At 42.6% G+C, this 103,022-nt stretch overlaps 4 protein-coding genes across 10 annotated transcripts in view; 1 reads left to right on the top strand and 3 right to left on the bottom strand.

Moving 5' to 3' along the window:
- Positions 1-9,515: 9,515 nt before the first annotated feature.
- tmem260 (transmembrane protein 260) lies at positions 9,516-69,773 on the bottom strand. Of its 3 annotated transcripts, XM_034675121.1 has the most exons (16): positions 69,171-69,773; positions 63,202-63,233; positions 61,496-61,647; positions 52,056-52,233; positions 51,832-51,945; positions 51,236-51,415; positions 51,086-51,126; positions 47,672-47,758; positions 46,476-46,584; positions 46,047-46,219; positions 44,239-44,410; positions 43,623-43,762; positions 42,851-43,027; positions 41,690-41,743; positions 41,345-41,429; positions 39,418-41,168 (listed from the first exon to the last, which is right to left on the bottom strand). In XM_034675121.1, the coding sequence occupies exons 1-16, from the start codon at positions 69,277-69,279 to the stop codon at positions 40,908-40,910; spliced, it is 2,064 nt and encodes a 687-aa protein (XP_034531012.1). In that variant the 5' UTR covers positions 69,280-69,773; the 3' UTR covers positions 39,418-40,907. The 3 variants fall into 3 exon arrangements, 1 of the variants encoding a protein (XP_034531012.1); XR_004629637.1 differs by lacking the exons at positions 39,418-41,168; positions 41,345-41,429; positions 41,690-41,743; ... (11 more) ...; positions 63,202-63,233; positions 69,171-69,773 and adding exons at positions 9,516-9,870; positions 12,200-12,336; positions 18,207-18,458; ... (2 more) ...; positions 34,695-35,795; positions 36,361-36,622; XR_004629636.1 differs by lacking the exons at positions 39,418-41,168; positions 41,345-41,429; positions 41,690-41,743; ... (11 more) ...; positions 63,202-63,233; positions 69,171-69,773 and adding exons at positions 9,516-9,870; positions 12,200-12,336; positions 18,207-18,458; positions 26,343-26,436; positions 26,616-26,803.
- On the top strand, positions 14,043-19,338 carry otx2b (orthodenticle homeobox 2b). The gene is made up of 4 exons (XM_034675122.1): positions 14,043-14,341; positions 16,350-16,557; positions 17,081-17,232; positions 17,841-19,338. Exons 2-4 carry the CDS (start codon positions 16,461-16,463, stop codon positions 18,462-18,464), a joined length of 873 nt encoding a protein of 290 aa, XP_034531013.1. The 5' UTR covers positions 14,043-14,341; positions 16,350-16,460; the 3' UTR covers positions 18,465-19,338.
- Positions 69,774-78,442: 8,669 nt separating the features above from the next.
- peli2 (pellino E3 ubiquitin protein ligase family member 2) lies at positions 78,443-96,373 on the bottom strand. The gene is made up of 6 exons (XM_034674851.1): positions 96,044-96,373; positions 87,033-87,162; positions 83,445-83,546; positions 81,779-81,976; positions 81,409-81,597; positions 78,443-81,306 (listed from the first exon to the last, which is right to left on the bottom strand). Exons 1-6 carry the CDS (start codon positions 96,118-96,120, stop codon positions 80,728-80,730), a joined length of 1,275 nt encoding a protein of 424 aa, XP_034530742.1. The 5' UTR covers positions 96,121-96,373; the 3' UTR covers positions 78,443-80,727.
- A 4,824-nt stretch (positions 96,374-101,197) lies between these two features.
- ktn1 (kinectin 1) overlaps positions 101,198-103,022 on the bottom strand; it is a 25,888-nt gene continuing 24,063 nt past the window's right edge. For 3 of the 5 annotated variants that reach the window (XM_034675922.1, XM_034675921.1, XM_034675923.1), the window contains 4 exons: positions 102,686-102,769; positions 102,499-102,594; positions 102,303-102,413; positions 101,761-102,219 (listed from right to left, as the gene is read on the bottom strand). In XM_034675922.1, coding sequence (XP_034531813.1) covers positions 102,190-102,219; positions 102,303-102,413; positions 102,499-102,594; positions 102,686-102,769 — 321 coding nt within the window. In that variant the 3' untranslated portion in view covers positions 101,761-102,189. Of the gene's footprint in view, positions 102,220-102,302; positions 102,414-102,498; positions 102,595-102,685; positions 102,770-103,022 lie in introns of all 5 variants that reach the window. The other 2 variants (XM_034675919.1, XM_034675920.1) reach the window with 1 other exon arrangement.

Genomic DNA, 103,022 nt, shown 5'->3' on the forward strand with positions numbered 1-103,022 from the left:
TTTAAATACAAGCACTGTAAATGCACAGACAGCTAATGGAGTTCCATTTAAGAGAGGCCTTTTCCTATTTGGGGCTTTTAATATCTAATCTCAGTCTATTGTCAGGATGGTCAGGGTGTCTAATCACTCTTAACCTTGCATCAGTGCCATAACCCCCTTCTTTTTGCTTGCCCTCAACAATTTAACATCATTTTAACATAATAACACGACTTTTAGCATCCTAGAGCCTGCACCTTCTACCAGAATCACCACAACTAATGGGATCTAATCTATATAATAAGGGACATTAATATATATGCAAATCAGCTGAGGCTGCATCTCTCATGGGGGAGATAGACCCAGTTGGCATACACTTGTATCATTTCTGTCACACGTGTCACTTAGTTGTTAATTACTGTTAACATTCCTAAAATGCAAATATGTAGTTCTGCAAACATGGCAGCACATGTATCCTTAAGTAATAATGTTCTGGGAAGGAGAAAAAAAACCCCCCCTTCCCCCTCTAAGGTCCAGCAGCGTGGAGAGAATTTGTGCCATTGGGGGGTTTAGGGCTGCAGGTCGGCTGTTCAAAGCCACTCTGTGCATTGTTGGGTAGTAGGGGATTAGGTCTCTCCAGGCTGCAGAATTTGCTTTCTAATTAAAAGGGATAAGATGTAGAAAAATAGTGAGGGGCATTACTACTGTAGAAAAGAACGGGAGGGGGGAGGTTGGAAAGGAGAAATGCTGAAAAGAGGGGATAGAAGTTTGTAGTGTCACCACTGGCGTTTGATCACCAGATGAAGCAAGAGTTACCAACCTCTTGTTCTGACTCGCACTGCCCATTTTTTCTCTGCGTGCTCCTTCTCCAGCCTCCATGTAATTAACTTGCCTCACACTGATGCACTTTGAACCTAAAACTGAGACGAATTCCACAAACTTCAGTTACATGATGGCGGTAAACAGAAAGCACATTGATCCATTGTTTTAGTGCCAGTCTTTTTGCTCACGACATTTAAACCTTATGAGGGATAATTAAACACTGTAAAGCACATTAGCATGTGACTCACCATAGGATATACAATTGATTAGTGGAACGTAAATCATTGTTTTCAGTATAAGCAATTTAGCATTGTTTCTTTTGTTATGAAATCTGCAAATAACATAAAAGCAAGGAGTTTTTAGACATAATGAAACAGACTGAAATGAATACTAATGCCTCTATGTGACCTTAAAAACAAAACAAGACCACAAGCAACTAGACTGACTATTTCTATATAGTTATTTTCTGCACCTGTAACCCCTGCCATTAAGTAATTGCAGAAACTGTCTTAATATACTGCTTTGGAAGAGGTTCAATTTTAATGATTTAACAGATTTTCTACATTTATACAATTTACAACTTCTATTCCTTTTTATTACACCAATGCGTTCGATATTTGTTCCTGATTGGTCAATACTCCATACTGTTATTTCTCGATAGTATAACGATGCTGTGGGTAAGGTTTTAATCACAGACTACAGCAAGACAATCATAATCATAACAATCCACAGGATGAAGTCTAGTTAATTGTGCAGTTTTGTTTACCGTGGGAAAATAGACAAGATATGTAAACTGCAAAGAAATGGCAGGAAAGGTCAAAGTCACAAATACTCAAGGCAAGATCCCTGTAATGCTGGAGGGAATTGGCTGCGAAGTGAATATGAATGATTGATTTTTTTCTCTCAAATTGTACTCATTTTTAGAGGTAAAGAATTGCACTTTAAATGACACTACTGTTTATTGAAATTAATAGTTAGTTTTGAGATTGGTTTAACACACAAGTCATCTTATGGACATGTTTGTTTAGTGCTACCTAAGTTAGAGCAAGTTACAGTTAGTAACAACTCAAACCACTGCTACTGTAATATGCCAGTTAGAAATCAATAAGATGATAAAGAATAACACAACACTCATGGTTATGATTTTTCTGCATTAGGAGTTATTTTATTGTGACGCTTAGAGGACAGTATTACTTGTAATGGAGTGGTACTGATAGATTAAAACTCAAAGACAAGGACTACTGAGCTGAAGTGAAGTGGTAAGGATCTCCAGAATACTAAAACTCTTGTTTTGGGCCACTTATCTGTATAATACCAAATCCATGGGGGCTGGTCAGAGACTCAGCATGCGTTTTTCTTTAACTCTTTACTGGAGTGTCCATCCCTCCGTCTTTCAGAAGGCTGCTGTTTTGTTACCTCGTCCTCCAGTGGGGGTCCGGCTCTCCCCAGGCACCTTACAAACGAAGCCTGACTTCTAAGAACACAGTCAGGCTTGCTTATTTTCCCCTGAGCCCTGGGAGGTTAACGATATGCCAACGACATGCCGGTGGAGAACGAGACCTCTGCCTTGCTCGCCTCCTCCTCAGCCAAACCCCCCTCACCGGGACATATGCACTGGGGTTTTGTGTTTGTTCTGCACCAGGACAAACCCCTGTAAAACCTCCAAACTCCATCTCAAACAGAGCTCATTTCTCAGTTGTGTCTGGTTGTGGAATCACCCCCCCCTCCACACACCAACACAACCACCACCTCCTCTATTTTTACCAAGCTCCATGAAGCTCTCACCTTTTACTCCCAGGCAATCCGATCCTATTTGGAGTGTGTGACGAGGGCCATTCTCCATCACCTCACTGATCAAGAGCCCCCCTGTAAAGCGGGCCCAGGGATGAGCAGGTACAGATTTGGGGAGAAGAGGGAGTGGGGCATGTAGTGAAAGAATCTGCAGTGAGCCAAGGAGAAGATTAAACGGCGGCTAACCATCAGGACTCCCTCTAAAACCGCCCTCCCTCTTCTACTCCACTAGTGTCCTGAGGGGGGAGCTCCAGGGGGAGGGAGGGAGGGGAGGGAGAAAGCAAGGGGAGGCTGGTGGCACAGTGGCGGCTGAGCCATCTTGTCATCATAGCAGGACAAGCACATTGAACCGTGTCCTCTGTACCCTCCCATCTTATTCCAGACACTGTATCGCCTTCCACTGAAATCCATCAAAACCCCTCACTCGCCCCATGCCCCCCTTGTTGGAGGACTTCTCTCCACTGGTGTCTTTTCTTATTTAAAGGGCAGAGATGAGTCCAGGGCTCTGCAGTCTTTCCAGGCGTCCAAATTAATTTGCGTCTGGGCAGCAACATAAGCAGCACGGGGCTATTTGATGAGAGTGTAGGGCAATGACATGCACTGGCAGTCATGCCTTGATCTCTTGCTTTCTTTCCTTGTCACTTTCCACCTCACCTTAGTGCCAGACTCATGCCAGCCTGGTCCACATGGGTGGCACACACACCAAACCCTGTGTTTAGAGGAGGAAAAATAAGTGGTTCGACTTCAAACCTCTGCTCAAGGGATTGTGGTTTTGTGCCCAAGTATCAAATACCCTTCTTAATGCAATCTGAAATTACCAAAACACTAAAACCACTAGCATCCCAAAGTTACAAAAAAAAGCCTCATAACTGTATTGTCCTCAAAATGAGGATGGACTGCTACGAGCAATTTCCGAAAATCCCTCAGGCTAATTTTCTGATCAATACCTCAAGAACAGATCAATTTCATAATAACAAACACACTAAGGACATCTACAAAACAGCATTCCTTTAGTTTGATAAATGGACGTCAAAGTGAACTTAATGCAATTTGACATGCATTTGAAGTTGTGATCCAAAAAGAGGGCCCACAGTTAATGCCTAATTAGCGTCCCTAAATAATAAAGCAACTTAGACTAATAATTATTGCGTGTAGCCATTCTACCAGTTGCACTGACAATTAACCTTCCTCAACTGGTGAGTCGCAATTTGAGTAAATCCTGTTATCAGCAAATATAACACATGGCGTACACACACTCACACATACACGTTTCAAACGGCACTCAAGGAAATCTATGCAGTGTTTACGGTCGGGAAGCAGAACAACAAAACAAACAGCAGATATCCACTTTCAGTAAACACCACCCAGCCACTTATACTGTATCTCAGCAGTGGCTTAGAGTGGGTGGGGAATCAAGTTTAGGTGGCTGCTGTGAATGTCATTGAACTACTTGTGTTTACGCAGGCTTAATATTGCCATGACAAGGTCTCATTAAATATAAAACGAACGCTTCAAAATGTATCAGGTCAATTCTGCCTGAGGCGCTCGTTTCAGAAAATGCTGCCAAGAAATCAACAGTTTAAAAAAATGTAGAGCCTAAAGAGAGGTGGAGGAATTAAAGTAACAGCACGGTGGCGAAGAACGTCACAAAACAATATGTGGTTGTCTTTGCTGACCACTCTTCAAATTATAAATGCAGTCCAAGTCTGTGATATGAGATCACTGGAGCCAGAAACATGATTACCCCCAGACAAAATAAAGGTGGAAAGATTCAGGAGTGAGCACTCTCCCAAAATGTCTCTCCCTCATCCCAATTTGGCAGCACTTGGCCTGTTGCCCACTCACATTGTGTGGACGGCCCTGCCACTGTTGCCATGGGGATGTGTGGACCTGTGCAGGGCCCTGAAGGCAAAACGGCCTGGTGGTTGAGGTGGGGGTTATCATCAGCAGCAGACTCTGCTGGGCCCCCATCCAGAGGCCTGGGTGCAGCAGAAGAGGTACCCCCCCCCCCTACACAACTCCGCTGGGCCTCTCTCCCAGTGGGTGCTGCTGCTGTTTCGAGGCTCTGGGAGGGGACTCAGTAGTGTAGGGCTCTGGCTTGTCCACTGGGGGTCGGCTGCCTGACTCCCATAAGCCCGGGCCAGACGGGGTGGGCTGGGGTGGGGAGGAGGGGGCCAGGCAAGGCTAGCTGGACGGCGGCCCAGTGCGGTGACTGCCTGTCTGCCCAGGCGCTGGGCCACGCTGCCACTCCTCCCTGGGCTCGTGCCCCTGCACTTGGATTTCAAAGGGATGTGATGGGGGGTGTAGGGGGTGTGTGTGTGTGTGGGGGGGGACTGGCTTCCCCTCTTCGTTTGCAGGGTCCCTACCCCACCAATTTCTCCAAAGCCCCCCTCCTCAAACGACCCTCTTTTCCAGCCCCCAAATGCCCCTCGAACAGCTTTTCTGTTTCAGCCATGAACCCGGGCTCCCTCTCACACTGTGCCATTCCCACCACTGCTGCCTCAAATTTGGGTGGAGAGGAGGGGGGAGGTTGTGCTGCTACACTGCACCCATCTGCCCCATGTCTTTCCATGCTGTGGACCATGATGCTGCAGCATGGCTCTCTGGGCGCCGTAAAGACTTTGGCAAGTACGCCGGGCCTTCGAGCAACCCCTCCCTTTGTACTCTCCCTGTTCACCACATGCACACTGATGCACACCATCTGATTTAAAAACACAAAAACCATTGATCACGCTCATGTTATAAGACAGATGGTGGGTAATACAGATGGATGCTTCACACTAGAACTATAAAAAGTTTAAAATACACTGACTTTACTTCAAACTAACTCACTGGACACCAAACCATCTGACTAAGATCTGAGTCAGATGCGGTGCCACTGTGTCTGTGTGTCAACCAGCTCGTTCAGCAACTGGCCCATCATCAGTGAGCATCATACAAAACCAAAAATGACACTGACAGGCTGCGTTTCAATTGGCTCAGATCTCCTTTTCTCCCTCTCTCTCTCTCTCTATCTAGGTTTCTCTCTTCATCGCTCCCTGCATGGCATTTCTCTGGCAGGTTTTCTAGTAAAAATTCCTACCCTCCTGGTCTCGGCATTCCCGCAGCTAGCCTCCCTCCCTGCCCAGGCAAAGCAGAGTGGCTGGGATGGTGGGATGGTGGGATGGTGGGATGGTGGGATGGCGCTCCCCCCACGAGCTGAGCTGGTCCCGAGCTACGGCTACAACTCCAACTCACAACACATTCCTCCAGCCACTGACCAGTAGTCCCAGCAACCAGGAGAGAGGTGAAGAGAGGAGGGGATGGAAGCTTAGTGCAGGGGCTCTACATGTGCATAGTAGTGGTTTAAAATGCACATGAAATACCTCACAGGAAACAGCTTACACCAATCTATTATTTTTGTTTTTCATTTGGGGTAAAAGTTATCTGATAATCTTCAGTAATCGCTTTTCAATATATTCTCTGTAGTGTTGGTCTGTAGCAGCTCCACAAATAGTTGTTCTAGTAGTAGGGATGTTCCAAAGCAACTAACTTCCTGGTTGTTTAATTGGACATTTTAATTCCGATGAACCAACTACTTTAAAGATAAGAAAACACTCAGTAAACTGGCTAAACTGAGCTTATTTACTTATCTAACATGGCTAAACACAGGATCGCAGATTCTGTCAAACAATGTCATATTAGTTCGCAAAGTTTGGCAACCATAAGCAGAGCTAGCACCACCAGTCTTCAGTCCTACTTGCAGGTCAACGTACTGGTTATACGTCCTTCCAGTCGCATGGTTAAATGTCAGTTTGAACAGACTAGTGGGGTGGGGGTGGTTTTGATCATTTAGTCAACTGAACAGACATGTCCCTGGTTTGTAGTTTACCACATTTCTGAGTAGCTTGGTAGTAGCGTCACTGTTTTCTGAATCAAATAGCTTTACAGTAGCTGTTTAATCGATTAAGCAGTGCGTCAGGGTCCACACATACTATCTTCTCCCCACATCAGAGTCGATGCACAGAAGAGCATTAATGGTGTGAAATCAAACTGCTGATGATGACTGAATGACTCAAATGTGTCAAAAGGCCTTTTCTTTCGACCGCAGGAACCTTATCCCAGAACTAGGGACTTTACCCCTGAACTACGTGTGTTTCAACCGGAGGAACCAGGGTCTAAATTTAGTTCAGGGGTAAATAATCTCCTCCCAGTTTAGTTTTTTTATTAAGATTTCAAAATATCACTTAATATATATTTTTTTCTCCATATGTCACTGGCTTGATTTGCACAATCTACTCGGGACTTCAGCCTGTGGTCAAAACGCAGACAACAATGGGGGCACAGGAACCTTTTAGTTCAGGGGAAAGTAGTTCTGGGGGCTAAAAGACCCTGGAACTCTTTGTCAAAATGCACCTAAACACATGGATGTGTGTTTGTGGTGGACTGCTTACTTCAGAATGACTTCAGAGACTTTGCTGTCTTATCCTTGAGTTAGTGCTTGTAGTGTCAGTCATCATAAAGCAATGCAGTTGATATTCCGGGGTCAGATTAATTTATTTGAGTTATATATAACAAAGACATTAAAGTTGACATCACATCTAAAGGAGCGATCTGAAAGCCATAATATAGATGGAACTTATAATTTCAGTAAATCCATTAAAAAAAAAACAGAAAAATAGCCCTGGCTTTGACTTAAATTGGTTCACTGTAAAGAAATAACTTTTGTTTAGCTTTCTACTTTTGCCATGTTGCCGTAGCTTAGCATGCTACATTTTGCTGAAGGTAGCTTCAGTGTAATGAAGTTTAATTTAATGTAGAGTAACTTATAGCTCAGCTCACTACATTTTACAAGTAGCTTGCCCAACTTAAGTTCTCTGCAAAGGTTCAGTTGGACAAAAAAGCCTAATCAGTGGTTCCCGGTGTTCAACAAGCCGCCATTAAAAAAAAAAGGGATGGGGCACAAATCAAAGTTTGTCAGTCCAAACTTGCTCCTGTCCAGCTCAAGCAGCAGTAACACGGGAGCCGGACGGTCCCCTCCTCTGTCCACCCTCCCTACTTTTTCTCCCCCCCCAAGCCGAGCCAGGCGCTGTGTTTACTCTCCTAATTACAGGGGAGGGGCCGGCTGACAGGCGAGCCATCACAGATTCCCCACAGGCCCGGGGCTGGGAACGCCGCAAACACCCGCCACTGTCTCCCAAATGTGACGGCGGTGATGTCCAACTGTCACAGGGGAGCCTTTGCTGGCAAAACCAACGGGCCCAAAGAGAGATATTAAAGACATGAGAGGGATTGGCAGAGTTGACTCTAACAGGGGGGTACGCTTGAGAAGTCGAAGTGGGGAGCTGGGGGCATCGCCAAAGTGTCATTCAAAGCAAAGTGGGGTTTGGACAGGGCACAAACACTGGTTTACACACACACACTCTAACACACTCTCACACACACATCATTGCACTCGCTTTTATCGAACCAAGGCGGGAGAGTTACATGTAGCAGACTAGAAATCCAAGCAGTGGAGCCACCAAACCATGTGATGGAGCATGTTCGTAAAGAAAGTTAATCCTCTGGATAACATTATTCACTCTCTGTGGACTGTCTAAAACACCAGGCTGCTTTCTGACTTATATTTCTCTTATTTCAATAAAGAACCAGGCCGACAATTATTAGCTTTGTTAACACAACCACTCAGATTGGTTGAAAAGGGACATAGTTATTCAAAGGCCTCTCACTCAAGACATTTTTGCCGCTTTTAACTTCACCTCTGTGTTTTACTTTAAACAATCAGTGATTTGTGTGCCGAGTTAGAATCACAAGAGCTGTTTTCAAATTTGAAATGTTTCTCTGCAGAATCTGAGGTTGAGATTTTCACAACAAGTCAGGAAGTCAGTCACAACTGAATATTTGACTTACACATGCGTGATGTGGAAGCTGAAAGTTTCCCGCACACAAACAGTAAAACTGACAACTCTAGTCAGTGAGTAGGAGACATCTTGTGTCCAGCAGTTTAACTTTTGGGATTAGCAACATTTGCATATTCATAGACGTGGGATTTTTTTTTTTAGATGAATGGGAAGGAGTGGATGTAATTTGAGAGATTTTCCAAGGAGATAGATGAACTTTAGTAGAAAGTCTTAGTGAAACAAACATTGTTATCAAAGCTGGGTATTTTATGTGTTGTAAAAATGTCTGGAGGACTTTAATTTTCACTTTATTTCATTCTTTGCAACAAAAATGCAATACTCTAGTCACAGTTTTCTTTAAAGGCCAGGTATACGGTATAATGGGGAAAAAACCTACGAGAAGAATACGGTTTGGTGATTCATGAGAGTGGCTTTGATAAAACATACACTGAGTTTAATAAACTGTACCAGTGTGTGCGTTAGTGTGTGTGTGTACACTGCTAACCCTCCTCACAGGGTGGTATAATCCAGCAGAGGCTGTAATGCTCCTGTGCTGTTGGGGGGTCCCTGTGGAAGCACGGTGCCTGACCCTATCACATATTCAGGTCAAATACACAAAACAGTGCTGTGAGAAAGGTTACAACTGAGGAGGAATCTTCTTCTTCTGAAATCCTCAAATCGTCCCTCCATTCCCATCCATCGACACACACCTCAACCCCCGAGAGGCAAGACAAGAAAACCATTTGATAAATCATGAATAGTCACAGTTGTGCGAGTGCTGTGACCATTTCTAAAAATTTATTATGGGGATTACACACAAAATCACACAATGTAACATTTTCAAATGTGTTATGAATGCCTCCCAGAATCCAATTCAAATCCTAGGTTACCAAATAAGCCTGAACAAATCCCCCCACATTGAGTTCTTCCTCCTTTGAAGACTTGAGAGGTCCGGTCTGCAGGGCAGGTTTTACCACGCCATGCAGACACCTCAGCACACACGGGAAGAGAGGGCTACTGAGGAAGAGAGAGAGTCAGGGAGCAGGGTGGAGGTTTGACAATAATAGACTTTATTTGAAAATTATTTTCCTCACTTTTAAGACAGTGTGAAGACAGAGAATGTTATGTCATTCTTCACCTAAAGCACAAGAAATGTCAGAGAAAGAGCTGCATTCAGTTTTAAAATGGATGTTTAATTATAAAACAATTTGTTAACAGGGCTGTCCAGATTGTGCAAAGACAAGCTCTTCACACAGTTCAAGTGTAACCTTGAGGCGACGGGCTCTCCTCTCGCCTTCTATTCGTCCTTGTATGTTTTTCCAGCAGTCTTGACTTTGCCTCCTCATTGATGATCTGAAGGCGAGTGTGTTTAATTGCATCTGCTTGTTTGTTGGGCGAACTCCTGCACAAACACAACACAAACAATTATGGCACTAATTAAAAGGCATGTCATATTAATGGAAAGAGCAAACTTGGCAAACACAAACAGCTGCTGACTTATCGAGGCACCATATTTGAATTCGGGGAGAAAATGTGCACGGAAAATAGACCCAGAATTTCATGATGAGGACACCTTTTCATTACAGCAAAAAGTAAGACTCATTCCACAGCAGAAGTATTTTCCTTAATCATTTTAAGCAGAACTTTAACCAAAACTAAATTAGTAACGTTGTGTATAATTGTGGAGATAAAATCCCAGATGCAGAGTGCAGCCTGAGGATTCTGTCTGTGTGCCTCTGTGTCACCAAACTCGTCCCAAACTGACTCTGAATGGGGTTCCTTCTTCGTCTTTAATCCCCGGGGAGGAGGCTGAATGTGTTTTGATGACCTCTGGGGTCAGTTACATGTTACATTACACAAAGGTTTAGCTCCTTTGTGATAAGGGGACAGCGTGGGGAAAGCCCTCTGTTTAGGCACCTTGCTCACTACGCAGTAAAGCAGCCGTGGTGGCAACGTATCCATCAAACCTGCCAGCCTAATTAAAATACAGCCTGTGATTATCCTACTTCAGCTCATCTCTCTCTCTCTCTTTTTCTCTCTCCCTCGCTCTCTTACTGTCACCCACACACTCACAACCAAACACACACACACACACATTCAGGGCATTTCTATCCTCAGAAATTACATTTCATATGGAGGAAATAAAAATGATTGTAACTTCTGCTGACAAAAATGTGACTAAATTAGATCATATATGAAGTCAAACTATATTTACGTGGGAGCTTCAATTTTAAAATGGGTGATTTTATGTTAGTCAAGATTAATGTAACAGTGTTTGCAGAGTTTACACATTTTCACCAAATAGACGAGCTATAAATAATAATTTTCTGTTTAATAGGTAAAATTAAAGAAAGGAATAAAGGAGATTAATGAAAGTTACCCAAAAGTATCCTTGTTTTTTAGTCAAAGGTAATGCTGGTAAATCTGAATCCTATATGCTGCAGGATTTTCCTTCTTGACATGACAGATTATCAGCATTTCTATATGAATTGGCTTGAGTGGATTTTATCCCTTTTTTCTGGCTCCTTTTTTAAAAGCTCAGAATGAATTCCACCAACACATTCCTCGTCTTCAGCCATGCGAATATCAAACACAGAGGGAAAGAGGAGAGGAGAGGAAAACCTAGATATATGCTGTAAACATGCCGCTTTAAATGTAGACTACCCACAATCATTATGCAAAAAAATCCAATATTTAAATTACTGAGCTGCTGTGTTTTTATTTGCCCCATTTAATTCATAAAAAGGGAATTTATCTACTTCATATTGTGTATTATTCCTTTTGTATGCCTGGATAAGGCTCAAAGGGAGCAGGGGGAGAAGAAGGGGGCTGCCTGCCCATAATAATCCAATCTTGAAATAAGATTTTTCTTTTTAACGCTATCAAACAAGGGTCAAACATCAGGCCTGTCCAATGTATTAATAACACGTATAGGCTCCGCATTAGCCGGTAGGAATCACAGGTTGGAGCAGGCCTGCGGATCCTCTCCCTCAGGTTGAGAGCAGCAGCAGCAGCAGAGGCGGAGATAAAAGCGGCGGCGTCAATTAGCCGGGAGTCAGAGGGAGCCAGAGGCGTTTAACTGCCTCTGCCTTTAAACGTCCTTTTAAAGATACACAGTCCCCGCGGAGGGCCTGCCTTTACTCTTTCATAAATTATTTAGCTATTTAAAACGCTCAGATCAGGCTGATATTAGCATCACACGTCATGATTTTACATGCTTCTGTTAGAAAAGCTCCAGCTATGAGAAATTACCACGCAGCTGCAAAACGATCAGGAAATATTCATGTTTTTTTATGTACTTTTTAGCTGTAGGGTAATATTCATCATATTTCATTGTGGAACAATTTTAAAGATCCTACAAAATATTCAACATTTTTAAAAGCAGCTTGGTGTCTTTTAATGTAAAACGTAATATGATGATTGTTGGCTGGAGTCTGCTGCAGTAAAAATGAGAATGCTTCACAGTGATAATAAAAACCTCATTGACACAAACAAATAATTTTAAATATATTACACAAGACATCATCTTTACAACTCTCTGGGGTTGGTTAATGTGATAAATTACATCTTGATTTTTATTTCAGAAAATTTACCTTTAAATATAAACAGGCAACTTTTGTGATTTTGCTCTCCTTCTTCCATGTAATCAGATGATAAAATGTGTGTGTAATCTGGCAGTAAAAACATGAATTATATGAATCAAATCAGACAAAAAGAAACAGTTAGAATACCTGGATGTGTTTCAGTCCCTCTAATCCGAACAGGTAAACTCACAGCAAAACTTTTCCTCTGCTCAGACCAGATCTCGTTACGTTGTTAAAAGAAATCCAGGGTTATGATCCATTCAGGCGCCTCCTGTGATCGACACCTGTAAAAAGAGATGTCACTGAATTTGTAACAAGTTCAAATCAGTTAATGCCAGCACTAAGTGGAAACCAGTCCTCCCAGCAGCTGTCAGAGCACCTTTTGACTCCCCGATGGCCTTCAGCACGAGCCACAGAGAGAGAGGAGGCAACATCACGATTCATAAAAACCCACCGCGTGCCTGTGTTTATAAATCTAAATCAATATTCAAATCTGTTTCAAGTGAGCGGGTGTGTCCGTGCAGGCGCGCGGTATGTGTGTGTCACTGTGTTTGTGTGTGTGTGTGTGTGTGTCACTGTGTGTGTGAGTGAGTGAGTGTGTGTAGGTGTTCCACAAAGCCTCTTAAGATGATACATTTACCAAGCCGTGACAAAAACCCTCGGCACATTATTTTGAGATGGGCACGCGGGTTCAACATTTCAGTGACACAGAGGAGGCTGATTTGTCCCATGCACCCTGAAGGTCTCACAGAAAATACAAACTAAAATCCCCATAACAAAATATTATTATTATTATTATTATTATTATTATTATTATTATTATTATTATTATTATTATTATCTTGTTTTTTGCAGAGTAACGACAGAATTAGCACTTTTATGCAAATTGGATCTGAAATAAAACACCTACCTTCATATTTGTCTTCTATTTTCTTCGTCTCCGAAAAATCGTTTCATGTAATATAATAGAAAGTCCCTCTTCTTTAAAATCCGGCATATTTTTGCCTTTCCCCCCTGATTTTTCTCGTCTTCCCTGGGAATTATTTGCAGGTCCTGGTGCCTCCATAAGTCGTCCGTGCTCGGGGTCTGTCGGTGTAAATTTTCCTGTAAAATATTGTTGGGGATTTTTTTCGGTGCAGGCCCGTGTGAGGCAGCATGATGGGGGAGCAGACTGGCTGGCTCTGCGGACGGGAGGACAGTTTTAAGAAAATAAGTCGCTCTAAATCCCCTTTTTTAGCGACGCGCAGGAATGTGAGAGGACGGTGCAGCCTTCACATGGAGAGACCGAGATTTAGTCCAGGAGAGGTTTTTTTATCTTCATCCTCTTGTCTCTTTGTCACTTTTTTTACATATTTACAGATTTTGATTCCTCTATACATAAATCAGACTTGCATTTTAACCACACGTTGACGGTTATGTTATTTTGAAGTGCTTTGATGTTCTTCAATTGTCTGAAACTTTGAGTTTTAAATCAGATCTTTAAAAAAAAAAAAAAAATTTGGGTAACTTTAATATGCTCTCAATCAACGTGAGTGATTAAAAGGTATAACAACAACATGTATCACATCACTACTTCACCCTGCACAACATGGGTCACGGAATATTCTTTGTTTACGCACACATTTTACGCACACATTTTAGTAGCACTTTTCCCTCTTCACTCCCCCCCAGATATTGCATCCACTTTATGGATAAAATGTCAAAAAAATATTTGTGACTACACTGACTTTTCCTGGTTTTAACTGCACTTGTCGTCATCCATCGGTTATTTATTATAAGTGTTCCCTCTGTGCGCCGGGATGGGGATGTTGTCAGTCGCCCTCGCGCTGCCATTGGCTGAAAACTGTGCGTCAAAAAAGTAGCTGGAGACATTTGTTTCCCAGAGAAAAAAAAACCTCATCCTCCCCACCGGTGTGAGAGACGGAGACAGAGACAGACCTCAGCTCAGTCCTGCGGCTCCCATTGGCTGGCACTTTGTACAAAATCCAAGTCAAGCACTTCACTCACAACACACCAACAAATCCTAAAGGCGTTCATGCAGCCTCCTCCTCCATCACTGCGCCGCTGTAGCACCGCTTCAACAGCCGATGTAACTGCTCAGTATTTAACTTTTAGCCGTTCTGTTTTTCTTCCTCCGAAGACGGCTGATCATTTTTCTGCTCCTGCTCCTGCTTTTGGCTGCTTTTGCGCTTTTTCGTGCGCCAGGACGTCGTTTGTCTGCGCTGACTTTTATTATTACTCCTGGAGGAAACCGAGCAGACAAAGAACTTTACAACCGCCGATATTAGGGTAAGTTTGACTTTTCTTATCAACATTTTTAGCAAGCTTTTAGGCTAAATCATAACATGTTATTATCAGTCTATATCGAGCTTAAGGATCGCGAAGTCAAACCGGTAGAAAATATTTCAAAACCACATTTATAGACTTAACAATCTCGTTTCTTTATTTAAAGACAAATGCTATAAAGGCTGTAACAAATATGAGTTGAGGTCTCTTTAACTCACTGAATTTTTAATTTTAGCGGGGCACAGAGTGTAATTGTGTGTCCCTTTTGCAGAAATCTCACAGATATAGGGCATACAAGAGAAAGGGGAGAAGTGTCTTATAATGGCAATAATTCAACACGGAAAGCTGAATTTAAGCTTCTCTGATACTAAAGTCTCGTTTTTTGAACGGTGGGGTTGACATTTTACAAATTTCTCCCTCCCACTGACTGAAGCCAGTGCTGCTTAACGAAGGAGCCGGCTTCATATTGAAGGAATAAAGTTTCGACCTAAAAAATATTTATTTCATGCCACACACAGAGACATGACCCCGAACTTGGAGGTACAATAATACAACGATAAAATGATGCATTTTGAGAGCTGGGGATGGAATCTGCACCGAGGAGGAAGCGTCTAGGCCCTGTATATCGAAAAATATTGCGGGGCCTTTCATCTCTCCTGGCTCCCCTCTGCCTCATATATGAATAATGTAGGGACAATAAACCAACACATCACTTGTTATTCGTCATCGTGTGGCAGGTCGTATTTACGCGTCGAAATCTAAAGTTCAGCTGGTGAAATAATATATTTAAGATTTACATTTCTTACCTGTTGTTTGGGTATTATTTCAGCACAAGGCTGATAATGAATCACATCATATTATATATGATAGGCCTATATGTTTGAACTCCAACAGTAGTTATTAAAGGACCTAATCTGAAGTATAATTTTCAGGAGCCTTGAGCAGCTCGGACCGTCTTGACACCAAACTGCAGCTCCACTCATACCTGCCACTCAGATTATCTCGTTAATTCATCACCAGGAAAAAAAACATTTATCATAATTAATTCTCGGACAGGGAGGTTGTTATTGAGTTGGTGTGTGCAACTGGTTGACGGGTGCGTTTTAAGTGTGACAGATTGGGATGAGGGGGTTAAAACCGTTGGATATTGAAAAAAAAAAAGAAACTAATCAAGACGCGCAGTGGGGATGACGGCTGAGGGTCACTGAAGATGAAGTGACAGCAATCACACATTTCCCGATCAACGTCACAGAGAGCATTGATTACAGTTTGAACGAATGAAACAACTACGTGTTCAATAGGGACGCACGTGTATGTTTAATGAATTAAGACGTCACTACAGCAATTAATCTCCTCTTTTATTATGAAAAAATGTTGACAATAAACTGCCTTGAAAGTGTGGCCTAATCTTGATTTTACAAAAAGTATACACTATTTTTTTTCTAAAGCTCTTAACGAGAGAGAAAAATACTACAGTTTGGAATTAGTTGTAAAATGTATTTCTGTCTCCTGCATTTGTTAAACAGGTACGATTTTGTAGAATCACTTCAATCTATTTTTCACTCCTCAGTGTCCTCAGTTTCTTTTTTTTTTAACATAAAACAGAGATACTCTGAGGTAAACCAGAATAAAATAAAATAGATTGAACAAAGAAAACACCTGGAAGTATTTTTCTGTTTACTTTGGTGTTAGTTCAAGTTTTTTGTTTTACTTCACAGCATAATCATCACTAATAATTTACATATGTATTTCTATTACACTTCATTTACAGCTATCTCGGTCTTTGATTAAACTTTCAAGTGCCATGCTGCAGTTACAGTCCGGGTTACTGCTTTTTGTTTCGGGGGGTGGGGAGGGGTATAGCTACGAGGACAGCTGGAGATGTGTTTCTTTTTTTAAGAAGCGCCGTACGTTTTTGGAGAGGATTCATTACACGTCAGCGGCATGTTAAGAGATTTCCTCACAATGTGCTTCTTCATCGAGGTCTTCCTCTCTCGTCGTTTCTGAACAGGTGCCCGCTGTAACACGGACCACAGGGCGCACGGAGGAAACCAAGTCTACTTCGGGAGCTCCATCAGTTTTCAAGATTTTCTCCAACTTCAGCCCTCAGACAAACATTAGCATGATGTCGTATCTAAAGCAACCACCTTACACAGTCAATGGGCTCAGCTTAACGACTTCCGGGATGGATCTGTTGCATCCATCAGTGGGCTATCCAGGTGAGTCTGGATTTTTTGACTTTTTTTTTTAACATAACTAAAAGAGATGAATTAACATTAACTGCCTGGGGCTATGTTTATTTTTTAGTCATTTAGCTCTTGCTTTAAACTTTGGAATATAAAACAAAGACAAATAATGATTGTTGATATATGTTAGTCAGAAAAAGAATACATTCATTATTTTAGAAAACTTGCACCAAATGTTGAGAGAACACAAGTCTCTTCTTGTGTGATTTTATTTTTAGATGTGCCTTTCGAATGAATTACTGAAAATTGCTTTGATTTTTGCAAACTGTATCAATTTATGGCACATTACTGTTAAGTACGTCAAGTGCTACAATTTGCCCCCGGCGTCTGAGTCTCACAGGACTCGTGCGTAATTACGCAAACAACAAAAATGAACACTCTGTGATTCGGTTACAGATCTGCCTTTGATGACTTTTGATCTTCTTAATTGCTTCTCTAAATGGATACAAAACTGACGTGTTTTTTTTAATTTATTTCAAATTTCTTTCATTTACAGCAACGCCGCGGAAGCAGAGGCGAGAGAGGACTACTTTTACGCGCGCACAGCTCGACATTTTGGAGGCGTTGTTCGCCAAAACTCGATATCCGGATATATTCATGCGCGAAGAGGTGGCCCTGAAAATCAATCTACCCGAGTCCCGAGTACAGGTGAGTTCACAGAAACAACTGCCATGTTTTGAGAGAGATCGTTGGAGAGAATATGTTCAGCATGAAAAACAAAATGTGTGTACTATAGTGTGGCACCAACATAAACGTGGCCCTTCCAGGCTAAATATTTGGATGATTAAATAGCTACAACAATGTGAAAAAAATAATTCATACAGACAGTCTACTTTTGAAATTAATAGAACACTAAAAAAAGAAAAGGCATTTTAGTTTTTTTTTTATCAGCAGTGCATGAAACATCATCTTAACCTGTGCCTGACAGTGTATCCGAAGCTCTGGATTTTTCTGCCTAAAATCAAGTGGAAAACGTTTGCCAGTGGGCTGATATAATTTCACTAAACGAAAGATTCATGTTCAGAGAATTTAAGCAATTGAATAAGACCGATTTGTCCTGGTACCAAAACTAGTTTGAGGAAAGTGTAGAAACACCTTGATTTAGGTGAATAATTAACGTTTTTACGCACGTTTGGTGGAAAATGTGTTTATTATAAACTGTTTGTGCTGTATCCGAGATACAAAGAATTGGGTTTGATGTCTTCTATAATAAAGGGATTTCTTTAGTAACATGAACCCCTCTGTGCCTCTTCCAGGTCTGGTTTAAGAACCGGCGGGCAAAGTGTCGCCAGCAACAGCAGCAGCAGCAGAACGGGGGCCAGAACAAGGTCCGACCTGCCAAAAAGAAAAGTTCTCCCACCAGAGAGGTGAGCTCGGAGAGCGGTGCCAGCGGCCAGTTCACACCCCCTACCAGCACCACCACCGTCCCCGCCATCTCCACCAGCACCGCCCCGGTGTCCATCTGGAGCCCGGCGTCTATCTCCCCGCTCGCGGACCCCCTTTCTACCTCCTCCTCGTGCATGCAGAGGTCCTACCCAATGACCTACACGCAGGCCTCGAGCTACAGCCAGGGCTACGCAGGCTCGACATCCTATTTCGGCGGCATGGACTGCGGCTCTTACCTCACTCCCATGCACCATCAGCTGTCAGGAGCCGGCTCGACCCTCAGTCCGATGAGCACGAACGCGGTAACAAGCCACCTGAACCAGTCCCCGGCGTCCATCTCCAGCCAGGGCTACGGGACGTCCGGCCTGGGCTTCAACTCCACGGCAGACTGCTTGGATTATAAGGACCAGGCGGCGTCCTGGAAGCTGAACTTCAATGCCGATTGCTTGGATTATAAGGATCAGACATCCTCGTGGAAATTCCAGGTCCTGTGAACAGAGCAATCAGGTGTCATTAAAAAAAAACAAAGTGCACAGAACAGTGACGATCACCCCTCAATAAAACACACAGGACCGGTTAGCACGAGGCAGGGCTCTCAGGGGCCTCGAGATGATCTTTGGTCCTCCTAGAAAGAGGATACGTTTAATTTATTTTAGCACTGGCAAAGAGATTCCCCCTCTGTCCCAGGTTGTAGCCCCTCATCCATGTCTGTCAGTGTGCCTCTGTGCGTAAAAACACCTGTTGAGGACAAAGTTACACCACAGCCACGGAACTAATGTTTATTCAAGAACAAAACTCAGTTCATTCTCCTGCTTGGGATGGACAAACCTCCTTTAAACTTTTCACACAACTTTGCCCTAACTGCAGGCAGAGAGACATGAGGACGGTGTGTGGACATGGATGCACTACTTTATTTAAGAAAAAAGTGTTTATAAGGAATCAATATGTAGTTTCTAAGAGACAATCAGTGTGTGTCTTATATAAATGGTACATATGTGTTTTTTTTATCTGTGCTAGCCTTCGAAACTGTGATCTGTTGTATTGTATGCAATTTGTGAGCCCCCCTCGCATCAGACTCTCTGCTGTGATTTTAATAGATTTCTAACTTTTTTTTTTTTGAACAACGAAAGGATGCTGATGGTTCGATTCCCGGCATCACGAACAGATACGAGACTTTCCGAGCACATGGTAGTTATAAGTTAAGGGTTAGAGCCCCACTGGAAGTGACTCTCGGGCCGCTGAGAGCTCTACACTTTTGCTCCCCCTCCATTGATCTGAGCACACGGTGATTGTGGATCCTTCACTGGCTCCAAAGATGGTGTGACCTCACCGCTGAAAAAGACATGAATAAAGGTCCTGTGAGCTTAACTCTGTCATCAAGAGACGATCTCTGTGTGCCTGCATGTGTGTGTGTGTGTGTGTGTGTGTGTGTGTGTGTGTGTGTGTGTGTGTGTGTGTGTGTGTGTGTGTGTGTGTGTGTGTGTGTGTGGAAATGGGGGGGAAATGGAGTTAAAATGTTTCCAGGCAATGTGTGGGGAAACAAATTGGGGGATTTTTTTTCAAAGGTTTGATTAAAAGAAATACGCAGGAACCTACACTACTAACTTAAATTAATCCTGGGGGGAAACAAACGTTGTTCATTGTATAATTGGCCTAAAAGACAATTGTTCAATGTACAATTATCCTAAACGACAGTGGTAAAAAAAATATATATATTTGATAGTGACATTGAATTTTATTTAACTTTGGCCTGGCTTCAAAAATCTGTCTTTTTTTCCAGAAATAAAAAACTACAAAATAAGTCATTACGGTAGGCTACTTGAATAAAGGTGCGCAGTGTTGTAGTTTGTTGATTAGCCAATAATTAGCGTCATAATGACGCACAACGTGGACATAATGTGATAAAGGTCCACACTAAATATTAAATACATTGCCCTTATCCATTAAATTGTAATAATTGGTTTCAGAGCCACCCAGTGTTTGTAACAGACAAAGATCAGTTCAAGGACTGTTGACGAAATCAAACACGCCCTGTAGCAAAGAAATGAATTTTGGGTCATGGGTGGCGTTATTAACATTTATTTTATCCCTTTCTTAGTTTCCGGTGACTCACTTCAGATTTTCTCCACAAAGAGAGTGTTCGCTTTGTCAGAGCACTTTTTAATCCCGGCCTCCAAGAGATGTTAATCCCAATATTTTACCGCCGGGGTTTTTTTTTGTGGGGCTGCAATGGTCCCTTTCAAAGCCCACACCGCGTGGGTTTACAGGCCTGATCCACACATGTGCAAGATAAAACCAGGCCTAATATTTCTTCGAAGGGGAAAAAAAACATCTATGTATTTGTTTTGTTTGTTAGTTTGGCATCATGATAAACTGCACCCGTTTGTTTTAATTAGCCTTTAAATTTGGTGGATTTTAAATGCACCACTGCAGCTTAGTGGTCTATTATAAGAACATTTAAGACATTAATACTCAAAAAGTATAACAGAGCGTCTTTGTTAATGTGAACTCTTATTCTGTAGTTAGTATAAGTGATCATTTCTGTAAAATTGGGTCGGAATAGGCTCGGCACCAAAACCTACAAATTTGTCTTTTTTTTATCTTAATAATTTGTTATTGATTTTCACACACAAACAAATATACACAGAAAACTGCACGATGAGATCAGCTGGTTCTAACACAAAACCCATCCCTCATAACCCAACAATCCCAGTGTCCGTATAGGGGCTCAATAGTGCAAACATTTAGTAAAACACAGTCCTGGAGTAAAACAGCGTTCAAGTGCTGGAAGTCAGGTCGTCAGTTATTTTCGAGGATTAACAAGGTACCAAATTTACCTTTTTAAAATTGTCTTTATCCAATCAACGAAAAACTCCTCAAAAAAATAATTACATTCACGAAACGCTTTTTATAGATTTTTAAAGCAGCATAAATACATTTTGGCCAAAGGTTAATGGGTTGAAAGCTTCACGTTTTAAATGTTATCTCCTCTTCCTGACAGTTACAAAGTTTATTTTTGACCTCCTCTAGAAAAAGCTATATAGGCTTCAGCTTCTCAAAAACACACCCGAGCAGTCAGGAGGTTAAACCTGCTTTAAAGTGTTTGTTTGCGTTTACTTCTGGTGTAAATTGAACGTTCCACCGTCAGTCTGTAGGCATTAGACAATGCAGTGAGAGCGGCAGTGGGATGTGTAATGAGTCGACATGGCTCTGCAGAGGGCTAATTGTTAGAAGTCCAACATTCAATTAGCATCCTTGACATTGCCAATAATCTCTCTTTCATTGGAGGCTGCGCTAAAGGAGAGCTCTAATTAAAAGCGTTGCTTGAAATAATCGAAGCGTTAAAGAGAAGAGCGACTTTGATTCCACTCCTGCGTGGACACAAAAATAGGTGTGTGTGTGCGTGTGTGTATGAGAGAGAGTGTCTGTTTAAAAGGGTCTGAATGTACTTTTTGAAAGACTTAATAACACAATAGCCCGTATCCATAACTTATTCAAGGGTGAAGCAGAAGCAGCTGTTTGTATCCGGGTACTCTGTTCTTTGAACTCATCACACAGCGCTGATTTGAGCGTTATAATATTCAAGAATCAATTATAATATCTCCGCAGTGCAACGCCAAGTGTAGCAGCATGCACATATATCGTTATGGCGATAAACAATGCAACAATTGAAAGTTGGAAACAATGGCTGAGGCTGACAGAAGCCTGAATATTCATGAGCTGCGTCTGCGAGCAGTGTCAACAGCTCCTTCAGACAGACTGCTGCAGAGAAAGGGGAGGGAAAAAGTGTTTCAGGCTGCAGGGTCACTTTCAAATGTCAGCTGTAGAAAATGCCACATTTTGAAAGAATGACAGAGATGCAGTATAGTGAGTGAAACGAGGAAGAAAAATAAGCTTGAGAAGAGATGTGGACTCAAAACTTCTACCATTTTCATCTGAAAAAATAAAAATATATACACAAATGTCAATAACTATCACAAGGGCCCAAACACTGACCTCCTAATATAAAGTGGTTGCAATAACAGATGACTTTAGTAGGGTTCAGTGTTAATTTCCCAGTCTGCATGATACACTTGACTCTAATCAATGCCCACTGATACTTCCATTATCAGCTGACACACAATGACTGCATCCCACGTGTTATTGTAACCTTGGAGCCTCGTGCCTCCAAAAGTGCACAAGTCATAAGGAGGATTAGACATCCGGCCTCTGCAGTACTTCATACACATCAATACAATGAGTTTTAATCAAGAGCGAGGCAGGGCTGAGGAGCATATGGGACCAACAGACGCAGCATTAATCCCTCTTGGTTTGTGTCTAACAGCGCCCCTTGTCCCCCTGGTCTGGTCCTCCAAAAACCATCACAGGCCTGTTCAGCTGCTGGTCACAAGGCCGCAAGAAGCTGCCATAGTTGTGGCGACTATGTGAGCTCTCAAGGTTTTTCCTGCAACAGTCTGCGGATGTATTCCCTTTAAAACAAGAGATTCAGTCAAACTCTGATCTCCCTGGCTGGTTAACTTTTAATGACTATGAGGTCTAATTATTGGCAGTAAAAATCATTATTATTATGAAGAAAAAACAGACAGACAGAAAGATCATAAAAGCTTCCCAGGAATGTGGGACAGTTTTTTAAAATAGTAAAAATTAATTTATGGCACTCATTAAAATGAACCACATGTTTGTTTGATAGCCTGCATGAGTGGCTGCTTGTTATACAGTGTTTGCATGTGCTTATATTGATAGACATTGTAATGAAATTAAAAATACAAGCAATATTGATGTGGATAAATGTGCCAACAACTAATAAAAAAACAAAAATAAATAATATTTTTTAAGCTAATCCAACAGTATCCCCTTGAAAGTGCTTATCCGGGCTTAGTCGACATTTTTCTGAAATTATTTAAGTTTGTGACATCATCAATGAATTTGATAATCTTGTCAAAGATTAAATTAAAAGGGTTTTGTATAGCCTACATAATAACAGATTTAGATGTTTTTAAAAAATGAAGTCTAAAGAGATTTGAAGTAAGCGCAGTAAAAAGCATGTTATTTTAATTTCTCAGACTGCTCACACAAATCCGTGGATTTACACAGATCCACAACTGATAATGATACCAGCAGCTCGACTAGCTGGAGGTCTGATGAAGTGAAAAAAGGGCCACACATTCTTTCTTTCTTTCTGCACCAGTACAAGTCCAACAACCTGTAAGATAACCTCAGAGCTACTCACAATATTTCATGATTTCTTTTTTATAGCTTAGGTCCTCTGCCCTCATAAGTGCTCTTTAAAAAAAAAAAAAACGGTCTCGCCAAATATGCCCAAACATTTGGCTTATAATGTTCATAAGCCCCACAGGACACAGAGGGCTTATCAGTTCATTAGCCACTTGATGGCCTATTTCAAGTTATAGAGGGAGGGAGGAGGGCGATGGATGAGGATACCACCATCCATTACGGAGGCATATTTTGTTAAGCTATTCAGGGGCACAGAAAAAAACCTCAAACCCATAAGAAGATTACCAGATCTCAGCATATGTTAAAAACACATTATTACTATGCTTATGGGTCCTGTTAATGCCTAGTTAGTTAAAGCTCACCTAGTTAGCACTGAAGAGGACGCTCATTCAAAAATACATTTTAAATGTTAGTTTTTTTTTAAACGATAAGCATAAATCAAGTTTCTATAAATAGATGCTGAATTTCTGTTAAATGACTATGTTGTTCTTTGGGGCTGTAATAACATGGTAAAATAAAGACATTAACTGGTAATGGCATGCAGGTCTTTCTAACTCCTTGGATTAAATAATCCCTCAACATTAATAAAAATCTCCTTATAGACAAATGGAAACATTTTCATCGTAGATTAAGCTTCATCCTAATGGTGATGCCCCACACACAGTATTACAGCCCTTAACTGATGACTAATGTTCATTCATAATAACACTAAAGTCCATGAGATCAAATACAGTTTGACCACTTATTAAAAAGAGCAACATTTAGGTCCAGAGTAAATGTTTATCATGGCTTGATTGTAAAATACATGTGCTTTTTTAAACCAAAGTTTGAGAGATAGGAATGAGTGCAGATATTCCCTGGACTTTTAATAAATACATCCTGTCTGCAAAGGAAATATGTGGACAAGAAAACAATGCAATCTGCTTAAAGGTTATTTTACAACCACAAATTTGCAAACATGATGGGGAAAAAAAATCCTCAACCCGAGGTCCAACTTATATTTAGTTTCTGAAATGTCCTCCCACATCTTCAGCCGCCTGTGGATGGAGTAGCTCTGTTTTTATCTTGACCAGGTCACATGACGTAACTGAAGGGTCTAAAATAAGAAACTTGCTTTGATATATATATTTTTTAAAGCTTCCGTTTCCGAGGTCAAGAATGAACACCGAGGCTAATTTTTGTGGTCTTGTATTAGTCCATCAGGGAGTGTGTTCTGAGCCGTGTTCTGAGTCAGAGTGAGGATTTTGTGCATCAAATGTTTGTCAGGAAACAATGTAGCACATAATAAACCTCAGCGGTGCTATTTAACAACATTTACACAGTCAGCTTTTCATACTCTCTCGTGGCTTAATTCTTACTTTTAACTGAAATTGGGGGGAAATAGCAGGAACAAGTGACATTTGACACTGCGTGTAAGCCATGATCAAACTCCATAGTTAATGGCCTCAAACACACCTTTTGATCACAAACAGCTTACAAATTTAATGACTTCATGGTGAACAGAGCCAATTTTTTCTCCATTCTGCCAGTATTCTCACCACAGGCTACACGGTGAATCAAAAACAGCTACACAAGAAGAAAAGTAGTGCAACAATATAATTTTCTAATTTCACATTAATCCCTGGCCGCATGGATTCTGCAACATCAACACAGTAATTCACAGAAGTTAAGCTTTCTCTGTGTATAAATCAACATTACTTGCAATATTTTACAATTAAAATGTACTTTCTTCTTTGGCATGTGTTTAGATTGTATAAGTACATGTGATCCCCCTGGTATAACACTGTAGCTACCTGTGAAAGACCCTCTTCTCTCCTCTTCATCAGGCCGCTGAGACTCCTCATTATAACAATTAACACAGGTACCTGTGATGAGGCCTCACTGATCATTTACACCTTTCTAACAAACACTCTATCTCTTAATCTCCTGCAAACATTACTCTCTTCAGAGACAGGGAGGAGGAACCAAAAATTAATTAGCTGCATCCAACAGATTAAAGCCTGGAGACCCCCCCCGCCCACCCTCTCTCTCTGTAAATGGACAGCAGTTATTTAGACTGCAGTTCAGAGAGGACAGGCAAATCAGCCCCGAGCACAGTCCCTTTTTCTTTGCTTATTTCAATATTTCATTGAGTGTTATACATCAATGAACTGTTTCAGGGTGTCGTCGTGCAGAAGCTAAGCCTTTGGAATTCACGGCCCGCAAGTGTATGCCTTCATCCAACGTGCTCTGAATACACGAGAGCAGGCGTCTCTATCACACAAGTTCAAAATACAGTTTCACTTCCTGAGACAGCACATACACAAGACTGAGAAACTTCACGTTACATTGAGGTTGAACTTAGTAAGCTGAACATATGAGGCCTTAAATAAGAAGTTATTAGCAAAGATGAAGAGTATACTGACTGGGAACAAGTACTGATAGTTAACAGTATGGATACAACAAGCTCATTGAAGCACACATTTTGCACTCTTCTACATTAGCGTTGGCTTACTAGTCTCCCCCCTAGTCTGGTGCTTAGACCCAAACAAAAAATGATCACGAGCTTGAGTCCACCCAAGAAACCTTGTTCATATTATTCTCTCTCTTCCTTTGTTTTTTCCTCCATCTTCATTAGAAACTGAAAAGCACAGCATAATAAGGCCATAAGGGCTCAGAAGTAGGTCTTCAGGGGTGCTGGTTTAGCTCAGTGGTTATATCACACACCCCATGTACAGAGGCTATAGTCCATGAAGCTTGTGGCCTGGGTTCAAATCCAACCTATGGCCCTTTGCCATCCATCATTCCCCACTCTCCTCCCAATGTCCTACCCTATACACTGTCCCATCCTCAAGTATGCCTTAAAAATATACATATTTTTAAAAGTATCCCAAAACATAATATTTTTTAAAATTAATTATTTTGTCTGTCTTTTTTTTTTTTTTGCTCAGCACTCCACAGTGGTTATACATTTACCACATTTCAGAGCTGTTCACTCAAAATCAAGCTAATGAATCCTATGTACAAACTTTTGAGTTTAGTCAGTTTGGGCACTTTTTCAGCTCAATGTACTCAAAGCCAAATCACATACATGGATACATGACGATTGAAGCAAAAGCAAAGAGGTGCATCAGTAGCTCACCTGATTAATCACATACCTTGAGAGGGTCCTCCAGCAGCAGTCAACACTCAACCCCAGGCCTTGCAGCATGTCATCCCCTCTTTTTCTTCTTCATGTTTCCTGTCTTCTTCCTGCCCAACACCATTAAAAATAAAAACAAAAGTGGCTGAAAATACTTAAAAGTACATAAACTCAGGGCATGAATCGAGGCATTTTCCATAGCAGATCTGTTGAATGGTATGAGGGAAAAGCACAGGTGCAATCAGTGATGTCATTAATGGAGAGCAGGTTTGTGAGTATCAGAGCTCACCTTTTACATCTGCAACCTGGTAGAGCTAAATTCAAATTCAGACATATGGTAGCCTTTTCCCAGCAGACATTTAGCAGGAACAGCATGAGTATGACTGATTACATTAAAAAAGCATAACAGTTGATGATCCAGTTTTGTGGTCCTGTTTAATGCAGACTGACTCATTGGTGTGGTTAATGATGACATGAGATAGACCTGGGCCATCGTTAACAAATTGGTTTCACCTGTGCTTGTCTAGTAACGACATGTCAAGATGCAAGCAGTTAAAATGGTTTATGATACAGCTGCTGCATGTTCATCATAATATGTTTTTCTACTGTAAATGTCAGACATATTTTTCATTTTTTGGCTTCACAGTTTACTGAGAATAATTTTTTTGATCTCCCTTGATGTACACAAGTCTTACTTATTCTTACTGATATGATACAAGAGGAAAATGATTTAAACTCTGATAACAACTGTCTTTCAGTAGATACGTACAGTAATTGGTTACAATAACCCAAAAAGATGGAATCAGCAGCATTATGATCGTTGGTTTACCAGAATATACAACAGCTAAAGACGATTCACTTGTTACTTTTTCCCTCATATAAGATCAGGAATACAATTTGAATGCTTAAAAAAATCAACACATTTAGGAAGTCCAAACAACAACTCAATCTGGGATTATGGACAACTATAAGAACATAAAGACAGCAACAGTTGCCTGTTGAAGAGATGTTGCTCCGGGGCCTGGGAGCAAATATGGCCGTCAGGCAGAGTGCTTCTAATAAAGCAGGCCAAACATTTAATATGGCTTAAGGGTTAAGAGTCTCTTCTAAGTGAAATCTTCCAGGGATATTCAGAATCTCTCTTTGGTTTCATACAGCTAATTTGACAGTTTCAAAATCCCCCTATCCTTTTTTTGATCAAATTTACCTCCCTTAATCCCCCTGTCCCCCCTCCACCTGTTAGTCTGGGTGTGCCTGCGTGCCTCCCTCTCTCCTGAGAGCATATGGAGCAGAGGCTGACCCAGGGAGTCGTTGAGTGTAGGGACAGATGCAGCCTCCCCCATCCCCCCTTCCCCCGCTTCCCCCCTCTCGGTCCACCCGCCTCGCCCGGGCCCCTTCCCTCCTATCCACCTGTTTGGGTCACAGACCAGGGGGACGAGTGGCTGGTGCGCGTGCCACACCAGCGGCTTGGCCACTGCGATTATATCCCACCCAAGACAAAAGGGTATTTAGGGAGGCCGGCTGCCCGCCCGAGGGGGACACAATGCCATGAGGCTGGCAGGCCTGAGGACTCAGGGCCGCCGATCACGTGCCCGCTTTATGTGAACGAGCGTCAGGGGGCATCTGGTGTGTGTGTGTCTAACCTGAGGTATTATGCCAGACAAGGGGGCAGGGGACAAAGAAAATGACGTGTGTGTGCACTTGTGTGAGTTTGGGTGAGAGAGAGGCCAAGGGGGGTGCTTTAAAACAATTGCATCTATTATAATTAATGAGGTCTGTATTTGAATACGTTACATTCTGACTAATAACAGGTCAACTTCTGCTGCTAATGAAATTCATAATTGGAGCACTTATAAACATGTGCTTCATAATGACTGCTCCCAACAGACTTTCATACGCAAGAAACTGCTACTCATCATCTAAAATCTCAAGATCTGAGCTTTCTTGGTGAAAATGAGGAACCTTAGAGTAACTGCAATGTTTAAAAATAAAAGCCCTAAACTAAATTCAGAATTATAGAACTTCAACATTCAACAAACAGAGTATGAGTGGAAAGCATGTTCTGCTTTTGAGGGAGACAAATCGAATGCCAAAAATCAATCTCTATTGAATTAAAATGTTCTTAACAGTTAGCAACAATTTGTCTCCCTCAGCACTTGCTTCCATGCTCATTCATATTCCCTCAGAGATCAATAAAATTGATCACTTCAAAAAAGCAATGATTATTATGTGCCATCTGTTCGGCAGTCATTCTTTTGATTTATCAACTCCAGTGAGGAGGGATGTTGTACCTTCAATCTTAGCTGATCTCTGTTAGATGTTTATTGTTGATCAAACCTTTCCAAACACTATCATATGATTAGATTTCTCTAAAACTTGACGTATAAACCAGAGTGTTAGCTGCCTTTGTAACTTTTATAACAGCCTATATCTATTACGATGTAATGTTCCTGTTATTTAATCCTGCTTGTTAAACTTGTTTATTCATGTTTGTGTTTTTGTTTAGTCTAGACTGTGTTACATCATCCTGGCAGAGCTGTTTGTATGTTATTGTGTCTACTGATGCTTACTCCATCGTGTCATGCTCTCTTGTCAGGCACGGTTACACATGGCTTGTGGCGCCCTGACCTACAACTCCCCCTCTTGTTTGTCAGCGGTTGTTTGGCCTACTTTCATAAAGACAAACACAGCCATTTGTGTTGTTTTGAATTTCCATGAAAATGGAATAAACAAATGGCAGGGTGGGGGGACAGTTGGAGCAGGTTGTTTGTGCGTGGGTGTGGGTGTGGGTGTGTGGGTGGGTTTGTTGGGGGGGGATACGTATCTTCGAAAAAGCAACTTATGATTCCCAGGAAACTGTAAAGTTGTGCATGCTAAATGTTCACAGGAAAAAAATCTTAAATCTCATTCCACTCGCCACTTTCAAAAAACTAATACACCCCATAACTCAACATCACTGCACTTGCTTTTAAATTGTTTTTAAGTTGTTCACTGCTGTCATATTTTTGTATTGTATTGTTCTGTCTCTAGGTTTCTATGTATGTCCTCTCTGTTTCTTGTTTTGTCTTTTATTTATTGTCATGCCACCTGTGTTGCCTCCTCGTCCAGGTCGTTATTGCAAATGAGAATTGGTTCTCAATTAACTCACCTGGTTAAATAAAGGTTAAATAAATAAATAAATAAATAAATAAAATCTATAAAAAATCTTTAAAATCAAATTCAAGATTTACATAAATGCTTTACTTAGAAATAAACAAACTTGTTTTTAACAATCAGTGGGAAAAACATTGATTGTCTAACTTTATTCTTCATCCCTGCGAGTCTCTTCTGACCTTCTGGGCACCAACTGAACCACGAGCCACGAGTTCATCAGACTGTCACAGTGAATCAGCCCCTCCCTCCCCTTTTCTCTCACTCCATGGACAGTAAGGATGCTACAGTTCATTAATGAGTATGCTCCATGGCTCTTTACGAGTCCTTAATTAGTGGCACACTGACACTGGCCCGCCATGCACCAGGAGGGGCATGCTGGGGGGAGGGGAGTTTATGTCACACTGCCTCAATGTTTTCTGATTATAATTTATTCTAAAATACAATTTTAAAAGACATCCAACCTATTCTCACTAAGTCAACCAATTGGATCCCTACAGGAAATCAATAGTTTGGACACGAGGAATGATGATCAAACAGAACTGATTAGGTCTGTGAGAGGGTGCGACATGGATAGAGCTCCGAGGCGAGGCGATGGACTGTAACAAACACATGTGATTGAAAAGCTTTAAAAGGGTGTCAAACAAGCGGGGACATAATGTTTGACTTAAATTATCAGCGGTCCCACAGGGGGCTTCTGGGACCCGCTCCCCAGAGCCGAGGTGGTGTGTGGAATACAAACAGGGGATTCACCAGTGACCAGCAGGTCAGCTGCTGGGAGAGGGACGGGGCGCTGGGTGCTCCTGTGGGACTTGGCGACATTCCTGCAGCAGCTTTTTTAATTTGCTGGACATGACCTCCCGGCTAGCAGGCGCTAACAGGACAGACAGCACTTCAAACATACAGACACAGTCCCTCGAGTGTGAGTGTGTGTATGTGTCAGTGTGTGTGTGTGTGTGTTTGCTGAGCAGGTGGGGGCGAGTGGGTGGGCTGTTGTAGGGTCCCAGATGGGTTAATGGGGAGTTTAGCATCAGGATTACAATGCAACTGTGTGGCTTCAGATTGAGTAGTTATCACCCCAAGCCCACTGGCTGCCTGTTTCAACTGTTCACCAGTCACTGCTACAAGACAGGACACGGTGAAATGTACAAATGAATAAGATATCAACATTGTATTAATTAAAATGATTCCAACATTTTTAAGATATTCAACTTTGAACTCTAAACAGGTCAATTGCAAACCGAAAAACTATTGATCCAGTCATAAAACTATGGGTCGAAAATAGGTTTTCTGGTGGTTTTTTTTTTTTTAACTTTGGTTAAATTTGCTCGCTATATTGCAATAGCAACTTCCAATGTTGTTAAATGGATCAAATTAATCAGCATAAAACTGCAGCTCCTTGAGTGTTCACTGAAGGCTGGCTCTAAAAGCCAAGGAACCCCCATTAAAGCCCATATTACAATTCCCATTTAAAAATTAATATATAACAAGTTTACAGCCCAACACAATACACAGCTCTGGTCTTCCTGACAATATACGGAGTGTTTAATTTCTGTTACAACTCATCTGTTATGATTATTATGAGGTAAAGTGTCACACATATTTTGCCATAATCCAGGGCGTGGCCTATTTGATTGACAGGTGATAACTTTACTGGTGTTTGCCAGCTTCAGCTCTAAGGTAGATTCTAGGTAAGCCTGAAGGTAGTTGTAGTCAGCGTTTCCAATATGGCGACCTTCATCTTTGAGCTTCATAACACCTCTTCAAAAACAAATAGTTAGTCACAGAGACTGCGTCCATGTTTAATATAGTCTTTGTACAGCACAACAGCTTCCCAAAAGGGATGCCAAAAACATTTTAACCCCATCCTGGTGACTGGCTGTAGTATACTTCATGAAACCCACCCCCTCCATTTGAACTAATGGATCTTGGGTCAAACTAGAAAAATCAAAAGACACGTCAAGTAAAATTTTATCAAACATGGTTTCTGTTAAAGTAGTAAGTTCATATCATGCTAATTTATCGTCACAATTTTATTTGTTAAAGAAGTTGAGTTTTAAGTATTTATAAGAGGTGACTGGTTGACAAATGCAGCTCCCTTAGCGCTCTTTAGCCGATCATCAGCGTAGAGGAGGAACAGCGAGCAGAAGCATAAAGAACACTGACACAAGAGTGATTGAACTTGGTATGACTTTAACTGTCCGCTTCAAAGCGACTCATGAATCTGTTGTACTATCAATGAATTATGTATAGTTGTATTGATAAGTTCTTTGTGTGTTTAGGTTAGCAGAACAGGTGTGACCTCCATTCCTCTTCAGCACATGCCTCCGTTCCAAAATATGTCACCAGAGGAATATGTCAGCGCCCATCACAGTGATATTTTGGATTCATTTTTCACAATTGGAGGAGATGGAGGTGCGTCGTCCATGTTTATGTTCAGTCTCTGGTCTATGTAAGGGATTAAAAAACAAAATGTGCTTCCTCTAATGGCCACAGCTGATTATTACCATGTTTTAAAGCAAAGATATTGTGTGCACGAGTCAATACACAATTGAAGTCTATTTTTGAGCCCCTCTGTGCTCCCATCTCCTCCCCCCATCAGAAACACTCCATCAGGGTGCTAGACTAATCTGTTTGTCAAAACGTGTCTTGCCTCTGCACCCAACATCCCTCCCCTCCCTCCCCTTCCCTCCCTCCCCAGCTGCTGGCCATCACAGGTCCAGCTCCAGCGAGCCAGCCAGCCCAGGGAGATTGAAATGTTAAGGGCCGGGACGACAGCTCCACTAATTAAATTCCCCAGGTTAATCCCTGCCGATCCCCTCATCGCACTCTCCCACCAGGCCCTGCAAGGAGACAAGGGGGCAGAGATCGGGGGGACGACAAACAAACACTCAGCATCAACAATGGGCTTGAAAAATTAAAAAAAACGTAAAAATGGAAAGACTGACATTCTACACAGGGGTGGGGGCGGGTTACACGTGCACGCATCTGGACAAACAAGCATTTCAATGAAGCATTTCTATTACATCTCTCACAAGAAAATCAAAGTGCAACATGATGGCAACTATCTTCATTGCGAGTCATCCTGATATACGATATGAAAACATATTCTGAAGAATTTAAAGCAAAATTAAAGCTAACAGCTAACTCCCATTCTGACAACCTGTGGCCTCACATTCCTAGTAGTAGCCTCAGACCTGTCATCATCTCAGCATGTACAGTGGCCTCATGTCTGACCCTTAACCACTGTACTACAGAGGACAGCTGACATGCTGACCAGCCACCAGCAAACTATGTGACCTTAACATCAGAAGAGGCAACACTTTCAACCTCCTCGCCATATCACTCATGCAGGGCACAGAGAGTAGTCTCAACATGGTCTAAGAATGAGACTTTTCTTTCTTTGTAGTCTTTTATTCTGAAAGAGACGATGGATCACTGTACGAAATAAGACAAATGACCTTGGGGAGGTAAAAAGGGCTTCCTTTGCTTCACACTAACTTAAGAAAAACTTGTAAGCTGAGTATTATAATCCACCTTTGCACAGGCCGACAACAGAATGTACTTAGTAGACTGAAAAGTAAAGATAAATCAGTATCCTTGCAAAGTTCTAAATGTCTGCAGATGCATCATCCAAAAACAGAAGGACAGAATAAAGCACTATTGTTTCTCATATTCCTTTTTTGGCTGAATGGATGAAGAGTGTGCAGAAAGGTGGATTTACAATGATCTGAATAGTGCAGGTGCTTTTGTAGAGAGTGGGTGTGGTGTCGGGGAAGACGTGGGTGTATTACACAGTGTGGGCGTGCTGCGTCACACACACCACGCGCCTGCGTTGTGGCTTCGCTCAGAGGTGTAATGCCTGATTAGGGGATTACAGGAAAGTGCTTCTTTGCAGTTCTGTGAGAAACAATTATTAACATGTTGGTGTCTCTAATCCTGGATAAACACAGCTTTTCAAGAACAACAGCGAGTCTTTCTTCCCCCCGTTTTCTTTTTAAAAAATCCGTGTTTAAACCCCGTAGTCACTTGAACTCCAAAGCCTAACTAATACCAGCGGAGGAGACAGGCCAGTCGTGTGGAACAGTGTCATTACAGAGGTTATGCTCTTGGTGGAAGACGCAGCTGGCCAGCAGGCCTTCGCATCAGAGGGGAAATCCAAGTTTAGCTTGGGGAGAGGGAAGCATTGTGCTGAGCAGTGCTTGTTGAAAGGGCATTAGACTGAAACATGTTCACAGCCTGTAATCTGTCATTTGTTTGTACACTTTACTCATGTAATCTGCTTTCTACCAAAGCAGAGACGGTTTCCTAAGTCATGCCAGGGGAGCAGGGGATCCAGGTAGAACACAATGATGTGGGGCAGCTTGACGCTGTACATTACTGAACTTAAATATGTGCACTTTTTTTCTGCTACCAGGAGGGTAGAGATCTTGACATGGCGATGCTGACTGATATATCAGGATTATTTAGCTAGGCACCTATGAGATGCCAACAGCTCTTTCAGACCGGTTGCTTCTGTGTTAATCCATTAAAAACAGCAAGAACCTGACACTTAACACATCATGTGGCACCAGGTTACCAAAGTGGCCATATCAGACCGTTTTGCAACCATAAAAATCCCAGTTTACGCCTCTTTAAGAGCAAACCAAGTGTAAATGAACTGAGTAAATCATGCAGAGAACATAAATGGGTGCATAGATAACTTAAGAAATATATACACTAATCTAGTGATTTAGGATCTCAGCTGGAGATCATTTAGGGCCAAATGTGTGATTACAGTCAAGCATGAAGCAATCAACACACTGCTGATTCCTGAGCCACAAGTATACCCACACACACACACGCTCCTGCACACTCTCACACACACACTATCATTTCAGTGTTGCCTGTGGCTCTGAAATACAGCACATCAAAACAACCTGTAAGTTTCATTACTGATACCCCTGAACCTGCTGACTGGTCATTCTGTGCACTGGCTGACACTTTGAAGAGTACCTCATCTCAGTCGTGTCTCCTGCACGCCGCCATCCTGTGCGGTCCTGAGAGGAGATGATGGATGATGCATTCACTAGATGGATGTTGGGAAGAAAGAAGTCTTGATATTAAACACGCAGAGATTCTTGGGGGTATTATTTTGATGCATTTAAGGGTTTCTTTGAAACGCGTTAAGCTGTTGTAGATGAATTGATTGTAATCATGTCAGTGCATTTTTATTGACCTGTGAGTCTGTTGAGAGGCGTACTAGTGAGTCCATGGTACCACAGAGGAAGGGGGCAGGGCGAGCTCAGTCCTAAAGGTGCTGGTGTGCGATGTTGGGGATGTGTGCTGCCCATCTGGCAGGGCAGGGTTTAGCCCTAATCTCAGAGCCCCTCGGCAGGGGAGCCCCAGACTGTTGATCACTCGCCCCCCTGCTGGCTCCTCCACACTCCTGACCTCCTCAGCGCACAAACACACAGACCCCTGCCACAAGAAAACACGTCCACACACAGCATCGGATCATAAACTGCACAGCCCCATGCAAGATTATATTCATATTCTACAAACCTCTCATTTTCTGGGCATATGTCAATATTGGGGGAAGATTTTTTTGTCCAGTAGAGACGTACAGGCTTAGGAAGCAGCTCCGGTACACAAATACAAACAAACACCATGAATGACAGGAAGAAAATGTGACCCCCGACCAACAGGAAAAACAGAGAAACATATCCACACACATGCAGAGGGCACAGAAACTTGTTTTTGTGAGGCAACGTAGAATAACACATTTATCACACACACAAGTAGAGAGCAAGTAAATATACACACACATAATTACAAAAACATAGACAGATAGGCAAACACACAAAGACACCCAGAAGCAGTCACCCAGCCATACACACCACACACCTAACCACTGATAATCCCCCAGACACAGGAACACACTCGCACACACACGCACACACATACTGAGCGTCATTATGTTTATCACTGTGAACCAGCCCACCGACACCCATCACTCTAATTCCATTTGTCTGTTTAGATTCGTTTTGCTTTAATCCTCCCTTGTTTGTGCACATCTGCAAGCACTGCAATAGTACAGACACAGCGAGACCGGGAACGAGAGACAGACAGAAAGAGACAGAGAGTGAAAGAGAGAGAGAGAGAGAGAGAGAGAGAGAGAGAGAGTGAGAGAGGGAGCTCACAGGGAGCACTCTCCCTCCTGACATCCTGGTCCCTGTAGCTCCAGCAGAAGGGGCAGACAGGCGTATCTCCTTGCCCAGGGAGAAGCTCCCTGTCCCAGCCACGGAGCCGCCGCCAGGCCCGCAGGCCCCTGTAATCACTGCAAACAGTCAAACATCCAGTCACACAGGCTCTTACACCAACACAACATTACAGGCTTTTTACACAGTATTACACCACATCTTATTATCCCATTCAAGTCCCTCTATTAGCTCAATTGGATGGTGGGATTTTCATTTGTAAATTGGGGGATTTTAGATTAGCTTGTCTGTCAGCGATGAAATGCCCCCTGAGACTGTGAATTATGTGACCAATCACATATGAATCAATGCTTACGCATGCTGCAGAGCATGAATGGATGGTGTCAGCAACAGGAAATGAAACAACTTTAACCTAGATTTTGTAGTGTATGTATACTCAATCACAGATTTGATCAATATTCATATCACAGATGTGTGGCTGCTTGGTCACAGATTAGATCCCCTATATCATCCTTCATAAAAGGCTAAACACACACAAAAGAATCAGCCTTAATGTGACAACAAAACGTGAATGACACCATTTTTGTATCGCTGACAATGAGCAGTGTTGGCTTTTATACGGCAAATAATATTCAGGTCTAATAGAGAATTATTAGGGAGATAAATATTAGCTGCTTTACACACCTAGCAGCAACATTATGCAGAACTGAAGCTGGTTGGTTGAAAGGAGGCGAATGAATTACCCGTCTTCCTCCCCAGGCCTTCCATTCAGACACGGAGCGAGAGCGAGAGAGGGAGGAGAGAGAGGGAGAAAAGGCACCCCGAGCTAGCCGAGAGACCCGGCAAATTATGAAAATGCTTCTCTGTGTCCTAAATGGAGGCCGAGCTCTTTAATGTGGCACAAAATTAGAACCTGGGGGAGGAAGTGTGGCCCGCTTGATTGGCGAAACCCCTCCTGGTCCACTACCCCCCTCCTTCCCCACCCTCTCAAAGCACAGAGATATTATCCTGTGGCTGGTGGCACTCTGCTTGTGTTGGGGGAAACTGAAGGACCCCAGAGAGAGCCCAGGGGCGTCCATAAAGGTGCCTAATTTGTCAGTTTACTCCTCAATTATTTAAATAGATCTAAGAAGAGAGCGGAGAATGAGGCTTTTTCTGCCTCTTCGCTGTAAAAGCAGAGAGAGACCTTTATCCACGGTAGCCATTTTCAATTGCGCTCTGCACTGCTGTCTTTGATATACAGAGGAGCGGTAGTGGAGAGGGGATGTATCAAATAAACAAATGTGTGTACACAAGATAACAACGGGAACTTGGGGATAATATTCTGCTTGCTCAGAAGGACTCAAAGTTATTCCACGTTTACAAATTTACGGCTGAAAACTAACTTTACAAATTCCTGCACTCACAGAACAGAGACACAGTAACATCGTGTGTCGTACACAAGGAGAAAACATATCAATCTATGAAGATTAAGGAGGTCTGGATTAAAGAGAGGACCTTTGTTGTCTCTCATGCCTCTGCTCCTCCATTTATCCACACAATCAGGTTACCACCACACCCCCCACTATCCTATCAGCACCCCACACCCAGCAGGAGCACCAGCCTGGCAATGCCAACCTTCAGCCAGAGAGACCACTGGAGGTATGCAGGGCCCGGGGCCAGAGATTACTGAGCAGTTGAAGATTGATCCTGGAAATGGAGATGTCGCATTTCCCAACCCTCTGACCTCTAATCCCTCACATATCTGCCTCTATTGTTTGGTTTGTTTTACTAGACGGGTGAGGTTGGTCAGGCTGAGGAGGGCGAGGATGCTGTGAAGGTGGAGGGGCCCCACATAGGGTCCTAAGGTGACTTTATCTTTCACATGCGTCTGGCTGCAGCAGGTAAAGGACCCCCTCTATGTCTGAATGCTTTGCTGCAGACGTCTATTGAGATGAACTCTCGTCTGTGCAACAACAATCACTTTCAATAAGCTCTATATCAGCAGCCATGCCAGCACTGGGTCCAGTGTTAGCACAATAGTCTGGCTGCGCCTACACAAAGACATGAGCACCAAGACAATGGCCCAGTCCTTTATATTCAGGAAAGACACTCAGAAAACAGAGCAACACTTTGACCGTTCTGACACAATAGATGCAAAAGCAACACAAACACAAACACAAACAGGAACATAATGGAGAACACTACAAACACCTGGACAAATACACTCAGTAAACCTGCAAACATTCTACACCTGATGTACAAACAGTGGCTACCACACACTGAGAGATACACACATCGGGAGTGACAGCAAACAAGAACCTGAGACAAGTCAATCAGGGCGCCACGTCAACACAGACTGACGCTAATGGGCCTAACTCTACCCAATACACATCCGTGAGCTCATAGGAAAACATTGAATTAAGGCAAAGTGACTTGAGCTTTAAATATGTTAAAGGTGTTTTAAAGTTCTTGAACATGCGCCCTTATTAAAGAGATCAAAGTCCTTATATGACAAGAGTTGCCATTTCACGTAACCCTGCAACTTAGTACGGTAGAATAACTACAATCCAAAGCTAAAAATACGTGTGGAGTTTGTTCGCAGGCATTGGCACCCTCCACAAAGATGGGTGGCACCTCGTAAACATCCTTGAAACAGGTTTCTCATGCTTAGGAATGGGATCTGCGGGCAAAGTTTTACCCAGAGTGAGATTCTGCAAAATCTGCGGCCAGCTCAGTATATCATGCCTCTCACACCCTCTATTCTCTTCCCAAACGCGAACCAACACACCCCGGCCCTCCGCCTCCCTCCACTCCACAAGCTTCCATCCAGCCAGAGAGAGGAGAGGAGAGGAGAGGAGATAGGCCCAGTTGCTAAAGCTGTCTTTTCAGCCCCTGCTCCCGCTCGGTCTATCTGAGATACACAGCAAGCGGAGGTGTCGCTTTTCCGCTGGCATTTCGGACAGTATCTACTTATAGACGGGAGAAAAAGAGAAAAGAAAAACAGAAGGGGTATTATCAGGGAGGGATGAGAGCAGCAAAGGCATTTTGTCTTTTTATTCCCCTCCTAAGCCCTGGGCTTTGCTCCCAATCCGATTGGTCGATACGGCCAGGGATGTAAATGAAATGCAAAGAGGAATAAGGCTGGCTTCCCATCTCCAGTGTGTGCCCCCCTAAGTCCTCCGCCCCTCTTTCTCTGTCTTGCTCTCTGGGCTGTTTATGGTGTTGTGTTTCTGTCTCCCCATTCACAGACTTGCTGCTCTCCCTGTTTCCGTCTCACCCTCCTCGTTCTGCCTCGTCCCCCCCTCCTCCTCCTCCTCCTCTTCCTCCTCGCTCCTCTCCTGCTGCATCCCTCCCCTCTCCTTGGCTGGGCTCACAGCTCTTATCTCCTCAGACGCCCCACATTCCAGCGTTGCTGTGGCTCCCTGCCTGCATCCCTGGTCACGGCGATTCCATGGGTTCCCACAATCCTCGGCAGCTTGCTGATTTAGGGTGGGCAACTGACTCTCAGAGACAGGGGAGAGGAGAGGAACAGGGGGGGTTCAGGAAAGACAGGGTGAGAGGGGATGACAGGATGGAGGACAAGAGGAGGATGACAAAAGGGAGGACAGGAAGAAAGTAAAGTGGAAATGACAAAGAGGGCATAAAAAGAGAGGGAATGGTGATGATTTAAACACAATAACAGAACAGGAATGGTTGAACAAATATGATCAATATTTGAGGCCTGAAAAGGCGAATCAACGGTGAAACGAAGGTCCAAAATACATCAAAATAAACATCTTTATTGAAATAGTTTTATCAGTATAAAGCAGAGTGACAGTTTTCCCTTTTTATGAGAAACCAAACCATCTGTGCTACAGCAGGTCGAATCTCATCATCCAGCCAGCTGACAGCCGCTAACCATTCCTGCGAACAGAGAGGGCAGATTACATTCTGGGAAAACTACACGTGCACAAACTGTCCTTCGCTTTCTAGTAGTATCTCAAACAGCAGGCTCCTCCAGCTGAGTTTTAGAAAGCTTATGGCCATACACTGCTTTGACCTCCGCATAACAGCTTCCATGGCAGTAGGTTCATTAACATCATCACAAGTATTTACAGAAACAGTCTGTAATTGAGGTTTCGGACCCTGAGAGCACGTCAAAGACGGGTGACTCTGGTCTGTTCGCAGTGTTTGCATGCCACGTTGTCTCTTCAGTAACCCTCACAGGGATAAAAGTCCATTTTCCTGCGAGCTGGGAAGCGCATGGTCTTGCGTGTCTCCGTTTGTCCCTGGAGTTTGCATGACTTTGTGCCTCTATGACGATCAAAGCTCTTTGCTTTTCAGTGTGCCGATCTGTTTATCGACTATGCTTATACGCGGTTCAGGCAGTGAAAAGGCTTGGGTGGAGATTTAAGCATGTTCTCTCACACACAAACACACACACACACACATACATGTCCACATGCAAACACAAATCAACACACACAAAAACGCACCTCTAAAAGGGTCTCTGGCATTGTGACATTTCACATTTCATTTAAATCCATGAAGGATTACAGCCCTCCCGTTACGAAGGAAGAGAGGGAAAAAAACACTCATCGAATCCATTAGTTTTAAACATTTAAAGGACCATCTAAGATGGACTGATGGAAGGATAGAGGGGTGGGTGGGTGGGTGGGTGGGGCTGGTTATGCGGAGTGGGGACTGTGTGGCATAGCACAAGTCTGTCCTAGATTAAACAGCCGCTCTAATCCCCCATTTCTGCCCCCAAATTGGTTTTCCCTCAATCTCGGCCTTGCCATCCTAATGTGAGAAAAAGAGAACTAGAGCAGAGGCTGAGGCAAAATAATCAGCACGTTAAAAGCTGTGAGAGCAGAAGAAGAGAGGAAGAGGGAGTGCGATGTAACGATAAAGCAATCGAATGCGTGAGTTTAAGGGGAGCACGCATCGCTTGATTGGGGTCAGTCAAGGCCTCCTCAAGTCAAGCTCTGTTCCAGGTCAAACTTCACAGAATGAAGCGAGGCCGAGGGGAAGTTCTGCGTCCTTGTTGCAGAGTTCTGTTTTGATTTCTGTAGACCAGCTATTCTGCATCAGCATTCTTCTTAAACAGCAACTCATATGTTGTATTTGACCTCATCCATGTACACAAAACATCAGCAAAACTCTGGACAGCCACATTAACACTGAGGAGACTCATCTCCAGTGTGCAGCTCTTCCGCTGGGCTCACTCTCTCAGTGTTTCAGCTCTGTAAAGGTCTCCCTGGATCCTGTTACGGGGTTGGCCTCTTTCTCTGGCGGAGTCTGTCCCTCTCTTGCAGCAGGTGAGTAATGGCTGAGCGTACTGCGGGCGCCTGGGGATCCGTGGGGTCCTTCTCTAAGTACAGACTAAAGTGCTTGGTGCTGCAGGTCAGCAGGCTGTCTGGACTGTGCCCCTGTTGACCAGAGCGGAGCAGCCTCTCGCTGGCCAGTGCCAAGTTCTTGTCCCAGTTAGGAGGGTAGTCTGAGTGGGCCTCTACAATCTCCTTATACAGCTGTCCGGCAAACACAAACACAAACACACAACGACACACACACATATAAAAGCAGATGTTAAAAAAAAACAAGCCAAAGCCTCTGAATATGTCATACTTTGCCTTGTTTGGCACTTAAATCTGCTCCATTATGGTGAATGACGGTGTCACTGCGTGTTTGTTGGGGTCAGACTCACAGTGTAAGACAGCTCAAAGAGGCGAGCGCTCCCCTCTCCCTGCATCCTTTCTGCCAGGTCAAACAGAAAGAAAGCCGTCTTCATCCTGAAACAAAGCACGCAGGCTCAGGGCTAAGTGCTGGATGGATGAGCCATGCAGATCCACACTCACAGACGCACCACTCCAATGGAGTGATTTATGTAGATGCCGATACCAAATAGAATGTACATGTAGATGCTCTACTACACAAGACTGGTTTATGGAGATGTTCTAGGGAGCTAGTATGCATCGTGACGCAGCTTTTTATCTGCAAAGTATACAACCTCTCTGCAGACAAAAGTACTTCAGTGAAAGCTTCGCCGTACCTGGCTTGCCACATCTCCTCATTAGCAACATGCTCCCAGGTCGCAGGATGGAAACTGTTCACACGAAGAAAAAAAAAACACGTTTTTCATCCCAGAAGCTTCAGGCTGTTCAGCAGAGTTTCACTAACTATAAATGATTATTTATGAGAATATTGTTCCACTCCACTGTGCAGATTTTGATACACTAAACATGGATGTTTGCTGCATAAACATTAAATGATGGAGCAACAATACCAGCAAACACATTAGACATGCAGTAAAACCAAATCTCTCCTTTTTTCACTTTGTTGACTGTAAACACTTGACCTCTTCTTCAAAAGAATATTTTAGCCGGGCTCCCGAGCTAATATTTGGCTTGTGGGCATCGACGGACACGCTTGTCGTGAGAGTGCAGGAAATAATGTCACAGTATTCAGCCGCGGATATCTGAGTGAATGAAGGGCTGCTGGCAACAGGAACAGAATATGGAGCTTTGACTAATTCTACTTTTGACACAGTTATTGACAAAATGCAATAAGAAACTCATTATTTTTCATCTTCAGTCTCATTTCAGATGGCTGAGGGCCTGATGTCTGCTCTGGTTAAATTCACAAAGAGCTGGATCACAGCGTGAGGAACAGAGAACAACCTCACTGAGGGGGAGCTCTGTGGAGTCTGATGGAGGATGGCTGGAGACCACAGACAGATGAGGGGCAAAACGTTGCAACTTAATAAGTGTATACTTTTAGTTTCATCTAAATCTATGACTTGTTTTTACCGAGGAGGATTTTTCAAGTATGACTCCCCAAATTTAAACCCAATGATCTCTTTCACTCCAGCCAGTTCAAATCCTCTGAATCTAAAATCAAGCTCCAGTTCAGATCTCAAAGTTTACAAATACAAATAATTTGTCGAGCAGAAATACAGGAAATGTGAAATGTGCTGTACTTATATCACTCAGTGTAATTTTGATGTATGCACTTTATTGAAGGAGTGGGAGAGCAAAGAACACATTTGAGTCAAATAATTAAGACAATTTATTCAAACTAATGCTGCTTAAGAGGAGGACAATAAGAAAAATGCATATTTAAAGGTTTGAAAAATATCTGTCCAGAGATTTTTTTGTTATTCTGAATGTGTGTGTATGTGTGTGTGTGCATGTGTGTGTGCGTGTGTATGCACCTGTCGTGCAGCTCCGTCCAGTTGTACATGTTGCGTGTCCACTGGGCCCACCTTTCAGGGTGGAACTGCCTCTGAGCAGGCACCAAGATGTCACACACACCCCAAGGCCATCGGGAGAAGCTCTGCTCCCAGCTGCGGTCTCCTTCAGGCAGCCCGATGCAGGCGACCACACTCCTCCTGCAGAAAAGAAATCTAACATTTATGAACCCTCCTTCTCTCTGCAGCTGTCAGCTGATGATGAGACAAACACAAACACCATGTAGACAAATATTTCCTCACATCCGAACACCTCCTAGCTCCCCTCCTGCCTCGGGCCCTGGAGGTTAATCCCACAGGTCAGTGTTGCCCCACAGAGAGACGGGCACGTTGGCCTGGCAAACACTGCCCCCTGGTGGGCTTGGTATTAACAAGTCCCCAGCCGGTCTCCTGATCTCATTTCCTCTTGGAGGAGTCAGAGATGAGAGCAGGGAGCAGCAGCGAGTCCACAAGAGACTGTTTAACCAAATCAAGTAGATTAGACGGCTTCTGTACTTCATCAGACTCCTTTTATGGCCTCCACAGTTCTACCAGCCTATCTTCTGCCTGCACTTACCGCTGTGTGGATCATTCCCCTGATCTCTGCCTCATTAGATCACCCACTTGTTCATTTGGACCATTGTTGCCCTCCCAATTCACTCTCTCTCTCCTTTTTACAGCCTTCTATTTATCCTTTCAGACCACCCTTTTAATGCTCTCTCTCTCTTTGCTCTCTGCCTGTGTGTCAGTGACTCACTCTGTGTTGTGCAACAGAAACTGCTCCAGGCTGAAGGTATCTTTCTCCTCAGGGTGGACGGGGTCCCACAAGCGGCCGGGGAAGTGAACCCCTGGGTGGTGCTGCGCCAGCTTGGCTACGTACCAACTGTATGTCATCATCTGGGAAGAAGGAAGGAGTACCACACAAACTCTGTTTGCCTCTTTGTATCTGATGTGATTAGTGGTCAAATTAGCAGCCAGGGTACAAATCACTTCAACGAAAGGACTTATAAACAACGTCAGCAGCTTTTTGCTCCTAAATTGAGATTTTAAAGAGCTTGAATTTCCTTTGATTCAATTTTATAGTCTTAAATTGAAAGTTATTGCTTTTGCATCTTCTTTTAATCAGAGAAGTTTGTGTGTAGAGATGTACAAACTAATGATTATGCACCAAACTTATAAATCAAGAGAGCTACTTCCAGTCATCAGTCCATAATAAATGTATATAATATTCATTTATTTCTTTACTTGTATTTTGTTTCATAAATAAAACTGTTCTTAGATGTTCGTGTGGTGGGAGTGAATATCAAAACTTCATAAAAACCTTGTGAGACTCATCAAAAAGAAGAAGAAACTGGACATTTCAGAGCTCTAACCTCCTGGTCCACCAGGCGTACATCAGGTCGAACCCCCTCGCAGTAGTATAAGTAGCGCATTGAGTTTCCAGGCAGATCTCCTCTGGTTAGGATGATCGAGTCGTTTGGTGCGGAGGCCAGAAGCTCCCTGCCGAACCTCTCCACCACGCTGTTTCCGCTCTGATCACACTCCCTAAGATCGTCAACACAAACACCATCATACTGTATATAACATCATGAAAACACAAGCTGAGTATACGAGAATTTAAAAAGAGGTTGAGTGCATCTTTACCCCCGCTTAGAAATGTGTGAGATCAGTAAAACTGTGTGTATGAGAGTGAGTCGCTGCTTGTAGGTACGCTTTCAAGGTGCTCTGAGGGTAAGTTGTCAGTGCCCCCGCCCCTTCCACTCCGCAGAGCGCTGTGGCTGCCTATCTAATCATGGGGAGACAGGTGTGATGGCTCTGACAGCACAGGCCATGCTCTCCCCTTGATCAAAGCCGCTCAGTGATGGCTGTCTGGCACTCCCCAGCACTACGCCGGTGTAATCTGCCTCCTCGGACAGCTAACATCTCAGACTGAGCTCTGTGAGTGGAATCTATGTGCTAACCGTGCCTCTCTTCAGCCCCTACCATGGGGTGAGCAGAGAGAAACCTGACATGAGGAGTTCAGACCTGCAGTATGAAGCGCGGAGCAGAAACAAATCAGGTTGACTCAGGGAAAACTTCTGCATGGGGTTTTAGAGGGAAGCAGAATGAGAGGGGAGTTTTTACTTCACTTCAACTTTACTCAACAGAAGTATTACAAAGTAACTAAGGTGACATTTTGGTCAGGTGTAGTTCCTTCAGAACACACAGTACAGTTAATTTATTCACGGGATGAATGCACACAGATTCCCTGCTTGGAGATCAGGACAACCGCTATCAGAGGCTGTAATCACCAATGCCTGTAGAGCAATCGCAAGCAGCCATAAAAATAATTATGGAGGTAAAGATTCTCTGATGCTATCAGGGAGGAAATATAGTTCTTGAAGAATTACTTTTGTGAAATGTATGTTTCAAAATCAACTTTCTGTGCGAGCCCTAAAGACAGCTGATGGCTTTTTGCTGCAACTTTAGAGCAGCTGAAGTGGAACTGAAGTTAAGTGGACGGAAGTTTTCGCTCCAGATATGAAATGATGACAAGAGAGCGAGGCGGAGGACTCACTTTGAGGGTGTTTTCATTCAAAGAAAGTCGAAAGGAATTCTACACCGTGCCCAAAACGCATGAAGACGTCAACAACAGTCTCAGGACTTAAAGGCAGCAGTTTCACCTCAGTGTTTTATTTGATAGCTGATGTTTTGCAGACTCAAACAATCAAGCAACAACATGTAGAGTAGAGTAAGATGCACTGTTGTTTGTACCTTTTTTGTCATCTGAAGTGACAAAAGAACATACTGATGTGACCAATACAATATACATGGAAACAACCCTGTATAAACGAGTGTGAGGTGCAAGTCTCTGCAAATTGGTCCATACGTCGCGACTATCAAAGTAACCGTTAGCTGAGATTGACTATCCGTGGCTAGCAGGATTGCAAACTCCACATGATGAAAAAAAGATGGGACTTGAAAGAACTACACGGCTGCACAGAACCTGCACATTGTGAACTTTGCTGAATGTAATGAGTGGTCAGGATTGTGCACAAAGACAGTTAAAAGCTTTCTTCCCCTTTAAGATACCCCACTTCCTGTTCTTACGGTCATGAATGTTTCAAATCGAGGACTCCCTTCTGTGTTTTCGATTCACCCATTGATAACGTTTGTTACTGTAACAGAGAAAAGTGCTCACCTGTGATTGGTGTGCACCATATGTGCCAGCAGACCCAGAGTGAGGACCCAGCCTGTGGTCTTCCACAGCCCCCCACAGCCTAGCCTCCTCTCCAGCTCCGTGTGTGTCCGGCTCAAGCCGAGGCCTGCCAGCACACACACTGCAGCATCGCTCTGGAGCCAGAAACGCTCAACCTGCAAAAGAAAAGGAGAGGCGTTCACAAATGAGCACACGAGGCACACTCTTATTTTCTGCTCTCAGTGCAATCTTGAGTGAAATAACTGTTCCATCCTTAAATCAGCACTCGTCCACACTGCTCTCTCATCAGTCTTATTCACAGGTTTGTGTTCTGCATACATAGATCCCGAATTTTGGAACAATGCATTTCACTGAAAACAACAGAAACGGACCGAAAGGATGCAAAAAAAGAGTTCAAGTCTCATATCTCACCACTCCGAGTAGTAATGGTCTGCTGATGTCTAGGTTGGCTCTCCAAGCGAAAAACAGTGAGTACAACACCAGCATGGCAGTCAGCAGCCAGACCACAGAGCGACACATCCTGGGGTAGGAAAGGGGTTTAGTTACAGGACACAATTACTCCTCTCATTTCATTATCACTGCTTAAATGTTGCTCTGTAGACCCCTGGACTACAATTTCCACATATCAAGTCAGATGTATTCCGTTGTCTGTGTTCTCTGTGAATATATACTTGTTTTGAATAAGTCCGTAAAAAATATTAATGCAGGGATGGAGATCACAAGCCCGGGGGCAAATGTATACGCCAGCCAGCTAAGAGGTGCATGATTGATTTTCTAATGCAGACTGAGTCATAATGAGCTGCTGCCAAGCGCTGAATCACAAACTCATTACAGTACAGCTGTAAAATGTACTTATACACTAAAAAGAAAACACGCTAGCCTTATGGCAATAACAAATCATCATCTGAACCTGAAGAGACACTTTCAAGCCTTAGAAAATGACTTCTGCTTTTCCTGCCAACGAATTGATCTGATGTGCTCCACTGCCTGGCCACGAACTCATACTGTCAAGATTCTGTGTTTTTGTTTTTTATTCCCTGAAAATTATGCACAATGTGTGAAAGATATACGCATTTTATAAAGTAATATATTTGGCATTTGTTTTCCTTTCCTTTTGGCATCCTTTGAATTGACCTTGCTCTGTTTCATCTGTGTTTGTATGCAGTGAAGTTGCATCCCCAGAGAGAGAGGGGGGGGGGGGCAGGGGTTGGTCGGTGCCCTACAGAGCCCCCCAGGCGTCACTGGGCTTTATCAGCTCCACCCCGCAGACCCCAGGAAAGGCTCTGCTGTAATGACTAACTGGATCAAACCGCCACACTGCCACAAACAGATACATACAAGGAGTGATTAACTTGTACACACAAACATGTTTGTGGAAATTTAAAACACACATCAACCTGTCTTGATTTGAATGTGGAGCGTCGCGACAGCTTGACAGTTAGGTGGCTCAGTGTTTTTTTGTATTCCATTTTCCTGAGATCAGCGTTTTGTCAGTGGTTTTGTTCCCCGTCTCTTACTGCAGGGGATTAGATTTTTGGTTGAAGTGGCTGCCGAGATGTGTGTGACAGAGTTTGGTGCTTTGTGTGCCGGCTCCTCGCTCATCCTACCTGTCCCGTGAGGAGAGGAGGAAGCCTGTTCCTGCCAGAGCCAGAACAGGAAGCGAAAGGTCCGCCAGGCAGTGGTCCAACTGAGCCCTGAACACACACAAACACATATATATATATACTACAGAGTGTATGACGGACACCAAAGACAAGCTCAATTACCCTTCCTGCTACTGAACTCAAGGACACCAATTATGAAATGCCCTCCATCCCCTATCAAAACAAACTCCTTGGACTGTGCGCTCCTCCTTTCAATCGGATTGACAGATACGAATGACTGTGTCATCCACCCCCCCGCTGCCCCATCCTCTCTTCACAGCGCCTGTCAGTCAGCAAGCGCTTGCTCAGAGCATAGAGATAGTTTCCTGCCTCTTCCTTAATACCCATCTCTATTTGACAGCTTATTGAGTCTCTATATCTCCCAATGTACACTATGTGTGAATGTGCTCACACGCGTGTGTTTGTGGGTGTGTGTGTCAGCTTCTCCAGTGGGTTTTACGTCTCCAGTGCGACATGCCTGTCATGTTCGCCTCTCTTCCCCATCTTGAAGGTGTGCTTGTCCATCAAGCAGCAGGGGTGATGGGAAGGGGTGGGTGCCTGGCGGAGGGGGGGCTGGTAGTGGGGGGTCTTAAGACGTACATGCACCCCCATCCCGTCAGCTGGAGAGAGATACCAGGAGTGGGATGACTGCTGTGGTGGTGGTGATGGTAGAAGGGAGCAGGGGAGGGAATCGGGCAGAGGAGGTGGCAGTGGAAGGAGGGATGGAGGGGGGGTGGGGGTGTTGCTGGAGTGGAAAAATACAATTTCTCCAGCTCTATTGCAGTGTCTGTCATCACAGCTTGTCACGCTTAAACACCAGAGCTGAGTGATCATTTCAAACTGCTGGAGAAACAGAACACAGCGATTTGGCCCTCTAAGCAGGTTCAGTTCTGCTTTGATGGGAGAGAGTGGAATGGGAAGAACAAAAGCTGCTGGGGAGAAGAGAGGGAGAGAGGGACCGGCTGCACAAATGACTGCAGGCTCTCAGAACAGATCGGAGTGTCTGTGGTTAAACCTGTGTAAAACACCAGAACCAGCACAAAGGAAAGTACTCAGGTACTCCATCACTTGACCTGCATGTGGCCTTACCGTGCCTGACAAGTGCCCAATCAAACTCCCTGTGTTATTCCTCTTGTTTCTTTGCTTCTCTATTCTACAACATATTGTCCATGTAGAAACATCAAACCAAGGTTTCACACACTCCTAACAACAACACATTGCACAATGTAGTTCTTGTCTGCACTATAATGCAGCCTAAAGCTCGGATGAAAAATATATGACCAGTGTGACACTGATTGTTTGATAAGCATGAGCTGGATGAACAACAATCAACAAGTTAGCATACATCCAAGATGCCGCTTTGTTCTGTTTAATATCTTTGTGAGACAAACAAAAAAGGCTAGACGTTTTGGGACGTCACTTTGTGTTTTGGAGGGCTTGTTTGGTTTGATAGGGCGCTGTTGGTCTAGCGGTCTAAGCACGGGCCCCATATACAGAGGCTATAGTCCTCTTTGCAGCAGTCACAGGCTCGACTCTCGGCCCTTAACATTGGCTGCATGTCTTCCCCTGCTCTCCACTCCCTACATTTCCTGTCTATCTCCAGCTTTCCTATCTAATAATGGCGAAAATGCCCAAAAACATAACTTAAAAAATAACAATAATAATAAAAAATGATCATATGATGTAAATTTAGATTAATGGTTAAGTTGCACCCATAAAGCGGGCTGTTGCCCTTTTCCTTCATGTCTAGGGATGTAAAATTCAAGTATATTCCGTGATCGATCTTTGGATATGTTAATGATCAATTATTGATTAATCATTTAAAAAAAACTTTTTTTCTCCTGAATCAAAATTTCCTTCATGACACAATATATATAACTGACAGAATTGAATAGCTACGGATTATATTGAGGTGTTCAAAATGTTAAACACTGAATATCAACATGTGGAGCAGGCTCATAATCTCCGCGGACATACCATCATAAAAGTGGAGGCTCAGACTACAACATGTGGATTTACTGCAACAAGAGAACTGAACAGAAACATATTTTGGACTCACAGTGTCCAGTTTTCTGTCTACTCGTTCTAATTCAGAAAGCCGAGAGCGCAACCAGGTCCTAACCAGTCCGGCGGCAGAGGAAAAAAGCACTCGTGGAGACCTGTCACTCAGCTGCAGCCGCCAGCTGAACGTCTCTGCTGTGTGCAACACCTTCAGTCAGCTGATTCACATCAAAACATGCTTTAAATTTAAACACCTCCCTGATAAGCTGAACAAAATATGAGACCACATGATGTTTGTTCCACGTGATATAAAATCAAAACAAAAACATTTGTTCAGGTAAGTTCTTAACACACAGCACACAGCTGCCTATGCATCACCATGGGTTTCAAAGGTTAAACAGATACTGGATGACTGTGGCCTGTCTTACCTCTGGATCACACAGCAGTGTAACATTAACTGGCTTAGACGAACTGTTGAACAGAGGCTTAAAGATCAGTTTCTGCAAAAGTGGCAAGGTGAACTGGATAAAATGACATCATGTGATTTATATGTACAATTTAAACGAAATGTTAAACTAGAAATATATTTGTTATCTGAAAACCAGAAGTATAGACAGGCTATCTGTAATTTTAGAACGAATAACACCAGGATCCCGAAGGTCACTGGAAGGTATAAAGGCCTGGATAGAAAACAGAGGATTTGTAATCTCTGTAATAATGATCGTGTGGGCGATGAGTACCATTTTTTGTTTGAATGCAAGAACACAAGCATTCTGAATAATAGAGAGAGGTTCATACCCAGGTATTATTTCAAACGTCCCTCTGTGTTTAAATTAATTCTACTTTTGCAATCAGATAAGCCGAAAGTTATCTGTAAATTAGGAGCTTTTCTGAAGAATGTCCTTCCTTTGTATAAGTAAGATCTGCTGTACTTCAAACATGCAGTGTGCCATCATTATATTGTTTTGTTATTTGTAATTTATGTTCTGTGGCTCCGTACCATGTGATCATGGTCTGAGCATCAAATTAAAATGAAATGAAATGAAATAACAATCAATTAATTGACACTCATGTAATTCCCTCCCTCCATCTCCCCATTTCCTGATCTATCCACTGCACCTCTCTAAATAAAGGTGTAAATGCCCCAAAAATGAAACTTAAAAAAAAAAAAAAAAGAGTACCCAGACATACACTGAGATGAATAGCTAGTATTTAAAATCCATACTTAAAGTAAGCTTGAATAGAAACTGCAAATGCTATTGATTAAGTAATGAATACAGTGACTACAGTTATGTTTGTATTACGTTTTGAGTAATGCCCACATAGTCTGGTCGCAAAAAAGGACAGAAAGATGAGAACAAGGCAAACCAGGCTCACATCAGCATAGAGGTCAGGTTTACAGAGCTCTCCGTCTTCGCCTGCAAACACAAAAAGAACACAGTGAAAACAGAGGAATACATGGTTAAATGTCAACAGAGAAACTTTCCTACAGCACAGTTTTAGAAACAGTGCTGTCCCACCACATACCAGACTGAAGGTGCCGTACTCAGCCCTCAGCAGATGGGTCAGCAGGCCAAACAGCGTGGTTTGATCACCCCAGCTCCAACGCGCTGTGTTCAAGTAGGAGGAGACAGGCAGGTAGATGTACGGTAGAAACCCCGCGAGGAAACACGCTCCCAGAGACACGAGGACACGGAAATACAGCTCCTGTCGAGATTATTCAGAGAGAGGAGTTCTCAACTTTTGGATATTCTCTGAAATTTATGTTAAACTGATTATGATTCAGAAAAACTTTAGATCAAGAAACTCCAATTTAGCTTTCTTCATTACGCAATACCTCACATGAAATATACAGTATGAAATGTGCCTCCACTGTAAAGGGGATGGCAACAAGCCCTCAGGAAGCCCTCAGGAAGTGAAACAAATCTTCAATAAGGCAAAAGTTAAACTCTTCTTAAGTTTGTCTGCTAAAAGTCAGATGTTTGATTTCCCTCTTTTCACTAAGTTGCATATAATTTCTTGCCTGTTATGAGGTCGCTCTCTTAACACACTTAAAGAGATGGTGCAACTTCTCCAGGGACAATTAGAGACTAAGCTGTTATTAATGAGACCTTCAAACTTACCTTGTGGGAATACAGTCTGTAAAAGACCCATGGAATGATGACCAGCACGTACAGCACCAAGGTGTGCTGGTTGCAGAGCCCCAAGCCACAGCACAGCGCTCCCCAATGTGCCATCTGACAGGGGTCAAGATTTACAAGTAGTACAAGATTTTACAGCAGTGTGAGATCATGTTGAAGATATCTTAACGAGGTGTGAATCATTTCCCTGAAGAAGACAGCGTTACCTTCCTCCTGTCTGTGGCGTTTTCTGCACATTGGAAGCTGACGGTCAAGAAAAAGAGCAGACCGACGAAAAAGTTGTTGAGGGTGAAGACCTCCGCCACCACCGACCACTGCCAGCTCAGGCGGGAGACGGCGAAGAGGCCTCCAGCCAGCACGGCTCCAGGACCAGGACCTGCCAACCTGAAAGTGAAGGTAGAAGAGGCCTCATGTATTTTTCACTGTTTTAGATGAGCTTAGGATTTATTTATGTGTAGTTTAACTCGCAGTTTATGACTAAGATTAATCTAACAAAACTTTAACTATACCAACCCCAGCCTAACTTTTTGTTCTTAATCAGTTTAAGAAATTTCAAACTATAAGTGTGTTTTTTTCTTTCTTTTCTTTTTAACCAAAGTTACACAACTATGGAAAAAAAAAGGCAATACAACAAAGTCAGCAGCTTCACATGAAATTAAAACGTCGCACTCCAAAAAGTCACCACTTCCCTCAGACCAATTTAGGCCCCGTTTTAATTTTCCCTCAACTCAAGTTTGCTTCTCGGACAAGACCTTGAAAAACACTCTATGAATTGGGCCATTCAAATATCATCATGAGAAGTCCCTCCACAGCAGCCGGTTGATCTGGAGCAGACTGGCACAGAAACCACCGTGCAGGAGATAGCACTTTATTATCCTCAGCTTCTTAAATATAATGTGTGCACAAAAGTTTCCCCTTCCTCCTCTCCTGTACTGTCTCCATCTCCTTTGCGGTAATTGAAGCAAACTTGGGATAATCTGTCATACGCTAAGACCCACCACTTACTAAAATGAGAGACAGAGGGGGGAGAGAGGGAGAGAGAGGAGGGAGAGGCGACAAATGACGAAGAGGGCGGGGAGGGGGGGAGAAAAGAAAAATAGTGCCGAGAAGTGTGCGTTAAAGGGGTGAGACAGTGTGCGGGATAAAGGATGAAATAAAGAAAAAGGAAGAAAAAAAGTTCAAGAAGAGAGGGGAAAAAGAGAAAAGGAAAAAAAAACACAGCCCAGTCCCCGGCATGCTGGCTCTGAAATATGAGCAGGCTCGACAATTAGGGAAGTCAGGCAGTATGGCCCTTTCCGCCATTGTGTGGAGTGGCTTAGAGTCCTCATCAGCCTATCAGCTAACTGACAGGCAGAGAGCTGCTCTATTCAGCACCGCAGATACAAGCTGCAGGCCAAACGGCTGCCAGGTCCCTTATGACCCCACAATCCCTTGCCGGTGACAGCTTCAAGCTCCATAGCAAATTAGGCGCTCTCACATTACAATCGCAGAAGACAGATTCCATTAACGGTATCTGAAATTGAGTAGAGAGCAGGCCCGTTATCAGACCTGACTCATAAGCACCGCCATTAATCACAAGGCATGATACCATTTATACATTTCCAGCTCTCTGCCTGCCGCTGTGATAGTCAGCCACAAAAGGCCTGATGAGACTTAGGCTAGGGGAACAATGGAGCTTTCTGAGGAAAGCGCGGTAAATCAGGAAAAAAAAGAAGAGGGAGAGCGAGAGGATGGTAGAAAAGAAAAAAAAAACTCTTGCTTGCTGACTACTTCCCCTTTTTTTTTTTTCTTGGGTTTTCTCTCTGCTTCTCTCCACTATTTTTCCTCTGTGTTCTCTGTAAGGCGAGCTTGGTGAATGAATATGCATGTGTGTGTATGTGTGTGTGTGTGTGTGTGTGTGTGTATGTGTGTGTGTGTGTGTGTGAGGGTGCACTTTAAAGAAGGGGGGGTGGACTGTGTTGATGGGGCGTCTAGGAGTGGGTCTTAGTAAGAGATAGCAGCGTCTTTCTCACTGCATCGCTCCAGGAATTAGTTGTAACTTGAAGGAAAGGATGAAGACGGATGGGATGGGTGATGGAGGATGGAGTAAGAGGGTGGGGAGGAGGGGGCAGATGGGGACTTTTGTTGAGGTGCAGAGACCCCCCGCACCCATAATTTTACCTCCCTGCATGACAATTAACCCGGAGCTCTTACACTGAGCAGGGGGGCTGATTTTGGGGTTACACCGGGTGCAGAACAGTCGTGGGGGTCCACAGTCTGAGGTTATTACACCAAGTTTGTTCCTGCGTTTGATAGCCAGGCAGCACCCGTCACACATTCAGACACCCACACACTCCTGTTCCCCCCCCCTGCTCCTTTATTCTCCCTGAGTGCCTGACAAATCTCTCTGTTAGAGCTTGTCAGTCTGCGAGAGCCCAGTGATGTGTGTACAGTGCGGGCTGTAAATGACCTGTCTGTCTGCGCGGGACCACCTGGGTCCCAGTCAGCCTCTCAACTGCTCCACAGCTCATTCTCCGGGCCGGCTGCTCCCAGGGCGTGCGGATAAAGCAGGACACATTCTGACACCAGAGTGGCCGTGTTCCCTGTTATCACCGCTCAATGCAGTGCAGGATGCCGCTGTGCTGAAATGTCGTGGCTCAGTGACAATGGCCTGGTTGAGACGTGGCGGGAGAATAACACGGCTGACAACGAAACTGCTCAACCCTGAACTCAACCACCCCAACAAAGTGTCAGTGTCAGCACTTGTGTAATTAACAGAAAGGCAAATATTATGCATGAAGCTTGAAATCAGGCGCAAACTTGGAAATAATTTAGAGTAAGAGGAGAAAATGACCAATTTAGCAACTTCCTTTTTGCTCAATGTGACAGAGTGGAATAAAAATGAGACATGCAACAATTCTGGGTAAAAGGAAAGATCAAAGGTAAATCAAAATCAAATAAATGACAATGGCTCTGGTAAGCAATGTTCCCATCAAGGACACAACAAAAGCTCCCAAAAAAAACACTTTGAAGTGTCAAAATGGGACCTGCCTCAGTTCTACAGCATGTGCCAGAGACATGCCAGCACCAGTCGTCTGTGCTAAATAACAGCACACAAAAAGCCGACACCAGCACTCTGCACTGATTGAGGCTTCACAATGGAAGCTGGCCGAGGGAGCCACTGTCACACACCACCCCGGGGAGCAGACAATACCACAGCTGTGCCATCGCGGATCAGCGCCGCACTGTTCTCTAACCGAGTGGTGTTTTGGGAAAGGGTCGCTGGAAAAGAATCACACATTCCTGAAGAGGGTAGAAAAGCCCCGGGAGAGGAGGTGGCCTGCTCGGGCTGAGACGGAGGTTTCCAGCTGGCCCTCGATGACACCCGGGGGCTCTCCTCTGGCCAGGACACCAGGCAGGGTACTTAGTAGCTATTATATGACAGTGCTAAGTGTCAGATGCGATGCTTTGAAATTTCAAAGCCAAGCAGTGACTGATACACAAATCTAAGCTTTTAAACGAAGTGATATGTAAATGCATCAGAAAATCAAAAACTACAAAATACAAAACTACATGAAACGGAAGTCTACGTTTTAATTATATCTATAAAATACTCTATTACCATTATGTATAATCACATAGCATCAGATTGTCTTAATATGCTCATTTAGCATTTCACGAATTTTAAAAAAATGACTTCTCCAATTTAACACATCACGTTAAGTGTATTTGTCAGCCTGTGAAAACACATGTACGGTGTTCTCAGTGGGTGTGGAGAAGCTTTCCAATATCAAAAAAAAAAAAAAAAAAACACGATGACATCATCTTTATTTGGCTTGGGATTGAAGACTACAGATTTTAAGCAAAAATTATGCGTAGAGCTGGAAAAACAGAAAGACATTTAGCAGGTATGAAGGCTTTAAGATACTTTTAGGGTCATGATGGGAAATGTAGTTGACAGGGGTTTGGCTCCGGATACACTGAACACGTGCACATGTGGTAGAAAAGCTTCATCAGATGGATGTGTATGGACGAGCTCTGGCTGATCATCAATACAATTAGACTTTCCATCCTCTCCTGTCTCTGTACATGTTTCTAATGTTAATCAAGCCTTTAAACTTTTCTCAAACATCTTTGTTTTTTTCAGCCTTCTTCCTGCTTGCTTCAGTTCTACACAAATATAGTTATTTTCCCCTCTTACCTTTTGCAAACGAGTCATTGTAGTGTTGAAGGTAAATGTATTTCCTGGTGTGCACCCGCGAATGAAAAAGTCCAGTTAACGTCTTGATAAAGACATATTCACCTGCCTTTGACAGTCTTTGCATTGTGTGAACTCATTTAGAAAAGACTGTGCTAACATACAGCACATCGGCTTTAATAATAATAATAATAATAATAATAATAATAATAATAATAATAATAATAACTGGTTGGTTCAAGAAACCACAGGTCGCTTCACAGGGTCAGGAAGGGGGTCTGGGGGCTAGGTGGGGATATCTAATGGGGAAAGGCCTTGAGGAAAAGGTGAGTTTTGATTGCTTTCTTAAAACTGTCCAGGGATGTCGGGAAAGAGAGAGTCCCACAGAGTGGGGGCTGCCACACTGAAAGCTCTGTCCCTGAAGGTCCGCAGTTTAGTCTGGGGGATGGAGAGGAGACCCAGGATTTCTCTGTTCTGCTGATTTTGTTTTCAAAACTCTTTTCCATGTCAAAAGTTTGGACACACCTTCTCATTCAATGGTTTTTATTTATTTAAATCATTTTCAACATTGTAGATTAATACTGAAGACATCAAAACTATGAAATAATCTGGTTTAGCCATAATCTGGATTACAACAGTAATCAAATAGGGCTATCCATTGTGTACTAACCCTACCTCTGAACACAAGTGATGGTCTCAAACACATTAAGAAGGCAAGTCATTCTACAAATGAACTCTTGACAAGGCTCATGTTAATTAGAAACCATTCCAGGAGACCACTTCATGAAGCAGACTGAGAGAATACCAAGAGTGTGCAAAGCTGTCATGAAGGAAAAAAGGCGGCTACTTACAGAATCTGAAATATAAAACATATTCTGGTTTGTTTAACACTTTTTTGTTCATTAAATAATTAAATATTTGCTCTTTCATAGTTCTGATGTCTTCAGTATTAACATATAGTGTTTCAAATAATTAAAATAAATACAAACCCTTGAATGAGAAGGTGTTTCCAAACTTTTCACTGGTAGTGTACCTCCAGTGCCTTTACTTAATAAAGGTGCAATATCTAAATCACTAGAGTGCACCTTTAAATGATTTTTCAAAATTGTAGTGACACTAAAAAAAAAGTCGTTCTTGAAGTTTTTAATGTAAATGTGAATTCAGCCTAATCAAAAGAGCTGAATTGTAGACTGAAGTTTATACATTTTAATATTGGAAACAATTCTCGCCTATCTCATAAAAAGATTTCAGCCGTAATGCGAGTTGCTCTTTATGGATGCATCACAATTTTCAATGGTGAGACAAAAGAAAAAACAGAATGTGTTACTTTTTTTATCCCTGAATTGTTTAAGAGTGGCTCTATTCCTCTCTCTAACTGTTACTGTCAGTACCAGATTTCCATCTTGGATGTCACTGTCCAATTTTCCTCACCAAACCAGTCCCTTCTCCGTCTTTCCTGCCTCCTCCGGTGTGCGAAGAGCAGGCTGTCTGCTCAAACAGAGAGGAGGGTAAATAAGGGTCCCGGCTCTGCTGCTGCCGCTCAGACACCCCCTCCTCCTCCAGGAGAGTACAGCAGTGCTCCAAGTGCGTGTAAAATTAATCACCACAATTCTGCTCAAACAATGCAGCCACTGACATGACAATTTCTCCCAGAATGCCATCTTAATCTCCACCCAACACACAAAAATTACAGGAAGAGGAGAGAAAAAAAAAAAACAATTTACAAAAATCCTGTGTTTATGCAATTCTCTGAATGCCATTTTTATTGCTGCATTTTCCAACAAAGTCATTAGGCACACACCAGTGATACATAAATGTTGCTGTTTAGATTCCATTAACTAATTCTGGGTGAATTGTAATTGCCGAGTCTGATCCGTCTCCGTGCCTGGTTCCTTATTAAGACCGCCTGTGGTGGGTGAGGAATGTAATATTGACGTCCGAGGCAGACACAATCTCGAGCCCACGGGCGAAAGGAATATTAAACTGCTACTGTATTCTGCTGTCTATCTCGCCTTCCTCCCTCCTCCGCTCTATCCCCATCCCATAGCCAGTAATGAGGAAATAACATCTTCATTAGACATCTGTTTAACTGTATTAGAGGATGAGTCCTGGGGGAACCATTGGTCATGCTGAGGATGGGGGGGGGTAAAAGAGGTCTGTTGGACTACAATATGACGGAAGAGATACTGCAAGAAACGAACAAAAGGTCTACAGATTGGGGCCTTTTAAATAATCAAACCTGAAATTGTCCTCTCTGTTAGAGGAGAACAGGAGTGGATGTATTCTCTGATTCCACTTGGAAATTTTATCCAACCACAGCAGATGTGAGAGGGAGGGGCAGACCTGCCACCTGCAGGTAGAGGTGAGGACACCATCCAACAAAACGTCTCTATTCAGCTGTTTCCACCCTGACACCACCCAACAACGCACACTTAGGATGTCTCTGAAAAAACTATGCTACGCAAATAGATGCAAAACAACAATGCCCACACACCTGACATGACCCCCAACAAGATACACACAACCCCACCTGTGTGGAAAAACAACCCACCTGAGCGAGAAGGGAAAAGCAGCATCAGGACCATATGGTGAAAGTCCTTATAAGGAGCTAGGGATGGCACCACGCCCACCCTCAGGTCCTCTGAGGTATCAGCTGTGCAACATGGGCCAGACCTTAGCGGGGGAGCATCTCGAAGGTGTGCGTTCTAATACAAGGACTTCCAGTGACAAGAGGGGCCAGACACGTTTGGTGTGCTTCAACAGTCTTGTTATGTAATCATGCGATCAAACAAAAAAGTGCTGATGACTGAGCGTTCAGGGATGTTTTTCTGCTCTGATGGCTGTCAGCGGGCTGCCGTGTCTGCTCCTGGTTTCTCGGGATAAGCTCGGGAATGGAGAGAGAGATTCCTCGCAGGTAGCAGAGATTCAGAGCAGCTTTAGCAGATAAACTGTGAAACGAGAGAGCGCAGAATACCGAGCTGTCTGGATAATCCTGCTATGAAGGGTGCATTCCTCCAGAGACTCACTGCTGAGGCCTTTAGCATTCGGCGGGCCAAATGTTTTCCCCGTCTGTGAACCTCTGAGTGCAATCGATAGTAATTATCATTACGTCCACCATCCTCAAAGGCTTGTCAGGGCATGGTGTGAAAACATAACAAGACGTGCAATTTGGCCATCAAACCAAATGATCAAGCCAAGAGAACTGTAATTGACAAATCAAAGGGAGGCTAAGTGCTACATTTTAACTTATGCAAGAGAGAGAAGTGGCTTCCAAGCCTATCAACTTACATTCCCCCACATTAAACACGGCAATCTGGCCGACTAATTTAAATTGATACATCAAAGGCTTGCCATGTTGGGTATACTCCAGATGAATTTCAAGGTCTTACAATTTACTATTTGAGAGAAACTGCCTTCAAGTATCTGTATTAACTCCAATATGTTTTCCATCTGAAAGTGATCGCACAAAGCAACGATTTGTTTGGAGGGGGAAAGTCTGCTTCACTCAGCGGATGCAAACCTAAAAATAAAGAGACGTTGAGGAGTTTTGTCACTTTAAGGGAAGTGTAAAACATGTTCAGGATGAAATTATGCTGAAAAAAAGACAACCTGGTGTTGCTGCATGAGAGAGCAGGCATGAACAGGTGTTCTGGTCAGTTCTGGCATTTCATCTGAGGGAGAGGTCTGGCCCCTGCAGGGATAATGGCATGACATCTACGTCTGTCATCTTTGTATGTTCAAAGCACCCAAAAAACCTGGGTGTTAGACCTGATAGAGGGGGTCCTGACCATCCAGAAACCCCAGGACCCTCTACGCCCTGTTCATCTTTTGCCCTCTCCTGTAACCCCTCACCAGGAAGTGTGTGCCAGCTGACCTGCAGCCAAAAGCTAAACCCCTGAGCAGATAATGACTAAAACCTTTTATGCTTATTTTTCAAATTGAAAGCGTAGATTATACTTTCATACTTAAGAGCTTATATGGTGTGACTGTGTGCTCTGGCTGGAGTCCTCACTACCCATCATCCCTTGTTGGGGGTTTGGAGGTCCTCATAATGACTTTTTACTTGACCGTAATCCAAAATTGGATCTAAATCCGCAGAGATTACAAACAGGGCTACAGTTAACATGCACACTGTGAGCCAAATATCGCCCAGACTGCATGGATATTTTCTGGCCTCAAAGTAACTGTCTGCAAATGTCTGGCCAAGAGCAGAGTCCAGTTGACTGATAACTCATCAGATGCATTAAGACTAAAGGGGGCGGTGGGATAGAACATAAAAAAAACTCAAAAGAGTTGTGATGTTCGACCTCTTCTCTCCGTCTCTTCTGCCCCATCTTGTACTGAAAAGGGTTTTCATTCACCTCTGAAAAGCAACAAGGCGTTTGGTCCAAGGCTGATGCAGTCTGGGCTGAGATCCAGTCCCCTGAGGAGCACTTCCTCCCGCCTGCCCTCCTGTATCAAGGCTGACCCTGTACCCTGACCTACTCCAGACCACCTGCCACCCAGCAGAGGTGGCCAAGCACACAGGAAGTAGACCCAGTACTGAGCACCTGGGAGCACGCACACACAACTTCATTTTTACCTCCTGTAACTGGGCTGTGCGGAGCGAAGAAATGACATCATATTCAACTGATTCCTTTCTGTAGGATATATGGCATGCTTGGAAATGCTCCAGTATGCATAAACACTGACAAAAAGGAAAAATGTTGACACTAAGCTGCCGCCAACAATGCAATGAGAAATTCCTTCAATCAGCAAAAAGGTGATGTGAAGTATTTCAGGATATAATCACACACAAAGAGGGAATGGTGAAATACTTCTTCTGCGATAGGGTCAGCAGCAGGCGAAACTGCAGGGTGGTAGACGCAATGAAGAGACGGTAAAGTGAACTCCTGATTGAATGAGGGGAGCGATGGTCGAAGAAAGAGGAGAAGGGAGGAGCAGAGGTAGGTAGCGATCGTGTCCCTCTCTCAGGCACAGGAGGCAAGAAGGGAGAGATAAGAAATCGTGCCATGTCAGGATTGGGAGCATGCTGAGCAGTGGTGTTGGTGGCGGGGAGAGGGACATGGGCGGCGAGTGGGGGTTGGAGGGCGCGATAATTGTGATATACATACACACGCACGCTCACAACGGGTGGCTGATGGGTAAACAGGCAGGGCAGGGAGGTGGGAGGGAAGAGGGCGGCTGGGCTCTGCTCCTGAATACTGAACAGAGGATCAGAGGCGACACTGCCGGTCTGACAGGACCCAAAATTACCGCTCTCTGCTCCAGATGGCATCGAGATGCAGAGAGTCAGTGAGGGAATGTTGAAAGACCTCCTCAGCTCCAAGAATGTCTTCTTTTTTTTTAAGAACTTCTGCTGTAACATTTGATGCATATGTAGTTTGACCCTTAAGGCTGCTGTGAGATTCTAAAGTACATCAACAAGTTCTGGAAAAAGACTCAAGAGCGTAAACTTTCTGTGCCTACCTGCAGACTGAAATGCAGAGTGCACCGCTGGCTGCAGCCCCCAGCAGACTGCTCATCAGGTTGACACTGTGGGCTGGAGAGAGGGAGGGCAGGAGCAGCATAGCCAGACGAGCTAGTAAGGTGAAGATTGGGTAACCTGGAGGATGGGCTACCTGAGAACAAAATATCAGAAGAGATTGAAAGCACACCCAGAGATTAAATCAGAATCATATCACAGCTTCAAGAGAATGGTGATTTAAAGCGTCATTCACAATCTGCTTTAGTAAACAGAATGCTTATTTGTTGAAAGAGTGGGAGTTGAAGTTTGCTTTGAAAAGACAAAAAAGGAGGATGAAAGTAAGAATAGAAAAGCTAGAATAGAAATAAAGGAGGTGACATCTATAAGAGTGTACAGGTGGTGTTAAGGAGCAGCATGGAGGTGTTATTTTTCTTACTAGGGGGAACTCTAGCTGCTCTTCCCCTCAGTGTGTGTAAGTAAAGGTATGCTGTAGATTTTCAGCTATGGAGTAGAGGAAAATGTGTGCTGCCTGCCATGACCGCAAACTGACTCCCTCCCTTCCTCCTCTCCCCCTCTTCCTCCCTCTTCTTACTTCTTTTTCCTCTGGCCTCTTCCCAAGGACAGTGCCGCTCCCCAGAGCCCCTGCTGGAGCACGTGGTGCTCGCCAGCACCAGCCCCCAAACCACCTCCGAGCCGCAGTCATTCTCGCCTGGGGGATCTAAGCAATCACAGCAATTAGCTACTAAGTCTCCTCCACCCAGATAAGGGCTCAGTCATTAAACACAGACTCATTCGCTGGCCCTGATAACACAAGCCACGCAGGCAGAGAGAAGGGGGCAGCTCTTCTGATGAACACAGAGCTGGGAGAGGTGACAGGCTGCCTGCATCACCGGTCACCTCAGACGCAGCAAAGGCTTTGGTTACACTCATTAAAAAACTTGACCCAAAACAGAGGGATGTGTCGCAGATAGAGCATGTAGGTTAAAGGAAGTCACGGAGCCATAAGGAACAAGTTATGTAGAGGGAAAAAGATAGCAACTCTGCAGACAGCTTGATGAGTGTGAGCGTCTACAGGAGCATCAGTTAAGAGAGTGTGTGGCCAACAGGAGTGGACAGACACAAGGCAAAAGGACAGCTGAGGGACAGAGGCAACAGGGAGCACGGGGAGGCAGAATTCTGGAGCTCTGGGGTTCAGAAAGGGGGGCCAGCAGCCAGGGGCCCGGGGACGGCCTGCGAGGCCCTGGGGAGGCCTGAAAAGCAGACAGGCAGGCCACACGGACTGCAGCACTAACGGCAGGATTACTGGCATAGTGACACCGAAACAGCCTCCCTAAAAGGATCACAGCGGCGTAATAAACTTTATTAAATAATAAAACTTATTATAACTGTTAACCCGATTTAGTTCATTCTTCGCGGCTTACACACACACAAAAAAAGAGGGGTGGATATAATAAGCCTTATACCGTACATAAGGCAAAGCCTACAAAAGCCATCGCCTTACCATTGACTTTAATTGGATTTGAAAAACGGGTTGCAAATTATAGCATTCTCTACTTGCAACTTAGTAAAATAAGTGTATAGAAAGGGAGAGGAAAAACCTGTGGACTGAAAGTAAATTAATCTGCTTTCTGCCCATGCTTAATTAAACTTCCTTAATGCTTATAAGAGTTAATGAGTGAATTGATTAAACAATACAGCTAATACTTACCCCCAGCTCACAAGCAGTGGTGATCAGCTCTCCTGTGGAAGAGAATAGGGGAGGAAATTAATGTAAACCCAATAATTATTATTAAGAGACAAGTCTGCTCCCAAAGTTTTCCCAAATCAAATACTTGCACTGGGGTTTTGCATTAATTTGCCAGGATCAAAACCTACAAATCTTCCCAGTGTGACATTTCCTAAGCGGCACGCTCATTCTCTTCATCTCTCGCTTCTCCCCTGATGCCTCCCTCCCTCCCTCTCTCTCTCTCTCCAGCACACAGATATAAACACACACACACAAACCATTAGACTCCCTCTCTGTCACACAAAGACACACATATGCTGATCTGAGAATAATGCGTTCAGTCCCATCCTCCCCAATGCATCAGGGTCCTTTCCTTTCCCCTTTCTTCTGCCGCTCTACGTGCCTCTCTGTTGCTCCCACACTCCCAGTGTCTCAATGTCTCCTTTAGTCCGTTGGGCACAAACAGAAAGGCAACGTTGGTGACAGTCACAGAATGAGGTAAGCTGTAAAAATAAGAGCCGGTTGCACAATTTCTTGACAAGCTCTGTGTGAGGCGCGGCACAAAGTGAAAAGAAAACCCCTAAAAGCTATTTGAGGAAGCTTTAATGTATCTGGGCACAAACCCATTTGTGCCAGAGTACACCCAGAGCGTTTCAAATTAGACTGATTTCTCACCCAATGTTTGCATCTCCCACTCATGAAAATTGAAATTTGGTTCAGATTAAATGACATTGATAAACGTTTGGGTTCAGGACTGCTCCCTCTACTGGTACTAAAAGGGTAGTCAATACAATTAAAAGAATGTCCTTGTATTCTCCATCAGCAATGACATGATAATAAGTCTGTCACCACTCATTCATTGCACACATGTGGTTTGTTGGTGAACTGACACAGAGCAGAGGAAGAAATGGATCAAAAGTTCACTTTTTTTCCACAGCAGCAGAGTAGTCGGTTATTTTCAATCAGAGCATCTTTAAGTGCTCTAAATATATTTAGAACTCAAAATAAACATTTTTCAGAGCAACAACATGAGCCCAGATTCAGCCCCAACAATTATAGAACAGAACGGCTGAATTTCAGATGGCATTGGCTGCATCACATATTCTGCAACCTTGCCGATACAGTGAATTATTATGCCTAAATTTCTGCCACATGAGGAGCCCTAACTCTTATCAGTCTAATGGACCATGAAGTCAGAACTCCTCCACCTGCTCAGCTTAAATGTTTTCACAGCTCCATTTCACCTGGCATGAGCCGCCAGCTACCTGCCATCATTTTACATCACACTTTCTCAGCCCTCATCGCTTTCTCAATTTCACTCATTTCCCCTCAGTAGCAGCAGCACACTTTTTACACCATTCAACGGAGAAAAACTCAAACTCATATTGAGCCAAAACATCTGAGTGCCACAGAGATGCAGTTCTGCAGCCCCAATGCTAAAAAAGGAAAATATTGACTCAACGGGGTAGCAGCACGGGTGCCAAGACTCTTTGTGATAGTGGAGCATGGGCACCCACACCAGTCTTCCCATAATCCCCATCATTTCCACACTCCACATTCCTAGACAACAGCGTACCCGCGGGGCTGTGCTCAAGCCTCTCCAGGGCACATCACACCTAAAGAGATTAGGACACAGAGACGGAGACCTGGAGAATTCAGAAGGGTGTTCAGCTGGCACTATCAGAGCGGGCATCCTGCACCGTCCCTAAACACTGTGGAGAAGGGGCTGGCCGTTTTTTCAAAGGCCTGCGTTCGCTAGGCAGCAGCACAACCAGCAGGGCTACTCAGCTACTCCAATTGCCTGCTCTCACCTCGTCTCTGCTCGCTCATATCTGGACGAGCTTTTCATACGCTTTCATTTTGCGAAATGTGCATTTCCGTCTCCACAGCGGCTTGCATGCCAGAGCAGTGCAAAGCTAACAAGCAGAGCCTTCATGCCCTAAAGACCACATTTACAAGTTTGTAACCTAGCTATCACTTCGAAACACTGTTTGTAATTGTGCAAGGCAGGCCTTCGTAAACTGCATTACAAGTATGTTGGAAAACATATGGACCTACAACATAGGAAGGGGTTGATTGAACATGTTAGGGTCCAATGTGGAGGCTTGTAACAGAGGAGTGCAAACTAAACTTATGTCTGCAAAAATAAAGTTGAATAGTGTTCACAGGTGCATTTCAAGAAGTTAGAGCATCGTGAAAAAGTTATCTTTTTTTGTACTTTAATCCAAAAGCTCTACATTCATAAATTCGCATATGCCTGACATGTAAAGGGAAATATTTCAGGACTTATGTTGTTTTTATTTTGATGATTTTGACTTACAGCTCATGAAAATCAGAAATCCAGTGTCTCAAGTTATTAGAATATTTTTTCACCAGAAAAAAATCAATCAAAAATGTACGGAAGAGGATTAGGGCCACTGGAAAAAAAAAAAAAAAAGGGTCAAACATTTTTTTTTTTTATTATTCTGAGAAAAAAGTCTTTAAGAAAAGACTTTAAAGTTAGAATTCTGAGATTAAAGTCAGAATTCTGACTTTTTTCTGAGAATTCTGACTTTATTCTCAGAATTCTGACTTTTTTCTCAGAATAATAATTAAAAAAAAAAAATGTTGACCCTTTTTTTTTTTTTTTCAGTGGCCCTAATCCTCTTCTGTAAAAATGAGTAAAACGTTGGTCCAAAAAAAAAAAAAATTTTAAACAAATATTTTTCAATCAAAATATATTTATCTAAAATAGAGGAGTGTCCGACGCCTGAAAAGTTTGTACACATCGACACTGAGTATTTGGGTTGGAGTTCCTGTCCCATGAATTATTGCATCAGTGCAGCGTGGCGTGGAGGTGATCGGCCTGTGGCGCTGCCGAGTTGTTACTGAAGCCCAGGTGGCTCTGATAGCGGTCTTCAGCCAATCTGTATTTTGTGTTGGGTGTTTCTCATCTTCCCCCCGACAAACATCTCACAGATTCCCTATGGAGCTGAGATCAGGCCAGTTGGCTGGTTAAAGGAATTTAGAGGCATTTTCATAGAGCTTGTCAGCAGATGAGGACAAACGTGTGCTAAGCTCTCCTGTTAGACGGGTGCATTGACTTTGGACTTAAACACAGAAGATGACATGGCACCCTAAATCATCACAGACTGCAGACACTTCCCTCTAGACTTCGAACACCTTGGATTCTGTGCCTCTCCACTCTTCCTCTCGACTCAAGGACCTTGATTTTCAAATGAAATGCAACCTTTATTTTCATCTGAAAAGAAGGCTCGGGACCACTGAGCGACAGTTCAGTTCTATTTCTCCTCGGAACAGGTAAGACTCTTCTGACGTCGTCTCTGGTTCAGAAATTGATTGATATTGGGAATGCTTCGTGGCCCTTGATGCGCTGACACCAGCCTTAGTCCACTTCCTGCGAAGCTCTCCAAGTTCTCAAATCAACTTTTCTTCACAGTCTCCATAAGGCTGCAGTCATCCCTTGCCTTTGCACATTTTCCACACTTTACCCTTCCAGTCAACTTTCCATTAATATGCTTCAATACAGCCCTCTGTGAACAGCCTGCCTTTTTCTGCAATGACTTTCTGTGGCTTAGCATTTTTAAGGAGGGTGATGATGATCATCTTCCGGACAAGTGTCAAGTTAGCAGTCCTCCTCATTACGGTCTGTGTTTGTACTGAACTGGACCGAGAGTTACATGACATCTATTTGTTAGAATAGTGATTTACTCAAGCTCGAAATAAAATGTTCTAATATTTTGAGGTATTCAAAGCTTGACCCGAAAAGACAACTGGACTTGGTAATAATTCTTGAAGATGTTTCACCTCTCCTCCAAATTGGATTATTATTGGATTTGATAATCATTTAAGTTTAGACTAAAGAAGAAATTAGTCCAGAATATATTACATTTTTACATCCTTAAACAGCTGTTGAAAAATATTGAAAATTTCCATGATATTCTAATTTGATGAGATGCACCAGTATATTACCAGCCAAGATAGTCCAATTATACTAATTGGGGTTGGATCAATGGTTAAATATTGGAGATAACTAAGATAATGTTAACTCAAATAAATTAATCTGAGAATGTCAGCTTTGATCTTTGCACTGGAGTAAGACTTGTTATTATTAGTTCCTCTTAAAAGCATTATTTGCATAGGAATCAGACAGAATGCTCTGTAGTCAGTGTCAATGGGGTTAGACCAGGGGTGTGGCCCGCTGGCCAAAACCAGCCAGCCAGAGGTTCCAATCCGGCCCATGGGATGACTTTGCAAAGTGAAAAAATGACAGAGAAGACATTAACTGCAATTTTTCAATAAATGTAATTGCTGTTTCAAATTTGTCCTAAAATCAAACGGCTGACAGAGGGCACCTGAACGGCGCTTGGGGACTTTTTTTCTCAAAGTGAGGAAAAAGATGTTTGCAGTTTGCATAATCCAGGGGAATTTCATCGACTTTTTGGACCCCTGCATACAACACTGTCCAGCTAGCAAACTGTTCATATTGAAGCTGGGGGGTCCATAATAGTCAACTTTACCTTCTTCATCATTATATATATATATTATATAATCTATCTGTTCTTTTGCAGTAAACATAACACACTGTGTGTCAGCTGAATGGGAAACCTGTATTGTTGGTGTGTTCACAGCAGGTTTCAGAGTTTGAAGAATATAACATTTGGCCCCACTTTGAGACTCAATTTGGTGAATTTTCATTCTAGTTCATTAAATGTGAACATTTTCAGAATGTACTTTTTTTGCACTAAAACAAAAAGGAAAAATGTTGAGTTTTCGTTATTTATAGGTTATTATGTTATGATTTTACTGGTCCAGCCCACTTCAGATCAACTGGGGCTGTATATGGCCCCTGAACTGAAATGAGTTTGAGACCCCTGGCATGGTTCCCACTCTTTTCCAGAGATCATTTTCCAGGACATTTCAAGGACATTTTCAGTGATGATCAAGCTGGTATGGCAGTATGTAGTTCCTAATTTAGTTCCTAAATAGTCTAATATGTTCATCTCAGTGGAAGTCTACATTGAAGACATGCAGTCTATGGCTATCAATGAAATCATCTCTTACATGCTTAAAAATTATGGCAAATTGATAATAGAATAACAGATGTACAGCACTTCACTTTATTAATGCAACCAAGCAACAATGATGGGCAACTCTGATCTCAGCTTTCTCTTTTCTCAAAAAGTATAAAAATAGCTAAGTAAAAAACAAAAGAGCCTGCAAAGGACTCAGGAAGCTGCCTTACTGAAACAAATAAATAATTATAATAATAATAATAATAATCAGAGGATCAGTGCATAAATTGACCTAAATAGATCTGAAAGACAAAAATGGCCACAAATGTTGAATGGGGATGTGTTTTTTTTAACCTTGTTAGATCACACACAGTCATGTTGGAATAATTTTCCAGGACAATCTGTGATTTTCCACGACATTTTACTTGTTCTCCCAATTTCAAGGTGTTTTCCAGTACTGGAAAACTGGTCAACTGTTTTCCAGTTTTTCCAGGACGCGTGGGAACCCTGCATGGGTTAGAGACTTAGAAATGTGTTATGAACTGGAAGATCTGACAAATAACAACAATCATTCATAATCTTAAAAAGAGAGATTTCTTAAATGATAATCTCATGGAACTAGGATATTTTGGTCTTGTTTGATCCTTTAATTGAGTGAACCAGATGTTGTTGAGAGGTGTAATCTGAAATGTACTTTGTCGAACTGTATTTGGAATTTAAAGCCATGTAAAACTGACCCTGCACAATCAGACACATCTATGACTCACAGCTATAGGTTGCTCATGTAAGTTTTTCTTAGTGCACCTGTACCTGCAGCACCTCGAGCAGTAACCTGTCATCTGCAGCAGGAACAACGCGCTGCATGATTGGCTTACCTGAAACACAACAAACCCACGTGACCAGAAGAGAAGCATTAGCTAGCTGGCTAGCACCAACCTGAGTCTCCACCGGGAACAGTCTTCTGCACACAGGGTACATACAGTGCGATGACACAAGCGACCGTAGCGCTTGTCAGTATCCAGCTTCTCCTCTGCTCCGGAAACATTTTCTTCCTAAATAAAAACCCAAAAGATTCCAAACAGCTGCTGATGTCGACTAACCAGCAAGCTAGCTCCCGTTAGCATCCGTTCATTTCAAAGGCTGGAGATTTGGAGTCGAGCTTTAACGAGCAGCTACACATCCCCCTGAACCCGGAGATACTCCACAGATACATTAAGTTCAATAACACAAAGTAATACCGAACTTAACGGGATAGTTTGTGCAGGTTTGCAGGTTCGCTAACTTGAATTGTTTCTCTTCCCGGGGAGATGCAACATGTTCTCGCCAGCTATCAACTCTCGCGAGACTTCCGGGTCATTGGCACTATTCTTTCAAGTTTCAAATGTCATATGTTGCTGGGATTTATCTCTCTTTAGTGTTGTTGCGGCAAGTGTAGCTTTTCTCAAAGCTGTGTTGCCTGTATCCTTGCTTCCTGGCTCTTGGTGACTCAGGCTTCACAATGAAAGGCTCAGATTCCTCTCATCACCTCCTTTTACACGAGTGACAGTGGGAGGGTCTGTCCCTATAGCTGTAGGCCTGCATAATAAACACTTGAAGCTAATTCCCCTTTTCATTTTTTTGAACTTGTCTGTTTTTGTCCATGAATTTGTTGGCATTTTTTACTCATGAAATAAAAACAATTAACTTTGTTTTCAAACTATCACCTTCTTGTTCAAGTACTCCAATTGACTGTCTTAACTCTGAATATGAATTGTACAACATTGACATGACTTGCACAGATTCATGTGTGTAAAATACAGCCCCAGATCTACCATATGGGCACTTTAGGTATGTTCCCAGGGGCCCCTGGGCACGTAAGGGCCCTCCACCATGGGAGTGAGGGAAAAAAGGTACATGCCCATACTATCATATGGCTAAAAAAAGTGATGACTAATTAGCAAAAGTCAATGCACTTTATAGGTTGTAATAAATATGTTTTTCATGAAAAGTCTTTATTAAAAATGTAATTCATTTTACCTGACCCATTATCAGTAAAGATGTGTGAATAGAGTAAAAGAGGGTGTTGCTGAAACATAACTGTGACAGCCTAGTGAACCAATCATGTGTAATTAAAGTTTAAAAAGAATGTATCAGAAAGAAGTGCATGAAAACTCGCCAGGCAACAGAAAATGGACACCCATCAGCCACCCATGAGAATGGCGCAGAGACATAACTTAGGTGTTTTCCATTATTATTATTAATACATACCAGAGAACATGAACTACTCCCATTTGTCTCTAATCTGTGATCTTGGAAAGAGCATCTGCTGGACAATTTTAAGCTCATTCTAAGAGACTTAACCTTCATAATAAGACACATTTGAGGGCTTGCACTAGTCTCGTGTTGTTTCTCTAAGTGGAGATCAAGGAATGAGCATTTGTAAGACATTTATAAGAACTTGGATAATAAGACTAACCTTTCATATGAAGACAAATCTGAGAACTCACACAGTCACACACCCTATAATGAGACAACAGTGAGAAATATATAAGATAACTCATACAGGACTCACTGTGGGATCGAACTGTGTTTGTTTCTCAGGAGTCACAAATAAGAAAGGGAGAAAATCGAACAAATCTCCTTTTGATCTTAATTGGTGCTGATTTCTGATAGACGTGACATGAATAAGATCTAATCCCAGCTTTTACTTTGCTATAGGAGCCAAGCAATTCCATCTTCAAATGAATAGAATAAGATAAACTCCCAAACTTCAAAAAAAATTGTGGTTGTGTAAGTGTTCATGTTTCTGTGAATACTTGTGTGCAACTGTAAAAGCAGTTTCCAGTCCTCAAACATTGCACAACATGTCTTTCAAAGAAACATACCTGACTGAATGCAGTTCCTATACATTCTTCTGTTCAGTATTTTCTTTTGTTGTAAATGCAGTCAAACCGGCTGTCTCAGTTTGTTACTTACTCAGAGATTTGGTTAGCGATGCATTATGAGGGTTTCAAAACAGGTCAGCTGAAGAGAGTTGACATTTGACATAAATCAGTGTTTTTTTTACTTGTTCTCTTTGTGTTGAAGCAAGGCTTGTCTTTGTGTGATTACTTTTTCTGGATCTTATCATTTGTGAAAATATGTTCCAAAAATGTCATATGCATTTGAAGGGACGAATAAATACACACTACAACATAGACAGGAAAACAAAGAACAGCAATATGCTACAAAAATGGCACATTGAATGATGTTCTTAAAACAATAGACATAAAATTATAGCAGAAAAACAAGAGGAAGTATCCACCACTCATTTCCAGTGTTTGGTTCGGTTCTTTACTCCCAGTTTATGGCAAACAATCTTTAAAAAAGTGCACTACGTGTGTTTTGTCTCATAATAAGGATTCAAATTAAAATTTGTGTTCAGATCTAGGTTATAACATCAGATTAGTTTATGTCATCACGTTTCAGTTGAGGAAAACAAAGCAAAGGTAGTTATGTGTGGTGAGAGTACTTACTTTAAGCATTACAATACTACTTAAAGCTGCTGATACACAATTAGTTGGAGAAGAGGAGCACCAGATTATAACTAAAACAAGATAAATGCAGTTATAATTGTCTCACAAGAGTCCATATTTCACAGGTTGAGAGGTGACTGTAATAAAGAAATTGGCCTATTGAACTGATAATAATCCCAGCCCACCGTAAATGAGTCTGATCCCTCAGTAAATTGAGCCCTTGGTGAGGTGGAGTGGTGTCAGCACCTAGGCAACTCTCGGATGGCTCTCTAATCCTCGCTTCCCTCTCACCACCACCCTCATCGTCTAATCAGTCCTGAACACACACATAACACTCACACCCATCCGACACACACACGCACACACTGAAAACCAAGTACTCACCCTTCCTCACACTCAGGCTCAGCCATCTCTTCGGTGTGATGTCACCGCTAATCCACGCTTGGTTATCCGCTGGGCTGCAGTGCTGCCAGAGGGGGAGGTTGAGGGGGAGATGGAGTGAATTTGGGGAGTTGGAGGGAGGGGGTAATCAGGCACGTCATAAAGTCTTCTAACTAAAAACCAGCACTTCGATTAGCCCCCCATGCCATAAAAAGCCAAAGTGTTGCACCAGGCCAAAACGAACAGCAATGAAGTGCTAATATGAACACATTTTTTAGCTCAGATAGGAGAGATAAAACTGTAGAGGCCTATAGCTCCCATTTTAGCAGCAGACAAGTCTGCTGGATTAACACCCACCCTTTGCCCTAATACAACCAGAAAATGTAAGGCCTTATTATTGACAGCTTGTCCAAACATAGGAATTACCCATACAGCCCTAGTTCCATATGGCACCAGGCTATTAACAAACATTAGTTGACTGTAATAGCAGTGGTATTAAATTCATTATCTTTACAGATTCTGTGTGTGTATAAGTGATTTTCTGTCTATGTATGTGTGCGAGTGTGTGTTGGGTGCTAGAGTGCATAAACACATATACTGAATGTGTGCCAGTGTGTGTGATTAGAGACTTCTAATGTTCCAGCTCTGGGGATTTGTAGCATGAGATAAGAAAGGGCATTAATGATGAATTGTGACGGTCCAACAGAGCAAAACTGTTGTTTGAAATGTGCATATGTTTCCTCTGCTGAATCCTCTTTTACTCATACTATCTACATATTGTCTCACATAAATGCATCTCTGATTGCTGATGTTTTTAAACTCATTGCTTTCACACAAATGCACACTGGATAGACATGCATGAGCAAGTGGCTTACGAGACCACTGAGTGAAATTCAATCTATTTGATTTTGTATTTCCCTCACTTACCACATATCTGTTTTAATCTTACCTTAAGCATCCTTGAAATGAGGTGTAATCCAGTTAAGCCCCTTTTGAATCTGCTTCACAGTCATATTAGACCCATTCATGGTCCCATAAACATTCACACCACTAAACATGCATTTACTGTGAGGGTCCACAAGCCAAAATTCACATACTGTTAAAAAAAAGTCAGGAACTGTGGTGTGGGGTTTCATTTAAGTGTGACTGCTCAGTTTATTTTCTTTAGTCAAAACTATAAGATACTATACTTTCCTTCCTGATACCAATTCTGAAGCCTAAAATCAAAATACTAGCAAAAAGATTAGCCCTCTCATTCAAGAGAAAGAAGATGAAATGATGTAATTTATCACGTTACATTATATTATACCTACTACATTAAAAAGTGTTGTTTGGCTTGGCTCTGTACCTTAATAGACTCCTAATAGGAGAACAAGCTGAGCATCAAGAAACACATTACGCTAACTTTAGCTGCAGCTCTTTATGTCCTGTGTCGTCTGAGAGTCAGATTTTTAACATTTAACTGCTTTATTTGGTTCTTCTCCTGGCCTAAATTATCATAACCTAAGTTAAAAGAAAAGACTACAGCCTTAAAATGTGTTTTTGGAAAATATTCATTACTATCATTATGCTAGCTACAAAAAACGTCTCACACCCTGCTAGCAACTTTTTTTGTTACTCTAAAACAGTTATTGCTGAATGGCAGCCATAATAAGCCTTACTGCTTTATAATTATCTGCATTTTAAAAAAAGAAAGATGTCTTTTGTAGTTTTTTTTTGAGGGAATCTAGAATTTATCTCCTATCTGTTGTACTAGTCTATACCAGTAAACCTGAGGTTATATCAGAGCCCTTTCCAATACGAGTTCCTGTAATGAACACATACTATAACAATTTTATGCACAACATAATGTGGTCCTCATAAAAGGTCATCAAAGTTGCTTTATGATCGTTATGGCATATGTACAGTAAACAAAGTTAGTTTCTTACGATCAACACATTCAAAGTAAAACCAGATCTAGAGAACCTTGACTTCCTATCATGCTAACATCTCTCCTCCTTTGAAAACTATAAAACAATATTCCAATCATAAACTCAAACAGAATATATCGCACATACAACAAGTGTTTGTTATATTATTCCAAACCTTAGATAAAAAATCAACAAAACAAGTCAATTTTCCTTCATTTTACTCAAAGTATGCTGCAGCCTTGAACAAGTGAACAAGTCTTCAGAGAGATTAATTCTCCTCTGTGATCCTGTTCTCATTACAGGAAGCAGGGGACTCAAACACACGTAATAACAGGGCCGACCGCTGTTCCTTTGTAACATGTGGCTACCTAAATGATCCTAAATAAGATAGATGACAAGGATAAAGAAAATCATAATCGGCATTTTGCACAATGGAACATAATAGTCTGAGGAGAACAAGGGGACAACATACAGAGCTGGTGTTTGCATCGCCCGGAGCAGCACACCTCGTTGAGAGCAATTAAAATGAGAGGATTCAATTTTGTCAAACACCAGGAACCTGAGATAAATCTGGTATCTCATTTTCCAGCGGAGGACACTCCCCCCTTGTCAGTGCTATCATGTTTGTTATGGTATTTTTTAAGGAAACAGCTGGCGACTGACAGAGTTGGTAAAACAGGCCCCTTCCATGAGTGACTCTAATCCCAATAATTTCAGTGTGACACCCAGGGGTGAGAAAGGGGGAGATGGGGGGATGAAAGATGGTCTCAGAATGTGGTGGTGGAGGAAAATTTAGACAGAGCAGTAAGGAGGGAGGCTGGTGGGGGGGGGGGGTAAGACAGTGTGTCTCTGCATGGTCTCCATGTGGGAGAAATCCACTTACTTGAACTGATAAAGATTTAATTAACACAAGACTCTGCAATTACTCCATAATTAAAGTCATTTGTCCCCTTGTTTGGATGAGTAGGCAAGACGCCACATGTGCCTCCATATGAGGAAAAGGGGGCATCAGAGGCTATAAGAGGTTCACCCTTACTGTTTAAATTTGATGCTTGATTTTCCAAACCTGTTTTCCCCTCATATGTTCCAATGAACATATTTGTATCAGCTTCTCTTTAGCCTGTTTCTATTTGCCTTTTACTTGACATCTCATTGTTATTCATTGGGAAAGTAATAAGCAGAGTAGGCTGAGTGCAAAGTGTCATCAAGAGCCACGTGAAATAGTAAATAGGCCTGATATAATCATAATCCTCTTCAAACTGCACGGCATATGGTGAGAATTGTGTAATGCTACTCCCACAATGTTAACCGAAAGCTAAAGCAGAAAAAGAAGTCAAGATGTTGTTTGATAAAATTCTTTAATTTAAAGAGAGCATCTTGTGTGAGGCGTCTGACATTAGGACAAAGAAGGGTGTTTCCTGAACTGTTTAGATTGACTAAACGCTCACTAAACAGAGAGAACATTTTGCCATGAGTTGAAAAATATGGCTGCCAACCTTACACTATCAGGAAACAACTGTCTCCTGTATTCAAATCCTAGAGTCGTGTGTGCTGTTTCTTAATTTCCATGAGCGGTAGAGCACTAACTCTTATTTACGGATGACAATCAGCCTACAGTATAATTTGCCCCAGTTGCATGCTGGGTAATTGTGGTAGCTATTAGAACCCTCTGCTTGCCAGCAAACATGTCTGGTTGATAGCATGCTGAACAGCCTGCAGCCACCTGTGGAATCTTATATTTCAGGTTAGTGGGAAGCAGGGGCAGATCCAGAGGGGTGAACCAAGATTGTCGTCCCAAGGTGCAACCCCAAAACTCTAAAGATTGTTAGAGGTTGGACTTATGTTAAACTTAACCACTAAGGTTATTTAAACAACCACTATTAGTTTTCTTTGCACTTTTGTTTTGACTTAAGTTGTGACTTTGGACACACGTATCCTCAAAGAATTGATCTTGCCAGATTTGAAAGTTACCAGTGAGTTATATTTATCTTTAAAGTTAGTTATAAAAATGAATGGAGGGGTGTTTAGTACGAGTACCTCACACACAGGCTATTGTCCTTGTTGCAGATTTCACTGGTTCAACTCCAGGCCATGATTCTTTGCAGCAGTCTATACTCCCCACATGTCCTGTCTGTCTTCAGCTGTCTAATAAATCTAATAAAGAGAGAAACAACATACCCCTCAAACAAATAATAACTAATAATATGTCTATTTATTTTAATCTTTAAATGGGAATATAGCATCTTCAAAATGTTATGTTAGTTGTCAGCATTGATACGATTAGAAAAAGAAAGGGTAATAAATATTATTCATTAGTGTTTCAGTGCACACACACTTTATGCAACCCATATGCATAAGTTATTCCTGCAGTTGCTCCACCCTACTTAAAAGACTGGATCCGTCCCTGCTATTAAGGTTTATTCAATGCAAACAGAATTTTAACTTATATAAGAAAGCAGACAGTATGGATAGCCATACCATACTCAATATAGCTAATGCTGTGTAAGTTATTCCTAAGTATAATATTATTGCATCATATGCTGTGCAATTAGCGCACACTTTGAATGTGGTGAAACATTTATTACTCCTTAAAAGGGTTCTCAACTTCATTTAACATGAGATTACTCTTCTGGTGCCATCAAGGGAGCAGGGTCTACTGATAGGAAATGAAATAATCAGTGCTTGATTGGAGATATTTCTACTTTTTAGGAGCAAAAAGTTGGGATGGATGTCTTCTGATTTGATATAAATTCATTTTAATCTGTCACCTGTGTTTATTCTCAACTTTATAGTGTGGAGCAATAATAAATGCAGGAGATTGCCTAAAAGATCAAAAGTTTATTCACTGTATTCATTGGCAAACTATTTCTCCCAACACTGCACTGAAGCTCTACGCGAATAGTCTGGATTTCTATGACTCCGCTCCACCATCTCCCCAATCTGCTCTCATAAAATGAGAAAGTTGTGGCGTTTTAGAGAAGAGGATCATGGATAAGTTTCCTTTTCATTGCTTTGCTCCTGCAGAATTGGCCTTCAGTTGGTCAGCCACTCTGTGAGGCAATAAAAGGTGCATTAGCTCTCCATAAAGGAACTTTTTAGTGCCACTATAATGCAACTGAAAATGAGGATCCTGTGAAATGAAGTCATGTGGCTGTGAGAAGGGGAAAAGTTAATGAGGTTCCCAAAAGGTTATGCTAGAAGTACCAAGGTTTGTGTCAATCTTATCCAGAGTCCTACGTCAATATAACACATGAACCTCACTTTTTCATCCAGGAAGCCGGTTCAAGAAAAAAATATTGTATCATTCCACTTCTATTTGCATAACCCTGGCCTGCTTAAGGCAGGGGAGCCACCGAGTGATCTCAAAATTAGCATGCTGTCACCTTCAGTGTCTCTTCTGTCATTCAGAAAAACAGGCAAGTGTGCAGACATATGAACCCATCGCACATCTACAGCAAAATGTTAATTAGGAAGCGAGGCATCCCACGGCTCCGTTCCCTCTCCGAACGCCTAACTGACATGTTATGTATTTAAATCCCTTTCATGTGCCCTTATTATAGAAGAGAGGAAGTCACATGCGAGTGATGGAAAATGTCATCATCATCTGCATCGTGCAATATTTTTTTGCAAAGACATAAAAATAAAAGCTAAAAAACTGCTCACAACTGTGCTTATTTGTCAGCCATGTTTGATGCCAGGATTTAAATGTGAAATAAATCTGAGAAATGAATAATTAATTTGTAGAAATGTAAACGTAAACACGTATATATGTTAGGATTAATCAGTAGATGTCCAACCTTAAAAATGTAGCAAACATACATTTCCTCTGGTAATGTAATTGCACATATAGAGGATTTTAAAGCATGCTGATTTACTTAATTTAATTTCTCTTGATTGAATGTATGTGTGATGTATTTATCCTGGGCCTTTTTCATAATAAACATCAAACTTCCATTTCTTTGCTGTGTATTTTGGCTACTGGATGCTGCAGGCTCAGTAGTCTGGGCTCACTGCCAAGACCTCTATTGTTGAGGAAACAGTGTCCTCTTGTGGCCATAAAGGGAAGCTACAGCCAGCAGTAAACACCATGGATGGAATGTGGCCCATGCAGTCATTTTGTATGGGAAACATTAAGATGTGGCTGATAAGACATAACATGAAATGCATATAAAATGCAACTTCAAGAACACAGTGTCTGTTATCTTCAGAAAGAGTGTGTTTGATAGAGCTATCACAACAAAGAGCAAGTTTGGCGAGCAGGGAGACAGGAATGATGAAACACACATGTAACTTAACATAACTGCTGTGTTGTGTGTACACAGCTGATACATGTGGAGTTCAAAGGGAGAAGATTCACAAATAGAACGACTCAACATGGCTGTCATATTTTTTGAGAGAGGTGAAAATCAGAGAGACAAGCAAGTCAGTTTTTAAAAAATATTTTATTCTTTGCAAAGGAGGCATTGGGAGCATCAGTGCGTTCTATGGCTTGTGTACAGAGTTCCTGTAGGAGACAAAAATCATAGAACAAGCCCTTGGGTGAACCGAGGGCCCCACCCATGTTTACCGAGGAGGAATGTTTGAGGCGGCTACTCGGCAGCTGTTACAGAACACGGTCTCAAGCAAACCAGCACAGTGTCGGAGCTCAGAGTGTTGGAGAGGAATGCTACTGTACATTATGTGGCTTAGTACTCAACCCTGCTTGGCAGTTACATCAAATCTGAAGCAAACAAGCCATTCAGAAAAATGCTCTGTGATAAGATTGAAGCTGCTGATGCCTTGAAGATAGCTCGGTATGTTTCTCATAGGAAGGAACAGAAACAGAGAAATGCTCCAGCTGTCAAGAAGGCTTCAGTCAAGGTGAACTCTCACTGTAACTACACTTGTGATTTGTATTCATTTTAATGCAATCCTGAAGAAAATTTGAATGCTAGAATAGGAACAATACCCTCAATATTTCATAATTTCATAATCAAATATATTTCATAAGATAGTGGCAGACTAATGCCTTCAACTACACTCTACATATGGGCACAGTCTGCTGAGCGAACATCACAGAAGAATGCACAGATTCGTCCCAGATTCTTTAGTTTCAATTCATCCGCTGCTTTGTTTTGGACAACTTGACTCATCCACACACAATAGAACTTGCTAATTTTGGCATAGTGTGCGATAATATCATTATTTCCATGCATCTGGTTGCAAATCGCCTCGCCTGTAATCCAGAGCTGTCGCCGTTCCACCGTAGCAGCAGTTTGGGTTTAGAAGTGTTTACAGAAACACTTTGGAGCCGACAGAGTGGACGTTCCATCGCTCGTGTGGAGAGGAAAAACAGCTCCTCCTTATATTTGGTATAATCTCTGGATGCTGCTGAGACTGTGCCCAGGTTCGACGGCGGAGAAATCATTGGATCAGACCCAGCGTGGGATAAAGCTAACAACAGTGCAGATTGAAAACAGTACATGTGTGCGGGGCAGGAACACGCACGCAGGTGTGGCTGACTCAGATGGTAGCACAGTTTCCAAAAATACTCCATACCTTTAACAGCACAGCCGTTCAGAAAGCAAGTTGTGTAAAATGAAGCACCGCCAGGAGAGCAGATGTGTATCGATACATTCATTGTCAAACCCAGCAAGGTCGCTTTTCTCCTGTGTTCTCTCCGGTAGCGTTTCTTTTCGGTGGTGGGTGAGATCATAAAACAGGAATTGGGGTGAAATGATGCAGGGCGATTTGAACAAAGCCCACAGAGTCCAACCCACACACACAATCATACATTAATGCTCACACTCTCTCACACATCACTTATGCAGGAGAAAAATATATTAACATTTGCATTATAAAACAGTAATAAGGGCCTCTGTGTAGTAAAATACGTCTTCAGTCAGATAAAAACGTGAAGAAGAATCTGTGTGGGTTGCATTTTCCTTGTGTCTTCTGGATGTAAAACTATCTCTCCCTTTACCTTTCGACAAAATATTTAAGAAAAATATTCCCACATTTGAATGGGATTTGAGGCACTGGATTATATCTCTGTACACAAAAAGTCTTAGGATCCTCCTCAAAGTTTGTTCAACCAACAGAAAAAAAATCCAAAGAGCTGCATGGAGCAGGTGATGTCAGGGTTTCAAGGAGGGGAACACTTTATCCCAGAGTTCCAGAGTTCCTCCGGTGCTTTCTCCCAGCCAACAGTCCAGCTGTCTGGCTCTGTAAAGACTCAGACCCCACCAGGAATTGAACTAAAAACCCCTTAACTCCAAACAGACCCAACAAAATCTTCTCAGTGTTTTTTGGTTCAGTCTCATTCAGGAGTAAAATCAATTAATTCCTTCAACAATCTTGACTCTGTGGCCCTATGATGCAATCCCAGCAGCCATTGTAGTTAAAAAAAACATCCGATCGCTGCAGCCTTGTTCAAAGCAGTAGGCTGGCAGCACGGCTAAAACAGTGTTTCATTCAAGAGGAGCCAGGCATCTGTGGTCCTGTGTGCCTCAAATCTCTGTATCCCACAGAGGCCTCAAAGCAGCCACAAGAGGCCTCGAACAACCGGTAATGGTTCCCTGTCATAAAGAATCCACAGAATGCGAGCAGAACTTTCTCCAGTCCACAGCCGGCAGACATGAACTAAACAAAGCATAAAATAATCCGAACAGTTTCACAGCACGTTGGCATTCATGTCTCATCCTCTCCGCTAGAGCTGGACTCTTCTGCTCAGTCCACCGGGCCCTGGAAGATCAGCTTGGAGCAGCCCTGAGTCAGACTGAGCTGGCTGGCACAGAAGGGGCAGGCGGCGTGGAAGGCGTGGGTGCCGTGGGGCAGAGGGATCTCAGCCCAGTACTTGACCGATTTCTCCGAACACACGTGTCCACATGGCACGAAGGCGTGCGTGGGGGCCCCAGTGTCCACGTAGAAGGCCGGTTCGCAGCCCAGCCACAGAGGCACGTAGGGCCCGACTACGCGGCACATCGGACACTCTCGCTGGGCGCTCTGCTCGTGCTCGGTGCGGTGCCCCCAGTTGTGGTAGCCGTGAACGTGACCACAGGCAAGGTAGACCCAAGGCTGCTTGTCCTCCAGGGAGGAGAGGGCGCGGCTGCGTTGCATGCTGGGGAAGGCAAGCGTGTTAAGACCTACGGGACACTGTGGCCGTGCTGCATTGATCTCCTGTCTGAGAGCCTCCAGATGCTTTTGGGTAGGAGTGTGGAAGAGGCCTTCGGCAGTGCGCCACAGCAAAGTTGCTCCACACAGATCCACCAGGGAGCCGTCCATCAGTGTGTTACTCTCATTCTCCACCTGCAGATGAAGCAGATGCACATTTAGCCATCACCACTTACATTTTGAAGTGGAGAACATCTGATTGTGTGACACTTTTGCTGTTTGAATGAAGCTACTGACCAGTTTGCCCGGAGTCTGCGCTGAGCGTGTCTCTCTGAGCGTGTACACGTCCCCACACACAGAGATCTCTCTCCAGACACCAGGCTTTGACTCCTCTGTGAAGCCACCCTTAGGATGCATTACCAGCACACCATTGGTGGTTAGCCCGTCCATGTGACCATCAGGATTCTTCCATTTTGCGGCTTTTTCCTGTCGGCCAACAAGAACAGGCATGATGATGCAAACTGACTTTCAAACACAACACGAGTGAAGAAACTGCATTTGTCCTTCTGGATCAAACTCACAGATTTATAGGCACAAACTGGATATCCTGTCTGTGACAGCAATAAAAACACTGTTTATACACCACGCTGCTTTAAATAGTAATTACCCCGAGGAAGATGTTTTTGGAAGAATCAAAACCAGCTGCGAAGATCCGAGCAGTGAAGGGTGGGTTACGCTCACAGACAACCCTGCAGGCAAAACGGGAGATGGTGCTCTGTGTGATGGGAGTCTCCTCTCCATCATGGCCTCCCGCTATTGTGTCAGTCACCACAAAGTCTATGGGACTCTCAGTGGAACGCCCAATCTGCACAACAACACAGTAATTAATCAGTGGCATTATTATACAGTGTTTTGTGATGCATTGACACCACTCTGGCACTCTGCGGTTCCCTGCAGACATTTCAACTTCCGCCTGCTCTGATTCCCCAGGCGGTTCACCAACCAACCAGTTTGTTACTGTCTTGTTTGTGCGTATGAAAGGTTCAAAAGTATAATATATAATTTTTGTCCAATGAAACATACATCAGAGAAATACTGAGACACATCAAAACTAAAATGTGACTTATTTTCAAACAGTCCACAGAGCTCATCCTGACAATGTCCAAACATTTCTCAAGCTGAACAAACAAAAGATAAAAATAAGCATTTCCCTTTTTCATTTCCTCTTTTTTTTCATCCCTTAAAGTCACAAACACACACATAATATAGGGTTAAATCTGTGTCTGCAGTTCTGCTGTTCCTGAGGTCTCTAACTTATCGCCTTACATTCAGATTAAGGCACAAACAGAACAGTTCTCAGTCACATGAAGTCCCCGGTTCAGTGTAGGAAGTCATGTCTTAAGGAAAACGTAACAACTGCTTGTTACATTGTTTTGATGCTTTCGTTGTTACACAAAGCAAGAAACTATTTATTTTTTGCATCATGAACAACAAGTAAGTTGTATCCTTATGAGGTCCAGCTGTTTTTGAAGGGTTGAATATAGGGGAGTAACGATTTATCTACAACATCGATGTGTGGATTTATATTCCTATGATTGGACCACATCGATCTATGCTCGGCAAGCTGGCCTTCCTGACGGCATATATCGATCTAACATCGTTTTAAAAGGTAATAAATTGATTTTATCCACACTAGGAAATAAAGCATTGGATTTAAGCATGGCACAACTTCATATGGATGTGGGTTTTTTTGCATTTTTAATGATAAAGACGTAAAAAGTTACTCAATTCAGGCTGCCTGTCTGTGACGTAAAACATAGCATGGCGGATGGCAGAGGAGAAGCCGGCGAGCGAGAAATGATCAATCCACCATTACAACAAAGAAGTCGCTCGCTGTTTGTAGGATATGTAAAGGTCAAGTAAAGTACAGCGACAACATGCCAAATCTATCCAACCACCTTCTAAGGCGCCATGGGATTTTACACAACGCCGGCCGTCCAGGCGCCTCTTGCAGCAGCAGCGCAAGGTAACATCAGCTCTGCAGAAGCCTCAGGCCTTGTTTGTTTATATCCATAATTAATGTATACCTGATTCCCTTACAAGAAACAACAGGAATCTAGGACTGTCCAGTATCATGTCCCACTGGTTGAATTTTTGGCTAAGAAGTTACAGAATCGATTTCAAGTCACTGAATCGTTACGGATCATATCGTTCTCAATGAACCAACATCGTCCTCTAATCATATCGGCAACCACGAATCATGATACGAATGGAATCGTTGTTAAAAAGAATGGTTAGCCCCCTAGTTGAATATGAAGTGAAATGTTTGGTACCTGAAACATGTCTGTGTCTTTGTCATGGCAGTACTCCACCACCACCGTCTGGTTCCTGGACAGTGTGTAGGAGATGCTGTGTTGGCCTTTACAGTTCACAGCCTGAAACATGTCAAACAAGAACAAGTCAATACAAACATTATGACAGCATATCAAACAAATGTACATATTCTAGCTGCTGAAGGATATGACAGCATTAGAAAAGTTTGATCTACATGCTGAATGTAATTCTTGCATTGCTGCAGAGATAAAAATACAGGTTTCATTCATCTTCAGGGCTTATTATACCCGCCTTCTCGACATTGATGTACGACTGTTAATGTATTTTCTCCCTAAAAAGATCTCAGGCCGGAGTTTGTGGTAGAGGAGCAGCGTGTGAAGTCACACTCCCATGACAGTGACCATAAATTGCCCACTGGCCTCAGTTAACACGAGCTCGCCCACCAGCTGAACAGCCTGGGCCGGTGCAGTGGTGGACTGTGTCGGTCAGAAAAGGGCTCCCATCAACACTTTACCACATGCCACTATCATCCGGCTCTAATCTGACGAATTCCATTTCCCAAACATGCTCCCCTCCCTCCTCCTCCTCCTCCTCCTCTCCTTTTGTCACGTGCGAGAGGGGGAGAGAAAGTGGGTCAGCATTGCTGCCACACTCTGCTGTAACCTCAGAGACAGACGGGGACAAATGTCATCATCACATGCAGTCTTGTCTCGACTGTGCCGCTACAAACAAATGGTGCTCCACCTGTTCCAGAGAACTTTGTATACAGGACTCTCAAAACATAGACATAGGCCCAGAATGTCACACACCCCTCCCCTCAGCTGAAGGGGCGAAATTAAAAATAAACCCACAGGCTGACTGACCTCCCTAACGAAGGTCAATGCAAACAATCCCACATGAACAATGATTGAGATCAGGCAGGGACACGGGAAAGCAGGGGCATGATTTGAATAGAAGGCAAGCAGTGGCATCATGGGAGCTCCACGTTATCTGTCATGAACACCAGAGTGTGCACAGACACGTGAGCTTCCCCTCTCAGTGCCTGAGCCACAGAGCAGTCTCAGTTCATCTGTACGACACTGCTACACTGTGAGGGAGCTGGAGCTGGCTGGAGGGGGGGGCAGTAGGAAAGAAAATATTAGAAAAAGAAGAGAAACATGGCTGGGTTCAAGCTACAGTCTACTAAAAAAGAGGCTCTCCTCAAAATAGAGTCAGGGTCATTACACTGCTTGTTTTGAAGGAATGGCTATTTTTGACCTTGTGTACCACTGGGACGTGCAGGGTCAGGCAACAGAAGCAGCTTCCCCCTCAGTTTACCCTCTTAATCTCAGGCCTGGTAACAGGATGGTAGAGGGGAAATGAGAGGAAAGGGGAAGAGGACAACATAAGTTCCCATCTCTGAAACCGTCTCTGTCTGCAGCACGAATGGACCTGAGTGAACTGTCCCAGAAACGACCTGGAGGGAGAATCAGCTGAGACATTTAGCCGTGTTTCACAGTCCAAAATAACACTCCAGTGGAACCTTGACTGAAGCACAATCTCAGCAGAGAAACGGCCTGTTTTGCACAAGAACCTCTCCACAGAAATCAGGAGTCAAGTTCCAAAGAGGGAGAGTAACCTGAACCAGAGGGCCTTTCTGAGAAATCCAGCTAAACTCAACAAAAGTCTGAAATATTGGCCTCAAAGAGGTGCAGAGGTAAGCAGGTCCTCCAGCTTGTTTAGCAGTTTTGCTTGGGAACCAACGGCAGGAATGCAGCAAGGCAGACGTGTTATACTCGACGGGGCAGTTTCTGTGAGGCACTCCTGTGCAAAGAAAAGCTATGAGGCCCGGGCCAAGAGCTGCAGTTATTGTACTGGAAACGTCAACATTTTTGGCCTGCCAAAAACAATGTAAAGGAGTTGACTGCACGTTCCATGAAGCTACTGAAATCTCTGAAACACCAATCTGCTGTTCTCAGAAAGATTTTCCTCTCACTACTTTAAATCTGCCGAGTTCAATCATGAGATGAAATCAAAAGTGTGGAAGAATATTGGAAAATGACTAGGGATGCACGATGTTGGCTTTAAAATGAACTATCGGACACCGATATACTTAAAGGCCCTGTGAGGAGTTTTCAACTGGCTGAGAAACAGACTGAAAATGATACTGATGCCTCTTTATAACCTTCAAGAGCAAACAAGTCCATCAACAGCAACACTGGCTACTTCTCTGTTGTAATTTTTAATGCCTGAAACCGCCCTGGGGGGGTAGGGGTCAGACCAGATGATGGACATCTCACTTCAGAAACAGCCTTTATTTGACTGTTTTCATGGAAAATAATCACATTGCCTGATAAAGTTGACTGTTGAACACAACAGGATGAGGCTTTAGTTGAAAACATTACTTTTGCATGTATAGGACAAGAGATAAGAGGTATCACTTTGTCCACAAGGGGGGCGCCAGAATCGATACAAAACCAAAGTTCCTCACAGCAGCTTTAACCGATAAAATAATGGGCTGCTGCACACATGTTGGGCTCATGTTTTAACCCTCATGTTATGTTCCGGGTCAGCTTGACCCATTTCAAAATTCAAAAATCAAAAATCAAATCTTAAAAGTATTTTTTTGGTATGAAACTTATTCTGCTTGGCTTAATAAGCGTAATCAACATAAAATAAAATGGATAATTTCACATATTTGCAACCCTCCCCCCCTGCATGTTTATATTACACAGATACTGTTTGTGGGTCAATTTGACCTGGTAGTCAAAGTGGAGGCTAAAAGGGGTCAGAATTGTTTCTTTGTCAGCAGGGGAGGGGCAAAACATATCGAGATTCTCTGCAAGGGAGTCCTACTTACATTTCACTTTTTGAAGTTTCAACATGAATTTTCATGAAAACGAGTTATCCTCATTGAGCCATGATTTGTGAGAATTAAAAGAACTTCATTGCACTAAATATTGATTTAAATGGTTAGTAATGGAGTAAATAATGAGATTAAAAAATTGTTTATTTGGATTTTTTGGGGTTTTCACACTTTTGGATAACTAAATTTAGCCCGGGTCAAATTGACTCAGGAACATTATTGCTGTTCCTGAGAAACAAACATAACAGGAGGGTTAAGTTGAATTTGAATTTAAGCAGCAGTCTGTAAGGTACATGTAGCTGACTAATTTAGGCAAATGTACTGTCAAAGAGTAAACCATTTGATTTAATTTGGGTTTAATTGCTGTACAGTTGCACTTTCACATCATCCCAGTTTTAAGTAGGATGTATATTTCTGTATGAGTTTTGTTTGAAAGCAACTGTCATAAATAAATATGCAGTTTTCAGTATTAAGTATTTTTCTTATTTTGCACAAGAAATGAATATTACATAACAAATGTGATTTGTTGAGTGTCACCATAATACTGTATGCTAATTCCAAAACAGAAGATAATTGATGATCTCTGCAATTAGGTGTGCGGAAAAAATATCAGTATCGGTAATCGGCTAAATGAGATGTAAAATATCGGCATTTCGGATATCGGCAAAAAATCCAATATCGTGCATTCCTAAAAATGACTCATCTATCTCTGTTCAAGTCAAGCACGTTTCATATGTAGTACCTTGCTGGCCTGGGGTGTGTTGAGGATGTGCACAGTGCTTGGCTTAACACCGTTGGCTTTGGTCCTCCTGTACAGCGCAAATCTGCTTTTCCTTCTACCTCGATCTCCGTTCGGCAGAGAGCCATTGTACCTGTCACAGGGGGAGAACAGAAAAACATTTGTTATGAAAAGGTAAACTGGTTCTGTTGCTACATAAAGATGTGATAAGATGAGCAGGTTTTGTTTCAATCATCTGACAAGCATAGATAGGGAGTTAGAAATATTTGTGTCTGTTGGAGGGGAGTTTTGCCACGCATTACATCACAGGCAATCGAATGCGCACTATTAACAATGTAAGCATTACCTTGGATAATGTCTCTTATTACATAATGCACTCTGGTACTTGTGATTTCAGGGAGCCAACTCTCTGTAAACTGCAGCTGTTCTTTTGCTTAGTGTTCTCAGCAGGAGCAGGTTTAAGATGCACGTCAGGTTTGCTGTCACTTTAGGGATGCACAGTCGGGGTGGAGAGACGCCTCACGTGACTCAAACACGTTCTTCTCTCTCGGCTGATTATTTTGAACATTGATACAAAAAGTTCTCAGATTAAATAATTTAAAGACTCAGCAGACGCAGAGGAGCATCTACAGAACAAGAAGTCTCAGCTCCTTGTGAATGAAGAAGCCCCTTCCGGTAGACCAGTCCTCTCCCCACCCACCAGCTGGTTCCTACAGCTGGGACACCCCATGCTCTACCTTCATCCAACACACGGACCTTCTGTCACCCACTCACATGAAACCACGGTGTGCTGAGCAGACACTCTGAACAACAGAAATATCTCTATCAAAAGCCTCAGGTTTGCATAACACTGCGGATCACGAACAACCACAAACCACTGCACCACCTGACCAGTCTCCTGTTTTTAGTTCAAAATAAATCCAACAGTGGCAACAAGAACCTCATTCTGCTCCTCCCTACCTCCCTACCTCCCACCCGAGACCCTCCACCTGTCCCATGTCTACACACGGCAGGCCAGGCATGGAAACACATGGTCCCAGTCAGCACAGTGCACAAGGCTGGCCTGTAGGACAAGCCACCCACAGAGAGCTCGAGAAGGTCTGGATACAACTGTGGACAAAACTACAAGTGATGAACTGACAGCAGGAGCAAAACGACAAATAATCCCTGATACATGTTCGTATGAGGGGACTGATGGGGTTACATTTCACACTGTTTCAAGGTTGGGATTTTAATTCTAATACTGATTACTGACACATAGAGGTTTCTTTAAAGTTTCTTTTAAACTCTGGCAACCAAATAACTCAAATATATCAAAATAAACAATGTTAAATTTGCTGTTTTTGATTTTATAAATTAGAGCCGATGACCCAAAGACATTCCAGGTAATCTCTTATTTATCTAATTGATCTTATTTATCTTTGTACTTATTTATTTATTCTTTTTATGTGTGTACATGCAGACATGTGTGTATGTGTATATATTTGTGTGTATATGCATATATGTATCTTGTTTGTTTTGTTTATTTATTTTATTTTGTCTTCTCACTATTGATTTTGATTTTTTTCTTTTACTAAGTAGGGCACATTGGGAAAGAGGAGCTTGGGGGGGGGGGGGTTTCATTGTTCCAAAAATGAGACATTGATGTTTATGTTGGTCTTTGTATAATTGTTAAACAAACAATAAAAAGACCTTGACTAAAAAGGAAAAAAAAGGCTGTTTTTGTAGATTTATCATCAGAATTTAAAAAAAATCATCAACCCTGTGCGGTCTCCACCTTTAGGTAGATCCTTCCTGGAGTGTAATGCTTATGATTGCCCTCATCTTAACTCACGTTTCTGCAAGCTAATTTAACATGTTCTAATTTTATGTGTCCCAGAAAGTCCCCACCTGAATAAAAACTAGGCCTATAGACGCTTTAGCTTCCTATTTCACAATAGAAAGAACAGGATGACATGATGACGCGTGGTGTTTTACCATGATGCATTAAAGCAGAGGAGAGTGAACCTTGCTCTTTAAAACATGCCACACATGCTGTGTATTATCTGTGATCACATAGAGGAACAATATTCTGTCATGTTAGGAAACACTAACGTCACATTAGCTCGGACAAGCTCCATAAAGCTGTGCTCTAACTAATTGTGATCACTTTCCCTTTTGACCTGTGGCAGACAGACAGACGGTGGATTATACCTTCCAATACTTACAAGCAGGGATTATTAGAGTGCAGCATATCACCTATCCTCCAGGGCTGCACTAAGCATCCAACAGCACCTCCTACCTCTCCTGCTAACATGAAAGGCTAGTGTTTTCAGAGGGAGAGGAAGATATGCTGAGATGTTATTACCGTTATTAGCGTGGCACAGAGACAAGGTGGCCTTACAGGGTCACAGAGGATGGCACAGAGGTTAGATGATGCTGCAGAGTGGAACTACACTGTACTACTCACTGCATGTGAGGGGGCTATCAGTCAGCTGACTCAGACTCAGGCTGCCATGGCTCCGAGGATCCATCTGAGTAATATAACCTTGCACAAGGCTGACACCGAACCAGCGCCGCCTTTACTCTGACCTTATCGAGGAGTTACAGATGAGGCAAGGACAACTCTTCAGAGAGATAGCATTTTCTCCTTCCTGAAAGCGATTCTCAAACATGTAGATGTGAGTGAATGCGCTGACATTTGTTTGGCTTAGATAACACTTCTTGCAGCTAACAAACTGTTCAGTGTATTTTATCATCGAACATACCGGAAGCTGGTTTTAAGAGGGATGACGGGCTGTGGTATCAGACTGGTGCATTGACTTATATATTGTAGAAGTATTACGGATGTAGCCTCAACTCATAATACAGCATGTATCCACAATATGTTTTAATGCAGGGGTGTAGGTACACTCTATTTCAGGGGTTTCCTAAACGTTTCAGCCAGCAACCCCCAAAATAAAGGTGCCACAGACTTGCGTCCCCCACTGTCCCTCAAAGTGGTTTAATGTGGCTTCATTTAGTGGTCTGAAGAAAATTAGCCTACCTATATATGGCTGTATTTCCTGTGCCTGTCTGAATTAACCTACTGCTGCTGATGATTTTGATAATCAACTGTTCACTAACCCTAAACTTAGTCATCTAGCAAAAAGAAAGGCAGAAAACTCATTACATTTTCTATTCAAGGTTTTAGCTACTAATTTTGTCAATATTTTTTACTATGATGGGTAAAATTGGCAAATTTGAGCAACTTTAAAAAAAAAAAAAAACCTTATGGAAGACATCTCATTTGTGTCTCGCGACCCCCCAGGGGGTCCCAACCATAGACTGTATAAATAATGGACGTAGTATCCGTGACGTCACCCATCTGTTCCTGAGCGCTGTTTTGAAGCCAATCGTCGAGGCAGCCATATTGGTAACGCTGAACCCAACCAGTCAACATGTGAGGTAAAGAGGCGGGGTTTGTGCCTCCTAGCCAACAGCTATGTGTTCCCGCCTGTCAATGTCAGTCATGGGCAAATTAGCTACGTAGAGCCAAGCCGTTTTTTTAACCAGGCTGTTAACATGCTTATTAATGCTGCAAAGTTTGTCTTATTTGAATTGGTGTGTATGTGGTTTCCAGTGTTTCTGCAGCCAGCCTCAAGCGGATCCGCGATGAATTGCATCGCATGGGCTTCACATTTTGAGACCGGAGGTTGCCACCTGGTCCCAACCCACATTCTGGAAACCCCTGCTCTATTTTACTTTATTTCCTGTTTTGATCACAGACAGGCTTTTATTTTGAAAAACACCAACTTCTGCTTTTTCACTGATTGTAAAGTTACAAGGGGTAAATCAAAACAGCCACGTTAGCATGTTTGAGACACGCCCTCCGCTGTTTCAAAAGGATTTCATCATTCTTTTTTTTTATCTCACTGATTGTAATCAGTCCTTATATGTAAACATTTCCAGCTGCGTCAGACTCAGACACATATCGCTCCATAAGAGACAGTATCAGTCAGCTGACTCAGATTCAAGCCGCCATGGTTCTGAGTATCCAGCTGACTAATAGAAGATTGCACAAGCCACTGCACCAGCCCCACCTACACCTCCACTATGACCTCATTGTGGAGTGGAGGAAAACAAAAGTATAACTCTTCATCGTCTACGATAAAAGGGATTCTTTTCCAAACGGCCTCCTAAGAATCAGTGTCAGTTCGTACCAAAGATGTTCCTTAAGTTGATTTGTACACTTCCTTGACAGAGTGGTTCTTTGGCGAAAATGTTCAAAGTTCAATCAATAGGCCTAGTCTCTGCGCCACAATGGACAGAGGAAGCTGAGGAAAGGAAAGGCAAAGCCTGGGTCCTGATCAATCCATCCTTTCATTTCCAGGATCCCAACGCAGCAGCCACCCCTCCCTCCCTCCCTCCCTCCCTCGCTGACCAGCACCGAGCCAACACACCCAGGCAGCGAGCAGGGATGGGGGGCAGCCATGCAAGTAATAAGAGCCACCACGGTCATGACAACAAACCACTGAGGGAACTGCTGCTCAAACAAGCTTTGTTCCGTGCTGTCAGCTATCTTGTCTACCATCAGTTTTATCAATGGGATGTGATGTCATGGTAGTGATTATACACCCGTCACATCTGATTCAAATATGTGTCTTTATGTCAGGAGAGAGAACAAAAGTGTCAGCTTCAAACACGCCACATGTTCAGCCCCGGGTAATAAGCAGTCAGCACTTTTGTTCCTTGTAATAAGCAGTATGGCTGTGAGTGGATGGGTGGATGGGTGGAGGGCAAGGGACAAAACCACACTCCATATATGCAATTCCCATCGCACAAACACCTCGAAATGTTCATTTCAAGCTTAGATTACTTCCATATGAGCTTCAGCGCTGGCCAAACGTCAAGAACTGATGACACAGCGAGGGTTTTCAACATAGGTGGAAGCTGTTGCCTTTTATAAACACAAACATGGTTGTTTAGAATAATAAGTGGCTACAGTTTCATCTGTAAAAACACAGCAGTGCTACAGGTTTTACTCACCGGCAGGATAAGACATGTACAGTAATGCCACCTAAACTGCCTTGACTGTTTCTTCCATCAACAGATTAGCAGCTATTGTTTGACATTTTGCAATACTCCTTACATGACTTCATGCCAAAAGTATTAAAGTCCTGTTTGAAAAGATGTGATCATGTTTCTACCTTAAAGAAACCAAAGCACTCACATGTTTCAAGCTGTCTAAGTACAGAAGATTAATAAAGATATCAAAGAGTGTTTTCACCAGGATCAGTCTATTGATCTAACATAAGCAGGGTGTGGCTGTGGCTCGCTCTAAGTTTGAAGGTTGATGGTTCAATCCAAGGTCATTCATGCCCACATGCTGAAGCGTGATTGGGCGAGACACTGAACCCCAAAACTGCCCGCAGAGTGTAAATGGGGGAATTTAATACTGAAGGGCGCTTTACTTGTTGTGATTGAAGGTTTTCTCTGTCCACTGAGTGTGGTGTGATTTCTAACAGTTGGTTGTTTGATAAAAGAGAGAAATATAAAACATCTTCCTCACTGTCTTGACTTTGTAAGAGGCCTTTTTCAACAGCCTTGGGGCGGCCGTGGCTCAGTGGGTAGAGCTGGTCGTCTATCAATCGGAAGGTTGGCGGTTCGATCCCAGCTTACATGTTGAAGTGTCCTTGAGCATGACACTGAACCCTAAATTGCTCCCACTGTTGTTCAACGGTGTGTAAGTGAGATTAGCTAATACTGATGGTTGGATGGTGCTGATGGTACTGATGCAGCCTCTAACATCAGGGAGTGAATGTGGTGTGAATGGGTGAATGTGACGAGTAATGTAAAAGCGCTTTGGGTGGTCAGAAAGACTAGAAAAGCGCTATACAAGTCCATTTAACATTTACCATCACCTGTCGATGATTTGTCAAGATAACAATTAGCAGAATCATCTAAGGCTGGGTGATAAAACAATAGTTATCGCAATATTATTTTTCTCAATATAAATATAACAAATGTAAAACTTGATATATTTAAACCTGTAGTTACACAAATCACTGGATAGGGAGTGTGTCTTAAACGCTAGTTCCCACCCAACATTAATCAGAAGAAGAAGTCGGCATGGAACAGCCAATCATGTCGTAGGGTAAGAGGTAAAGATGTTTGGAGCGAAATGTAAACACAGCTGAAAAGAGCGACAGAGACACTGAAGAAAATGCAAAACCTACCAGTTCAAAGCAGAGTGAAAACATGCTCAACAACAAAGGCCACTAAACTTCATTAGTTAAGATATTTTGGCTATTTACTCGACCATTAAATCCCAGATACAAGCTAACAAACCGTCTGGTTTCTTCAACTTTCACTAAGGAGAAAAAAATCTGCCTTTAGAGTGATATTAAAGGTGACATATCACGCTTTTTTCATCAATATATATTGGTCTAAGAGGTCCCCAAAACATGTCTTTAAAGTTTATGCTCAAAAAAACACTTTGAAATCAGATTTTGGCATGCCTGAAAACCCCTCTTCTTCAGTCCTCCTCAGAACACTCTGTTTTCTCTCTGACCACGCCCCCTCAGGAAGTGGATGTGCCTCGACTCTCCAGCACGTTGATCTAATGTTTACATGTTGACTGAATATACACGGCTGCTCAGAGATCACGTTACTTCCCCCCTCTGAATCTGATCCAGAATCTGATCCTGATGGAGAGGCGCCTGTAGCAGGACCTTTCTGAAGGATTAGTCACAGATTTAGTGTTTCTTGTTGTTTTATTTATCAGTATGTAGACGCATGTCTTGGTACACAGCTACGAACATGTAGCTATGTGGCTATGCTAACTAGCGCTAGCACTTATCCATGATAAATACAAATCATCCACTAGATCTTCAAATCTGCAGACGTGGGGAGTAAAACCGACCTTTGTGTTTATTAAGACAGCCTACAACTAGCATGCCTCCCTCCTAAGCTCCTTGTTAGCACACATTTGTGCAGGTAATGAAAAACGGAGGAGGGATTCAGTATTATTTTATACAGTCTATGGGCTGAACAAGCTCCGAGCTCTGACTCCGTGACAGACCGGATATTGTTGTTACGTAACAAAAACACGGAAGTCTGAAACGGCTCGTTTCACACACATTTACAGAAAGGTGGAGAAATCAGAACAGGGGCAGAATGGATTTTTTTCATTCTCGGGGGGTTTGTAGACATGCCAGGGAAACATATTTCAGGTAAAGAACCATTAAAAAGTCCATGTTGCATGATATGTCACCTTTAAAGAACGATTTGATATTTATCGCAAAAATGATCGATAATCGACTGATATGAAAAATGTTATTGTAATAACATCTTTTTCAATATCGCCCAGCTCTGGACTCATTCATAATGACAACAGGCATTCGTTGTACCGTGGACACTCTTTGTTTGGCACCAAAAGTTATTAAATGTGGAGTTATCAAGGATAAAGCATCAAAATCCACAAAGAGACATTCTTTGCATGATAAATGCTGGTTTGGCTGAGTAGTGAAAGAGCGTGCGCCCCATGTATGGAGGTTACAGTCCTTTTTACAGCAGTCACTGGTCATCTGCTCATCTACCCCCACTCTAATCTCCCAACCACATCTCTCTTCCCATGTTGAAAGATGTACCTTTAGCCTTTACACATATAAACAAAAATTACTTAAAGAGGGAAAAAATATCATCCACAAGTGTTTTTCTGCCTTCACAAAGAAGATTTATTCTTCTAAAAAGCCAAAACGTTCAGTGAGTTTTAGGACTTCTTTAAAGGCTGCTGTAGTCCTTCAGATCAATGTTTCTCTTGTGACGATGTAAAAGTGTTCACAAAAGATCTTTCTATGCAGTCAAGGCTGCGACAGCCTTCCTTTTTATATCACTGTACATATGCAATAAATAATTAGATTATTATGAGTAATATTGTGGATGGTTTAGCTGGACTATATCAGCAGTATATTAGATATTAATTTAGCATGTGATGAAGTAACTTTAAATTCCAGGCACTAGATTCCTCTAGAATGCTTATTATCATGAACTACCTTTAAATGGAGATGTAAACCAACCTGATCCACGTCCCACACTGTAAAACAATATTCTCCTAAGACCTGGTCCATGTCAGGGTCCCCAACCTACACTATATCAGCAGTTTTGTGATATTAATATTGCATGTGATGAAGTAACTTTAAAATCCAGGCCCTAGATTCCTCTAGAATGCTTGTTATCACAAACTACCTTTATATGGAGATGTAAACCAACCTGATCCACGTCCCACACTGTAAAACAATATTCTCCTAAGACCTGGTCCATGTCAGGGTCCCAAACCTACACATACAAACAGCAGAATTGCGTGCAAGGATGAGCAAGCTGTGTGCAACAACAGTTTTTGCATCTAGAAAACAAAAACAACCCACGGCCCTGAGGTGCTGTGAGCGTGACGACAGAGGTGAAGTTGTGTAGCTTGAGATAGTCATGAAAATAGGAAGAATCCTGAGGGCTGGGGGAGGGGACCATCACCACTTCCGAATTCCTGAAACCCCATGAATCCAACCTTAAGGTAGGAAGGAGAGCTTTGGTCGGAGTTGCTGAGTGTGGGAATTATTTCACCCGAGTTCCTCAAGTTGTGCAGAATGTTATTTATTCAGTGGACATCAGCTTGTCAAACCAGACAGTGATTTATACCCTGGTTGTGAAAGAAAACAACACAACAACCACCTAAATAAAGATCAAATGTACACATTTCTGACTGCGCACGTGTCTGATTAGTGGAGTAACGTGAGTGAGTGAATCTCAACTGAGCCTGATCTTAGTTATTCGAAGATATCTAACCTTGTATGAAGTCATCTTTGTGACTAAAAGAGAACTAAATTATCCACATCTTATCTATTTTTAACATGACGTTCAGTTACGTCGCCAACTCAGCTACGTGGGAGCCCTCCTGTGAAACTTCCTGAAGACAAATACTCGCTTCCAGTTCACGCAGAGGAGGCTGTTAAGTAATAATGTCGCATGTTATATTATATCAGAAAGGCTTAACTTACCCAAGTACCACCAGTTCCCCGTATTTGACTGGGTCTTTGGACGGGGCGCAGTACTCCTCCTGGCTTGTCGAAAACATGAGGCTTCTCTAGCTTCACTGTGTAGCTTTACAGTAACAACAACGGCTCAAAAATCACCAGAAACTGCCCTCAAAAGACACAAAGAAGCTCTCATTTCACAGCTAATGTCTAGCGGTATGTATATCCGTGACTACACAGTTTCAGTTACCTGTAAATAAACTGCTCTGAAACTTCTTTACCGTGACATGGCAAATCGTAACTTACTTGGCGGTTGAATCCGCTCTGAAGCAGATACAAAAACAGCGAGCAGCAGGGCCGGACTGTACCATTCCCCTGTTCTTTACTTTGTGTAGGGGTGTGTCGTTATAAAATAGGCTGTGCTTAAACAAAAGTATCCGCCTCAGTGTTGTCGTATATGGTTTTAAAATATACAAATTGTTAAATTAGAATTATGTAGCATTTACGGTATTGTTAAATGCACAGCATCATTGTAATTTAAGTGAAACTCCCCACTCCCCCCCCTCTTACATGGTCCATTGATCCCGCCCTGTGTTATGTAAACAAAGAGTACAATCTGGGAATTCTTAAAGGGATCTTACTTTTCCTGATATGTTTGCAAAGTTTCCAGTGTCCCATACCTTACGAGGATGAGGGTTATACACACATTTTGTCTCAACATCTTGAAAATAGTGGTATCATTATGGTCATATATTTTCAACAAAGATGTACAGTTGAGGTCAAAATTATTATGTTAATATAATTATTATAATGTTAAACAGTAACGGAGGCCACATACTGCACCATGCATCCATATCATCCCTGCATTGTCTGTCACACTCCATCATCTCATCCCGAACTCTCTCTCTTGACTGCTGCTGGCATTATAATGCATAATATACTGTATTATAATTATGTTTGCCATATTATCTTATGTTATATTACATTATTATTCTAACTACAACTCATGGTCATATTGCATTCCCGTATTATTTTTTATTTATTGCTTAATCTGTCATTACCAACCATAATCACAGCATGTCAACCTGTCACTACTGACATTTTTTTAATACCGCCTGTAATTACTTCTATTTAATTTAAATTCCACTGTAACATTGTATATATCTAAATTGTATTCTAGCTTTATTTATCTATTTTTATTTTTACTTATTTTATTTTATTTTATTTTTACTTATTGAAACTTCTTTCTTGATTGTACTTGTGTCTGGGTTGCTGTAACAACTGAATTTCCCCCCCGGGGGATCAATAAAGTAATATCTTATCTTCTCTTATCTTACTAGCCCCCCTTGTGAAATCAGATAAAACCCTTGATTTCTCCATGACAAATGACCATTAAAAACAAGTGTTTATCATTCATTTGTTTCCAAAATAACAAAGACAAATGTTCACTATGTTTGATTTGGATATTTTATTGATGCAATGAATTAAAACAAAAAAAGGTAAAAATGACACGTCCAAAATTATTAGCCCCCTGGCCATTAGTAGTCAATATAGTGCACCCTTTCTGAGCCACACCTGACAAGAACCTCTTCAAATAGTTCTCTACAAGGTTGGCACATGTCTCTTGAAGGATTTTGGCCCATTCTTCAAATGCAAATTGTTCCAGCTGGTCCAAAGTACAGGGTTTCTGAGCATGGACATTCACATGGAGCACCCACCACAGATTCTCCACAGGATTTAGATCTGGGCTCTGCCACTCCAGGACCTTGGTTTAGGCGTCCTTTAAGGACTGTTGGACCAATTTTGACATTTGCTTTAGGTCATTGTCTTGTTTGATGACCCAGCGCCGAGTTAAGCCTAGACTAAGAGCAGAGTTCTTCACATTATCCCTCAAAATGTCAACATAACTTTCTACAACATCCATATGCCCAAAAAGTTCCATCAGATCAAAAGACAGATTTCCAAAACTCATCTTTACCTTTCAAATGTTCACGGGCAAACGAATTTACATGTTTTAAATTTTTACAAATTTAAAATATGTAAAAGTAAAAGTACAAAATAAAAGCATACAAGTAGAAAAGAAGAAAGAGTTATACAAACATACAAGAAAAAAAGAAACAGCTATACAAAAGAAACAAAATCAATATTAGCAAGCAGTGGAACAATTTACTTTACATGTGCGAAAAGGAGTAGGAAGAAGTTAAAACTTATCTAATCCTACCCCTCTATTCACTATTTTCTGTCCTTATACAAGTGCAATCCCACAAGTCAAATCTTCATATAATATCTTCATATTTACACCAACAAACAAAAGTGAACCCCTCATGATTCTCAGCACTAGTCTTCCTCCTTGTACCTCATGAAAATCATTTCTTTGTACAGACAGTATTTTCATTTAGAATTTGGATTTGTGTTTAGGTTTATATATTTATTGTCCTTACTGTCTCGTTGTGTCCTTACTGTCTTGTTGTTAAATACCAGTGTTCCATTCACCACGTCAAATTCCTTATTTGTGTGAGCTCTCTTGGCAATAAAGCTGTCTTGAATCTTGAATAAAGAATCACATAATTGTATCGAAATGACTGTTTTATAAATTGTTTCATTGCCCTAGGTGAGCATAGAGAAGATGTGACAGTAAAAAAGGGAGCACATGATGATTGTCGTTTTCTTGGCTGAGATAAGAGGCAGTAAATGAAAGATTGGTGAAATCAGATTGACTTGTTTCATTGGTGACCTCTTGTCTCTCTCAGTACTTTATTTCATTATGACTTTATTGCAGTTATCAACCGCATGTGGTTGATTATATAACCTAACACTATCACTACCTATCCGCCTGCCTGGAAGTCCTTTTCTAACACTGTTTCATTTTGTTGACTTGCTCAATATTTGATCTCTCTTTGGTTGCAGGCCTTCATGTTTATGCTGATTTATTTCAGTGATATCTTACTGGAATTGTGACTTCAATACAATATGCAAATCCATCTAATAATAGTAATAACTACCAAGGCCTAGTCATTTGCTTAATTGCTTCTTCTCAGAATGTCTCACAGACTGTAACCAAATGCCCACACCTCATATGATTATGCCAAGAACTTCTGAACCTCTAATGCCACTCCTTCCACTAGCCCACATGTCCAGTTGTTCTCACGTCTTTCTGATGAATGTGCCACTTCTCCACTTTTGTCTGGCAGGCTCATCAACATTTTACTGCCTCTGTCTTGTTTTCACAAGAACCTCCATGTGCTGGAGGTGCCCTCACTGCTCCGGGCCTCCTCCTGTGGCCCTACTGCCTTTGCAATTATTGCCTCCTGTTTGAACTGGTGTTCAGTTTCAAAGTGCAATAACACTTGACACAAAAACAAGAGGTAGTGGGGGATCGGAGGGGCCCATGAAGATTCTTACCTTTCTGCCCTTTTGCAAAACAATGAAAACACTTGCAGTACAATGAGATAGCACACAAGTTTTTCAATTTGTAAGCAATCCAAGTCAGATTAACGATGGCATTTGCTGTTTCCGTTCATAGCTGCACATACTTGTCCATTAATAGTACACTGGAGTGAACTTCAGCTTCTTCAGCAGTTATGCAGAAGGATCAGGCTGTATTAGGCCCTAAACTACAGGCCTGAGGGCTGGCCTTAAAGCTGCGGGATAATGAATGTTTACTGCTCTTTTGTGTCACTGTCTCTTTCCGCTTGCTTTCATCCACTGGGCATTGTCTGTGTAAAACGGCACTACAGTCTTTTCTATGTCTCTGTGACTCACCCTCCCGCACACACATACACACACACACACACACACACACACACATACTAGATTTGGGGGGTGGTGGGGATCAAAGGCTCTCTAGCACATACCACACTGATGGAGAGCAGATGCAGGGAGTGGGCTGCTTAGCTGAAGTTGCGCTGGCGTAGTGTGAGTGCAAATCTATGTTTAGGAGGAGGAGTCAAATGTTACCAGGCAAGAAGCATGCAGAGCAGAGAGACCTACTGCAACAAGCTCAGTTGCGCAACTGAGACTAAACACTGTGAGCAATGATGACACAGGAAAGACAAAGCCCCCATTAACTTCCTTGCAGGCTTTACACGTCAGACTTTTAATGAAAGTCATGAGACTATCAGTAAGTGTCTGACAAAGTGTAACCTCAGGCTGATTTACTGCTGGTTTCTCCCACTAATTTAAGTCTTTTGTTGTTCATCCCACAAAGGATGACATGTCATGCATCACGAAGGGATAAAGCGATGGAACTGCAGAGTATTCCTCCTTATAAATGTTTCAGTTCAATAAAATATACTGAAAGCAGCATGTTAACAACCTGAGGAAAAAAGACTTTTAAACCATGACTGTGTTTTAGGAATCAGGCACCTTGCTGAGAGCCGTGTATATAAGGTTCAGCAGTCTCCAGCAGTGAAAGGCGCTCCCTGTATAATCCACTTCATGACGTGTGTTGAAGATACAGTGGCGCCTGTATCGCCGCGAAGTTTCCATGAAGGTAAAAGCCAGATCTCCAATCAGCTGACTACAGCATGACAGTGTGGGAGAATGCGAGGAATGTGCTGATCCCATGTTGCTCGCGCCCCTGACCTGACCCCCACCCTCACCACGCCAGCACAACAGAACTGTTGTTTAAAGGGTCTTTTTACATGCAAAAGATGAGAGCAAGGGAATTACAAAAGGACCTGTATTTATCCTTTGAATGATTAATTCAGTTAATGTTTTACCATTTTCTTTCTGTTTCAACACATCATCAAGTGACCAACACAGTGATTACTCTTCAATCATTATTGCCAGTAGTTGCAACCTCACTTCCCTTTAAGTGTTCCAACTGATGGGAAACATTATGAGAGCTAATGCAGATGAGATGCATCTCCTATTCTGAGGGATTATACAGCATGCTACCCTCACAGAAACTGTTCACACCACAGATGTTTCAAAAACTAGGGTGCAGTGTCCTCTCCTCTGCTGTCATAGAGCCACTTACCTAAAATAACACCACTGCAGGACTAACATGTGAAAGGGGAAGTCAGATGAATATTTTTGCCAAATCAGAATATACCTGCCAGCAAGAGCTTAATTTCCCAGTGCTCCATTTGAATCCCCATGAAGGCATGTGGCGCCTCACAGTGGTAGAAAGAAAGAAGTGCAAGGGAATCCAAATGAGGAAGACAGGACGCTGAGCAGATTTATCAAGCATCCCTTTTATTAACATCACCTGTTACAAAAAGAACAAAATCTTCAGTGTTAATGAACTTAGCAACAATATAGCAAGTGTTGATTACAGATGATATGGGACGCTTATTCCTAGAGTAGTTGCAGTAGGATTAAAAACCTAACACTGTTGACCTGGCCTTCTCTTTCCACAGCCAGGGTCACAGACTCCCTTCTCTCTCTGGAGCTGCAGTACAGACTTGACTACAGTTAGTCCATGCATCTCCATAGTTAGTCACGTGGTGACCCTTCTGATATGCTGAGCCCCCTTCTGATCCCTTCTTCTCCCACCCAGTACTGAGCCAAGGTATGCATGGAGCTATGACTTCATGAATGCAGTTTGTGATAGTTTTTTTGATCATGAGGCAAACAGATCAACAACATAATGTATATCAGCAGGTCCTAACTGTTACACTTAAACAATACATGTCTTGAAGTTAAGAAAAAAAAAGACTGAAAAAACCCAAAGTTTGTTCTCATCAAGTTGGAAATTTGTATAACCGCCCTCTCTTAACAAATAAACAACAAACTACTGCAGTATTCAAAAAGGAGTTCATTGAAAAATACAGGTGTTTTAAACAGAGGAATGGTTGCCACACAGTTTAAATGATACTGAATGTCATTTAAGTTAAGGATAAAAATTAACTGGTGATGCTGCTGAAGAAGAGGAATGTGGAGGGAGCAGAGTAGTGTGTTTTGGTACAGTGTGTGGAGTGTTTGGAGTTAACAGTAACCATCTCCTGCTCCCTTACGGCCGACTGGAGACTGGGAGTGGTTTCCCAGAGTCAGTCGGATGCTGCCTAAACAGTACAGGTGAGGTGATAGGAGTTTGAGGAAGGGGGGTGGCTGAGCCTGACGGTATGGTGTGACGGTGGTAGTGATAAGACCAAAGGTCAAAGGTGGTCTCTGTAGTGCAGTCAGGATGACTGCGTGGGGTGGTTGGGGGGTCTGTTGTCCTCTTACTATACCTTGGGCAGGTCTTTCTCCCCCTCCTGGAGACAATCAGAACAATTCAGTCAAATATAGTCAGACCTTTTTTATTGGACTATCAGGACAGCACAGTAACAGGCCTTACCCCTTCCTGTCCCTTAGTGAGTTGCCGGCTCACGTCTTGTAGCAGCTGCTGCAGCTCTCTGACTGTTTGGTTCAGGCCTGCAGTCATTTTCTCCTTTCTGTCGATCTCTTCCTGCAAATACGAAAATGCAATGTAACAACTTTAAATACCAAAAAATTCGCCACCAACTTCCACCCGCACTGCCCCAGACTCTTACTCTCTGTGACGTCAGACTGCTGTTCTCTATCAGGTCGCCAGCGTTGTCCGTAGCGTTGGAGAGCTCCCCCTGGATCAGGTCGAGAGACTGCTGTGCCTGGATTCAGGAGAAAAGAGATCCACATTATAACTACCTGGTCTGGAGATGTCCCTACATCATCAGAGTGAGAAATGTGAGGCATGCTTACCTTATAGAGATCACCAGCCACCTTTTGCCTCTCACTCTCTTCCGTCTCCAGCTTGAGCAGAGTCTCAGTGAGCTGGGTTTTCAGCTGGAATCAAAACAGACAATGTGACCTACAGCAAATTACAGCTTCCTAATGAAACCCTGGAACACCATTTATAACTTTGAATTCCATGTACACAAAAACATTCAGCCTCCTACCTACTCTACCATGATGAAATAAGTTAAAAAGGTCAACTTTTTACATGGATCTAACAGTTTTTGATTGTCCTACTTAGACCTTGCTCAAACACAAACAGAACTGCGTAAAGAAACAGTGTTTGGGATTGCGTTGGTGTGGG

The sequence above is a fragment of the Notolabrus celidotus genome, chromosome 22 (genome assembly GCF_009762535.1).
Source record: "Notolabrus celidotus isolate fNotCel1 chromosome 22, fNotCel1.pri, whole genome shotgun sequence".
NCBI classification, from domain to species: Eukaryota; Metazoa; Chordata; class Actinopteri; order Labriformes; family Labridae; genus Notolabrus; species Notolabrus celidotus.

Coding starts and splice junctions, on each gene's coding strand:
- tmem260 (XM_034675121.1), bottom strand. CDS start 69,279: ATGTTTCCGGAGCAGAGGAGAAGCTGGATACTGACAAGCGCTACGGTC. Junction 63,234..69,170: donor TGTTCCCGGTGGAGACTCAG/GTTGGTGCTAGC, acceptor TCTCTTCCACAG/GAGAGCTGATCACCACTGCT. Junction 41,744..42,850: donor TGGACGGAGCTGCACGACAG/GTGCATACACAC, acceptor TCGTGTGAACAG/TTTCCATCCTGCGACCTGGG.
- peli2 (XM_034674851.1), bottom strand. CDS start 96,120: ATGTTTTCGACAAGCCAGGAGGAGTACTGCGCCCCGTCCAAAGACCCA. Junction 87,163..96,043: donor GGGGAACTGGTGGTACTTGG/GTAAGTTAAGCC, acceptor CCCCTGTGACAG/GTACAATGGCTCTCTGCCGA. Junction 83,547..87,032: donor ACACACCCCAGGCCAGCAAG/GTACTACATATG, acceptor GACATGTTTCAG/GCTGTGAACTGTAAAGGCCA.
- otx2b (XM_034675122.1), top strand. CDS start 16,461: ATGATGTCGTATCTAAAGCAACCACCTTACACAGTCAATGGGCTCAGC. Junction 16,558..17,080: donor TCCATCAGTGGGCTATCCAG/GTGAGTCTGGAT, acceptor TTTCATTTACAG/CAACGCCGCGGAAGCAGAGG. Junction 17,233..17,840: donor TACCCGAGTCCCGAGTACAG/GTGAGTTCACAG, acceptor TGCCTCTTCCAG/GTCTGGTTTAAGAACCGGCG.